Source organism: Thermobia domestica, chromosome 3 (assembly GCF_964235325.1).
Source record: "Thermobia domestica chromosome 3, izTheDome1.hap1.1, whole genome shotgun sequence".
NCBI lineage: Eukaryota > Metazoa > Arthropoda > Insecta > Zygentoma > Lepismatidae > Thermobia > Thermobia domestica.
The window spans coordinates 176,149,093-176,293,271 of record NC_137456.1 but is presented as its reverse complement, the minus strand read 5'-3'; the positions used below and the strand labels follow the sequence as shown (position 1 = coordinate 176,293,271).

The following is a 144,179-nucleotide window of genomic DNA, read 5'->3' as shown; positions in this document are numbered from 1 at the left end:
TTACCAAAACATACGCGTCCAAGCAGCCAAACGACACCTGACGTTGTTATTAGCACGGCTTCAATTGTCGATAAATGCACCATACAAATTCTTGATTGTATCGGTAGCGACCACCTTCCGATAAAAGTGCTTGTCAACAATAAAAGACAACGAGCTGAATCAAATTTAAGAACCATCAAGATATACGACAAGGCTAACTGGGATCAGTATCGCTCTGATATAGATGTCACTCTTGCTAATTTAGCACCACCTACAACTGAATTAGACCTTGAGAACGCCGTCCATAGCCTCGTAGAGTCTATAACAAGTAGCGCTGACAAACATATACCTCAGTACCACGGCAAGACACATCAGCCAATGTTACCTCCACAATACTTGGCTCTCGTTCGTAAATCTCGATATTACTTTCGGGAATACGAAAGAACACGAAACCTAGAGTATTTGACACAAGCCCGTAGATGGCAACGGACCGTGCATAATTATATTATTGCTCACAAACGGCTTAAACTGGAGCAAAACCTGCAATCAGTTGAATACAGAATCACACCCGACGAAATATTGGAAGAAGTTTCATCTTCTTACTGGTCAGAAAGTAAGTTCTACTTATCCTCTTCTACATAACGACCAGCCTTTACATACAGACAAAGAGAAAGCAGACGTTTTCGCCACCCATCTGCAGACAGTCTTTACACCTCCTCCAAGCATTCACCACCGCAGTCCCAAAGTTTCAGAAGAAGCAATTAACAAATTACTACAGCCTTCCGTCCATCACACTTTAGACATCAATAATCCTTTGACTAGGGACATTACTTCTGGAGATATTCATTCCGTTATTAAGCGCAAACGTAGCACTGCTCCTGGCTTCGATCAAATATCGTATAGACTTCTTAAAGAGTGTTCGGCAAAACTTCTTCATTTTTTCTGGCCACAGTATATACCTTTATACTCCGTACTGGATACTATCCTTCCGATTGGAAGGTTTTCAAAAGTTTTGCATGTTTCTTAAACCGAACAAAACCGGCAGATTCTGTGCAATCGTGTCGCCCCCATCCAGCTTACTTCCACCCTGGGCAAAGTCTTTGAAAAAAATACTAGTACTACGTTTACATCCCTATATCTCTGAACATCAACTCTTACCTCTTCATCAGACTGGATTTAGACCTCATTACAGTATAAATGACCAATTATTACGCTTAACCACGATTCTTACTAATCAATATAATAAATCTCTTCCATCCTGTCTTATTCTGATGGATCTTGAAAAGGCATTCGACCGGATTTGGCACTATGGATTGCTTTATAAACTGATTAAGTTGGGTCTGCCTCTTTCATATATGCGAGTCATATATTCATTCATACTTAACCGTATTGCCTATGTCAGCGTAAACAAGTCCTTATCTCATCCAGTCTTCCCACACACCGGGGTGCCGCAAGGCTCTAGTTTATCGCCTCTTTTATACATCTTATATGCTTCAGATTTGCCATCTCCAGCGCCGAACACTTATCTATTCCAATATGCTGACGATACAGCCTTCCTAACAGGAAAAACAATGCAACAAATTAACATAAATTTGCAGGCTACGATTACAGCTTTCCTCGACTGGTGTGGCAAGTGGCGATTGTCAGTTAACGAAGACAAAACTCAGACACTAGTTGTTCTCCCCTCTAAGTGTCGTAGTAAAGTTCGACGTAACCCAAATTTATTGCAGATACGGGTAGGCGAACACATTCTTCATCCTTCCAAAACAGTCACGTATTTAGGTATCGTCTTTGACGAGAAACTACGATGGACACCCCAGCTTCAAAAACTTGCTACGAAGGCTAAAAACAGACTACAACTTCTGCGACGTCTTGTTGGTCAGAACTGGGGTTTAAACTCTAAGTTACTGCTTAACACTTACAAAGCCTTCATGAGAAGTGTACTCACTTTTGGTCACCTAGCATAGCCCCACAGAAATTTTATAATAGACTCGAGATTCTAGAGAGACACGCCATCCGCTTAGCATATCGCATCAAACTCCCATACCATAATGCTGATCTATATGACAAAATTGACTTTCCTCCGCTCGTTCACCACATCGCCCACTTGCGTCAAAAGTTTATAACAAAGAATCTCCAGGATCGGAAGGATATCTTTCTAGATACAATATTTACGGACTTACAGCAAGAATCTCCATATAAATACTATTATACACCACTCCGCATCTTGCTTTCAATATACCTTCGCAATATTCCAGCAGATCATCATCATACCGCATTCTTCCATCATCACCTCATTCACCAGCATATTCCACATCTTTTTCCATTATAGCACTGTCTCTCTACACCACTAATAAGGGCTCTCCATATGTCTCTCATCAGTCCTGAGCCGCTCCAGGACAGAAGATTAACATGCATTTGTCTATTGTAACATCACTATAATGTGTTGTGGCGTCAAGAGCACCTCATTCATCACCCTGCATTAGTTGTCAATTTCTAATATACATTTCAACCATATTACGTATATTCATTAATATTTGCTTTTTCACTATTTATAATCACTGTTTTTGCACATAGGTTATTGTTTTGTATGTGCACCTTTATTCACTAGTTTAATATTATTGCTGTAACATTTGTTTAATATGTTATTATTATCATTATTATTGTGTATGTATATTTCTTTCACAGCTCATTGACCACCTATAAATTAAAGAAAGTAAAAATGATGATCACAAATCCCAGGCCAAGAGAGAGGGCGAAACCCTCTAGTGGCAGATTGTAATAACCTCCTTGATACTAGATTGGGATATTACAAAGAATGCTCTTCCATAAAATGATGCCCCTGAATTTCTGAATAAAGAAATAAAGTATTACTTGCACCTACCCACCTCAAAAAAAAAAAAAAAAAATTGTGTTATATCATTTGAGTTTAAAATGGAGTTTACAACGTCACAGAGAGGAAAACCCGTTTTAATGCACCATGGGTTCCAGTATCATTTCCAAAGAGAGAATGAAGGCGGTAGTGTATGGGTAAGGCAAATGATTTGACTTTTTATTTTCGTTTTTATTCTCAATATTTATTTTTTCTAATTTGTTTTAAACATGTTTGAGAATATTTAGAACAAAAACACTCTTGAAAAGCCTAACAGACCATTGGAATTGACCAAGGACTTGTCCTGGAAGAGGGTAACAGTCCAATGGTATTGTGGATAGAGTGTGCTTTCAATATCTTTTAAACTTGTTTCATAACTTTTAGAACAGTTTAAGATAATTTCCATTCCAAGTATTAAGAAAAAAACTCTTGAAAAACCTAACAGACCATTGGAATTGACCAAGGACTTGTCCTGGAAGAGGGTAACAGTCCAATGGTATTGTGGGTAGAGTGTGTTTTCAATATCTTTTGAACTTGTTTAATAACTTTTAGAACAGTTTAAGATAATTTCCATTCCAAGTATTAAGAAAAAAAAAACTCTTGAAAAACCTAACAGACCATTGGAATTGACCAAGGACTTGTCCTGGAAGAGGGTAACAGTCCAATGGTATTGTGGATATAGTGTATTTTGAATATTTTTTTAAAACTTGTTTTAAACATGTTTTCGACATTTTAGTATTTTTGGTTCTTTTCAGCTATGTGTGAAAAGAAAGAAGATGGGATGTCCAGGTAAAGTTAAAACTGAAAACGACATTGCACGAAGTCTGCTGAGTAATCACACTTGCACGCCAGATCTCGCAGCTTGCGAAGTAAGAAAACGACTTGCAAAGTGCACGAAAAGGGCCCGAGAGGATGTTCTAACACCTGTGTGTGAAATTTTTAGAGAAGAGATGTCTGTTCCTATAAAGCAGGGACTGGATCTTGTTACTACAATTCCATTGTATAGTCAAAGGAAGGGTTATTTAAACAATGCTAGGAGGACGATGCTGGGTATAAAGCAAAACAATTCCACATCTAAAGAGCTAGATTTTCCGGAGGATCTTCTTCGCTTCGAAGATGGAACTTCCTTTCTGCAATATGATAAAGTGCAACAGGATAAAAGGATTTTATGTTTTGGATATGATGGTCTGAGGGGCAGCCAGCAGTGGTTTTTGGATGGAACTTTCAAGAGCTGCTCGAAACAATTTGCGCAGCTGTACACAGTTCATGCTGACATAGGGAGTTCAAATTATAATGCATCAATCGTACCAATTTTGTACGCACTGCTCCCTGACAAAACAGAAAATACATACAGAGACCTGTTTTCCTTTGTTAGAAGTTGGTCTGAACAACACGATCCTAGTGTGTTGAAAGTGGACTTCGAAAGTGCAGCTATCAATGCATTAAATTCTGTATTTCCAAATTCACAGGTATCTGGCTGCAACTTTCACTTTAACCAAAGCATTTGGCGGAAAGTGTAGGATATAGGTTTGGTGAGCGACTACCTGCACAATGAAGAAGTGCGCCTCCACATCCGTATGTGTGCATCACTGGCACTTATACCTATTGAATTTGTTGATGATAGTTGGTTGCTTATCATGGAGCAGTGCCCACGTGGAGAAAAAGTTGAAGCCTTCAATGATTACTTCACGCAACAATGGCTAGAAAACCCTACCATCCCTGTCAAGACTTGGAACTGCAGCGGCCAGAGGCACCGCACGAACAATGGTGTGGAAGGATGGCACCATCGGCTAAACAATGCAATTTCCAAGAACTCCCCACATGTTTTCACACTGCTCAAGACCCTAAAGGAAGATGCAAAATCAAATTATTTTACTTACAACAAAGTTAAATTACAAGTTCCAGCGAAGAAGAGGAAGCTAGCCTACACAAAAGTTGACGACAGGATCCAAGTAATTCTACAAGATTTGCAAATCCATGGTAACTTGCGAAAATGTCTTAGAAGTTTGGGCAACATACATAAATTAGAGTAGTCGTCAGTGTCATTTTTGTAATGATTTTTATATATCAGTATATATCAGTATAAGCCAGTATATATTAGAGGCATTTTTGTAATGATTTTTATATATCAGTATAAGTCAGTATATATCAGTATAAGCCAGTATATATTAGAGGCATTTTTGTAATGATTTTTATTTTCTTTTTTACTTCACGACGTAGTATTGAACAAGTTTCCTGGACGACGTGCGTACTGAAGAAAGCAAGTGACAAGGTTCCTATCGGAGCCGCCTGAAGGTATGGATTAAATGTGGTGTTAAAATTCATCGCGTTTCTTTCATGCTTCTTGGCGTCCGGTAACGTTACGTCTAGCAACTTTCTCTCAGGATCGTGGCAGTCAGCACGCCGTCGTGGCAGTCAGCACCAATAATTGGCTGTGGCAGTCAGCACCCCACCCTTGGAATAAGCTCCTTGAAATAACAGCATCAAGGGTCGGGGTTTAAACGAGAAAGAGACGAAATTTTATGGTTTGTTATCCTCCGGATTGGTTGTAACCAAGGATTTCCTCGTTCCATCCTCCGCCAGGGGAGGAGAGAGTTGTTAGCGCACAACTGTAATGTCAGAATCTAAAAGCAATTTTATCATGTCTAGGTCAATGCTTCCTGCAGTCTGCAAATCCTGACGGCGAGACCTCTGAGTCAGCTAAGTTCATCTTTCTTTTTTTTTCCTTTTTCTAAAACTTGTAGATATTAAAGCGTGCTGCAAAATGTCCTGGAGTCCGTGATTCTGCAATTAGTTTTTTTTTTTAATTTTTTTATGTGGTTTCCACAAGGGGCCACGCATCGCTGAACCCTAGGTGGGTAGTAAATGTTAACGACGCATTTCGTGGTTCAATTCTGATACGTTTAGATAGTAAGAAATTATTGCTAAAGGATAGGTAAACTAAGTGGCACAGCAAAGCGTAGAAAGAAGAAAAAAGAGAAGAAGAGGTGAAAAGAAAACATACGAAGATTGATTCTTTATTTACGACTGTTCCAGAAAATAGGAGGAGTTATTTTTCATTAGCTTCTGGTAAGTAAAGAATTATACAGAGGAGCACGTGACTGTGTTAGAAAAAAAGTAAATACTTGATGTCGATGATGATGCACTGTTCTGGCCGAAGAAAGGTATCAAATCAAGGAAAACGTCCTCTTGAACTTTGGTTTAATGCAACTAGTTTGGAAGGTGTCAAAAGCGTGGAACAATGAATTTCAGAGATATATATTTCCAAGGGACTCTTCAAAGAGACTGTCAAATCGACAGTGAATTGATTGTCGGTTCCTCAGTCCCTTTGGGAGATCCCATGCATTGCAGAACTTTGAAACATGCATTTGCAAGTAGACCAGGTACTACTTTCAGTGTGATGTTTTAAGCCGCATCTCTACACTGCATAGTTTTTGAAATTCAGTTTACTACGCTTTCGGCACCTTATATCTCCGAAACTAGTGGCATCAATCTGACCAGCATCAAGTTTCCACTCTGACGTTTTCTAATATGGTCACACGTTCACCCTATCCTTTTAATTGAGATAATCGATAGATTTCTTTTTTCTAAGAATTTTAAGTGAAATTCAAAGGAACGAAAAGCATCAGTAAAGTGAAGTTCTATTTGTTATTGTGACATGAAATCGTTCTTTAATCATGCATATTAAGCTCTGACTTACATACGTCAAAAGTGTACTCGTATATACAAAAGCAGCCATGTTTAAATATTGTGACTAACCTTGTTTCTGAAAGGTATGACGGAGTACGAGAAATGTATTTGCCAAGTATTAAAACACTCTGATGTATCTATAGCGAACTAGCTCAGTTGATAGAGCGTTCGCTTTGTATTCGGGAGGTCGTGGGTTCGAATCCCGTTGCCGACTATTCTGATTAGGGTTTCTCTCAATTCTATCAGTCAAGTTCCAGGACGATAGTAAATATGCCCTGGCCAATAAATACCCAAATCCTTCCCTTTGTTGTCGTTGTTAAATACCCTATGTAAAATGGCCATTTAGCTGTATGGGGTGATTGTTAAACCAATACGTTTATACTTCATTTGCGATAACTTTGCATCAATTTCCACAAGTAGCGTAATATTTTGTAATTTACCAACACAATTTTCCATTCTGGCTTGTTTGTAATATTCAATGATATAAGCCAATATTCTAGCTACAAGACAAGTTTTATATATTGCACAGACCGTAAACTATTTCTAATATTAAATTGACTACAAATCCTATATTTAATGTTTTATTTCTATAATTTAAATTATGTTGTTCATGAAAACATCAAATAAATGCTGAGAACTTCTACCAAGTTTTAAGTTATTTAATCCTGCTTGAAAAGTATTTAAAAAAAAAAAGATCGAAAATTCTTATAATATTTTATTTAAATTTATTTATTTATATGAATTTCCCAGGATTAAGGTTATTATCGCTTCTTCTATCTGGCTAAAAAATATAATTTTACAAAAAATATGCAACTTAAAAACTATAAATGCTATTAAAATATGTACCTCTAAAAGGTACTGCTAAATGGTGTGCTTGTATGTCAAAAATAAAAAGGTGATCAACATTTTACTTTTTCTAAGAGGGTCCCCTGGCCAATGTCTGCCCGTTACCCCGTCTGCCCTTGTTACGCCACTGCAAAAGCCATTGTGACTGGAACGAAGAGGTCTGTATCAATAATATAAAAGTGGGAGGGGAGAAAATAGAACAAGTGAATAGTTTTCGATATCTGGGTAGTATTTTTAGTAACGACATGAAGTGCGAACGTGAAATAAAAGCAAGGATAGGAATGGCGAAAGAAGCCTTTAGGAGGAAGAAAAGTCTATTTTGTGGGACCTTGAATAAAGAGTTGAGAAAAAGACTCATAAAATCTTTCGTGTGGAGTGTTGTACTGTATGGGGCATTACGTACGTTGACATTACGTAAAAGTGGTGAAAAACGACTGGAAGCCTTTGAAATGTGGGTGTGGAGAAGGATAGAAAGAATTAGTTGGGTCGAGCTGAAAACGAATGAGAGGGCGCTAGAAATGGTGGGGGAGAAAAGAACACTTTTAGATATTGTTAAGAAGAGGAAGAGAAAATGGATGGTACATTGCCTAAGAAGAAATTGTATCATGAGGGACGTCCTAGAGGGTATGGTGGTGGGAAAGAGAATGAAGGGGCGAAGGAGACTATATAATTAATGGATGATATAAAAACAGAAAGATCATACGTGAAGATGAAGAGGTGAGAGAAGGAACGTGGAGCATGGAAGCTTCTCAGCTGCTGCAAGAGACCTGCCAGTAAAGGCAGAATACCTATGATGAGTATTATTAGAGTTATTTTCGAATAAATGAATTTTGAGTTTCACTCGACAGTATACTTATTACTTTCGTTCTTGGAGAAAGAGCTTGATGTCGAGAAATCATTCTGTAAAATCTCATGTAGACCTTAAAATTTGGCATTTAAGCATCTTTACATACGAAGGGATGAACGGAAAGACGACTAACATAAAAAATAACTTCTTAAGTGTATATGGACCATGGAACATGTAAATCGATTGGAATTGGAATTAGATTTTGTTCACTGTCATCTCTCCTATTCTCATTTAGAGGGAACAAATGGGAAATTTGTAATATAGGCCCCTACTGATTAAGATCTAACAAATGTTGTCAAGTATAACGGAGACAATGGACAAACCATTCAAGACAAGTGTTTCTCTGCCTTTTATGAATGACCAATTCTGTAGCCATTTTTGGATACCTTGTGTGTATGTTTATTTTACCGTTAGCGATACAGTGCACTATGGAAGTGACAATAAAAATTGGAGATTTTTTAAGAAAATTTAGCGATAATCCATTTATTACTATTAATTGCGATATTTGTCATAGTTTAAATTAATACTAGACAGCTCGAAAGAAGACAAAATTTCTTTAATATGTCCAATTCTAATTAGTTGCTGCAACCGTGATTAATCTTATACTATGATTTAAAGAAAGTTTCTTCTGCCTATGTCAAAATACTGTAGATTGTAAAAAAAAAATGTATTTTCTTCCTCCTTTTTTTTAACTTTATGTTAACACGGAGTGTAGCTTCTTCAGTGGTTACGGTGTTTGTTCTGTTACGGTCTGAGTATTTATTTATGTACTTATACACTCTCTTTCAAAATCAGAAATACAAAAACACAATGAATGATTATGATTTCAATGTATGATTTCTACTACTTCGCTATGCTGATGATTAATGATTTAGTACGGAAATTCAGTCTTTAGTACAGAAATTAGTTAGTCATCATTTTAGTAAGATGGGAATTCCTACCTCGACCAAAATGCCGGAAATTCTTATCTTGAAGAAAACAGTGGCTGATAAGCCGATAGGCGAGATGAGAGGACACTGGTAATTTTATGAGTCATTAATGTATTTAGCTCTGCATAAACATCAGAAACTATAATAAATCAATAGAAATTAATTATGTTCTGTTTTTAGGTGCTTTATTATTATTTTCCCATTTTAGCACTTTATTGTTTTGCACTTTTTAGCTCTTGTTAAAGTCAGTCAGTTAATATTGTTTTCTTCTTTAAAAACAAGAGCGTATTTTCTACTTTTTAATACATTTCTGACATCGATTGTTTGTTTCTCTTTTAAATTTATTAATTTTTTCCACTTCTTACTTATCCCAGTAGTTTAGTTAGATACCGAAGAAACCGGTAAGACACTAAATTGCTATTAAATAGGCCCATCTGTGATATATATATATTAAACAGCATATGCTTAATAGAATTATACTTGAACATACACACAGTGATAATACTATCAGCTGTTAAGGGATTTTATGATCTAACTCCAAAGGCAGTCATTGAAACCTAATAAAATTTATACAGAACCTACAGAAAATATACTATTTGGAAATAAAAGATGAAGAATCAAAATCGGTACATCTACATTGAAGTTATGCGTGAGTATGCACACATGAAGTCAATTAATTACTATGATCAGATCTAACGGAATTTATATAAAATAACTGGAAAATATACCCTTTCAAACAACAACAACAAACAAATAAATAAAAATAAATAAATAAATAAATCAATCAACAGAATTAGTAAACCTATGTTGAATTTATGTGTGACCATAGACACAATTATGGTATTGATACTGTCAGGCATTAAGAATTTCATGGCCTAGCTCCCAAGATTTTCATTAGATTCGTACGAAATTTGCAAAATAAATAAATAAATAAATAAATAAAATAAATAATAATAATAATAATAAATAAAATAAATAAATAAACATTGGTTAAGTATACTCTTTCAAACAAACAAAGAATAATGAAACTTGGTGAACATTATGTCGAAATGATACGTGAACGGGTTTAACACTGCACTCGTTGAGATGTTTCATAGTTCAGTAGAATGTTCTTACTTACATAAAATAAAAGATAACTTCCAGAACAAATAAATAAATAAAACAGAGATTATCCTTATTTCTTAGTAAAAGGAATTCAAAGTATTACTGTCAATTGCAAGTAGTGCAGACAAAATGGCTTTCATTATTAACGTCTACCTACTAATCATGAAACCACTTAGCACTCTATTAACAACAGATTTATTGTTCTTCGAGATGATTCCCCTGCCTACATATTGAACATTGAGTATTTTCTTAACATTCACAGAATGAACCTACTGCTGGAAATTTGTCCTTGCTATCAGAGTTTCTGTTGTTGATTATTTATTTTATTATTTATTATTATCGACTGTTCTATTGATATAAGTCGTTACGAAAAAACTTGTGGTTATTTATCTTTTACCGAGAAAGAACTGGAGAAGGCGATATGTTATTGGAAAAAGACTCTTGAAAAGATGAAAGTAAACGCAAATTCTTTTTGATGGGATTTATTAGCACTTACTCTCTGCACGACCTGCCTTTACGTGATAGATAGGATATCTTATTAATACTGGTACGTACAATCAATACTCCTGTTCCTACTAATTGTGATCCCCAGGTGAAGGTAGATCTTTTATGAGTGATGAGTAAGTTATTTAAGAGTGATTTTCTGATCTCTTATTGCTTATCTTTTTTGAGAAAATAATATTTGTGAGCTCCTTACTTGTGGCATGCGCGCCTTCAGATACGAATTCTCGAAAGCGGATCGATTCCGGTGGTAATTAATATGGTTCAGATCTCCAAGTAAAAATGTAGATCCACATCTTATATATAGACACAGGGTGTTCGGAAAGAATTTCAACACTTTTTTGAGGTTGATTCCTGAGGTGTAACAATATCTCCTTTCGGCTATACGGCTAGTTGAAAATCTGTCGGAACAATGCGTAAACAGTTGTGACTCGAGAATGGAATATCGGATCGAAATCGGATAAAAAGAGACATTCATTATTTTCAGTCGTAGATGTGATTAATGCACAATTTGATATGGTGCAAGGATAACCCCCAGAAAATTAGGTAACTCCTGGGTATTCTACTAAACGTAAATTTAGAAAGTATTTATTAAGGGCAGAAAGAACACTCCATCCATGATAGGACATATGAGGTCCAAATTCTGGATGCAGATAAGTCTCCACACTTAAAAAACGTCGGCATATACAAGATAGAGTGTTCGGAGATAACACTAAAGAACTTCGGAAAATTATTCCTTACATGAAACCATGATAAAATTACAGACCAACGCCGAAAGTTTTCCGGAAAGATACTGTAAATGACCATAACTCCAGAATAAAGTGTCAGATCAATATCGAGTAAAAAGCTTAGCAGTTATTTTCATCTCTAGGTTATGTTCAACAGGTGCGATACAAACTCAAAGAGAATGAGGAATTTGTGAGTTTTCTACAAACAAGATGATAAATTCGAAACGGTTAACATTGAAATGTTTCGAAAAGAAATATTCACTACGTAATAATGTGAGTAAGTAGGAAGACAACGATTGAAGGTGAATAGTAGTGAAAAATCGATAAGATGAATGCATGTTACAAATTATTATTGTAAGGGCCCAATGGCTCTGGGTACGTGGGTTTCCTGTTCGATCCCATGTCATGGAAATTTGTGGCGAAAAATGTGACTCCGAATTCTGCCATTTCCTTCCACATTCTTATTCTACCAATCCTTTCGTAGTCATTCACTTTCGATAATCATGTGTCTTGTTTTAGCTAAATGACATTGAACATTTTGTTTCATTTTATAAATTATTATTGTAACAAAATGGATTGAAATAAGAGATATGTAAATACGAATGTGCGATGTATGCAACAGTGAAGTACGGACGTGAAATCCATAAAACAGTCTCCGCCCGGAATAGGTAATTGTTTTGTTTATAATGGGACGTAGTGATAAAAATGTTGCAAAGTACATTGTAGGTTTGTGAAGGCATTTAAAGAAATTTAATGTTTTAGCTCATTAAACATCTGAGTGAGACTTTCCTTATCCAATATATTGTTCAGAGAAGGAAGCCACCTGGAATTGAGGAAAGATGCCATCTCACTATTTGCTTTATGTAATGAAGGGAGATAAAACATCCACATCCAAAATAATGTTTTGTACAACTTCACATCAATATGTTCCTACCGATTATCGAATCCAAAACCACCGTACCTAAGACCTAAAAGAAACGTTACCAAGTAAGAATGCATAATTTTTAATATATGTGCATAAATGTAGAGGAGTAAGCATCTAGAACAGATCAAAATATTTATCTTCGTTTTACTTGGTTCTAGTTGTTAATTCTATATCGAAAGCAAGGGGGAAGACATGGAGACAAATGCGACTAGAGTCTTGGATCGTTCCTCATGTAGTGCTTCTTAATGCTGGTCGATTTGGAAAGGAATATATCTTTTGTGTACGATTTACCCCTCTTTGACGGTCTTACTGACTACTTTTCGATGTGCTGACATTAAGACACTCCCACTACAAATATAATTGACGAATACAAACGTTATACATTTTTGGTAATAATCGGATGACACAACGCAAAGACAGTCTGAGTATCAAGCAGAGATATGTGGAGTCACACCTTTAATAGCGTTACAGTGTGCAAAAACTCATGTCAAAGGGGAAAACACAAATATGTCTTAAAAATTTGTCTAACAGGATGTTTCTCGACTTTGTTTTTGAAGATGGGCTTTTTAGCGTTTGTTCTTTGAGTGATGTGTTCAGCTCATCAGTTCCTTTTCACTTTTAACCTTGTTTTTTTCCTAACCAGTGTTCGCAATCTCGTTCATTTAAGAACCTCTAATTGGATTGCCTACGAGACAAGAGTAGTAGTCCGGTCAGAAACTAGAGGCCCGTGCATAATTAAAGGGGACCTTTTTTATTGCTGAAATTGAAAGTTTAGGTCTTTTTTTAGAAAATTTAGCCTGTGAGTCCTTTTATTTTTGGTGGCTTTTGGACGCCATCTTGAAAAATGGCGGCTACTTAGAAATGATATTATAGTCCTGTGAGAAACTAAAGAGCCGTGCATAAGTAAAGGAGACCTTCTTTGGTGTTGAAATTGAATGTTTAGGTACTTATTAGAATATTCAGCTCGAGAGTCATTTTATTATTGTTGAATTCTTGTCGCCATCTTGGAAAAATGGCAGCTACTTGGAAAGTCCACTATTAGTCCGTTCAGAAACTGTGGACCTGTGCGTAATTCGGATAGAGCTTTCTACAGTTTATTGCTAAAATTTAAAAAAAAAAAAAACTATGTTCTTGATGGTAAACAACTTAGAAACTTTTGTTTCGTGAATTTTATCCGCCATCTTGAAAAACTGACTACTGTTTTATATTATTTTCTTTTAAGTAATATATCACATACAAATTTTCATTCACATGCAGTTTTATCTTTAAATTTACCTTATTTTTGTTGATATTTTCTAAGAAATGATATCAGTGAATTTTGAATCTACCACTACATGCACTTCTATTACTATATCATTTTCATGTAGCATATAACTTGAATAATTAACTTGTTTCATATAATTTATTATATTTTTTTAAACATTCCCTTTTTGCAATTTCAGTTTATCAGGATACTTGCTTTATTGAATGATCTTTTTTGTTATCCTTGATTTTGTTCTTAATTTTATTAGAAGTTAATGCAATAAAATAATATAAACGGCTAACATACTTTAGGACGTAAATACGAGGTAAAAACAATAATTCTACCAGAAACAACTTCTAACAAAATTACAATGAAAATTCATAATCGGTCTTTTCTTCATCGATTTCATATCCTTTTTCTGAGTTGCCATTAATTTCTACCTCCTCTGGCTCACCTTCATCCTTGTTTTCGGGATCTTGAAACGGTGTATTGGGTAATTCTTCTCTCGTATGAGTGATTGGAACAAGCATACTTTCTTCAAATTTCCAACCATGATCAATTGCTTTTAATTTTCTCCCTGTTCTTGCATTTTTGAACTCAAATACTTGTGAGTAAGCTCTTAAGCAATGTTGTTTGAGTCATCATCTGGTGGTAATCTCGCAGAATCACAGCCATTGGACAGTCGCCATTTCCTAGCCCGAGCATCACACAGCTCGTTGCTTACTTGATCATTATAGATTACCATGATTGCAAAAAGCTTGAGTTTTTCATATACAGTAGTTTGTCACTCAGAACATTTTCTTCATTTTGTCTTAACTCTGCCATTATTTGCAAAAAGATTTTATTCTGTTCCTTGAGAATAGTTTTAATTGGCTTCACTTTACCACATCCAAAAAATCCTTCTACAGTATCTACTCCCGTAAATGTATACAGACCAACGCTGCAGATGCAATTTCTTTATTTCAAAAGAACTTGTGGCATTCGAAATAGCTTGGTGGCTCTCCTGGCTCTCCTGGCTCCCTTTTATACAGTACATGTACATCATTTTGTCAGTTAAGAAACTTATGTATGAACTCAGAACCCATACATCTGTATCTTCGAAGTCGAAAACAAGATTTGCGTCAGCTTCTATTTGTGCAGCGTGATAGAAGTTTCTAGTGTCAGCTTCAGTAAGTGAACGTGTCTCGAAATGTTGCTCTGGCACACCAGTTTTAATGTTAATGCAACTTATTTTTTGTAAAGTATCATGTCACATGGAAATCATAATCACGCCATTCACTGAGAAGGAAAACTTGAAGTCTTTATTTTCAGCTATGGAAAGAAACTGTCGCCACTGAACTCCTGAAAGCATAGAGTGGTTACCACTTTGAGGATATATGTTTGGAGCAAAATCATGATGACAAGCTAGTCTTCCTTGTTGATATTGCTTTGGATTAATTGTCATGGCTTTATCAGCATAAACATCATTTATGAGATGAAACGCTTTGGCTTCTGATGGCGTGACTTAATGTAATCGAAGATTCTGATTGCATGTTCCGACCAAGTATTAGCAGGAGGCACTTTGTTACAAATCATATCCACATCAACAAGAACTTCGTAAGCTGGAGGACAAGGCTCTGCCGAAGATTTAACGTTGAAAGGAACTTTGACTTAATTGGCTTGTAAAATTCACCATCATTTGTTGATGAAACATTCTTCTTCAGGTTGTTGCATTATATAGGGATCTTCTTTTGCAACTGTAGACTTTTGTTTCTTTGCAGTTTCTAATCTTTTGTCTGTGAGGTTTAATTTGCATATTTGTGAACTCTACGAGGGAAACTTTCATTTTCAAAACGTTCATGAACCTTTACATATGACGAGTCAATGTTTTCCCATTCTGCCGCTGTTTCTTTCAGTTTTGTCCATGTTTCTTAGGGATTCGCACAAGTCGAGATTTAAGCCTGTCTCGACTCGTCACGAGAAAATGTTTTCTCGACTCGTGTCTTGACCAGACAGTTTCTGTCTCGACTCGACTAGAATTCGAGACGAGACGACTCGAAATTCGAGTCGAGACAAAATATACGAGTTAAAATACACGCACACATCAGCCAGAACATTATGACTACCTACCTAATTATCAGTATGTCCAACTTTGGCACAGACAACAATGGCGACGAGTCTTGGCATGGACGCAATGATCCTTCGTAGGTCGCTGGAGAGAGTTGGCACCACACAGATCACCTAATTCCCGTAAATTCCAGGGAGGGGGCGATGCGCTTTGATGTCGCGTTCAATCACATCCCAGATGTGTTCGATTGGGTTCAGATCCGGCGAATTAGGGAGCAAGCACATCACTTGGAATTCGCCCCTGTGTTCCTCGAACCACTCCGTCTCACTCCTGGCCTTGTAACATGGTGCATTATCTTGTCTAAAAATGCCACTATCGTTGGGAAAGAAGGTCGTTTTGAAGGGGTTTATATAGTCTGCAAGCAGTGTGCGATACGCCTCGGCCGTCATGGTGCCTTGCTCGAGCTCCACTAGACACATGGATGTTCACGTGAATGTTCCCCAGAACATAACTAAGCCGCCGCCAGCTTGTCTCCGTCCCGCAGTACAGGTGACAAGGAGATGTCCCTTGGAACACGACTGATTCGCACTCCCCCATCGTCATGATGAAGGAATCGGGATTACTCAGACAATGCAACGCTCTGCCGCTGCGCCAAGGTACAGTGGCGATTATTATTATTATATTTGAAGTACAATGAAATATCACGACATTAATTATTAGTTTTAATTAACTGAATTGAGCTGAAAATTAAATCTTGATCTCGAAAGACTAACTATTAATTTTATACGTTCTGTGCCTTTCTTAAGTAATAAATGCTGGAATTGGTTTCAAGGCTATTTATGAGTGAATACTTTCTTCAAAATAATATTAAAAATTATAGAAAGATTTTCGAGACATTCGAGTCGAGTCAAGATTTTTACGAGCAGTCTTGACTCGACTCGTGTCTCGACTCGAAAATTCAAGTCGAGAAATACGTTTGTCTCGAATGCTCTCGAATTTTACAAAGTGTCTCGACTCGTGTGCATCCCTAATGTTTCTTCATTGCGTTGCAACAGAGGATTTTGTTTAAATGTAGAGGAAATCTTACAAACGACGCAAGCTTCATCATGTCTCAGCATTTTGTTTTCAGGCTTTGAGCCCCTTACTAACGCTTTTCTTCTGGTTCTATGAGAGGAGGTCTGTGAATCCATTTCTATAAGTCAACTACTACTTTACCTTCACTCTCATTTGTCGTGTAAAACTAAAAACCCTAAAATTAGTAAACAATCAATAAAATTGAACAAAAAATATAAAAATTAAACAATTATTAGTCAAGAGTTGTAATATGATAAAATCCCCAGATGAAAAAAAAAGTTATGTTGGCAACACTGATTCGTATGGAGGTGGATAAAATAGCAATTGAGACAGAAACAATTTTAATTTCTTTTTTTAAACGTTTTTCCTTGAAAATATTTTATGCCTCTTTTCGTTTATAAGTTGCAGCTATAACTTTAATATGGCGGCCATTTAAAAAATGAGATGTTGGCAACACTGATTCGTACGGAGGTGGATAAAATGTCACTTAGGACTGGAACAACAATTTTAATTACTTTTTCAAACATTTTTTCTTTGAAAATCTTTCTCTGTCTTCGTTCATTTTCACGTTATTCTATTACTTTTATATGGCCGCCATTTTCCAAAATCGCGTCCAAAAGCCACCATTTAAAAAAGGTCTCTCCTCTAAATTTCTTCTAAAGGGCATAAGATTAAGTTTCAAAAATAAAAAAGGTCCCGCATTACCTATTCACGAGTCTCAAGTTTCTGACTAAACTATAGTATTTGTCTTCTCTAGAAAAGGTGTCGTAAAAGTGTTGTCTCGTCTCGAAAAATCTATTTTTATTGAAAGAGTTCTAAATCGTCTCGTATGTGGTCACACAATAACTTATAAAGCTATATTAAACTCCATTGTGCAGTGCAATAGAGGTAAAATTTTGTCTCTTCTCATCTCATCTCATGGGAAAGCTAAGCTCTAGTTGTCCCGACACTGAGTAAACACCGTACTACCAACACAACTTAGAGAGTTCCAATAGTGTACCCGTCCGAACAATCACCAGACCCAGCACCGGTATACTTACGTGATTTCATGGAAACAGTAAACTAGTGCAGCTAAAACGTAGACGTATACACGATCTCAGTAGCTTGAATATCTGCAGATTCGTCAGCAGGTTTTGTAACATGGTTAATACTTCGCACAGGCCTCATAAATGTATGTTTGCAGTCACAATATACTTAATCCATTCTTCTTAACCAGTATATTGAGTTGCTGAAGTATATTATCAGTGTAGAATGAAACACTAGGATTTTGACAAATGGTAATTGTGCTCCAATAAAGAGATACTAATACTAATTCCTATTAATTAGGGATATGTATTAGCTATTATTAAGTTGATTTAACGTTATATTTTAATATAGGAACTCTTGCGTCTCGTCAAAGTTAAAGCAAATCTCACTATAATGAAATATTATACACTAAATCCTAACTGTTCTATCATGAAGTTCATATCATAACCCAGTAGACCCTTTTGTATTATAACAGCATACAAAGTACATAGACCCTGAAAGGATATAGATAATTTCTTTGCCTCTCAATTATAGGAAAATGGTAGTGACTCATATCAATCCAATTTCTTCTCATATTTCCTTGAAATTTAACACTTTATTTTAGTTGGTACTTATGTAATGCCACATTATTAGTTGGAAGTATAGGTGAGTAAAATCATAAACCCCTCTTTAGGGATTCCTAATATGTCGCCATTTCTTTCGCGTCCACTTCGAGCTATAACTTATAACTTATGATTACAAACGTGTAATGGAACAATATTAATTTGTAGTCAATTTTTTTATTAAATGTTATCGACACACGGACACATGGAGAAAAATGCATATTTCTTGTACGGTTCAGCCTAATCCCATCTGATTTAGAATTATTATTTGAATTTAAAAGAAGACAGCTTCCATGCCGACCAGTGCTTTGCATGACAATATATTAATAAATGACAAAGACAAACTCTTCAACGCGTTGTAATTTACTTAAAACGTTCAGTCTTCACACATAGTCAGTGTACATTTTGTTTTCCAGAACAATTTACGAAAGAAACCTGAAGATACAGGTACTCACGATCACCAACACAGATTAAACGAAAACAAGTAATATAGTTTATAAAAGTTCGGAAAATTAACTTTTGCACATAGTTTTATTCAGTTTACAGGACTTCAATTTTAGGTTTTTAGTTTCTAGGTTTTCAGTTTTAATGTTTCAGTTTCTATACTTTATTATTATTATTATTATTATTATTATTATTATTATTATTATTATTATTATTATTATTATTATTATTATTATTATTATTATTATTATTATTATATCTTGGTTTAAACCGATTTCAGCTTAATTATCTGACGACAGTCTTTAGTAAGAGCATAATACTTTCTATTTGAAGAGTTCATCTCTAAAGAACTTCCTGACCATATGACAAGTGTCTAGTATTACAGTATTGATTTTTATAGATGTTTGCGTTTATTTGTCCCACATGCGTCACAGTACTTTTAGGAACAATTGCTATAACTGAAATAATGATGGGTCTTACTGTACATTTCTGACATATCCATAACTTTTTGATTTCATCTGCTAGGAATTTTTGCTTATTTTTTTTAATGTTGTACGTAGGTTATGAGTGAATGGTACTGCTGTATGTAATGAGAGTTATTGCCTGGCCCATCTTATTGATAATAGTGATATCGGGTCTGTTTGCAGGTACCGTTGCATCCGTTGTGATTTCTCGTTCACAGTTGGGTTTTATCAAATGGGATACGGACAAAATCTCGTGGCCGAAACATCGTCGCCCAAAATCTCGAAGGCCAAAACCTCGCGGGACAAAATCTCGCCGGGCCAAAACCTCGCCACCCAAAACCTCGCGTGGCCAAAACCTCGCCGCCCAAATCTTCGCGGGACAAAATCTCGCCGGGCCCAAACCTCGCGTGGCGAAAACCTCGCGGGCCAAAATCTCGCCGGGCCAAAACCTCGCCACCCAAAACATCGCGTGGCCAAAACCTCGCCGCGAATGAAACTTTTCTTTAAAATTTACCCAATGAGTTTCTTAATATGCAATTCCACATTACAAATAATAATAATAATAATAATAATAAGAAGAAGAAGAAGAAGAAGGAGAAGATACAAAACATCGTGTGTGTGGGCTATCTCGGGTTATTCCCGTTTCCTCCCACTTTCTTTATTTGATCATTTCCGTCATCCTGGTCATCTACGTCTCCTTTAACCTACAGGACATAATCAAGGGACGTCGTAAAAACTCATATATTATTTCATACTTTCATAAATATTATTAGATTTTTGTTAAAATTTTAAGTTTTTGGATGTTCCAAAGTTCACGAAACTAACCCCGTTAGTTGTCATTACTTTCCTTATGCAGACTTTCTTTCGCTATAACCAGTTTAAAAACATTCTGTCGCCCTACCTTCACATTGAAATCCTCTAATACAGAAATAGAATTTTCATATGGTATCGCGGGGACTTGGTCAAATACCCGTGATACTTCTTCTGTAACAGCGTCTTTTATACCGTCATCCTTATCATCTGTTGGAACATTTACATTTTGGTCAGGCGAGATTTTGGCCCGCGAGGTTTTGGCCCGGCGAGGTTTTGGCCCCGCGAGATTTTGGCCCGCGACGTTTTGGGTGGCTAGGTTTTAGCCAGGCGATGTTTCGGCCCGGCGAGATTTTGGGCCACGAGGTTTTGTGAGGCGAGGTTTTGGTCCGCGAGGTTGTCGCCGCGAGGTTTTGTACCCAAACCTTATCAACTACTGGACTTGGCTGGTATTATGCCAAAAATTGGTGAATGTTTTCTACAACATTGTTGTGTCTTTTAAATAGTTTGTGGATATTATTATTATTGATATAAGTATCGTTTGTTTTTGGATATACTTACTTACATAAATTTATAAACTAAATACAACCTTTTAAAATAACACGAGAAACGACAGACAGTTATCAAAATAATAGAAACATTCATGTAATACGTGAGCTAATCAAACTTCCCATTTGACCACGATATATTGCATATGCAGTATAAGGAGAGAGAAAGTAAAGAGGTGATAATATCGTTAGAGCATAATCGAGCGGTTTTAATATCGTGTCTGATCAGAAACGAAATAGAATTTTAAATTTTTTAACATCACTAACAAGAGAAAATTAGCACAATCACTTACATCAAAACTAGGCTCTTGTTACACCTAAAAGGTTTTTATGTAATACGTTTTCGAAAGGATAAAATATTTACTTGAATTATGAAGAAATTAGTTGATTTCAGTAGTATTTTTCCATATATTGACTGCAAATACTATAATATAGTGTTGAAATTCCACTATTCTGTTCTTCCGGCTGTAGAGATAAAGGTTTAAATACGACGGAAGGATGGGCAAATGTTCTTATAATTACTATGATAGAAATGAGATCTGCAATTAGATCCACGGATACTTCCTTCTCTACATATTAATCTCGTCTCCTTTACATTTCTCACATCTATGGATTAGTCCGTTAATACTTCTGCATGAAAATCTAGGGAGTTAAAGACAAACAGGTTTCCACCGCATTAGTGACCTCCTCAGCATCCAAAATGCCTATCCCTCAAATGTTACTTCATATTTTGAAAGAGGAAGTAATTGAATAGAACCAGATTGATTAAGTATAGAGGTGCAAAGGTTCGTAGCCACATTGATATGCCAAAATGAGTGTTTACACTGAGAAAAAATGTATGTGGCGTATGTAAAATCGTATGATACATTTGTAAATCCTGTAGTTTTTGGACTTTTAACGTACAGCAAACGTATAACTGAAAACGCATGTTTTATAATATTTTCTGTATAAGTGTTCCATTTGTACGTACTTTCCCTATGAAACAGTATAGGCGGTCAGGATCTTACAAGCAAATAGACGTATATAACATATAGCTGACGAAGGTAACATGCATATATCTATGTAATATAAGGAAGACTGTTAGATATCAGACATCCTGCAACGGCATGATGTAACATCTAAGGGCACTACCTATGCAGCATACGGATAACGTGTGCTTCGTACTGATTTCTGTAGTAAGCAAGAGGATTCCGTACAGAAGCGTCATTTCAGATTTTGGTTGGGGGGGCAAGACCCCTTGATATTAGTAAAATTTCGCGTTTTTCACTTACTTACTGCTATTCTATTGATAAAATCTATATAAATCTCAAACTCAGAGGGGCAATTGCCCCTCCCTGCCTCCCTCGTAAATGACGCTCCCGATTCTGTATATTTGTATATACAATATACTGCTCTCCGGAGACGGATTTTTCTCAGTGTAAGTGTTCGGTATGTTGGTGCGTTGTTCAATAGCAGCAACACAATTTTTCAGAGCAAACCTCGCCTCTTTGTTTTTATAGCACCCTGTTCTTTTGCAACAGATTTCTATAACTGTAGGCCCCCTTTTTGTAAATAAGCAGTCATGGAGACGTGGAGTCGCTCATATATTCAAAACAGTGAAAATGTCTTGTTAGATGAATGCTTCACATTAGCCTTTTTTGAAAGGTGAGAGCGGACAACGTATGTTTGCATGCTTTACCAATTTTTTGATTTCAGAGTCAAGTAGATACACCCAGCATTCATCCATCTGTTGCAAAAACATCCTTGTTCGTTTGATATAGGTCCAAAATTCTTTGTGTATGTTGCACACGTTGCTGTCTGCTGTCTTCTAAAATGGTGTAAACTATCGGGAAACCCACCTTGCTGTCATTTTGCTCATATTATGTTGGGTGAACGGTAGCTAAACAATTAATAGTCGTATGCCTATCTTCAAGCACTAACTTTTCAACCTTTCCATTCTGCTTGAGTCTGTAGCCTTTGATGATGAGCTTCTCTTGAGTTATTCTGTAGACTTATGCGACTACATTTGAGTTGTCTCTTCCAGCGTTCTATTGTCACAAGACTGATATTTATCACCATATTCAGTTGCTATCTCTTCATGTATCGTTTGTGACGATTTTCTTTGAAGATTCAGGAACCCAATTACAGCTTGATGTTCGATTTTGTCCATACACTGCCACCTGTCTTGCTTCCTGGCTGTAACATCAATTCAACAGGATCTATAGACAGAAATATTAATGTGACGACTTACACATCATTACATTATCTCATCATTGTACAATTTTTATGTTACTACCAGATCTCTATTGTGGTGAGATAAGAATCAAGCCCCCATACGTAAAAGCAGTGCACTGACATATATTGCTTTATTATTTGATATACATGATCATTTGCTCAGAACCACTTTGGAAAAAGACAAATAACCTAAGCTTAGTTCTACTTTAATTTGTAGCAGTAATATGTTTAGATTATTTTATTTTATTTTATTTTTGTATATTCCTTTGTAATATATACCCACAACAATTCCATATTTTGTCTAAGGTCAAGATAAAGAAAGTGGATTTAATTTATGGGATTATCTTATCATTGCGCTTTATATATGTGTTAATGAAAATTAGAAGACTTCGGTTGTTTGTTTGTGGTTTTACACTCCTTCTCAGAGCTGAAGCTATATTAGGTGTGGACCAATAGTTTAAATGAGATTCGAAGTAATGCATTTCCACTGGGATTGAAATCCGAGTGGCTTGCCCGAAAAACAAAAATTCGCAAGAGAAAAGTAAAGGAATTACTTTTGACCACCTTTCCATTCTTTTATCTTTTCTTTTATTGCAGAGAATATATATGATATCACAGAAATATTACAGAGAATATATACGATAGTTTTAAATAAAATCTACAACCATTTTCTGTCTGAACTGTGTATTCATGGCTGTTATTACTTGTTTTCTCTTAATATTGAATACCTAGTAAAGGTCCAAAGTTTAACTGTTCCGGCTTGAAACAATACATCTTAACCTTCACTTTCTCAATGAATATACATACTCGTAAAGACTACATAAATTGCATACAGCAACAATTTACAAAATCTTAAATCACTATCTCAAGACTGTGAGATAAAACAATAACTTCTCATCTTTAAAAAACTTTTTATGGCTTTATCTTTGAATAAGAAATTAGTTGTGGAAACTCGTAATCTTGGTTTTCCTTTGTTATTCTATCTGAAAGCAACGATATTTTCCTTCTACCAGCTTTGAAAAAAGTTCCCATAGTTCTTGATCAGCAATCAATGTATAGACCACTAGACTCCATGGAACAATCTCTGTTGCTTACTCTTGTTACTTCTATGTTACTAATAATATTATTATTATTCGTATTATTATTAATGGTACTAATAATCTACTACTAGTGGCACTTGGTACCCGATTAGATAAAGCGTATGCCATCTGTGTGCGGTCCAAGATTCGATTCCCGATAAGGGTCTTTCCTTCGGATTAATGTTTTTTTCACAAGACGCGGAGTACATTTTCCAATTCGAGACAATTCGAGAAATTTCTCTAGCCTCGTGAGCAACACTAGTCCACTCAAGTCTGAGATCTCAAACGTGTTTCAGTGTTACGTGATTCACATCTAAATGTTATAAGTTAATAAAGTAATTGTACGAACACAATGAAGAGCATTTATCAATGTTCAAACATGCTCCAATAATAAATACGGACATGTTGGCTCAGTTGTATAGCGTTACTTCCGGTCGAGGGGTCCCTAGTTCTATACCCGGCCAAGTAAAATTTGTGGAGGACAACATTGTGTCTGTGAGTTTTCTCGGGGGTACTCCTGTTTCCTCCCATTTCACATGTTCTTCCATCGTCATTCACTTGCGGTCTTCCTTAGCCTACAGGGCATAATCGTGGGACATAAAATTGAAAATTTTCATCTCATTTCGCATAATGAAATCTGCTAACTGGTTTTCCAATTTATCGCAAAAAAAAATCCTGGAAAGAAAACTCCGATTCTCCGCCGTCTGCTGCAAAGTCTATGGTGTTATACAGGGTGGCCCAAAAGTAAGTGTACTTCCCTGTATTGATCAAATATAATATTCTAGCTTATAGGTTTATTTGCTTCGGCTGTTCCGAGCTTAAAATATAAGTAGAAGTACATTAAGAAAAAATAATAAAGAAACTATGGATAACAATAAGAAATTATATAAAGTGCAATGAGCTGATCAGTACGGGACTCTATGCCTACTTTTGGGCCACCCTGTATTATCTGTGACGCATTACCTAAAACCTACTACCTAAATACTACCTAACTACCTAAAACCTACTCTAATTATGAAAACTCATATTTTTTATTACTGTTTTACTCGTACAATTCTGAGCGAAAGTACATTATTCGTAAACGTTAACTACCATGTTCTCAGTTCTTCTTACAGCTAATAGAAACACAAATAAATAATATACAAGCAATGACATAATTTAAAATTATAACATTTTAAAAGTCAGTCATGAACTAATATTTATTCACTTCTGTATTTAAAGTATAACGTAAAATATTTTCATTTTAAATTTTACAATAAAACGTTGTCATTTATTAGTGCTGCAGCTTAATTACACAAACCTTTGCAAACAAAGAAATAATAATTTTTTATACACAAGTAAATGTTCCAGCACATTTAAAATACCTATGTATTGCTCCTACATTCTGATTACTTTAATTTATTATACACTTCTTTCGTTAAATTTAGTTGTATTTATAAATAAGGCGATGCAAGCACCACGGAACACGAATGTTCATGTAACAAGGGAAAATACTTTGCGTATGATGAAAGCTATTCGATTTAGCCCTAATAAATGTATGAATTTGTATTTTTTTAAAAACAATATGCCTAGTTCCATGTTCATTGAATGCTATTTCAGCATATAATGTAATAAAACTGTAATATTATTTGTTTTGTGTAACATTATATTCCTTGTATTTACAAAGTTACTTGATAATGTAAAAATTCCCATTCTATTGAGGATGAGGAAGCAAGCTATAGTTTCTGTTCTGTATTATACTTACCATTGCTTAATTTAACAAACAAACTAGTTGGCAATAATCGACCATCATCAGATTTATAATGGGAAGTGAGCATATGCACTTATTTGGATATCAAGGAGAATGGCTATTGGAAATTATTTATCGTTTACTCGGGTGCGGCAAACCGGTGCAGCGCTACTGGATATAGTGGCAAACTATGGTTTAGCCTCTTCCTTGATCATATCCTGGATCCGCCACTATGTATATACATATATTAATGGGTGGGCGGACAAGTATAGACACTATTAAAAATGTGGAATGCAAGCATCACTAAAATTGTTATGTGTAAATTGAAATAAATTAATAACATTATTTTCGTTCAATAGAAAATTCTGGGGAGGGCCAACTATGCTTCTTGGGAAGGCCGGCTCCCCTGGCCCCCCTCTAGTTCCGCCTACGATTGAAGGTCGTATCTCTTATCGCCATTTTAGTACTGTCGGGTGTCCTGGCATAATCTAATATTTTTCTCGCTTAGCACGGTTCATAATCAATATCGTTAATCTTGTATCCGTATCAATTCAGCTGACTCATCGTCCTTTCTTTTCTGTGCAGTGGTTGGTTGAACTTTAGCGGCCTTTTTCAGCACCGAAGCTATATGAGACTTAGACCTACAGTTTAAGCTGGAATCCGAAGCACTGAAGACTTTGTTTCTCTCTACTATTACAGAATTTATATTTACCGGTAGTTGAGTTGCTCCACCCAAAACTTATGACAGGACTATTGCTTGTCGATAATATAGATAACCTCAGGCTTTAGCAATTCATCAATTAAATTCACTTTTCGAACATCTCCTGATATCCTCATTAGTAGGCTTTTTAAGAGTAAATTCAGTCAAATCAAAAGTATTTGGGTTTCAAGAATGCACAAATTCTGTCCCCTCACAATCATTAACGTTCTACTTTTGTTTGAGAGTCTTTGTCTAACGAACGCACTTTCATCCTGAGAAAGGAAATAATGCGACTTCCAGCCTTTTCAATGAAAATTTGCGATCTTGACCGTTTACGTGCGTAAGAGAAATCAAAAGTTGGTCTTCCAAAAGCATTTGTGATATTAGTTTGGCTTCTGTTAAGCAAAAATGTAACCAATTAAAATGAAGCCACATATTTTGAACACAATTTGTAGACATATAAAGAAATGTGAAAAAATATCATAAAAGATAACGCAACTATTTCTTTAATATATTATTTATTTCATGCATTCATTTAGATGCATTTTTTGGCAAGCGACATATATGCTACCCTGATTAGAACATGCAAGTTCATATTCTAATCTATTTTTCCCGTCAGTTATCAAACGATATCCGGTAACTCTTTACAACCGATAATTACGGATTTTTCAGATACACATCAAAGAAAGTGCATGTATTCCTAAGAACGATGAAGTGAGTCAACTATTTGTCTTCTGCAATAAATAATTTGCAACAAATAATGCAATATCTAGAGCTTTAAGAAAGAAAAAAAGGTGATGAGTATTTATTCTTCTCCATCATTCGTATGTATAATAGCATCCCTGAAAAAAATAATAATAATAATAATAAGCAATTTCAAGCGAAAACAACGTCACTCTCTGAAGACAAGAGTCCTTGAAATCGTACTGTTATTCTCCAAGTCATTTTTGTCATATTATCACGATAGTTGGTTGTGAACAGAAACGTTTATCGAAAACCCGTAGTATGGTGCTCATCTTCTGAATATTGATAAGGTACGATCAATCAGTGGTGCCATCTTTCTATTTTAGACGTGGTCAAAATACAATAAATTCGTAATGTAAACTAAATTGACTTAGTTGTTTGTCATTGTTATTCGGTTAACAAAATTATGGTTTGATTGTTTAGTTGATTTGGATTTTAATATCCGTAGGATAATTTATGATACATGTACTTTGTATAGAATCACATTAGCTTCCATCATGAGTCGAGGGGCGCACGGTAGCTCAGTGGTAGAGCGCTTACCTCTGGTGCGTGGCGTTTCTGGTTCGATCCCTGCCCAAGTAAACAACATTATGCTCGTGGGTTTTCTCGGGGTGCTGCCATTTCTTCCCACTTTCTCATTCCACCAATTCTTCCATCATCATTTACTTGCTCTAATGTTTTTCTCCCAAAGCCTAACAGGCGTAATTGTGGGACGTTAAACTGGAAGATTTCATTTTCATTTTCCATTGCGAGTCGAACATAAGTTTCCTGCATCGAACGTTTTGGAGTTAATCATTTAACTACGAGGAGGCTCGTTGGTTGGTTGGAGTTAGTGCCGGGCCTATATGAGACGTTGAAATACAAGTTTAAGATTGAATCCAGACCATCGTAATAGTTCTAATTTCAAGGCATCGAACTTGAGATCCCGTATGCTTAAGCCTGGCACACTTGTCACTAGACCAACAGGACAAGATGGAGTTCTTGTATATACAGCAGACAGCTCTTAAAAAAAAAAAAAATCATTTCTGCTTTCCTCATACCGCACCGTTATACGTATATGCGCTTTAAAATGAAAGCATATTCTCCTTTGGGGGCGTGCTGGCTCAGTAGCAGAATGTTCCTCTCTGGTGCAAAGGGTCCCTGCTTCGATCGCACGCCATGTGAGATTGTGGTAGACGGCCCTTGAGATACTGAACCGATTGCAATAATAAACGCTTATCGTTATCTATTACCGCTTCTGTTCTACATAGCAATCAACGTGTAAATTGGAAATGTTTGATTGCTAACAGTTTTGGTTTGAATAGAAAGTCAACTGACGAAATGGAACCTATTCTTGGAACGTTGAATCGATTGCCACAAACCGCTTCCCATATCTATATCGTTTCCTGCTCTACGGAAATCAGAATCGAAACCGGAAGTACTAATACATTTCAACCACTTCCGGTTTTAGTATAGTCTTGTAGCTGGTGATGATACTGTACCGATTGTGAAAAAAGCACTGATCGCTATATATTACCATTTTTGTTTTAATGTTGAAACTGGAGATTGTTAATTTCAATCACTTCCGGTTTTATTAATAGGTTAATAGAGGAGATGCATATTATTGAGACGCTGAATCGATTGCAAAAAAAAAAAAAAAAAAAAAAAAAAAAAGGAACTACTTCTTGATGTATCTTATCGTTTTCGTTCTGATACCTGTCGACAGACGGACGGACGGAACGAACGAACACAATCCTTCTATAAAACTCTCGACATTTACGCATAGCATGGTTTAGAAGTCTAAAAAGAAAGAAAAATGAAGCTACTTTCAATTAGAGAAGATGGCAACTCTTGGAATACAAAGATTGCAGAATGTTATGCCAACTCATTCAGCTGACGCTGATGAAGTTTGTGCGAAAAAGAAGAAAAAAAGAAAAAATGTAACATTTGACAGACTGCGTGAGTGGCTGTGTGTCCATAGAATAATTCTTGTGCGTGTGAATGTTGTGTGTATTCATCTCTGAAGAAGAAAATAATTAAACAAATTATAAAGAGGGAAAATAAAATAAAAGATGTCAAGAACTTGTTCTGAAGGTAGTGCCTATTTACTTGACTCGCCGCCAAGTGGACAACAAGAATTTTTACACTGTTGAATCATGCATTTTCAGTTTGTGGCTAGATTCATTATTCTGCCACACGACAAGAGCTAAACTGGTTTGTTGTCTCAAACCAATCCGTTGGCCTCCAGAAGAAAGAAATTTGAGTGTACTTTTTACTTTACGTAAACAGTTTATGAAGTATTGAAGAGGAATTTCATTGAGGTTAGTGTTAATTCTATTACGTGTTTATAAGAATAATCTAAATATTTTTGAATTATATCAACATATGAGTATTCTCAACGAAACATTGTTTGTGTAGACGTCAATACGGTGGTATTTTAACGTTTCTGTTTGCAGTAAAGCAACAAGGTTTTTGTTGAATGAACAACGTAAATAAAGATTAGGATGATTGAGTTTTTCTATTTTATGTCCTTACGCGACAACGAGGTTATGAAGAACAGAGGCTACTATTAACTTGGGCTCCAAACAACAATTGGAGAATTAATCCGGTACCCAGATCATTATGCAAGATTAACCATAATAGTATATGGTGGCCATTAACGCACACACTTGCATGACGAACATGCATGAAAGATTTGTTTCATCATGCATGTGTGAGGAATATTTTGCCCACACACATACCGACTTGCTGTCCAACTTACGACCTTGGCATTACGGAGAAAAGGGTCACGTTATTTTTTCCATTCTCTTGATTGGCGTACCTAAATATAAAACAATCAACTTACATGAACGAGTACGTACATGGTAACCTTTAAACGCCGGCCAGGGATTTAACGAAATCGTAGACTCTCACGTTAGGGAACCTAGTGACCCCCCTAATTATCACAGAGACATAATTCATACATCGTTTGAAAAACTTATGGATCATAGATTACAACAAGGTAACTCTTGTATAATTCTCGTGTTATTCGTAGAAAAAGAAGAAAAAATTAAAAAGTGCGGAAAAATATGAAAGAAAAAAATAGAATTTGGGAGGCCCTGGCATCCCTTACAAACACTCTACGCTGCAAAATGAAGCTCATGTGTAGCACTTGTAACAATAATATGCGAAAATGGTAGTCATTGCTGCAATACAAAGCGAAATAAAAATTCAGAACCAAATTCCTAATGAAAACGCCAGGTATATCATTTTCGAAGAGCGCTTGCAGACCTTCACGTTGTCAGCCCTGGTAACCTTTCCCCCTTAATTATCACAGAGTCATGATTCATACATCGTTGGAAAACTTACGGATCACAGAGTTCAAAAAGGTAACACTTGTGCAATTCCCGCTTTATTCGTAGAAGAAGAAAGAGAAAAAATCCGGAAAAATATTTTTTTAAAATAGAATTTCGAAAAAATAAAAATTGACTAAAAATTGGTGAAATTTATTGCTCTCCTATTCCACACATATAACCAACAAGTACTTTTGCAGGGTATTGGCGCGTAGTGGACTACTTCATTGTTTCGCATACTAATTTTTATGACTGTACCCTCAAGTTGGGAGGGGTCATGCCCCCAAAAATTATTTAAAAAAAACAAAAAATACGAATATTAACCTTCCCTCCCTCCACCGCGGTACGCTCCATATACATAAAGGGCATATTCTTGAACAGATTCATCCTTCGCAAACACATTGATATAAAAATTATCTTCCTGCCTTAATTAGGGGCTGAGCTATGAAGGTTTAAAGCATGATGCAGGGCTGTGTCAATAGGCGTTTAGAGGGTAAACATACATGAAGATCGGCAAAACCATGATTACAAAGATTTTGAAAACTTTCAAATGCATGAACGAATCCATAAGCGGCCCATAGACGTACACACATGCATGAAGAAACCGTTCAACTTGCATGAAAAATTATAAAACCACAGGCAAGTTGATCGTGTATGACCATGTTCATGCATGTTGAAAATTTTCAAAATCTTCTGAAAACATGCATGATGATTTTGCCGTTCTTCATGCATGTTTAACGAGTATGTGCTCGTTCATGCACGTTGGTCGTGTTACGTTTATGTACACCAATCACGGCAGAAGAAGAAATTACGTGACTCTTTCCTCCGTAATGCCAAGGTCTGCGTTACGTGACAAGAGATTCTGTGAGTGAATTTATTCAGGTATACAAAGAACTACCATGTTTCTGGAAGGTAAAATAAATAACAAGACTACTGTGTAGGGAAGGACGTACTGAATTCTGCATATGAAAAACTAGAATCAACCTGAAGCCACACTTGATGGGTTGTTAAGTGGAGGATAAACACTTTGCGCTCCAACTACAGAAAATACCACAATAAGGTGAGAAAAAGGAAATTAAGGGGTTCTGATGCTCATGAAGTTTACATTCCGAAGTTATGGTATTACAGGGATGTAGCTAGCAGGGTTACCAAGGAAGGCGTCATTTTTCAAGAGGGGCCAGCTACAATGCACAAAACCAAATAAATTGTGCTAAAGCTAGAGATTTTGAGGGCTGAAAAAACGGAAAATTTTCCTTTCCTTCCGAAAATGTAAACACACTCTTTTAAGCTTTTTTTTTCTCCATAAGTATTATGTAGCAGGTAGTATTTATTATACTTAACCAAGAACTACTGCCCCGTACCAAACGTTACACCTTTGTGCAAAACTATTTCAATCTAAGCCCTTGTACACAGAACCTATCTACATAAGACTGATTTTCCTTGAAATTTCACTTAATTTCTTTAAACTTTCCTGACAAACATATTTATTTATAATTCGTGACTAGATAAATCATAATTATTTAATTAACACCTATATCTCACTTCCTGTTTTACACCAAGTGGCAAAAAGGCGAATGAAATCCAAACTGAAAAACTGAATAAAAACGTTGTTTTCACCGTATTTTCCATCTCATAAATTTTTTTGGACACTTTACAACATAAAAATATAATGTATACTTACAAATCAGTTTACTGCAATACTTTTGTAGCAGTATTTTTAGTACCTTGTTGAAACGTTTGTCTTCATATTGCCAAATATAAGTCACTAATATATAACTGATTTATATATTAGTGATTAGCTGTTATGCCTGTTTATCGCACGGGTCAAATAAAGTATCTATGTAAACAAACTGAACAACGAAAGAACAGTTAAACATTTCTAAAATTGAATTTATTTTGTGTGAATGCACATCCGAAAAAGTAGATGTGTTTCCATTGTGTAGCGATCTGCGCTACGCTACAATTGCATCAGATGAAAATTTGGACTTTGGGACTTGACTTATAAAACACTCTGTTAAAAGGACTTGAAAGAAAATAATTATTACCTATTTGAATTTAAAAAGAAATATTATGTTTAAAATAATTGAAAGATTGTAAATGACTTTTTTGTTCTTTTCAATATATGTCTACTAATCCTATTGAATATTTTTTTGTCTCCCAAGTCTCCCTCTCTTGAAAAAAGTTCAAAACGGATGAACTTCTTTCCAGAAAATTCTCAGGAATCGGGAATCTGGCAGCCGTTGGAAAGCTGAAGTACCCCAAAAAATACAAAGACAAATTTGTATAACAATATTGACTAATTCATTTTTTACATTTCATCAGATTTCAAAATACTTTATTGTGTACATTATCATTTATATTTCTTTTGACTAGAATTTATTTCAGAATTAATTTAACCATTATCTTAAAATTCAAAAACTTTCAAATCTCTTTGATCTTCAAGTCTTTAAATCTTTCTTTTTTAAAAAAGTTCCAAATTACTTTAACATTCAAATTTCGAAATTACAATAATATTTCTTTTAACAACAATAATATATATTTTTAACTTTTTTTAAAGAAATTCAGATCATGGTCTGTAAATAAATTTAACAATTTTTCTACACATTAAAATTTAATGCTATAACATTAAATCAAAATTTTAATAAATACAAAAAATCATTACCTAATATTATCAAATCTGAATATTCGTTTAAAGACTTTTTACATCTAAAAATTTGAACATTTCTTACCAGATTACATACTAAATTTCTTATAACGAGCGACAAATAAAGAAGATAAATTTCATCTCACATCATTGAAGTTTCTTCCAGATTTCTAAGATTCTCGTCTCGGAGAAAACATTTTAACCTTTGAAACGAATTCTTTTATAGGAGTCACGAGTATCATCGACATCTGAGATCAATACCGTATTTGAAGTTAAAAATCTCCTAATAACAAACGGACCAACCCATTTATAACTTAATGATTTCGCTACTTTTTCCGACAGCCAGAATTTAATATGGGTTTTTACCAACATATGATCATTTACTGAAACTACTACTGGTCCTCTAGTTATTACTAAAAGATTCTTCTTTCTTAACCATGTTTTCTCCCTATTTTAAAGAGCATTTCGTCATATTTCGGTATTTTTCTGAGTTGATAATTCTGGATCACAAAGATAGATAGATAGATAGATAGATAGATAGATAGATAGATAGATAGATAGATAGATAGATAGATAGATAGATAGATTAAGATTTATTATATGTTAATTTATGTACATATCATTAGAGAACTATCCAAACTCCATATGTATATATTAAATTCTTATATTATAATTTCAGATAGCTAGATTAGAAATTTCATTCTCATTGTTTTGCTTTTAGGCCCTAGGTAGAAGGTAGTTATTAGAATGTTTTTCTTCGTTGCTTGCTTTTGCAGTACTTCTCCACTGGCTGCTGAAGTTCTGTGAGCTTTTGCTATTGATTGATTGATGTTTGTTTTCTGCTATTTTTAGTCCCTGAAAACCTATAAATGGCCACTGCTGTTTCAGTACAAGAGGCCTACAAGTTAGTTGTCTCATTGGTGTGCTGTCAGTCAAAGAAATTAAGTTAAGAGAGCTCAATCCGGGGAATGACCTATAGTTTTGTCACTAGAAGTCTTTTAAATATGCAGGTCCGAGGCTTTGCAGTCTGCCACTAGAGTGAGTGGCTCTAGCCGTAACTTAGCAAATTCCAGAGATATGAATAGGAAATAATAATTGTTTGTTAGGAAAGTGAGTTCTACGTCAAAATAATGAATAAATTGGGCTCTTGTTTTTAAAATTAGAACAAATGGAAAGCAATTCATTTCGATTGGTCGTGCCTAGAAAGAGTGTGAACCCAGGATTAGTAAGTAATGGAAATTTCCAAATGCTGGAGGTTTCTCCCTTGTATTAGAATCCAGGTTGCGATTTGAGTTCAATTCCCGGACAGTCAGTTGATAATGAAGCTTGTCTGGTAGTTTTTTTTAACACTGCGACTTTCGTTTACGAAAGTATTAGAGTATTTTTTGTTTACATTTTACCTAGTCTTGAATGCAAAACGTATTATAATAACTGGGTCATGAGAGACGGCTGTTACTTCTATTACCTACGCTTACCCATCCTAAATTATTTTAGATAGATCCTTAATGGAATTTCTGTCAGTGTAGAGAGTTCAACTAGGTATAGGCCAGACTGTTATTAGAGTGAAGTCTAACAGTCTTTGAAACTAAGGAATATAGGACTAGAGTAGAAAGAGTATTAGTTCCTATATTACCACAGACCCTAAAGAGAATTAGAGAAAGTAAACTGTTTAAGTATTAGGATATTCTATTTAGTGACTAAGCTCCTCATCCTCTCCATTAGTTTTTTGAGAATGTGAGCACAATATTAAGTTATTTTTGGAAGGACCCAGCCACGTCCTTTTTACATGCTTAGTTACTAGTCACAATCCCAATCTAAATTTCAGAAATATTAAATTATAATAAACTGTGAAATTCACGTTAATTACCTGATATTTCATTTTACTCAATTAGATCTTGAACCTGTTACCTAGACAACAGCGAACGGATTTTTTAAAATCGAAGAGAGAAATTTTTGACTGTAAGATAAAATGAGACTCAATCGTTTGAGTGGTGGGAAATGAAGCTAGTCTTACTCTAAGTTACTATCGATCGAATATTATTATTATTATCATTTATTAAGAGATTATAAAGAATTAAGAATAAGGAGGAAAGGTAATAGCGTTATATGTATTCTTGAATAGAAGAAAGAAATAATATTATATTATATTATATTATATTATATTATATTATATTATATTATATTATATTATTTATTACTTTACAAGTTCAAATCAAAGATGAAGTCAACCAACCAGCACACGCGTGAAATGACGCCAGATGAAGTTCCGAACCTTCTTTCATTGTAGAAATATTGATGTATCACGTCAATTAGCGTTGAAAGATTATTTTCACGATAATAACTTATTTTATCAAACATATTTGAAACCAGAAAACCTTGAGAAACTCAAGTGCTGTGCTGTGCTCTGAAAATTCATTCTACAGAATAGTAAACACTGCAAACAATATAATGTGAAATGAATAAACATTTTCTTAAATGTATTTTCTTTTCATGTATGGTGCATATATTCTAAACTTTCAGTGTATTTGCATTTATGTTTTTAGATCTTCTAGTGCATATAAGTGCGGGCCCTGAACATATTAAATCTTCCAGTACGAAATAGTATTTCCAGGTTTGTCACACATTGAACTAGAAATCATGTGAATCTGCCTGAAGAATTTGTCTTATCTATCAGTCATGACAACGATAGGGGAAAAGTAGCACTGTACAAGTTTGTTCAACTTATCTAATTGATCTGCTAACACATCACGATTGCAGTCGACGTGTAAGACGAGCAAAGAGAAAACCCACGTTAGTGTTGAGTATGTAACATTAGTATATCACTTAAGTCAGACACTGAACGAAGATATTTTTGGACAGGAGTCAAGTGACCTTGACAAATCGAAGATATCGCAGTGCAAAGTGTTTCGTTATTTTGGCAACAGATGGGGTTGTTGCTGAAATGCCGTCAAAGCAAATGGCACCCCTCCTTTTCCTTCGTTTTCCCCTGCATGTGGTCAAAGTTGGACAGCGTAGGAGGGGGGTGGTTACGGATGTAAATGGGACAGAGGAGTGAAATTCCTTTCTTTTGGCTTAAAGAAAAACAGAACTGAAGAAAAAATAAATACAGAGATATTGTAAGGCCCTTTTTAGACGTTATGATAAATCATCAAGGGTGGAGATTTTTTTATCATATGCAAGAGAGATATTTTCTATTCACACACGGCGATATCGCTCGGAGATATTCCTCACAGAGGTCAATAGAGTCTGACATCTTTCGGAGGTTATGTGAACTATTTCAGAAAAATACAGGGTCACGATGTTTGCTTGTGGTGTGTGTGTGCGTTTCTACCTGCCACTTGTGAAAGGACAATTCCTGTTTCTTGGTAATTTGTGTTCCCGCCGTAGTAAAATAAAGAGCTTGAAATGGAAAAGAACTATTATGCGGCTTTTGCAATTATCATGTCCGTAGCAATGATATAATTGTGTTTATGTTTAAAAAAGAAAAGAAATATAGAACGGTGTTGCCTATTTAGACACTTAAGAATCGTTAATAGTAAGCTGAAAGACGAGTGTCATTTTATTGCTGGGGTTTTTAATTCATTTTTTGTATTTGTGTCCACAGAATATATCTAAATTAAAAGATAAAATATACATTCTTGTCCCAAGTATTTAAACATACAACACCCCCCCCCATATATATATATATATATATATATATATATATATATATATATATATATATATATATATATATATATATATATATATATATATATATATATACCTTGTATACTAATCCATAACTACGCAACTTCTCGTTAAATCTTTTAGGATTCATGGTATCTTTAGATACCATGGCGTAAGTGTTGTCTTTGACCGCTTATTTAGGTTCTATAACAGGTATTTAGGCCGGCTTTTTTTATTGGTCAAAAAAAGGATGCATTTTGGAATCAGATGGTCATCTTGGTGGCGCCAAGTGGGGACAGAGGGAAGTGACTTATCTTTGAGGAAATTTCAAAACTTTTTCAAGCCTTTAGTTTCTAACATACCAGATTGAAACTTTGCACACGGGTTGTGTGCACCTTTGAATAGGCCTATTTCTCAATTCTTTAGATACATGTGTACTCGGGCCCGAGGCTGAGGGTCGCAACTATTCCGAGGGGGCGATTTTTTCAGAAAAAAATCTTATTTTTACCACTTTTTCCGCTTTAGGTGTACGATACGCACATGTGAGTCATACCGTTGGAAAGGGCTTGTTATATTGAAGAAAATAGTGTTTGAACCATGACTCTAGGCCAAATAGTAACGACGCAGTAAATTTTTATAATATGATTGAGTTGATTTTGAGTTTAATGTCCTGTTCAGCAGTGATGCTATGTGAGACGTGGACCTACTGATTAACGTGGAATCCAAACCACATGAGCTCCCACTGGAAATCGAACCCGGGTCTCCCACGCCAAAGGCGCGTACGCTAACCGGTTAGTTATACGTGCGTGTGTGGCCTAAATTCACTTTCAAAAAAATTTTCATCCCTTTGTTTTCAAGATACAAGATTGAAATTTAGCACACGCATTGTGTACGTAATACGTATTTTCAAGAAATTTTCAGATCCCTACGTGAACCCAGGGCCGGGCCAGAGTCAGTGTCGGATGTAGAAGGTAAAAAATCGGGGAGCCAGCCAGACCCCAGACTATGATAGGTATATCATGACTTTACTATAAACTTTCAAAAATATATAAATAATAAATTATTTTTTGACTCAAAAAACTGGGGTCCTAGGCAGGGCATGATTTAGGGAGGTGCAAAAGTGCACGTGCACCCCCGCGTTGTTGTAAATATATCGGCCGCGGTGGCTCAGTGGTAGAGCGTTCACCTCTGGTGCATGGGTTCCTGGTCCAAACCCTGCTCCCGCCAAGTGAACTTTGTGGTGGACAAACACCGTGTACGTGGGTTTCCTTCCACTTTCTTCATTCCACCATTTCATTCATTTCTCATTCTCACCGTGTCCTTTAGCCTAACCGTTATAACCGTGGGGCTGAAAACTAAAAAAATTCATTTCATTTCGTTGTAAATGTACACTACCTAAAGTAAGAAGCTAGCAGAGAGTTTTGCAAAATAAATAGTTTAAGTCAATTTTCTGAAGGTTGAAGGAAAAGAATTCATCGAAATCAGACACTTAGCATTTCCAAAGGAATTTCTCATTCACATAACAGATAAAGCATTTAAAAAAACTCAAATTTAATTCAAATGTACTGGTAGTTATTGGTGCACCCCCTCAGAGAATCCTAGATCTAGGTCCCCCGGGCTAGAGCCGCCACTGGCCAAAGTGGTGAAGTGTTTCGGGGGGATCCTTTAAAAAAACCGGGTTTTCCCGAATTTTCCGGTCCAGGTGTATGATACGGACATGTGAGTGATATCGTTGGAAAGGGTTTGTTATACTGAAGAAAATGGCGTTTGAACCATGACTCTAGGCCAAATAGTAACGATGCAGTAAATTATATTTAAATATATATAATGTAAATTTTGCAGGATTTAAATTTAGCACACGTATTGTGTACATAACTACGTATTTTCATAAAAAATTCATATCCCTACGCGAACCCAGGCTCGAACTAGAGGGATGCAAAAATTTCGAAAAATCGAAAAATCTCCCAGTTTTCCTCGATTTTCCAGTTTCTGGTGTATAATACGGACAAAGGAGTAGTACAGTTGGAAAGGATGTTCTATTCTGAACAAAATGAGATATAAAACATGATCCTATGATAAATGATCCCATGATCTTAACATATTTCAAATTCTATCGAATATCAAATTCATGGTGTATATTTCAAGGTGAAGTTTCCCCATCTATTCAATAAACTTGTATTTCAGCTCATAGAGGCAAATATTTTTGCTAACTTCATATACCCTGCATTTCATTGCAGTTTATTTTATTATAAACCATTACTTAATTCTACATATTATAGAATTGTTCATAATATTTGTCAAATTACCTCCGACATTTTCAACTATAAATGTATTTTTTTTCATTTCTTTATATAACGAAATTTAATGCCATAGTGACATTTTGCACTATGCTCTCTCTTTCGTTACGAGCTAAAGGTGACTATTTTATTTCTAAACGAAAAATAAAATTAGTTATATTTAGTTCCAGAATTAAAGATGATGGAAACCAATGAGCTGACCACACACAAAACAACTTAAATCCATCTTCTTGACCATAGCTAATTAAGGACTACAATTGAAGAGCATTCAATTTATTTTTGAGCTGTAAACATATTCGTAGTTTTTATTAATACTAAAATCTAGAACAGTTTTACGCTTGTAAAATTCTACTTCATTTTGTTCGCTTGACAATAAATATATAAATACTTGCAGAATATCGAATCACATCTTAAACTGTAACTATATTTTCCTGTCTGATCAATGAAAAAATAAATAAAAAAAAAGTGGGACCCAATGAGCTACGGAATAAGATACACAAGTCACCTACTATATATATATACAGGGCCGGGTTTAGGGGGTGCAAGGGTAAACGTGTACCCCCTTCCGTTGTAAATATACACTACCTAAAGTGAGAAGCTAGCAGAGAGTTTTGCAAAATCAATTTTCTGAAGGTTGAAGGAAAAGAATTCGAGACCAGACACTTAGCATTTCCATAGGAATTCCTCATTCACATCACAGATGCCTAAAGGCATTTAAAAAACTCAAATTTAATTCAAATGTACTGGTAGTTATTAGTGTACCCCCCTCAGAGATTCCTGGATCGGGCCCTATATACAGTTTATAACATTCTTATTCGTACACCTGAATTTTCGAGAAAAAATTTAACATATATGTACTTTGTGTTTATAATTTTTATATCTACTATGTGTATATGAGTAAAGGAGGTTTTGCTCACACATTTCAATTTAAAAAACAATCCAAAGTAGTTTTAAAAACTATCCAATAGTAATAATTAAAGAAAAACACCACATTTTCATACAACATTTCTATTCGTACATTAATATGACGTGTCTTGTTAATCGTAAATAATATTATCATTCACTAGTATTCTTCGTTTTGTATTGAAGCAGTGTGGGTGGTGTAGGTGACTCTTGTGTAGTTGTAGGAGCAGCGCGTGCTTTACTTCGAACACCACGGATCAAAATGGGTAAGCAGAAGGAGCTGAGTTCCGACCTAAAAGAGGTAATTATAAACTTAGCACTGAGAGGAAATTCTTTACGTCAAATAGCACGTACCGTTCATAGATCACACTCCACTGTGCAGTACATAGTAGAGACCTGCGCGGGCCGAATTTTTCGGCCCGAGCCCAATCCAGCCCGAACGTATCTAGGCCCAGCCCAGCCCGGGCCCGAAAAGTTTTGGAGATTTTCGGCCCGAGCTCGGCCCGGCCCGATAAGTTTTTTAAAATTCTTGGCCCAAGCCCGGCCCGGGCCCGATAAATTTTTAAAGTTTTTGGCCCGACCCCGGCCCGATAATTTTTTTTAAAAAATTATCTCGAGCCCCAATCTTTCTCAAAATTTAGTACTAAATTTGACCTAACCTCAGAAACATTTACTAAACTCTGGTTTACAACCTGACGCTTGCCTCCCGAATGGTACCATTGACTCCTAGAACTTTGCCTGTCATCGAGAGAACAAAAACTCCATTCCCTGTAACAAAAATGTAACTTAATTGATTTTTAGCATAAAGTGAAGATGGCAATATTGTTTAGCGACAGGCAAAACATTCCCACCCCTTCTTGTTATAATTTGAGTTCAGTGAAGGTTAAGGTCAGAGCTCAATTTACCGCATAACGCCTGCAATCCTCTATAGTGCAAGTGGAGCCGCTAAGCAACACAAACTGTAAATAGCTATTGCATTCTTTGTAACATTTTTCACAGACACACTTCTTTAACGTTTGGCTTTATTCTAATTATCGTTTAACGAAAGTCAATAATTATTAAAGAATTGCAATTGATCGGCCCCAGCCAGGCCCGATCTGAAGAGAAATCAGAGTCGACCCGCCCAAGCCCGGCCCGACCCAAAGAAATAACAGGCCCGGCCCGTGCAGGTCTCTAGTACATAGTACAAAAATTCAGAGAGCACGGTTCAACGAGCAATTTACCGAGGAAACCAAAGGAACGTAAATTAAAAGCACGCGAAGAACGTTTCATTCTTCAAAGTGTTCGAGAAAATCCCAAATTAAGTGTCCCCGAACTACGTCCATTAGTGGAAAATGTGTCCGGGAAGCAGATGTGTGACCAAACTGTCCGGCGTGTGTTGTGGAAACATGGGTATCATGGTCGAATAGCGCGAAAGAGGCCGTATGTAAGTAAGGAGAATCGCAAGAAGCGCCTTGCATTTGCAAAAGAACATCGTGATAATGATCAAGAATTTTGGGATAGTGTTATATGGTCCGATGAGACGAAAATAAACCTTTTTGGGTCAGATGGGGTACGTAGGGTATGGAGAAAACCAAATACAGAGAATAATAATATCAACACACTCCCCACAGTTAAACATGGTGGTGGGTCACTAATGGTTTGGGCCTGTATGTCATCGAAGGGAGTTGGCACCATCCAGTTTATTGATGGCATTATGGATGCTAATGCATATTGTGACATATTAAAGAACAATGTCAAGCAGAGTGCGCAAAAAATGGGTATGCCCCCTGTCTACAGATTTCAACAGGACAATGACAGTAAACATAAGGCAAGACTTTGCATGTCTTGGTTGATTTGGAACGTACCAAAATTGCTGCAAACTCCGCCCCAAAGCCCCGATTTAAATCCTATTGAACATTTGTGGGCAAATTTGAAAAGGCAGGTTCGTAAACATAGTGTGAAATCAAAAGAGGAACTTAAACGTGTTGTGGAAGCTGAGTGGAATAAAATAAGCCCCGAAAAGTGCAAAAATCTTGTAAATTCCATGAAGAGACGGTGTCTAGCAGTAATTGAGGCAAAGGGATATGCCACAAAATATTAGACTTACCAAGTTTGTGTTTTCTTCTTTTATTTCTTTATGGTATAATAGCCCGTGTACGAATAGAAAAGTTGTACGAAAACAGGGCTTCTCTCACTGTTTGTTTTTATTAATTAATATTTAATTTGTAACGAATTAATTTTTCTATGATTTTCAGTTTGTGAAGCCCTAATTTATCCAAATGTGACAATTAGCTAGCACAATATTGTAGTTCAACGGAGAAATTAAATATTTTGTTTGAAAAAACAATGTGTACGAATAAGAATATTATATACTGTATATCTGGGCCAGAGGTGGACAAAAAATCTAAAAACACTTCATACAGCACACGTAAGTTTGGCCCTCCACTGTACAACACGTGTTCCGGTTGCCGATCGTTCTTTTGTTTTCAATGTGTCATGTGGACCTTCCTCTTCCGTTAGCAGTAACAAGTTCACCTGTGAGTGTCGTGGTGTGAAAGTGGTGCGGTAAAATGGGCGACCTGACAGACTTCCAAAGAGGCATGATCGTTGGTGCCCGTCTGGTTGGAGCTACTGTCAGATAGGAGCCGGAGAGAATTAAAAAGGATTGTAGCAGCTAAAAAAGAATACCACTGCAATGAAAATTACGTCTGAACTCAATTCCGGCCTATAGAACCTGGTTTCATCGAAAACAGAGCCCGACGGGAACTTCATAAAATGAAAATTCATGACAGGGCCGCTATCGCCAATCCCCTAGTCACAGCAGTAAATGCGAAGAGGCGTATCCAGTGGTGCAAGGACCACAAGGCGTGGACTTATGAGCATTGGAAACACGTAATGTGGTCCGATGAATCGACCTTCACCTTGTTTCCAACAACCAGTCGTGTTTACGTATGGAGAACACCGTCGCAGGCCTAGGATACAGACTGTCTGCTCCCAACTGTAAAGCATGGGGGTGATTCTGTTACAGTATGGACAGTGATATCGTGGTTTTCTGCAGGTCCCATCATAGCCCTGCATGGAATGATGAATACTAAGGAGTATGAGGCCATTTGGGGGACCAGGTTCTACCCATTGCCCAAATATTGTTCCCTGGTGGTACAAAATTCCACACACCACGATTCAGGAGCTCTATACGTCCATTCCATGTCGGATCCAATCTGTTTTGGACGGAAAAAGAGGCCGCACACCATACTTGGTATGATTTTCACACTTTTGTAAACGTTTTAGATTTTTGTCCAATCCTCCCTATATATATATATATATATATATATATATATATATATATATATATATATATCGGGTGAAGCATTTAAAATTGGTTTTGGGAATATCTTGAAAACTGCAAATCGGATTTTAAAAAAGTTGCAACAAAAGTTGTTCGCCTCGAAGGGGAACATCCAAAGATACCACACGCGACCCCCTGCCCCCACCACCCGGGGGAGGGAGGGGCAACTTTGAAATCTTAAATAGGAACCCCCATTTTTATCGCATATTCTGATTCTCCGTGAAAAAATACGTAACTTCTGTATTGAACATTTTTTCGTTACGTGATAGATGTCGCTGTAATCGACAAAAACAAACATAGTACAAACGAATGACCTAGTTATTGTTTCAATTTTCTAAAGTCGGGGCTATCTTGCCAGATTATTAATATTCAAAGTCTAGTTTGGATTTTAGTCATATTTTCCGTTTACCATTTTTCCATTGCTTACTTGTATTTATTTTATTCATGTTTATTTTCCTTTGCAATTAGTATAAATTATTTAACGTATAAGTGTAATTAGTTATCATTATTGTATTTTTTCCTTTCATTAATTATTTCATAATACAATTATATTATTACTGGTGAGCTTATGTCCGCGACCCATACCTTATATATATATATATATATATATATATATATATATATATATATACAGGCGCGGATCCAAGGAGGGGGCTATAGGGGCTATAGCCCCCCCTTCTTGACGCTCAGGTATACACTGGATAAAAGGGCTTCAATCCTGCTTTACACAGGATAAAGCGGCAAACTATGGTTTAACCCCTCCCTTGATCATATCCTGGATCCGCCAGTATATATATATATATATATATATATATATATATATATATATATATATATATATATATATATATGTATGTATACCTTTCGAGTCGTCGTCTGGAGACATAAATTGCACTATGTAGCAACGTCGCAAATAAAGAACCATAGATTTAGATGTATCAATCTATCAAATAGTTATATCGATTCTTTTCCAGATGGCAACTAAAGTCGATATTGATTGATACTGGCATCACTTATTAGTGAAGCAATCGATTTAACGCTTTGTTGTATTCGTAGAGTAATGCTAATGGCTTCAAGTTACTCTGCGACGTTGCCACATAGTAAAATTTTGATTCCCCATAGAGCCTGGAGGAGGCCCCGGAGGGCATTTCATCATACAACATTTTCGCTTTATTGTGACCTGCAGAAGAGTGCTCTGTGGTCCGTAGGCACCATTTTTAGAACACCCATAGTTTATATTATAATAATCTTAAGTGTTCTTGGAAGAAGATAAACCTTTCTAGCCTAATGGTTACTATTGGTTAAAGAGCTCGCCTTTGGTTAAAATATTTAATCTGACGTTGTAAATTAAAATACAATTTATATAGAAGTGAAATAAGTATGAAGCATATATATATATATATAGATAGATAGATATAGATATATATATATATATAGATATATATATATTCAAAATTCGAAATTCTAGTTATGAAGTATCTATATACGATTTCTGAATTCGGAATTGAGTTGAGTTGAGTTGATTTTGGGTTTTACGTCCCGTTCAGCAATAACAGGAGGTAAGCACTAAAACGCTTGATTGACAAACCAGAGTAAGAACTGAAAAATAAAACAATATTGAATAGGTCTACAACAAGGGTGGCTAACCTTTCTTAAGTTTGAGCGCTACTTTTCATTTCTGAAATCACTAGCGATCTACTGATTAAAATATAGACTAATAATGAAGACGTAATGGACAGAAAAAAAAAGAAATACGATTCATAAAATTAAGATTATTTAAATATTTAAAAAACTAATTAATTCATTTTGATTTTCTCAGAAACGTTCATTTGTTATCAGAAACTAGCAATCAGTCCATCGAGATTGGTATGCTTGATTGATACAAACAGTAAGACAGACCAACGTGGGCTACCTCTCACAATTACTTGTAGACTAGTAGACCATGGTTGATGTGTCCATCTCTGGTCCCCAATAAATTTATGTGGAAGAATTATTGCAAATACTGTATTTAATTTTAGGTTTATAATGACTTGTTTCGAAGATATGGACAAAGGTTTCAATCGAGGACGTGCCGCTTCTTATGTATGCAGTCTAGGTTTCAATTCTCGGTGCTAGTCGGTTTTATCTCATTTTAAACTATGGATCTACCTTTGCTTTAGCCGAGGTTAAATTTCATAAATCAAAGCAAACCAAATCGAACGGCTAATTTGTTGTAGTTTTCGTAGTTTGGAAAACTATTCGCATTTCATGAACAGCAAATGGGGAAAAGATATTTCTTTCCTTTTTGTCAACAGAACAGATCACAGGACGACAGGTATAAGCAAATTCTTAGCAAAACCTGTTTTTTCCGCTTTCCTTCCAAGAAGCTGGCAGCGAAGAAGGGTTGGAAGCGGTGACCTATTCATTCCTTTGTTTCTCTACGGGGGGCTATACCTGGCTTGCATGCGATAAGTTGAACATGTCGAACTTATCGCATCGTATCATATGCAGGAGAGATATCATGAGATAAACTAATTTAGATGTGATGATTTCTGAAATTTATCTCTACCCTTGATGATTTATCATAACGTCTAAACGGCCTCTAAGAGGGACCAACATGATATCAGCCGTCAGCCACTCAAATATCTACAACGGTCACAAACATACCATAGAGAACTAAAGCACTTGTCGCCTGTCTCTTTCTCAAAGGATTCTACCTATGGTAAATAACGCGGGAATAGTGCAGGAAGAGTCTGATATAAAATGAAGAACCATGCAAATATTAAAATTAAAAAATAAAAAAAAAACGAGAGAGTCGATATTCTAATTTATTTTGGGCCATCGTGGTTAAAAAAAAAAAAAAAACTTGGAATTGAAAGGCAGAAAACCCAGACAAAGATCTGAAATGCATTGGCAATGTGACTCTTTTTTAGTGGAATCCATTTCTTTATTTTCTTTTCAAAATATGATCACCAGATTTACCCTCTGTATCGCCTTCACATTCGAATGGTCCTGGGATCGATACCAGTAGCTGACCATCCTGAATTTTTCCTATTACAACAGGAAAGGGACGCAATGTTACATATAGCCTTGGGTACCGGCTTAGAAGGACAGGAGGGAGCATATGCTCTGCTTGGTATTGGTTTTTATTTGGGGAAATAGACCACTTCATTAACAATAGAATTAAAAGATGTGTCACCTTCTTCAGGAAGGTACACTCATGTCCAAAATTATTGTCGCATGTCTATAAATATGTTGTTGTAGGAATATAATTTGATAACGAATTCACCCGGTATTTCTTATAATGTTAGTATGTGTACAATCGGCAGAGACATGTATGCAAGTTTCATGTCAAAAGAGGAGTAAATAAGAACAATAAAACGAAAACAAAACTTTCGTGTCCATTTAGCAACATTTTATTTTACTCATTCTAATCTTCGTATTTTCCTATGAAATTTAGCACATATATTTCCCGATTGTACACATAGTATCAGTATTAAAAGTCTCCTGCAAAATCATTATTACATGATATTTTTACAAGAAGACAGTTATAGATATGCGACAATCATTTTGGAGATGAGTGTACAAGGACGTAACAGGTGTTTGTTTCAAACATTGAATAAGTGTTCGTATACATTGAACTTATTTCCTGACGTCATAGAATTAAGAACTGTCACAGAGCGACGTAAGTCCGGCGACAATACAATATTTCATTTTTACTTTCATACTTTGCAATATATCTATTTATTTTAAAAGCAAATTTTAATATGTTTTTATTTTCAACTATTTTATCCTAAAATAAATACTAGCCTTTAACCAGCCCTTATTTCCCTGGTTGCATATCACTTTAGGATTTGGAAAATGTGTCCAACGAATAAAAAAAATGATAGAACACCTTTTAAAGACATTCTTTTGTTAATCAATTCGCACTATAAAGTTAAAAATAATCTTATTTATGCAAGCCTAAATAAAAAGAATGGGGCGCGTCATTTTAAGAATTTATAAAGTAACTGTATGTAAGCCTATATTAGAGCGCATCCCATTTTTTTTTTTTTTTTTAAAGTCATGCATAACCAAAATTGTTTTCTACTTTTAAGTGCGACTTGATTAATGAAAGAATGTCTTTAAAATGTTTATTAGTATGTTTTTCTATTATTATTGTTAATGTTTGCATCCTTGTCATAGGATGTTTATTTTGTAAGGTACCGTATGGTGCGTTTCTATACTACTAGGGTATATAAAAATTTAGTTTCCTATGCGATACATTAAACAGCACTTAAAAAAAAATACTACCGAATATAGAGGATTTCTCCGCTAATAAGAGGGAGACAGATTGAGGATACCAAACACCCCTACCATTGATTGAGAAATATTTCGGTGTCGACACTGATGAACAACATTTACATTTGAATTTGAATGTTTTATGGGCTTTAGGCAATTGATTCAGACCGGGATACATGGGGGACAGAATGTTGGAAGCAAGTAGTCCAGTCCCTAGTTTGAATGCCTGGAATGAGTAAGGACTCTTCCCTCCTTGGTAAAACCTGGCGGAATCTGAAGCAATATCAAAGAAACACTGCTTCGAAAAGAGAGGGAGCAAACATGCATAAATAGATAGTCAGAGTCGGATTTAGGTTTCGTGGGGCCCCAAGCTGTTTAAGGTAATGGGGTCCTTTATGTATCCAGATGAACATAGGCACCCTGCATACAGAAATGAACAAACTAGAGATAATTTAGGAAGCAGACTAGCAGAAGGAGCCCCATTAATTACATGAACGTAGGCTACACAGCAGGAAGCATTGTTGCTACGTATATATACATTTTATTTTATTTTTTAATTTTCTTATATTTTAGAGATGTATATCCAGTTTTTCTTTAGATTTTTGGGCCCCAAGAGAGCAGGGCCCTAAGCTATAGCTTGTTTAGCTTATACGTAAATCCGGCACTGTAAACAGTATACACATACAGGCGCGGATCCAAAGGTGGCTATAGAGGCTATAGCCCCCCCCCCCCCGCTTCCTTGACGTTCAGGTATACACTGGATAAAATGGGCTTCAATCCTGTTTACTCTGGATAAAGAGACAAACTATGGTTTAGCTCCTCCCTTGATCATATCCTGGATCCGCCACTATATATATATAATATATATAATGTTTGTGTTTAGTATGTTGTACGATGGAAGCTGATGAAAGAGCTTTATATTATTCTTGACTTTTTGACAGGTAAACAAAGAATATTTCGGGGATTAATCTACTCGATTATTATAATAAGATTATAATAAAGTACCGTATTTTATTTTTTCTCTTGTATGTATATTCTCAGTCCTGCAGGAAGTTTTCATTTATTTCTTAAATAGATAAACGAAGACTTTGGTTCGGCTTCTCCTTCACAAATCTCTGTCGAAAGGATGACTTTATCGCTACCAACACAAATTACTTCTTCTCATAAGCGGCCCATACATGTACACACTTGCATGACCAACATTCATGAAAGATTTGTCTCATCATGTATGTTGGAAGAATTTTTTCCCCCCACACGCACCAACATGCTGTTCAACTTACTAGAAGTTGTTTAAGAAATGTGGAGGACGGAGACCGTGAAGAGTCGAATGGTAAGACAATATGATTGCTACCAACTAGTAGTGACCATCGAGGTCTCTTAATTCTACATGTCAGTACACAGGAATAAGTGTGAAAATAAAACTAGTTGCAATAATATTTTATTTTAATTACCTGTGGAGATGACTTATCAGGCTCTTCATCACTGCTGTATTCATCTAGGTTGCTTTTGCTTACACGTGTTTCTTCCTAATCCGATAAAAATTAAAGTTAATCGTAATATCACAGGGATGTAGCCATGGGGAGGAGGGCGTCGGGGCCAGTCCCCCCAAATGATTTCCTGGACCCCCTAAACGACCAGTTTTTTAATCATCATCGTAAAATTATATTGCTCCAATCATTTAAATATAACAAAGTTTACATATAATTAATAATTTACGTTAAATATTTACCGATAGAAAAATAATATGGTGTATCTTCTGTGTAAGGAATGACCAAATGCACAGGTTGCTACCACATCTACTACAATCGATTGATCTAGTGCTCCTGTGCGGATCACTTTCAAATTGGTTGAGTTGATTTTGAGTTTAACGTCCCGTTCAGCAGCGAGGCTATATGAGACGTGGACCTACTGATTAACGTGGAATCCGAACCACATTAGTTCCCACTGGGAATCGAACCCGGGTCTCCCACGCCAACATGTCCAAATTGGATGGAAATGGTTTAGATAATGAAACTAAATTATTCCACACAAATTATAATATTTTGTGTAATTTTTCTTTAGATTTGTGTCAATATAAACTCATAACAAACAAATGGACTTCGAAATATATATATATATATATATTTGTAACAGCAGATTACACGATTTTCTGTGATTTTATATAAGAGGCTGATCCAGAGGGGCGATAACCCCCAGAAGATAAAGATTTCTTATTTTATATATAAATAAAACCCATCCCAGAGTTTGAAGCTCTTAAAGGTAGCTCTAAGTAGCAGTATTATAACCCACCGACCCCCAGAAGTCCGTCCTGGATCCGCCCCTGTTTTATATTTGACAGTTTGAAGACAAACGTTTCAACAAGGTACTATAAATACTGCTACAAAACTATCGCCGTAAACTGAGTGTTTTAAAAAACACATTTTTTTATCAGTTGGAAAAAAGGGTGAAAAACAACGTTTTAATTGTTTTTCAGTTTGAATTTTATTCGCTTTTTTTCCACTTGGTGTAAAACAGGAAGTGATGTATAGCTGTTAATAAAATAATTATAATGTTTTTTAGTCACGAATAATAAATAAATATTTTTGTCAGGAAATTTTAAAGAAATTAAATGAAATTAAAAAATAATCAGTCTTATGTAGATAGGTTCTGTGTACAAGGACTTGGATTGAAATAGTTTTACACAAAGGTATAACGTTTGCTTCGGGGCAGTAGTTCTTTGTTAAGTATAATAAAAACTACCTGGTACATAATATTTTTGAAGAAAAAAAACTTAAAAAAACAGTGTGTTTAGATTTTCGGACGAAAACAAAAAAATCCGTTTTTTCAGCCCTCAAAATCTCTAGCTTTAACACATTTTTTGGGGTTTTGTACATTGTAGCTGTCTCTCCTCAAAAACGACCACCCTAGATAAGCCTGCTGGCTACACCCCTGTAGTACCATAACTTTGGCATGTAAATTTCATGAGCGGCAGAACCACTTAATTTCCTTTTTCTCACTTTGATGTGCTCTCTTCTGTAGTTGGAGCGCAACATATTTATCCTCCTTTTAACAACTATCAAGTGTGGAGTGAGGTTGAAATTCTCTCAGCTTTTCTAGATTTTCAAATGTAGAATTCTTTACGTCATTCCCCACCCAGTAGTTTTTTTTTTTACATTTTTATTTTACCTTCCAAAAACATGTTACTTCTTTGTATACCTGAATAAATGCATGCACAGAATCCCTTGTCATGTAACGCATATCTCTCTCTCTCTCTCTATGTTTTGATGCTCCAGGAATAACGATCACCCATCTTGAACGACCTTGGCATGCGACGGAGGAGAGAGTCACGTGATTTCTTCCGCTGTCGTGATTGGCGGACCTAAATATAAAACAGCCACCTTGCATGAACGAGCCCATACACGGTAAACATGCATGCAGAACGGCAAAAACATCAAACATGTTTTCAGAAGATTTTGAAAACATTCAACATGAATGAACGAGGCCATACACGATCAACTTGCCTGTGGTTTTATCATTTTTCATACAAGTCGGGCTGTTTCTTCAGGCATGTGTTTACGTGTATGGGCCGCTATAGAAACCATCTACAAATACACTGTACTGCTGAAACAGAAACCATCAACAAAAGAGGTCATAAATTTTGCCATTCCTCGTGTTTGAAGTTCCCGTTCTTCACAACGACTTCCTTCCTCCCGCCCCTGTTAAGAAGTTCAAAGTAGGTTTTCAAAGGACTGGCTCCCGCTGAGAAGGAAAGTGGGATGAGGATTGACTATAGTGCCATCTAGCAGTTAGACGGCCAAGTACGTGAACACGAAAAATCTGATTTCTGATTTCTGTAGATTCAATAATGAAGGATATAATTTCTCATCGATTGTGTAATGAATGTCATTGGAAACAGCGAAAAAATAGTACAGTAGCGCACAAATACAAAGATAGTACTCCATTCTCAAAAAAGTCCGAAGTTTTTAGCTCTTTTCCTTACTGTAAAAAAACAGAAGACTTTTCCCTCTAATTTTGATTATTTTCTTATGGGAATTTGGATTATAATTATCTGTATTTATAAGAAGAAAATATCACGCACAGCGTTCAAATTGCACCTTTAAAATGGGATGCATCATATTGAGTGAGCTATTGAGACATTTTTGCGAAAGAACGAAATGAAACCGTGATTTGCCTAAAAAATGGTTGAGATTCCATGTTAAATTGAACACCAATCTTCCGGCCGCTGTGTCGCACTCCTTCTCCCTCTTAATAAAGAAAAGTTTGATTTTTTGTGTTGCGTCCTTGTGTGACGCCAAGGTTATGAAAAACGGAACCTACTAGCGTATTATCGTCTACTACGAATCACGAGTGGCCCTTCTGAATCCAGTGGGTGCCTGGAGAGGTGAGGAGGGAAACAAGACAGCAATTCCCAAGTCGAATTTCAAGGAATAACAGAAGTGAAAACATTGTTCTTCCATGTATAAGACATCGATTTCAAATAGAAAGTAATGTAAAAGAAAATTATTGCTGCAGCAGAAAATTAACATATTTAGGTAAATAAGCCTAAATACTATTCAAACTATTTATAACAAATAAAAATTTAGAACTGATAGAAAAAGAGAAGGCAACGCAGGAGATTAAACAATCAAGAAGAATACAAACGCCTGAGAAACATTGAGACATAGAAGGGAAGAAAATAATAGGTAATGAATAGATGTAGAATTATAGGAAGATATGCTCAAAGGCAATGGAGAGATAATATACGAGTATATGGAGATAAAATGATTTAGAAATAATATTAAATGAAAGTTTCAATTTAACGTCTTACAATTATGCCCTGTATGCTAAGAGGAGACGGATGAATAATGAAAGTGAATGATTATGAGAGAATTTGTGGAATGAAAATGTGAAGGGAAACTGGAGAACTCGAGAAAACCCACGGAAACAACGTTGTCTACCACAAACTCTGTGATCGAACTAGGGGCGATAGTATCTTTTTTTTTTTTTTTTAAAAAAAGGAATTTGATGATTGATTTTCTTTTTACCATCAAAATGGATGAATAAAGAAGTAAATTTTCTTAAATAATCAGTGATAAAGAGGACAATATGCTGACAGAAGAGGCATACATCGTGAAATGATGGAAACATTACATGGTAATGGTAAATGATAATCGAGCGAACTCTCCGAGTCAATAAGAAATATTGATAGTTTTCATAGATGTTTTAAAAAATGCTTTAATAACGTAGATTCATACAATGTAATGTTGAAAGCACTAGAACTTCAATGTGGACTGGGCAGAAAGAAGTATAATATATGAAGTATACTAGTATTTTAAAAAAACCGAGCACCTCTATTATTAAAATAAAATGGATTGATTAATATCATTTTTCAGCATGGCGTACTGTTCAAATAGTCTCTGAACCACTTCGTAGTGTTTTATCCGAGACACATACTAACACTGAGCATAGAAGTTGGGATCATGCACATAAGAGAAGAAAATGAGAAAACTATAATAACAAAAGGCGTAAGAAAAGCATGTGGACAGTCACCATATTTAATTAATCATTTACACGAAGAAGTAATGTTTTTTGTGCAACAAACGAGGAAGGTTTAAAAATTAACGTCAAATTATTTTGCACAGTAAGATTTGCTGATGTCTTAGTGCTAATAGCAGAAGACGGTGAAAGAAATATCGGCAATTAATCAAACAGTAATGTAAATTTTACGATTTTTAATTTATTATCCATTAGTGTCTTTTTTATTATTGCTGTGTTTACCTTAGGAAATCACACTTGTTATCTTAACAAATAGTCGTATATGACTGTTACAATACGTTTAATTTCAAATGGATGGAATGATTTATTACTCTTTCTACTTTCCAAGTTTTCATGGATACTTTATAAACTAACTTTATGGTTAGATTAATTATCCATAGTCTAGTAACTACAACACTCATCATTGTTAGGCATGGTCTCTAGTTGTACCCTCAAACGGGATAGATTCTAACTCAGGTGTCTTACGTAGTACGGATACCACTTCAAATATATATTCCGTTTCTTATATGTAATTTATAAGGTTGTAATGCATAATTGTACATATCCTTACATTCTTCTTACGTCTAACAACATGAATGGTTACAAATGACGGATGCTTTCACGTTTGCAGGAAAGCAAAATAAAACTACTAAATTTAGATATAACTATAAAGGAAACATAGATTCAATATAGCAAATGACTCACCTCAAAATAAAAGGAAGAAACAAACAAGCTTTAGGTTTTAGCATCAGTTCTAAAATCGCCAGCATTATATTTAAGAAGACATTTTAACATTTTGCGTAGTTGGTTTGAAGTTTCGTGTTCTTTTCCAGCAGCAAAACCATATGAGACATGGGTTCAAGACTGGATCGAAAGTCGTGAAATCCGAAGCACATGAATTTTCACCGGGGGTTGAAGCCAATTCATTTGCGTCGAAGAGCAGTATGATAACTCTACGCCCACAGGAAAGCTCATACTAATGTTCTACTTCAACTGGAGGACAAACACATTTAACTGGAGAGCGTACCTCTGCATCCTACTTTCATAAAAGTAACGTTCTTTATCTTGTATCTAATCTGAACTATCACTATTGAATTAAATATGGGTTTGCTTGTTTCATGAATGTAGAAAGGTCTGTCGAGGCAAAAAGTAAAGTTTTAAATTAGAGGCGAGATAAGAAATTTCAAGAATCTCGTGGTCAACATTAGTTTCATCCAACTCTCAGATATAAAACATAGCTGGTGTTACATCATTCATAGTATAAAACTAAAAATCCATAAAGTGATTGTACGAACACAGTGAAGAGCATTTATCAACGTTAAAGGATGCGAAAGTTATTACAAAATATACTCCAATAATAAATTAGGTTTAATTGTTGTTATGCCACATCCTTCGTAGATCCATCTGGCGCTGAAGGATTCTGATAACTTCTACTTGAAACTTAGAAAAAGTTCGGGGCATAAATATTGTATATAAATTTAAAAAACGAGACGAGAAAAGCTTTTCGAAAATCGAGACGATAAAGAATTCTTTGAGGATCGAGACGAGATTTTACCAAATTTACGAGAAGAGACGAGAAAATCTTAGTTCTTCTCTCGTCTCGTCTTGTGAGCAACACCAATGAATATGTCACGAGACAAGGCTGTTAGGGGAAAACGAGCATGCTGACAGCATCCAAGAATGCCGAGTTGGCAGATGTTGCCTTGGAGCACTCTCCTTCTCTGATCTCCGTAGCTTTCTCGTCCAAAGGATGCATTCTCACTGGTAAGTGAAATGGAACCAGGGACGATAATAAGCCCTAATCAATCAAACCTCTTTTGGGCAAATAGCAGACGTCATCGCATACTAATCACCGAAATAAAGTTATCCTGACATGCTTGCTGAAAATCACATCTCACACATTTCTATTTGCTTCGTGGTGCTAACCGTCCGTACTACGAAGACTGGATCGTTCCACTGAGTATTCAGCACATTCTTGTAGAATGTCCAAAATACTCAGACTTCAGAGAACGGTTAAGACTACCTAAAGATCAAATCAGGTTTTGGGTTATAATGCGGTTTCTAATGACCGTATTTCTACACTTATTTGTGCGATTGTAATGGTTAACGTGCTTGAGGAATTTCCTTTTTAGAATTATCTTGTTATTGCCACCTTTTAGGGGTGTACTTTATCTTTATATATTTTATATTTTATTTATTCCTTTATCCTTTCGTGTTTTATTTTTATTGCTTTTAGTTTGTTTTAAATTTGTAGACCTTATACTTGCTGTACCCACGGTTATGCCGGTTAGGCTAAAGGAGACGGTGATGATGAGTAATGAATCAAATGGTAGAATGAAGAAAGTGGGAGGAAACGTGAGAACCCCGAGAAAACCCACGCACACGGTGTTTGTATACCACAAAGTTCACTTGGCGGGGACTGGGACCGAACCCGGGACCCCTAGCACCAGAGGTGAACGCTCTATCACTGAGCCACCGCGGCCCAAGTTTTGTTATTGAATTTAAATGTGTAGCTTGTGTCAGCTATTAACCTTACTATGATGGGAACAAGTAGCCTTGCTGTTAATGTGCCCACTAAACTTTACTCAATGAATAAAGACTACTAGGAAACAGAAGACTAAATATTTGCTTTGATCTCTCCTTGGTATTAGCCTAAGACTACGTCTACGATAAGAAGAGTCGAACTGTCCATATAGTGTTTAAGGAGTAGTAAAGTTCGTAACATGTAATTTCTAATTTCAGTACAAATATTGAATATATATATATATATATATATATATATATATATATATATATATATATATATATATATATATATATATATATATATATATATATCAAACTATTCTCGGACGGAAGAAGTGAAAAAGACGTAAATTCCAGAATAGCGTGAGCTAAACAAGCATTCAATAGAAAAAGAGGAATATTAACATAAAAAAATGTGTCGTTGGACGTTCGAAAACGACTTATTAAGACTTTGGTATGGAGCATGGTACGGATCAGAAATGTGGACATTGAGAAAAACTGAAATATCCAAGCTGGAAGCATTTGAAATGTGGTGTTGGCGCAGAATGCCGTGCATATCATGGACCAAAAGGAAAAGGAATGAAGACGTACTAAATTAAGCTAATGAAGGACGAGGGATAATGAAAATAATAGGAAAAAGAAGAAACAGCATGCTTAGCCATCTTAAGTTATTCGGTACTATAATTGGATCACCGGGGCCGCGGTGGCTCAGTGGTAGAGCGTTCACCTCTGGTGCTAGGGTCACTGGTTCGATCCCAGCCCCCGCCAAGTGAACTTTGTGGTGGACAAACACCGTGTGCGTGGGTTTTCTCGGAGTTCTCCCGTTTCCTCCCACTTTCTTCATTCCACCATTTCATTCATTACTCATCATCACCGTCTCTTTTAGCCTAACCGGCATAAATGTGGGACGTAAAACTCAAAGATTTCATTTTTTTCTAATTGGATCACCGTGTTGGTAAAGGAAAAGGCAGAAGGAAAACCAGGAAGAGGAAGACCAAGGAAAGAATATCTGTAACAAAAATAGATGCAGTGACGAACAAGATATCTTATCAAAGATTAAAACAAGTCTCGCAAGGGAGAGAAAATCTTTAAAATTTCCATGCTGCCTACCAATCTATATTTGAAGTGAAAAAAGAAGATCTCAAACTACAGTCCGACCAGAGTGTGTGTGTGTGTGAGAGAGAGAGAGAGAGAATACTAGCACATTTAGTGATTAGTAATAATCCTTCTTTCAGAAATATTAATATACAGTTTGTTACATAAGTTAACAAAGAGATTCGTTTTTCCCGTTATACACTTATAATATTGAACAATTTATTTTCTTTATTCAATATTAAAATTCCGGTTTCTTATATTGAGAGTGAACTCTTTCCATCATTTTTCGAAGAGTTCACAAAGTTGGTCCTTGGCCTCTGTCTCAACTACAGTACTTTTCAATTGTTCCTTTCTCGTGAATGCATATTAATTTTCTCTTTAAAACTCTTTCTTTCGCAGATAATAAACAACCAGCAACTTACGTAACTTAAAAATGTAGCTTCCAGAATTGTGCCTTAGTGCTATTCTAACAAAGAATAGACCTCCATGCGTAAATAACATGGTTTGAGTTATTACTTTGTCATGTTTTGGATTAATGCAAACTTAGATGTTACGTAAGCTGTGTGTAGCATATTAAAGCCAATTACATAGCCATCAGCATCAGCCCTTTAATCCTGGAAACGATTCTTTCTCCGTCAAAAGCCGTCATATGGTAACCTTGAATATGCCGCTTGTGATTGGCACTGTAAACAACGTAGTTGCCATCTACTCCAAAATTAACATACAAAATTAGGTTTGTTGGATGAAATCTCATCAAGTTGATCGTCGGCCCATGAAACATAATTTTTTCATTTTTTTTAAAATTGATAATTAGGGTACAGGTCTATGCATTTTCGTTTCTTAGTTATTTTTCTTGTTTTTGATGATTTTATTTAAGCAAACTGTACACGAAGGCAATTAAAGTTTAGGTACTCGTATTAAAGAGAAAGAAGCAGGGGAAAAATTACTTCAAAGATGTTTGCACCACTGACTTCAAGAGCAAAGCAAAATAACTATATTTATATTCATATTACAGTTTAGTATTTACGATGTTAAGAATACATTTTATTGTTTATTTCTTAACTTACTGTGTATTTAAACACTATCGTTACCACTTTTAATTGCATTCCTATATGTTTTTATTGTCTCGGTCTCTTTTTATGTAAGCAAACCTAAGAAAGATAATAAATGTAATAAAGTGCGAAACATTCTAAATATAGTTCATACAGTTCTTACTTTTTAAAAAAAAGTTCGTATCAGAAACATTATATCCTTCGTTTCAAGAAAGAACTCGAAAAATAACTTATTCTACCCTCTTACCCAGGACCTTTACGCACAGTCCAAAATGGTCCGCAGCTCGGGGCGACAAATTAGAAGGGCAGGAAATCTTTTCGGGCCAGCTTTTTCATACTCCAGTTTTGGAACGTTCAGAATTAATTATGAACGCGAATATGGACATGATACGAGATTTTTACATTTCTAAATATCCAAGTAACAAGAATTCATATATCTGAGTGTATATATACGCATGCGTTTGTTTCTGTGCACCTGTATATCCCACAGTTAAATAGAGCAATCATTTCCGTTATTACGACGAATCAAGACTAATCTCAATCAAGATTTTATTATTATTATTATTATTATTATTATTATTATTATTATTATTATTATTATTATTATTATTATTATTATTATTATTATTATTATTATTGTTATTGTTATTATTGAAAATGATATTTTGAAAAAAGGATAGATTATGGTGATGTGATTGACACGTTCGCCTAAGGAAAAGCGCAAAGGAACCCTCTTCAGCAATGATCTCATATTGATGAAAATCAAATCAATCATTAAGTGAAACCAGGGACGGATATAGGGTTATACGAATAGTAAAACTTGAAGTAATGTTCTAATGAAGACGTGATACTCCACGTATATCGGTGAACGATCTTTTTCCCTAGTAAAACCTAAAATTATGCTCTGATTGAAACTGAAAGTTAAATATTATTTGATTTATTATACATATTTTATATTTCCATTTCCACTTATTCAACACCGATATTTACTGATATTGAGAAGGGTGGCATATTTTTTTTTTTTTTTTTTTTTTTAATTTTCGAAGCAACAAAAACGTTAAATACGAACCTGCTCTTACCAAATCATGGTAAAAACAGTATTATGGTTCAAAACATGAAAAGAGACCTTTAGCTAAGGAAATTTAACAACTTTCTTCAGCTACATTCCTCTTGTGAGAGTAGCAGCCTTCAGAAATTGAAAGGATAATTCGTGGACATTGTCTTTTGAAAATAAATAACTACCACAAACATAGGAGAGCAAGATAATGGCGATCACCTAAGGCAACTTGACGTTTTCCACATTTGCCAAATGTTTTTTATATTAAACTAAATATGTTAAAACATTCTCCCACAGCGAGTACATAGAAATAAATTAGGATTGCCCATTTTTTTTCTTTTGGAATTACGATAAAACAAAACTTCTACATTTATAACTTCTTCCAGCGCATACAAGTAATACTGATCGCGGATTTTTACATTTTCACTTCAAAGAAAACATCATAGAAACACGAAATAGAATGATCTTAGAACTATTTAAGTCGATGAGAACAGGAGCTGCACATACATCCCTTTGATGAGTTAAAACCAGCAGTGCAACTTGAAACTTTTCCTGGAGGAAGAAGCATTAAACCATTGCGTCCCCTTGGCAACTTAAGTTGCCACGGCAATTTTACGTCATAGCGCCGCAGAACTTCATGGATTGGCATTGCTGCTTTTAGTCGTGAAGTAACTTTAGGGTCTGTTTCGTCATAACATTGTTGCATTTTCTTTCTATGATATATTGAAGGGAGGTTAGCACTGTTTTTTGGGTATAATGTGTTTTGAGGAGAAAGACTCAATTGGATTGATTTGAAAGACTTCAGAAGGAAGGAATGAAGGCCTGTAAAGGAAGGATTAATTTGATTTTAATAGTTATGTTTTTGCAGTATATTTTCTCCCTCAAAATTGTAACTTTTCAAAATGTTCCCTTTTTTGAATATATATGTGCCTGTTGGCAACTTAAATTGCAGGGCAAAAAAATTTTTTTTTTTCAAAAATATTCTAATGTCTATTTTAGAGTACTGTTAGGACCAAATAGGCGAAAAACTTTTCAAAATACCAGTGAGGAATTCTGGGCACTAATGGGTTAATATTTGGAACCCCTTAGATGAATATGAAGTTAACTTCCTAGAAATATATGCAATATGAAATAGTCCCTTCTAAAAATTAAAAACCTTAATAAACATTTTTATTATTAAATACTTCTAGGGACCCTAGGTGGCGTTTTACTAAAGTAGGAGCCAGAGTATATTTATACTTCATCTGAATGATGTATGTTTTATTCTAAACCTATCTATTGCGAGGAGTCAAATATCTGATGTGCCTTAATTGTGAATTTTGGCTGCATAAGCGTTGCAAATGACACTTAAAATGTCTATCATCATATGGAAAAACCTATCACGACAATTGCCATTTCCAATTTGAAAGGAGTGGTCAATTTTAAAATTCTCCTTGATTTTCAGTTTAACGTTCCGTTCAGCAGAAAGGCTATATGAGACGTGGACCTACTGATTAACGTGGAATCCGAACCACATGAGCTCCTGCTGGGAATCGAACCCGGGCCTCCCACGCCAAAGGCGCATACGTTAACCGCTTAGCCACGGAGGAGCTCATAATTCATTTGAGATATAATCAATAATTTGTAGTAATTTACACATAAATGTTACTTCCTACATATTGAATTTAGTACGTTTACGATATTAATAAACAAAAATATAAGGCTACTTAGAGTAGGTTAAAATATTTGATTTTTGTAAGAAAACTGTAGAGTTAGAAATTTTCTTCGTGAGGGCTTTCACCTGACAATTGCTGCAATAATACCGTAAGGCTGACTATAAATTGATCACAAGAAAGGACAAAGTCTAAATACCAAATTTCGTATCTCTAACTTTAAAGAATTTTGAAATAGCTCATCTTATTTTAACAATTGCAAACTCCACCCTTTTTCTTCCCATCTTTTCTTCCCTTAGGAAACATATCAAAACACAGTGAAACACATGTTTAATCATTTTAAATGGGCAGTCAATATACCAAATTTCATGTCTCTACCCTTCAGATACACAGATATGAGGATTTTATGATCATAATTGCCATCCCTATTTCAGCCCTTCCTCGTCGAATTTCCAACAATTCTTCCTCAGTGGTACTTTACGTCACAAAACCTTATTTAAAGTTCGAGCTTAAGCGATTTAGCCTGAGAGTTGATTAGTCAGTCAACATTTCTTACGATAAAGACCTGTATTAGAGGTGTACAAGTATATGGGCTACTCTTTTAAAATCCAATTATATGCTGCTCATTATTCTTAAATACTTATCGTACTATTTGATTACTAATTAGGAGTTTGTATTCTAGAAAGCGACTTGCCTACGTCACTAAATCTGAGGACAGACACTCACAGGGATTTACACTTACAAAATATGTCTACATATCCACTTGAAGAGACAGACACTTACTTTTCTCAGCATTCACAACATGCGGAGACATATTTTACCCCTACTTCCGCAATAAAAAAGTACAGCGTTTTAGGTGATAACAGAGGAAGAGCAGACGGATATTGTCTATTCAGGTCAATACAAAGCTAAATGCAGATATGGCTCTTATAGTACTATTTTTTATTGAATTTCTATAAATTTCTATATACAAAATATTTCGTAAAAGTACAGGAATAAAAATGAAATGAAATGAAATCTTTGACTTTTACGTCCCACGTTTATGCCGGTTAGGCTAAAGGAGACGCTGATGATGAATAATGAATGAAATGGTGGAATAAAGAAAGCGGGAGGAAACGGGAGAACCCTGAGGAAACCCACGCACACGGTGTTTGTCCACCACAAAGTTCACTTTACGGGGGCTGGGATCGAACCCGGACCCCAAGCACCAGAGGTGAACGCTCTACCACTGAGCCACCGTGGCCCCAAAGCACAAGAATACGTGGTTACCCGTACGTATTATTTCCACGGAAATATATCAAATTATGAAGCCCGTCTACGATGTTCTAAATATACAAAACATAATGAAATGCATATTTATAAGCGATATGGAAGTGTTCGTAATAATTGACACATTTTATCGTTTTCCTGATATTTTACTGTGTAATAATGACAAATGATTATAATTTATTACGTCAATGTCACGGAAATTATCTGAATGTTTAAGATAAATTTATCATTTCAAGTGGATAAGTCATACTAAGATGTAAATAACAACGCTAAAAAATCTATGTAACCAGATGGTTTTCTACGAATTGCTTAGTTATTCAGTTGAGTTGCATATTTTTTACTTCCTCCCTTTACTTATTTAATCATTTGCTTAAGTGTTCCATTCCACCCGATAAGAAATCAGATTACACTAGATCGTTTGAAATATATTGGGCGATCAAGCACAAAGGAATCATATCCAATTACTAAAGTTGTTGGAAAAAGAGGCATTGTACGGTACAATTAAGTACATTGCATAATATAACACTGTTTTCTACATTATAAAAGTTATTTACAATATCTGAGCATCAATCTTTTAACTTTTTAAGTTTTAACCTTTGGAAGGAACTTCAGATAGATATCTTAAAGATGAAGTATATTCAAAAAAGGACAGAAAGTGGACTTGATTTTCTTATGCACTGAACGCACCATATTCAAATCTTGCTGTTCAATCGAGATTTTTTTTCTTGAGATTCAATTTACTCAGTTGGTTCAAACCCTGCTCCCGCCAAGTAAACTTTGTGGTGGACAAACACCGTGTGTGTGGATTTTCTCGAGGTTCTCCGTTTCCTTCCGCTTTCTTCATTCCACCATTTCATTCATTACTCATCATCACCTTCTCCTTTAGCATAGTCGGCGTTAACTGTTGGGACGTAAAACTAAAAAATTTCATTTCATTTTCAATTTAATCAGTTCTAAACTTAGGGGTATTCGGTTTTAAGATTTAAAAAGCGATTTTCAGTATCTTTGGAATAATAAAAACCGAAATATCGAATGATATTCAAAAACCGAAAAAAACGGAATCGAGATACCGGACGATACCAAAATTCCTAAAACCGAAATATCAAAAATACTTGTAACAAATACCCGTACAGAACAATGTAACATGTGCAGTGCGCTGTATGGAACAATATTACAATGTTCTGTTACGATACAAGAGTCATAAAAGTATAGACAGTCAGCCCACACAGTAACGTGTAACATATTGTTTTTCCATTTGCCGAGTTTTTCCGTAGTTCAGTAAAGACCAGTAGCGTCGCAGGAATTTATTTCGGGGGAGCCCAAACTCAATGAGGGTATTATATATTAAAATTTCTAAAATTGCCTTTAAAATTAGGCTAAACTTATACAAAAGTCGAAATTTCGGGGGATTCGGACTCCTAGGACCCACCCCTGCGTACGTCCCTGGCAAAGACGTTGTCTTCTCTGTGGAGTTGGCTAGTGATAGCTATATATTTATTCATTACATAAAAGAAAAGAAGCTGAAAATACAGATTGTGAATCAAGAAATTTGCGAATCGACTCCAGTGGCAAAACTAACAGAAAGGGGGACCTTTTAATTTTCTAAGATTAATTTTATTAGGTCATCATCATAGGTATTCTGCCTTTATTGGCAGGTCACTTGCCGCAGCTGAGAAGCTTCCATGCTCCACGGTCCTCCGCTAACCTTTTCGTCTTCGCGTATGATCTTTCTGTTTTAATGTCATCCATTAATTGTAGTCTCCTTCGCCCTCTCCCTCTCTTTCCCGCCACCATACCCTCTAGGACGTCCCTCATGATACAATCTCTTCTTAGGCAATGTCCCAACCAGTTTCTCTTCCTCTTCCTAATTATATCTAAAAGTGTTCTTTTCTCACCCACCATTTCTAACACTCTCTCATTCGTTTTCCGCTCGACCCAACTAATTCTTTCCATTCTTCTCCACACCCACATTTCGCAGGCAGTCGATTTTCGTCACCTTTACGTAATGTCCATGTTTCCGCCCCATACAGTACAACACTCCACACGAAGCATTTTATGAGTCTTTTTCTCAACTCTTTGTTCAAGGTCCCACAAAACAGACTTTTCTTTCTTTTAAAGGCTTCTTTCGCCATTCCTATCCTTGCTTTTATTTGACGTTCGCATTTCATGTCATTACTAAGAATACTACCCAGGTATCGAAAACTATTCACTTGCTCTATTTTCTCCCCTCCTACTTTTATATTTGACACAGACCCCTTCGTTCCAATCACCATGGCTTTTGTCTTTCTAACATTTATTTTCATCCCATATTCTTCAAAGCCCTTTCTCATTTTTTCTAACGTTTTATTGATTTTCTTTTCAGATTCTGCAAGAAGCGCCATATCGTCTGCAAATCTTATGCATCTAATCATTCTACCTCCTACCGAAATACCATCATCATCATGTAAACTCTTTTTCACTATCTCTTCTAGATAGACATTAAATAGTGTTGGCGAGAGGCAGCATCCTTGTCGAACTCCCCTTCCAATTGCACTCTCTTCCGTCAGTTCTTCCCCTATCCTAACACTTACTTGTTGGTTCATGTATAAGTTTCTTATGAGTCTTCTATCTTTCCATTCCAACCCTATCTTTGTTAGAACTCCCAACAACAATTCCCAATTCACGCGGTCAAAAGCCTTTTCTAGATCAATAAATACAACATACACCTCTTTCCCTTTTTCTATAAATCTTTCACCGATCACCCTTAATAAATTTTATTAGGTAAAGATGTTTAAATCCGCATTTTAGGTTTTATATTGTTTCCCATACATTCTTCATATTGTTCTATAGTGTTATAATATTAGAAAAAAAAAAAAAAGTTGATAAGGTTCAGATTAAGAAAATGGGCGCTTTACTCTTGCCTATCGCCAGAAAACGCCATGTGACGTGAATAACAGAGAACAACGCCTTCACTGTTACATTTTTAAAAACAGAGAAACGAATCAAACAAATAACGAAGAGCAACGCCTTCGTCATTGCCTCTGTTAATCCCCTGAAAGCGCTTTCGGTGTTTTCGTTTCTGACGAAAATAGAAATAAGTGAAATAGATAACGGAAATTTTGAAACACGCTGGGATGTGAGCCCGTTTATTGCTAATAAAGATTTTATATACCAAATTTAACCTTCCTAAATGTTAAATACGAACAGACTTTTGTGATATTAAATTTTTCGCATAAATCATGCCCCTCCCCCTCTGATTCTCGTTAGTATGTAAATCTACATTTTAAACAATTTAATATCGTATTATACTTGGGAGGGATAATCCTTGTGCGCTGATAATCATGTCAGGTATCACTTTAACTTGTTTAACACTTGTTGCGTGATAGACACAAACTTTCAATTGTTTCTATTTAATACTATGAATTACTCGTTCTCGATTATTGTAATCCCTTTCCCACCTCCACCTCTCAACCCATGCCGATTAGAGATGAATTTTGGCTTAAATGACATTGGGGAAGTCATTCATCTCAAAGATCCCGAAAACCATGGATTGGACACTAATATCGGTCGTTTTCGATTATTTTTACATGTCACCACTCATTTTTTTTTTTTTTTTTTTTTTTGCATAAAATATGCCCACTTTGAAACGATAACTTTAAAAAAATGGACGTGGGTTCATTTACTTTTATTGAAGAGTTTATATACCGAGTTTCATTTTAACTTGTCTAACTCGTGACAATATTTGAATAAATTATGCCCTGCGTTTTCCCCTTAGAATATGCATATTTATAAATTTAATATCATACGATCTTTGGGAGGCCTAAGCTTGATAATCATGTCTTATTAGTTGGTTCAGTAATTATTACATGATGCGATAAGACAGAAACTCACATTCACTTTCATTATGTAGATTATCTAATATGATGTTAGGTTTTATACTATACGTATTGGAAGGGTAGTCATGAGGACACACTCTAATGAAATTAATAAGATTGAAATCATCACTAATGATGGTGATTTATGTACTCCTTTGGTGTAACATATTAATAATCCAAATATAATTGTGACGAAGAGAAATAGCCTCACTCCTGATGCCCTCATTAAATCTCTAAAAATAAATCAATCAATCTAAAAATAATGTTCCTTGTAGAAGTACATAACAAACATATGTAAAGAACAAGTTAAATTAAGGTGCATAATTTTAGTTGATCATTTGTTTCTATATTAATGTAATTTTATTTTTATTAATTTATTTTTATTATCAATTTTATTAAAAAACAATTACTTTTCATAATAATCAATTAATTTTCTCAACACCTTTAATTATATTCATTAAATTATTCATCAACTTTCACAAATCACGACAATATAAATTACATAGTACTGAAAATTGCGATTTTTAATTTTAATTTTAATTTTAATCAATTAATTTTGAAACTAATTTTAATTTTAATCATTACGTTGTTCATATTCTAGTTCTTAATTTAACCAATCATTTTTTCATGGCCTCAATTTTTAATTTTAATTTTTCCTTAATTTTTTGAACTATGTATAATGGTACATCAAATTTTTCATGAACTTCTCGTGACACGAAATAAACTTCTAGACGAAAGTAAAAAAAAAAAAAAAAAAAAAAAAAAAAAAGAAAGAAAGAAAGAAAGAAAGAAATTTACGGAACGATTCGCGAAAATTTCCGAAACGTGACGAAAAAAGTATTTTCGATAATCGAGACGAGAATGAAGTTTTCGAAAAATCAAGATGCGACGAGACTTTCAAAATTTAAGAGAGTATATCGAAAAACATTTCTTTTCTTGACTCGTCTCATGGGCAAGATTTCTTCCCTTAGCCTGTAGCCATTGTTGTAAATTGTATTGTTATAACAATATGACTTTAGTCAAGAGTCTTCACTTAACTGTGAAGTAGCTGATATAGTGAGCACCACACATGGCTCATCCTGGCTTACTCAGTTATTCATTTTTCAAAAACTAAATGACACCAGTACCTGGAACGAGTATATTACGAGAAATAAATGCCATCTCCACCGGAAATTGAACATATGCCTGATAGACTACATCACTGTAGTAGTAAAAAATAAGAAAATAAAACGTGTACACCATGGGAAGGAATTTGATTTGCATGGCGTGATAGTTTCTTATTTAATATTAAAAGCGGGATTGGTAAGATTTCCACTAGTGTCTGTTTTAGTACAGATATTGGAGTGGAGATGTAATATATTCTTGGTACGTTTAATGAATTACAGGATACCGCTTCTCGGTGTCTATTATCGGTTTTTGCTCTATGTAGATGAGCACTGAAACTTGAAGTTGTAATGGATTTCTGAGTTACTTCCAATTTTAGTATACAGTGAAAGATGGAGATGAAATATATTCTTGGGACGCTCGCTCAATTGTGGAAGACAGCTTCTCGCTATCTATTCGTATTAACATTTTTGCTCATCGTGAGCAATGTAAAAATCAGAATCTTCCACTTCCAGTTTGAATATCATTTCGACCAACGAAATTACTTAGTAACTTTTGGCCCTCTACGTCCTGGTCAAAATTAATGGTCACCCATTAAGTAGTTCTTCTGATTCTTTTGTCTTCCGGATGGTCGGACGGACAGTGTACATGTAAATACGAGTATGCTAAGTATAGTTGCCTTCACTTTTGGAGTGATCCTCGCAATTACAAGTGCAAATTGTAATTGTGCGTAAAGCCTAGAAACACATACCAGTGACATCTATAGTCGTTCGAAGTGGTTTCTCAAAGAATCTACTAGATCTCAGGAACTTAACGTCACATGACCGGACTTCGAGCGCACTGTACCATTTCTGCTCTTTTCTGTAACTACACCTACGTTGGAATATTCGGAAGAAACGCCCTGAACTTCTAAACGATGCACTGATCCTTCATGACAACGCGGAAGCTCATATGGCAGCGTGTATGTAGAATTTTCTCTTGCAATGAGGATGGTAAATAACTTATTACTTGAACATCCACCTATTTCCAAGACTTATGACCTTGCTACTTCGACCTCATACCGAAACTGAAGGAACTATTACCTGGAACATGGTTTTGAACACGTGAGGACTTTGCCACAACAGTGAGCTGTGAGATCAGAAGATTCGTTCAGAGTGAGGCAACGAGTATTCGGCGGCTTCTACATTGTTCATAGTGAGTGTTTTTTTTTTCTTTCTTTCTTTTTGAAGACTACTTCGAACATGCCACTGGTATGTGCTTCTGGTCTTAACGAATAATTGTAATTGTGTTTGTAATGGTTTGTGATGTTGCAATTCGAGGTAAAAACATATGAAACGAATGGTCTGTTCCTGTTGCATTCTTTTCGCGTACTATATCCTGATGTTGACACTTATGTTCATCAAACTGTCTACATGTAACGTTTACATATGTACTAATCTTCCATTTGCATATTTCAGAATTTTTTGCTTTGTTACACTTGCGTAAAACTAAATAAATAAATAGTTGCCATGACTTTTGCGTTGACCCTCTTATATAAAGAAATTTTGTGTAAACCAAACTGGTCTAAAAAGATGCAAAAAGGAAGGAAATCTTAAAATTAGGGAAAATATAACTAAAGATAGAAGATTGTGGAAAAATAAAATTAAAACAATAAATAGCACTAGATAAAAATAAAACAGTAATGATGAACATAAATAAAAAGAGCACAATAAAATCGAAAGTCATAAAGCAATATAGAAATAATAGCAACGAAATCATCTGAGATAATACTGGGTGATAGATCTGGAAGAGCAACAGTTGCTTTTTATTTCCATTTACATAATTTACGTAATTATATTAACAATTTTAATATAAGTATTCCAAGGACTCAAGCAACCAGAAATACTCTTAACCTTGGATATCGCATAACACGTGTTTCTGCAATTATATCACTTGCAATTAGCTCAACTGTTCCCTCACCTTTAATTCTGAATAAAATTCTGATGTACAACATCAGTTTCACCTTCAGTTTGATTGTTTCCTCAAACCATAGATAATGTCTTCAGACTCATCTTTTATGGAGCGTGTAAAAATAATCTTTGTATTCGTGCTATTATCAAATAACTTTGTTTTGCGTGGATTGCTTCCTGCTTTATATTAGGAACGGTGATGTTGGGTAAGTAAGTCTCTCCATTGGATTCTTATGAGTTTCAATATTGTGTTCTGCAGAATCTACGAGAACCAAGTTCACAAAAAAACGATTCTGTCTAAATATTATATACATATATACTTGTATATGAAATGTACTAAAACATTTTAAAAGATTAAAAAAAGACAAAATAGATTAGTACCTTCGTATGCAGTTGTTTGGAAGATCATAAAATGATTTTTTTTTTCAGTTTTACGTCCCACGTGTATGTCCCATGGGCTAAAATAGAAGAATGCTTAATGAAAGTGAATGATTACGAAAGAAATTGATGAAATGGAAATGTGGAAGGAAACGAGAAAACCATGTCTACCAGAAACTAACGCTACTTGGGATTGGACTAGGGACCCCGCACCATAAATAAGCACTCTACCACTGAGCCACCGTGTCCTCTCATTTGATTAGCTAGTTGGATTAGAGTTTAGCGTCCCGTTCACCAGTGATGCTAAAGGAGACGTGGACCTACAGTTCAACGTGGGATCCAGACCACAGGAGATCTCGCCGGAAATCGAACCCGGGTCTCTCGCGTCAAAAACACTTTCGCCCATAATTAACTCTAGTTTGTTTTGAGTTTAACATCTTTTCATCACTCAGGTTATCAGATACTATGCTATTTATATTTTAACTTAGGCCTGAACGACATGCTCTCACCCAGAATAAACTACGGTTTTCTTGCAATAATGGTGGAAAATTTCACAGTACGGGAACAACGCAAAATACTGCATTCTCAAAAATATTTTTTTTTCAATTAAGTATCAAATATGTATCAAACTTAAAAATTGTGTGATAACTCTGGCCTGTTCTATTGCAAAAAAAAAAAAAAAAAAAAAAAGCAAGGACCAACGTATTATTGAAATCACCAATCTGGATGATTTCATGTAGGATATTCCCAGGCAAAATGTAATCCAATTATTGGTGTATTAATGTACTTTCCGTAATCGAAATTAGTTTATGTAATATGAATAACTTACATAATTAAATAAAAATGACTAACATATTGCAATAGATAAAAATATATTTTAGAATAGACGCTCAAAATGTCTCTCTTCATCATAAATGTAAGTTTCAGACTCGTTAAAGTATCACTCATTGATGTAGATTTTTGTAACGTGCGTACGTAAGTGTTTGTTTTGGTATAAAATATGTTTCTACAACAGATTTCAGATGAGAAGCGGCATGGCCTTGAGTTGGCTTTACGCGGCGTCCAATTGGCTTTGAGCGGTGTTGACAATTCGCGACAAGCAGTTCTGCACGCTGACTTCTCGCGCTACTGCGAATCTTGACAATAGCAGAGGCGCTTATTAGAAATATTGTATTAGCACATTAACTGCTCATTTTACGAAGTAGAGAAAAGAATTACGAACACATACGTGAAAACTACATCTTTTTATGATAACTGGTTGTCATGATACACGCTTTGAAAGGTTTCCATATAAAACAATTAGTAAAACGAGCGTTGAGTCCCGTCTAATTTCCAGTGGATTTTTCTTCGATTTGGAAATGGAACTCAACTTTTATTAAAGGATAATCAGGGGTGTAACCAACAGGTTGTTCAAGGGGAACATTACTTTCAGGGGGAGGAAAGCTTTTCACACATTAAAAACAGAACAAATGACCTCTTTCAGAATATGAAAGCATTTTAACTCACCATGTATACTATACACATATTATGTTTCCTCGATGCTACCTTAACAAAAGACGGATCTTAACAGTACTGAAGTTGAAAAGCGGATTGTAAGAGATAAATCAATAAGCTATTCATAAGAAAACAAATGCTGTTTCTAGCAGTCTGTTTATCCGACTTTGTGTTTATGTAGGTTAAAATACTAAAAGGAAAAAACTCGAAAACATATCAACTCAGATATTATTATGCAATAATATAGTAGTGAGAGATCCTGGGGGGACTGAGGGAGCCAGGGCCCCTCATTTTATTTGTAAATGTGCAATATTAGGCATAATTTGAATGCAATTTGTCTTAAAATCATCATATATGCTTTCTGCATCTGAATGCACCCCCCCCCAATTTACAGAGAAATCAGCGTCCTTGTAATTAGGTACATAAAACTGTATTGATGATGTTTTATTTTTTTCTTTTTTTTAAAATCTTATTTTATTATAAACGTTCCTAATTTGCATTAATTATTAAATAAGTTTACTAAACATATACTAGATTAACCTCATTTCGGGGCTGGAAATAGTTTTGAAAGTCAAGGCCCGCTTTTCCCCCGTTTCTACACCCTTGAGAATAGTAAGCGATCGAATTAAATAACAAGCCTCTGCAATTTGATTCATATATATATATATATATATTCGATTCCCGGCGGGAGCTCATGTGGAAGAACAGAAGGTATGGGACATTCGTAATATTGTTTTGAAATTGCCTTCATGCAAGATTCTTCCTTATTCGACAGAAGAAACGCAGTATGATTTTTTTTTCTTCGTTTCAATACCTTACGTATGTGTGGCCAATTACGTACTCCTTCTTTACTCCTCTAGCAGGGACGCAAAAGCACCAGGCGTCTGAGTGGTGTCATAAATTATTGTAACCCAAAACAAACTCGACCATATCGTGTTGCTTACGAATCAGATGGATTGTTGTTGTGAGACCTACATCAAGTATAAGAGTATGTTATTACATGGAAGCAAAGGAGCTGATTGTGTGTGTAGGAACGCAACTTCTCTTCTTCTAGCATAAACAGAATTCATCAGTGTCTAGGTTGCTTTCTTTCGTGGTAGTTCATTTGTTCTCCAAAATTATAGTTGACAATGTCTTTAAGGAAACCGAGTACAAGTGCGGAATTTTCTTTAAAAAAAAAAAAGTGCTACGAAGTGAAGCTCGAAGAATTATTTTTTGTGTTTACAATTTTTGGAACTCATAATAAAAAATTTACAAGAGTCAGATTTAGACAATGGCGAAATATTAATTGACATAGACGATAGTGAAAGTAGTGTTGAAGACGAACGTTTAGCAGTTCCACTGGAATAAGTTAATAGGTATGTTATTCAGTTGCTATATATACTTCTAGGATACACAGCCAAAATCTTTGAGTTTGCTGGAATAGTATATTTACATTGTGAATAATGTTGCCAATGTATGTGTAATAATCTCAACTAGAGGAAGAGCGAGAAGGGAAAGGGGAGTCCGAAATCCGGCAACACCGCGCGGAATATCGCACAGCATTGGCTACTGCCCGTGATGCTTTACATCTGAAAAACACAATAAGGCAATCTACAGGTAGCTTGGAAGGATCAGACATCATAAAATAAGGCAGTCAACCAAACCAAGAAATCCAAGGATTATTGTGGTGTCATAAGACGTATGAAACGTGACTCGTATAGCTGTATAAAATACTCATAAAACTGAGTTACTCTGTGTAGATTTTAGTTATGGAACGTTAGATATAGATCGTAACCGTTAAAGTCTCCGCTACCCATCATGATGTTAGCGTAGTGACTCCATTAACGAACTGAGCCAAAACAATTGCTTTGGCGATAACGTTCACGGGGTTCAATTGTAAATCGTGAATTGTAAATAGGCTCGTAGCCAGCCTGATTTATTAGAAGGACAGAAACAAAGACTGAGGGGGCAATGACAAAGATATTAAAGAACACCATAAAAGTGTACATTTATTTATTATTTACAGAATCTGTATTTATTTTTGAATTACTGAAACCGTATATTTTTGTTTCAGTTTTGTGAGCTTAATACAAGCTCTTTGTAAGGTAGTTTGTTTTATATTAGTAATTAAAATTGAAATATTTATTATTTTAAACATTAGAAGAAAACAATATTACAATAATTTTAGATTATATAAATACAAAATAGAAGTATATATTTTTTTCAACGTTTGCACCCAATTTTCTACTTTCCAAAGCAGTGGCGTATTTAGGGAAGGCTTCCGGGCTTAAGCCCCCCCCCCGAAATCTTACTTACTATAGTAAAGTATATGAATTATCTTGCAGAATTTTCACATTTCCAGTCAAAGCCCTTCCCCCCGAAAGTTAGCAAAGCCCCCTCCCGAAACAAAATGCGCCACTGTTCCAAAGTATGCGAGACATTACAGTTTATTAACAACACAACTAACGTTGTGGACTATGATACTGTTTGGAACTGCACCTGGTATCCTTGGACGCTTGTCATGGTTATAATAATAGGGTAGGGTTTGAAATTCTTGAAATGGGTAAAGGCGATGGAAGATGTTTTGTACATCTAGCAAGAAACATAATTTTACACAGAAATTAGTAGAATTCGCGAAGTTGAATTTAATTTGGCAAATATAATTGCAAGAACTTCCCTGGTTTTCAGTCAGTTTGAAAACTCTTTTCAGCGTTATTTTTAGAGGGGGGCAAAAAAATTAGAGGCAGTGCCCCCTCTAGCCCCTTCCTGGCCACGGGCCTGATTGTAAAACTAAAAACTGTAAATGCTTACACAATTAAATGCCACATATGATTTAATTTTTGATAATGGCCAGAGGGGCGCTCAGGTATACACTGGATAAAATGGGCTTCAATCAGGGCCTAAAATTGAGTGGAGTACTCCACACTTTGTGGAACTGTAGAAAAGGAGTGTGGAACTATAATTCTTAAAGTGTGGAGTGGTATTAATGAGAGTGCCTTACTTTTCTCGGATTATGCATTTAAACGCGTTCAGTGTGTCAAACTAAGTCTTACTGATTCAATACATTCATTGTGCAATGGGTTACTGAATTCCATATAACTGCCAGTATATGACATTAAGCCATAGTTAATACGTATAGGTGTCTCCTAGATGGCAGGGAAAACCATTGCCAATTTTGAGGTGAAGGAACTTTTTAACTATATTTAGTTTTCAAACGTTTTCGGTTCCATTCATATAGTTTTAAAATATGCAACTAACTGCACGTTTATCTGTTGTTTCAATAGGACATTACACTTTTCCGATATAATGAAATGTGTTGTTTTGTAGATAAAAATTACACGACCCTTACAACCCGTTATAGAAATATGTACTACCAGAGATAACATATCAATAACCGCCAAAAATTTAGCCGAAGCACAGCGTTACGAAAATCAGTAAGAGTAATGTTTCCCAGAGTGACTTCGACAGTTACTGATAGTGAAAACATGAATACAGGAGAACACAAAGGAATGTGGAAATTGTTAACTGATGAAAGAATGCTTCAGGTGAAACGATGCCTCTGTTGAAACTTTGGTGTGCTGCCCATCTCATTAATTTAGCATGGAAGATATCACCAAGAATGTCCAAGAAGTTTCATCTCTCATACAAGCAGCATCTGGACTGTGTGCTTTCCATCACTCTTCAGGGCAGCGAACGAAAGGTTTAACGGTGGTAGCTTCAGAAAATAATTTAGAAGTTTTGCACTACCAAGAATATTTTGACGTCAGGTGCACAGAATTTTCATTCAGTATGCTCACTACTCTACTAAAAAATTGGTATCCAAGCTGCCTTTACTTGTAAACGGAAAGCCATGTATGTAATGGAGCCAATGGTCATCTGCATAAATGGATAGAAGTAGATCGCCTTCATCTTCTGTGTCTTGTGACGACGCTCTATATGTTTTCAAGAACTGCCAGCAGAAGTTTGAGAGCGATGAAATGTTTCTTTTGGACATAATAACAAATAAAAATAGAACTATAGCACAATTGGAGAGTATGAAAGAGAAACCTCTGTTAGGCGGGTGGGAAAAAAGTTTTTAAACGAACGTGTGCAAGAGAACGTCAACGGAGAAATACAGTACTCATTACATGGTATTCAACTTCATCGTAACACACGTCGCAATAAAGTCTAACAAATATGTCAGTGAGAAAAGAGATTTTACTGTAGTACGCTACGAAGTCCTGGATTCCATAATTAACTTTGTTAGTCAACGTTTGCTGTATGAAGACAGTATTGTTGCTTTGGAGCCTTTGCGTGTTTTGCAAGAGTATGTAACTGATGATGTCCTAAGAGAATGCCACAAAGTTGTTTGTCTTGATACAAATCTTCTGCAGTTCGCAATGCAATATAGAGAGGCATCATCGTGCAGTATGTTGAAAGGTCTGGACGCTAAAAGCTTTCTCATGAAAATCTGTGGAAATCAGTCATTTCATGCTAGTCTAGCCCGATTTGTTGCTTCGAAACCATCTTCTTCCGACTTTGAAAAACTTATAAGTGACTACAACGTATTGAAAACAGATAACAGACTGTCTTTAGCTCCCATTATTATGAAAAATTACCTTCACGTTAATATAAATATGGGTCCGTTGGAAGATTTTAGCCAAACCCCTGCTATTATGAAATGGCTGGCCAGAAAGAAAAGGCGTTTTGAAGTTGGTAGGAAGTCAAAGGAACAGCCCTGGTATGACGGTGTATTTGCCTTGGCAGAAAATAGACTGAGACAGCTTGATGATCATGGAAAAATGACAGTGAAATTCTTATGTAAGAAAAAGTTACTTTTTTTCTTCCAGAAAAAATTTTTCAATATTTTTCTTACCGGTTTTTTTTCCTGTATTTTATGATTTAATACAATACAATTAAATATGTATCCTAATGTGCCTTTAATTTTCTTTGCTCTGGATGCCAAAATATTCCTAAATAATAATAATAATAATAATAATAATAATAATAATAATAATAATAATAATAATAATAATAATAATAATAATAATAATAATAAAATAATAATAATATTTTTTTGGTCGCAGGTAAACATGATGTACTGTACAGAACACTGATTATATGTCTAAACAAATGCTGACTAAACTGTTTTTTCTGTACTATATAAAATTTTTCCTGTGTGGAGCTGTGATTTCGTTGAATTTTAGTCCCTGGCTTCAATCCTGCTTTACACTGCATAAAGCGGCAAACAATGGTTAGCCCCTCCGTTGATCATATCCTATATCCGCCATTATATATATATTCGTATTATATAGGGTGGCCCAAAAGTAGGTTACAGTCCCGTACTGATCAGCTCACTGTATTTTATATCATTTCTTATAGTTTCTTCTATTATTTCTAATAGTTTCTTTATTATTTGTTCTTAACATATTTTTACATATAACTTAAGCCCAAAACAGTCGAAGGAAATAAATCCATAAACTAGGATGTTATACTTGATCAATGCAGGGGTGTATACTTACGTTTGGGCCACCCCGTAAAAGGAATTCTTATTATATAAATAAGTTCTATTGTTTCCCAGGTGTTAGACACAGTCTTAACCATTTTCAGGTATTAATTCGTATTATTGAGGTAAAAAGCTAAATTTAACCCTAAGCTTGATAAAATTTAGCTTGTTGGAAAGAGTTGAGTTGATTTTAGTTTAGTGTCCCTTTCAGCAGCGAGCCTAAATGAGATGTGGACCTACTGATTAACATGGAATCCGAACCACATGAGCTCCCTCCGGGAATCGAACCCGGGTCTCCCACGCCAAAGAAAAGAATTTGGTGTACCGAAAACCAAACCAAACTCCTTCACGTGGTATACACCGTGACTTACTACTTGTTTCCTTTCCTTAGAGCCGAAGGAAAACTAGCTTTTTGCTGCAATCAGAAAAGCAGGTTGATTTTTTAGTGTTTTAGCGATAATTAAACGGAGAAGAAAGAAAGAGGTCTCAAAACGAATAATTTGTTGAACCTACCAATATACTGCAGTCCTGAAACAATGTTTATAATCTTTGCATCTGAGATTTACTAATAAGTAAACAAACAGAAGTGGAGAATAAATTATAAGGAACGAGTGAAGCTGTTGACCTTAACCTAGAAAGGCACTTGCACTTTGCACGACATTTCAATTGGCTCAACTCCCTTGGCCATAACAGCCACACAGCGTTAAGAGACGGAAAGTTATATCAGGAACAAAACAAAACTCCTGCTCTTAACCTTCATCTTCGGCAAGTCACGTTTACTTTGCGAATTGTTTGCTGTGTTGTCGGATATTGTCGGGAGAACGCCTTGTCAATTACAACAGCACGCCGCGCCGATTACGCATGTCTCTCTCTTTCTCTTGTTACGTTACAAGATGTCAAATGTTGAAATAGTGGAGTACACTCGACAAGTAATAGATAACTTCTCCTGAAAATATTTAAGGTAATGGATTAATACTTACTTTTATTTATTTTACTTTTTAATTGATATTTTACTTTTTCTTGAGTGGAAGTATCGTATAAATTGTAAGAAAATACTTGACTCTCTCTTTCTTCGCTTTATTTAGACTAGAAGAACATAAAGAATGAATACATAGGCAAATTGCTCGGTTTGTAAAAAGTAAATATTTTAGATTCAATTATCCCAATTATATAGTTAAAATATGGAAATGACATCGCTGTCACTATCTCATATAGGGGTGTACTGACTCGATCAGCTGAATAAAATAGAAAACGCGATGATTTCAGGTGATGGCCCGGAGAAGAAAATTCCCTCGGAGCTAAGAAAATCACGCAGGGAATATCTCCAATCGTGCTCAAAGGGGGTTCCCACCAACGGGCTTTTAGGACGACGCAGGTTTCGCCAATTTAGGATGGGTTACAATTTTTATTGAAAGTAACCCAGCTGAACTCAAAAGAGTTGCGTATATTTAGGTGTGTATCTTTTTCTTATAAAATGAATGAAGGAATGAAGAATGAAACTGTTCGAAGCCCAACAGTTATGCAGACTAGGCTAAAGGAGACGATGATAATGAGAAATGAATGGAATGGTGAAATGAAGAAAGTGGAAATAAACGGGAGATCCCGAGGAAGCCCACGCACACGGTGTTTGTCCACCACAAAATTCACTTGGCTCGAACCAAAGACCTCATGCACCAGAAGTGAACTCTCTACTACTGAGCAACTGCGGCCCCCACTTTTTTTCATCTAGAGCAAGAAAGTTACCCATTGTACAAGATGTTGCCTTCAGATGGGAACAGAGATAACTGTCCAGCATTTTTCTTTCCCTTTTTTGGACTCTTTATCCTTGGTTCATTTAATGGACGCTTTTCCCCTTAATCTGACCCTAATAACTATTTTTCTCCTTTTCACTGCTACATTCTAAAATCTTTGAGAAAGAAATCCTACAACCTCCGTTATGAACTGTCTTTGAACAACCAGTCCTTTGGCGATGAAATTTACAAGAATATAATACTGAGGCAAATACCCTCAATAATGCAAATCGCTAAATCTTCAAGTAACGTCTCGAAACCATACGAATGTCAGTACTGATGAGAGTACTTTAAGAAAAAAAACTATCAATTCACGAAACTGTCCAAAGAATCATGAGAAAGTGTCAGACTCCGATGTGGGAGTGATAATTAGATGAAACCACAAACACAATTGGACTGATGTGTTTTGATGTTCCTCCTCACAGGTGAGGAAATGGAACCCATGTTGAGCAAGATGTATGGGGGACACTAATGCTAGCAGAATGAAAAAAGGTAAGTTGGTAATATCTTGAAGGTTAGATATTTGACACTCCGTATATGTTTTCTGTAGTTAAGCAACTATAAAGTTAACAAAGAAAATTATATCGCTTTTTCACCGATCACATTCGAACATCAATATGTCACCTAAAACATACGTGGAAGATCAAAAATAGTTTCCGTCAGCAACGACGACCTTCTGCCAACGTTCTGGAAGGCCATGGATTCCGTCGCAGTAAACTTGATGGGCCGTGAAACGAAAAATTATCAAGTGCAGTTTGCACCTCTACTAGGGATATGAACTGGTGTCCTCTAAGGTGATTGTCCAAGGAATAGAACAGGTGATAATCGGACGATGCAATGTCCGGAGGACTACGGCGGATACAATAGTGTTTTCAATCCAGGACGTAGAATGGTGTCCCAGGTCATCTTAGTCACGTGGGGCTTAGCGTTGTCCTATAACAGAAGGACCCCTTTGAGATTCAGAAGTTCTGGCTCCAGAGTTCCGAGTTTTTCTTGAACACGACTCAACTGCTGACAGTACACAGTTGCATTGATGCTCTGAACAGCTGGTAGCAGTTACCGATGCACGATGCCGCGAGCAGTCCACCAAACACACAGGAGGCATATTTGCGGATCCCAAATGTTTCAGCATATCCTCTGATCTGATTGGTCGATACAGATGCGATATCACAAGACATGATCTACATATAGCACAAAGTAAACAAGAATTGTTGTCGGCTCTGGTAGCCGAGTGGTCTAGCGTAACATGCTAGTAACGAAAATGTTTTTGGCGAAGGTTCGAATCCTGCCTACGGACAGTTTTTTTTACTACTTTTAAAAATGTTTATAACACTTCTTTCGTTAAAATAAGATTAAAAATAATATTCAAAAAGTGATTTAACGATCATTGTTTTAAAATTTTCATTAAACTTCTTTCATTAAAATAAGTTTGCCCTTGTACTATATAGATCCACAGCAAATGCAGTAGTAGTAGTACGTTTGCCCTTGTACTATATAGATCCACAGCTAATGTAGTAGTAGTTGTAGTAGTAGTAGTAGGAACGGGTTAGAAGCCCCGCAGGGGTTGTTTGGATTATGTTCTCGACATCAAATTGGCAAGAATGCTGAAACGTTTGGGATCGGCAAAAATGCACACAGGAGTACCTTCTTCTGGTGCAGAGCTGCTTTCGGCTCTTTTGGAACCGGTTCATGGGACACTAACCAATGATGACGGTACCGTGGAGCATCGTACAGGACCCGCTTCTCATCACATGTCAGCACCCTGTCCAGAACTGACTCCTTCCTCAGACGAGACAGCAAAGTAACACACCTGTCTGCTCGCATTTCCTTCTGGTCCGGAGTCAAATCATGTGGGACCCATCGACCCAACTTGTAATGCTTCCGAAGTTGATAGAAGCACTGACTGAATTTTAGCCCCAGCTCCTCACATGTGTGGCCATTGTTCGCCTCAATTGCTGCCTGAAGATCTTCATTTTGTATGCACGACTCCAAAAATGCATTACCACCTGCAATTCTCCTTTCCCTGCAATAGCAGGTAACCTAAAAAGTTCGGCGGTTGGGTTGGTTGCGAATTCGAAAGGCGTTGGACCAAACCTCAATTTTGTAACAAATATATTAGTGTGCAAAAGTGCAAATAACAGAATGAAACGAATTGTTAAGAATGACAATTGTATTATCGTGACGGAATTAAATGACATCATAAGCTACAAAATGATCTTACTTAAGCAGTTCAAACCAGATGAATGGCAAGAAACACATATCAGAGGAAAACATTTCTCTCCTTCCCCCCAACAAAAAAGAATCTCATAAAAAAGAAAAAGTTACATAATATAAAGGTTTAATATAAAAGCCTTGAATTTGAAATTTTGAAAGTTGACAACAGAAAGGCAAGAACGAGTGAACCGAAGTGCATGCGAATGAATTGTGCACAGATATTGCAGACGTAAAATGAGGATACGGGTTTCGCATTTTCCTTAAAAAAAAAGCTGGGGTGGGGCACAGACCCCTTTAAACCTTTGATCACGAAATATGAAAAATGCTAGTAACACTATGTCAAATGTGTGTAAAGGACATGAAGAATTGTAACAAAACTTTACGTATAGACAATACACAAAAAACAAAGGAATACGGTTTTTTAATTTTCTGCGGAAAAACGGTTTCAGGGGGCAAAATAACCCATCCCAGACTTTTGAAAGTTAACGCCCGAAAGATAAGAAGTGAACTGAAGTGAATGAAATTTTGCACACATATTGTAGACATAAAACGTGGGTATACGGGTTTCGTATTTACCTGGGAAAGACGGTTAGGTGGGGCACGGACCCCTCCAAACATTTGATCACGAAAACATTTTAAGCGTTAAAGGTGCCTCCTGAAATACTATATAAAATACTATATATACTGTTTGTGCTTACTGTTGATCTTCCAAATTTGAAAAACCGTATGGATACACTTGTGAAACACGAAAGGTCTTATTTTACATATCCAATATCTACACACAATTTCATTCGCTTCTGTCCACTCCTTCCGCCACCAGACGCCTCGGTCCACCCAAAAGTTTTTTCTTTTCAGGAAAATACGAAACAGGTATTCCTTCATCTTACCTCTACAATATTTGTGCACAATTTCATTCACTTCGGTCCACTTGTTTTTGCCTTTTGGGCGTCAATTTTCAAAAGTTTCTATGGGGGCCTTTGCCCCTTTACCGTTTTTCCGCAGAAAATAAAACGTGTTTTTTTTTTGCATATTGTCACTACACAAAATTTTATTGCAATTCTTCATGTTCTTTAGGCACTTCTGGCATACTGTTATTAGCACTTTTGATATTTTGTGACCAAAGATTTGGAAGGGTCCGTGCACCACCTAACCGTTTTTTCCATGAAAATACGAAACCCGTATTCCCTTATTTTATGTCTACAATATCTGTGCACAATTTCATTCACTTCAGTCCGCTTGTTATTGTCTTTCGGGCGTCAAATTTCAAAATTTCGGGTGGGGATTTTGCCCCCTAAAACTGTTTTTCCGCAGAAAATAAGAAACCCGTATTCGTTTATTTTTTGCTTATTGTCCCTGCAAAAAGTTTTGTTCCAATTCTTCATGTCGTTTAGGCACTGCTGACATACTGTTATTAGCAATTTTGATATTTCGTGATCAAAGATTTGGAGGGGTCCGTGCCCCACCTAACCGTTTTTTTTCAGTAAAATACGAAACCCGTATTTCTTCATTTTACGTTTTCAATATCTGTGCTCAATTTCGTTCACTTCGATCCGCTTGTTTTTGCCTTTCGGGCGTCAACTTTCATAATTTGGGTGTGGGTTTTTGCCCCCTAAAACAGTTTTACCGCAGAAAATAAAAATACACGTATTCGTTTGTTTTATTTGTAGTATCTACCTACCAAATTTATCAAAATCGGAGTGTTACACTTGGGAAGTGTTACTTGTCAGTCATTGTAGAATTATTTTCCTTGTTTCTCCAACAATAAGAAATTGTTTGATAAGTAAAGTGTCCAAATGGATGAATCGAGTTGCGGGATGAGACGTAGTGTGACTGATAGAGGATGTGGAAACATGTAAATGTGCAAAGTTATAAGAGCTAAACGTCATAAGAAACGGAGGGGGGTCAAAATTGATGGGAGAAAGTATAACGAAATACTTTGGATAGTTTAATAATTACCTGTACCTTGGGCAGAAAGTGCTCATACATGTGCACTATACTTAATAGAATGTTAATTTAATATTAACAAAAGAAGAATGTTTTTAATATCTGTAAAAGATTATTATGGGATAGTGTTATGTAATTAGTTGCTATGAAGTTGTTTATGGATACCTAATCATCTTGTATGTGTGCATGACAATTTGAATAAAAATACATAAAAGTGTATCAACTAATAAACCATTGGATACCGTTCATCGACTTTATAATTTTGATAGAAAAGGTGAGAATAATAATATGTATAATTATTAAAGATATTTTTACATGCAAATTATTACTACCACTCGAGATTCATATATTATTGATCGAACCAGGTTGACGACTACCTTTTGGTAAGTTCGTCATAAAAATTTTGGTTTACCTCACCCGGGACCTTTTCATAAATTCATATCCCGAAGCATAGTAAGGGTGAATTTACTTTTGTAATAAGATTAATGAATTCAAATTTCACAAGACTTAGGAGTGGTAGGATAATTATAAGAAAAATGAACGGTGAAGCAATGGAGAATGAATACAATAATAGTGACAACGGTGAACATAGTGTAGCACCAGGAATGACATCAGAAGACCGAATCTTGCTAGCCTTACAGCGACAATTGATTCAGATGTCTACCGAGTTAAAGCAGACGATAGAGCAAAAGTACGAAAAATCCAACAAGCAATACGAGGAATTAAGCAGACGAATGGAACAGAAGTCAGATGAAACGCAACAATTAATCATCCAGACGATGAACGATATCACCTCGCAGTTCGAGGAAAAGTTAAAAGGAATATCTGAGGAATGCCAGGATAATCACAATCACCTGAGCCAAGAAATCAGTGATGTAAAAAAGGATTTAGAAGTAATAGAATCTTCTGTTCAACAGCAAAAGATTCAGGTCATCAATAATTCTAACAACATACGTGCAAATACGCAATTGATAGCTACTCTACAGGAAGAAATTAGGACGCTACAGGTTAAGGACAACACATACCACAATAATTTGGGTAGTGAGCGCTTGGAGTTTCCCCACTCACCAGAGATAACTTCGCCTTCACCTGTGTCTGATGAGGATATAATTTTGGAAGAAATTCATCCGAAGAGGACAGATGGGCGGAAAAGGGATAGTGCAACGACACATCACGTCATGGATAGGAATTGTCACCCAATAAGTACACGGAATGATAAAAGAAAGGTAAAGTTAAGTGTTAAGATGAGTGAAATACGGGCTATGAGTAAATTCAGTGGTAAATGTAATGAAAACGCTACTTCTTTCCTGGAAAAATTTCAGGACGAATGTAATATAATGAGTATAGATAGATCACAATATATGAAATTAATCCCTCATGTATTACTCCCACCATGTTCTTTATGGTTTAAAGCAGTACGCGATCACATCAATACATATGAGGAATTCAAAGCGGCATTGATCGCGAATTATGAAAATGACTTTTTGCTTGCAAATCGAGATGCCACCATTAGAAATCAACATTTCAATCCTCGTTTGCACAAATCTGTTGTAGAGTTTGTTGTAAATACATACAACGAATTAAAGGTCGTTAATCCCTTGCAATCGGAATCTAGAATAATAGCATCGATTCGAAATTTGCTCCCATTTAAGTTACAACAGATCTTGTTCTCTACACAGTGTATGAGTTTCAACCATTTATTAATGCTTGTCCAATGCTATGAAACCCAATACCATGCTATGAATCAACAAGCAGGAGTAGGTAAAAGTAAAAATAATTCAGATCATTTTGTACCTGTTCGGAATCTAAATATCCGAAGTGTGAATGATACGGAACACAACCTAAGCCGAGTAAATTCTAGCAATCAAAACGAGCAAAATAGGCAAAGTTACGTAGGGAATACGCCTAACCTAATTAATCGTAGCAATCCTTATGTTAGATCATATAATCAAAACAGGTTTAAAAATAGACGGAATGTATGGCGAAATTCCAGGGATACAATCAACTACGTGGATAGACGTAATTGGAGAACAAGAGATGGCACTTCGCATCAAGATCCAGGTATCGAAGTAATTCCTGTACAGAACAGTAATACGGGACATAATCATGATTGTGCTGTACAATGTACTTTACTGGAACCATACACGAGTATGAATTTAAGCTGATTACCGTTAATGAAATTAGGTTAAACCCATATCAGCTGTAGATTTTCATGAACATTTATTTTATTTTTATTCAATTTAATTTTCTTTAATTCTCATTAACCAATGATAATTTTCAAATGATTTTAATTCTCTCTTGTTAATGCGAAGAATTATAATTCGATTTGTAATTGATTAAAAGCAAAGGTTATTTATATTATATGGATTTGTGTTGAGAATTTGTTGCCAAAGATTATGTTAAGTGTAAGATTCATTCTATTAAGTTAATTATTCAACGACTATCTTGAATGAGATTCTTCTATATTTTGATGCCTTATTGATCCAATGTTTATTTTAAAATATCACCTAATATAATTATTATATAATGCGCCCTGGATAATGGTAACTCATGTTTGTTTCTTACGATTTTGACTTCGCACCCTTCAAAGATTAAATAAATGGGCGACGACATTTTAATAATAAAATATAATAATAATGTAATGAAAAATAAGTATTGATGAAGTGTAAGATTTGTTATAAATGTATCTATATCTATAATATGTAATGAAGATACATACGAGGGGCGATCAAAATGTGATGGACATATGTGATGTAAAACCCTTATTGTGAACGGACCAGTGGTTCTTGAAGATAAAAGCCAAGCTCGCTTATGACTTTTATATTCAGTCCAATTGTCGGGCGACATTTTATATAACGAAATACTTTGGATAGTTTAATAATTACCTGTACCTTGGGCAGAAAGTGCTCATACATGTGCACTATACTTAATAGAATGTTAATTTAATATTAACAAAAGAAGAATGTTTTTAATATCTGTAAAAGATTATTATGGGATAGTGTTATGTAATTAGTTGCTATGAAGTTGTTTATGGATACCTAATCATCTTGTATGTGTGCATGACAATTTGAATAAAAATACATAAAAGTGTATCAACTAATAAACCATTGGATACCGTTCATCGACTTTATAATTTTGATAGAAAAGGTGAGAATAATAATATGTATAATTATTAAAGATATTTTTACATGCAAATTATTACTACCATTCGAGATTCATATATTATTGATCGAACCAGGTTGACGACTACCTTTTGGTAAGTTCGTTATAAAAGGCTATGCTATGTTATTGAAATACATCAAATAAACTGTTGAATCGTGAAAATAGTGAAAGATAGACAATGCGAACGGTGGTAGTTTCACATATTGACAAAATGTGATCTACAATGGGTAGAGGAGATCACGAACTTCCGGCGGCACCATGAAATCCGCCATTTTGAAATCTGTGATAATTTTGGAAATGGAAAGGTAGTGATGTGATATATCAGTTAGGGCCAGCATGTTCTCAAAAGTCAATTATGAACTTTAGTGATCGTTATCTGTACGTATTTGTTAGATTTAGGATAATCTTCATAGTTATTTACGAAAATCTAGGAGATTGATACTCGTATGTTGAAAGTTTGCACTATCACGAAAACACATGTAAGTTGAACATGTCCAAAGCCAAGAAAACTAACCTCGAAATATGATATCCAAGTTGTATATTATCAAATTTCACTGTCGAATATCAAATTTCACCGTTAGTTTTCTTGGTTTGTAGATATGTGAGTTATTTCTTGTCCATAATACGACTAATAATGCTAAAAGACTCACAAATCAAATTTAGTTCGTACCTTTAGCATTTCTTACAATCAACGTACAATTGTAGTTCTCAGCCTTTCGAAAATTATGAACCCCATAGAGTCCTTCTTTCTTACAAATATTAGTATCAATAATACAACCTATTAAAAACTATCTTAACGGTAACCCACCGACAAACTGTAAACAACCCCTGTAAAATGAAATGAAGTGTTTCATTTTAACGAACACGATTATGCTCTTTAGGCTAAGAGAGACAATGATTAAGGCAAGTGAATGTTGACGGAGGATATGATGGAATGAGAATGGGAAGGAAATTGGAGTATCCCGAGAAAACCCACACATGATACGATGGTGTCCACTACAAGTTTCTTGGCTGAGGATCGAACCAGAGGGCCCACGTACCAGAAACAAGTGTTTACCACTGAGTCACCGTGTCCTCCCCCAATCCCTAAGAGACGCGGGCATCCAGTTAAAAATAACTGACATAGAAAAACGTACTTACCATTTTCGCACAAAAAAACTCCACGATTCCCACATTCTGACCGTTTGTACTTCTTGTATGTTGGTTTATCACACATTATTTAGTATATCGATACATCTGTCAGAATCACAGTGTTTCCTCCAAAGTAGGGGCAGGGCGACTTAGTGATAGAGTGCTTACTTCTGGTGCAGGATTGACCTCGTTCGATCCCAGACTATAAAAGTTTGTAGTGGATACCATCGTACCCGTGGGATTTCTCGGGATTATTCTGTTTTATCCTACATTCTCATTTCACGAATTATTTCCCAAAAATTAACTTCCATCTATTACCTATCTTTATTATTGGATCGGATTTCAGTTTAGCATCCCTTGGCTAGCAAAATTACATGAGATATGGAGCTACGGATTAACGTGAGATCCGAACTGCTTGCGCTCTCGCCGCGAATCGGAGCCGGGTCTCCTATGCGAAAGTTGCACATGCTACCCCATAGCCATGCGTGATCTCTCTCTCTTCATTAGTCTAGAAGGCATAACATTTAAACTTTATGTACTTTATATAATTTCAGTTCTTTCTCGATAGCCAATTCTATACTGAGACAAAGTAGATCAATCAAATGTGTCCAAATTCCGTTTTTTATAATTTTAATGATGTTCTTGTAACTTTGACCGTGTTCTAAAATTCCTGTTAGTTGAAATATCGTATTTAATTGTAATTAACTTGCCAAACCTTAACTCAGTCAACGTTTCATAAAATATTCCAATAATTCTTCAATTTCTTTGGGGTGACCTTTGTGCTGCCCCTATACTATATCGAGTTGTGCATTAATGGAAGCTATGGCTAAAAATAATATACATTTCCTTTCCCCTCCCCCCGACTTCGATCTGACATTTTGTTCTCGAGTTACGGCTGTTTTGGACATTTTTCCGATTGGTTTTTGGCTGGTCATAGCGCCAAAGGGAAGCATTTGTGCACCCAGGTTGTCTTATCTTGGTGTCAGGAATGAGCTCCCAAACGTTGTCAGTGTTCTTTTAAAACACCCTCTATAGTTCTATCCTGTTTCTGATTAGCTTCTGTTTGCCAATCAATTTCTAGTATTCCCAAAACAAACCAAAAGTGAACTAAATTCACTAAATCGCCTTACCCCTATGCTTTCTTCTTGTATAGTACTTATTATATACTTATATTGTAGTTGACAGATATTGCCAAAATTGATTGAAATATTTGGTTAAAATGCTATTAGAGGAATTCCCTCTTTAGTACAGAAGTTCTTTCCTTGCATCCTACCGCCGTTTTAGGCGAGATGGGATTAGGTAAGATAGGATGAAATGATCTGAAAAGGTAGGGGGACGATAGGTAGCGGCATGACATCACGCCGTCCCCCATGCCTATTATTGCCCATTGTAATTGCTTAGAAACTGGGGGGACGCCGTACACAGTTTTTGGAGGTAAGGATGGGGTCCCCCGCGTTCCCACGCACTTTTATCCCTGCTGCTAAGTATTAATTGCTGTGAGGACTAACGAAAAATATTGTGATAATAATAATAATAATAATAATAATAATAATAATAATAATAATAATAATAATAATAAATGATCTGAATGATAAAGATATTTTTTCAACTTTCTTTACAATTCCTGTAGGCTTCCGTGAATCTGGTTATATTGTTTTTATAAGGAATAAAGAGGCTTGAAACAACAATATGATTTGTATAAAAGAAAAAAAGCCTTATCGGTTTTTGTCTTACAAAGAACTAAGCAACTGCCAACTGACCTAGTGTCTGTTTTTTTTAAAAAAACACAATGTTACAAGACACAGAATCCACGAGTGCGGGCAGCTTGATTTTCCCTGAGGGCAGGTTCAGTACTAAAATTAAGACTTTCATTCTGTCAATTTATGTGTAGCTATCAGTCAATCACACAGGTTTTTTTTGCAACGCTGAATTTTACAAGAAAGGTTTTGTTCATCGAAAGCAAAGTCCATCGTACGTTGTAATCCCTTCCCCTCTTTTGTACACTGTGTGAAATTTAACTTTTGTACTGTAGTAAGTTACAGAAAAGAGAATGCTATTTTTTAAAGAGAGAATGACATTATCGAATAAGATTGACCATTATCACAATATATTCAAGATGAGTAATATTCATTTGACAGTCGTCATACTTAGTTGTCTGCACTGAAATTCCCATAATGTGCTTTCTTCTTTTCTAATATGAGCTCCAAGCTTCTTCGTGGCAAAGTGGTTAGCGTACGCGCCTTTGGCGTGAAAGACCCGGATTCGATTCCGGCGAGAGCTCATGTAGTTCGGATTTCACGATTAATCAGTAGGTCCCGCCTCATATAGCCTCGCTGCTGAAAGGGACGACAAAATCAACTCGACTCACATTGAGCATCATCCGAGGAGAATTTTGTCCCTGGAAAACCTCCCAAAATCATCAACTGTACGAAATATGTCTGCAATGTAACATCTCAATCATTTCCAATTCTATGCTTTGTGCCCTAGTTTGCTTTTCATGTTTTCAGTAAACTAGACGGACAAAAGGAAGAATAGAGGCTTCTTCCAGAAAATTGTGTTCGATGGTGGGGGGTCACACAGGCCCATATCCACGGGGAGTCTAGGGAGCCGGGTTCACCCTAAATTTTTAAATGAGAATGAAATATGAGCATTAAAGTACTCCCATTAGGATTTTTTTTGTTTTAGGATGATAGCAGATTCGACTTCTGGTGTAAGCTCAACTTTCAGTCCTGTGGCATTTGCAGATCTCGTCTCATACAGATTCGTTGGAAAACCTCTAAATATATGATATGACTAGTATGCGAACTAAAGTTTTTTTTTAGCAAAAGAGAGAAATTTTTTGCTTTAGACTCTGCCCTGTAATCCAGTTTTTCTGGAGGCGAGATAGTATAGTTGGGAACGGCCTATCAAATTCAAGCTTCAACACATTAAAAATACCTTCCTTTATAACCTTGGTGTTGTAAAAGGACGAAAAAATGTACTGATAGCTCCAGTAATACATATTATAGGGAAGAGATTTAAAAAATAGGTGGTTTTGAAATAGAGAAAGGACAGTAACTGAGCTTTATTAGTATTATTAGCATACATTCCCCACTTTGGTGAGTTGAAATGAAAATTTAAATGCACAACTCCGTATTTCATGTGTTTAGTACCCGTGAAATACGCTGTTTTCTTTTTTTAATGGCGTCGATTTAAACAACATCGGAAAGATCATTGATCATCTCGGCGACTCCAAAAATCACGGATTCGACACCAATAATGGTCATTTTCGGTCATTTATATGTAGATTTCCTCCTCTTCCATTTTGCGAGCCATGGCATCGAAAGTGTCACTGTTTATCTCAGCGACCCCCCAGAAATGTGGATTCAGCACTAATTATCGGCCATTTATGTAACAGGTTCATTTGTAAAGAACACAACATAACTACACAACACAACTACAACATACAAGAACAACTACATTTTTGCGTATCACATACAGTTTTCTACTATATGAAATCATTTTTTTTCATACTGTTTTAATTTCCACGCGAAGTTCACTATCATAGACAATATCTGCAATGTGAATAGAACCTGGTCAAATTGTAATGAATATACACAAAAGCACTACTTAATGTAACATGTTCGTTGCTAGAATATATGAATCTCACTATAAGAGCACTTTTTTTTGCTGCGCTTTGATGTGAATGAACGCTGTGTTGATTTGCGTTTGTGTCCCTGAGTAGGGTTACCTCGCACTAGACAACAACAGTAGGCCTAATCTAACATCATGGAGATGTCCCATCGCCCCTGATATATTCATTCCATTTCTTTTATGTCTTGATGGAGCAGCTCACCAGGTCCTCGCTGAATGCTCCTAAATTTGCAGGAAAATAGTCCAGATGACTGTGTAGGAAAAGAAAATTTAAACTCATGTGGCAACCTAATTTCTGGAAGTTGTACAGCATGATTTCGACAATCCGTCGTTAGTTGTCATCTCTAACAATACAAAGGAATTTGCTGGAAACATCCTTGAATGATTCCCCTGCCTGAAGCTGTGTTTCGTTCATCGTGGTAGTGAATTTAGGTTCCTTCATAAGCTCCCGAATTTGGGGGCCGTCAAAAACTCCTTCCTTAATTTTGGTATTCGACAGTCCTGGAAATTTCTGACAGGTACCTAAAGCAGAGATTACTTCTATCAAAACTCTTAACGTACTGTTTCATAATTCCCAATTTTATATGCAAAGGGGGCAATAACACATTTTGTGGATCAAGTAGTAGGCGATTTACAATGTTTTTTGCACCTGACGTGAACTGTTTCCTCTTAGGCCACTCAGAAACTAACCATGGTCTATCTTTGTCCCGAGAGTCTCATTCACACAGAAAACATGAGAACTTTGTATAACCTGCTTGCTGTCCCAATATGATACCGCACACTTTTAAATCACAGCAAAGTAACCATCTGTGTTCATTGTATTTCAGTTTCTGCAAAACCATAGATAAATTGTGATAGTTTTCACGAAGAAATGTTAAATGGGCGACTGGCATTGAAGAAAATTTATTCCCATTGTGCGGAAGAACACCTTTGAGACTTCTGTTACTCGAATCAATAAATAGACGCTAGTCTTTTGCTTGGTAAACTATTCCAAGATGACGAATCAAGCCAGAGATATCACAGCAAAACATGAGTTCTTCTTCTTAAACAAAAAAACTGCCTGAATTCTTCCTCCTGATTTCTGTAACAATATGAATTTGTCCCAGGAAGTAAAAGATTTCTATTTTAATCTTGATCCTAAAAGTTCAGTCTTTTCTTTAGTGGGGCTTAGGTCACGCACCAAATCATTTAAGTCACACTGATTATAAAGACGTGGAGTTTTATCTTCAACATCCGGTATAACGGTATCATCATCACCATTCTCCGCACTTGAAGATGACAAAGACACACTCTCTGGTAATGATGGTTTTGGGACAGGAATACCGGGTCCATGTGGTACGGGGGTTATAGCTGATGGAAGGCTCGGATACACAATGTGCTTTTTGTTTTTCGTATTGAAACCGGACACTTTACATACCGGGACACAAAAATAACAGTCCTCAACATGATTTCTTTGTCCTTGCAAAACCATAGGGATTCCGAATGGCATTGATAGCAACAACCCTTTGTACAATTGCCGCAGGTTTTCTACACACAATATGAGGTTTGAAATTCTTGTCCTGATCACCTAACTTCATGTTAAAATATGGCAAGTACGAGCTTTTTACAAATTTCGTAATATTTCGCTTCTGGCCTTTAATTGTATAATGGCCACATACGTATAACACAAAGTTTGGATTGTTCACACGTTTTCGCCTCCGAACATCACTGTCACTTTCAATTTTTAAGACAAACTCACTCACGGATCAACTTACAAGTGCACGTTTTAGCTTGTAGACAAAGGCGTGATACACGTTCCTAGAGTTTCCCCTCAGACAAAAGAACTTGACGTATTGACTTTGTCTGGCACTGCGCATGCGCGAACTACAACTGTTATATTTGTTGTTCAGGTATTACTTGATAATTACGTAATCCCCTCCCAAAACAGAGGATATACAATATTTTATATAAGACATGCCCATACCTGCATTCCAAACACTCAATCGAAACTTTATTTACAAACACGAAGCTCCATTAGCAAAAATATGCGAAGGACTTGTGACAAATCTGTAAATGATACGAAACAACTGGTATTATTTTATTACATAAAGACGCTAAATCTAACCTATATCACATACAATTACTTTTGCCGGAAAATCTTTGTAGGCCGGTGCAATCAGATAAGCTACCTAATTAGTATCTACTGTAATTAGAGCGAATTAAACACATTAAGATATTTCTCGCGCTTGCGCGGGGCTCTGTGGGTTGCTAGTTTTAAATATTACTTTATTGTGAATCTTTAAAAAAAATCCAAAATTTTGCCGCCCCCTAAATTCTGTCGCCCTGCGCTTGAGCACAGAATAGCACGTACCTAAATACGGGCCCGCATAAGCCTACAAAACTTTTTCTATTGCTGCTTCGCTAGTTAAACATATAACAGTTGTTAAACATATAACAACTAGATATACGAGTATATAAGGAAAACATTTGTGCAAGTGCATTAGTAAACATATAGTATAACTATTGTTATTGAAATATAAACTTTGATGCAAGGTAACCCAATAAGTGGGGATACTTTGCGCAACATACAAAAAAGTATGTTCAACATACGAACATAATGTTTTTGTGCAATGTTTTCACTTAAGTGTTTATACATTTCACTTCCTACACAAAACTGCATGCAGTCTACAAATATCATATTTGAATGATGGCACTAGTACCAGTACTTTAGTATGAATTATCAATATTTGTAAAGAAAATTATGTATTTTCTGGTACCGGCTCTGAAACCACATTCTGATAGTTTAACATATGCCCCACAAAAATGCCAACTGAGAAACAAAAAAAATCCCCGTGAACTGATTTGCCTTGGTTGCTCTTTATGTCCGAGAATATCATCCCAAACGTAATTAGTGGAATATTTACGGGGTTTGGGACTTTCAGGCTGAAGCCCGCCCAAATTGCATGATTTCTTTATTTTTAAAAAAATCTAATGTTAGTCGTTCCTATGCGTATAAGCTTCAATCCTCCCCCAAAGTCTAGTGCAGGGGTCTTCAACCCGCGGCCCACTAAAATATTATCTGTAATCATGGTAAGTTACATTTCATCGCCTTCTTCCGTTTAGGAGAAACTGATAAAAGAGAAATGATAATTTTTTGAATTATTATGACTCTTGCCGGGCCACATATCTGTATTCTGTACATTATTTGAGGTATACTGTCTGGAGGAAGATGAGAACCTTGGTTCGTTCCAGTCAATTCCTGACAACAGGACAGTTCAAGTTTGGCTTGTTCCCTCAAATATATTTCCTTAGTCGATGCGAAAACTGGATTTACACCGTTGTACTTTTAAAAAGCGACCACCTTATGTTTTAAATTGAAATACAAAGGAGGACCGAGCCAAGATTTTAACTTTTTCCAGACAATTCTGCCACATAATTACATTCCCCTTTTCCTATTGTTTCCATTTTTAGAAGTGCAAGGAAGTAAATTCCATTTCCGCATTAATAGTAACTGTATCCAAACCAAGAGAAAAAAAACTTTAACTACCTGTAGTCAGGAATTAACTGGAACGAGCCAATGATCTAATGGAAATATGCTGTCGGGCCTTAATAATTCGAAACACGCAGAGGCTGCAACACTGCACATGTGGAGTCTATCAGGCCGATTGATTCCCCCCCCCCGCCAAAGTGACTGAACTCGCCCTCTTTGCGGTCCTCCCCTATTAAATAATTTGCTGCTCATTTGTTTGCCTAGTTCACTTGCTTGTATTGTTTGTTTGTGTGTGAGCTTGTTTTATTTCATTGCAGTTACACAATAATGGCTAGCTCTAGCAAAAAGCGTAAGATTACAGACGAACATAGAGTTTTTCAAGAAAAATGGACGAATGGGCGAATTTTGAAGATTATTGATCGGAATAGACGTGTTTTAAAAGTGCTCCGCGTTTTTAGTGAGTTTTTAATGAATGATCTTTTTCCAGCATATTCGGAAATGTGATAAAAAGTGTGCCTTTTTAGTTTTTGTGTGATATCGTATTCCAAGTCCAAAAATTGTATAGTTATTATCACTTTTCGTTGAAAGAATTCGTTACATTTCCTCAACTGATTGAACTACAACAATGGAAAAGACATTTCAATTTTATTTGAAAATAATTTTTCATTTATTTGCTATAATTATAAAAGTTTAATTAGTGTTTCATGGCAAATATTACTATATCGGAAACTAATTTACAGTTATCGGGAAACACTGTGCATACCTGTCCTTCATGTTTAAAACCGTTTCCAACAAAAAGAGGATTAAATATTCACAACACTCGTAAACATGCTGAACTAGAAATTCATAGTGTTTGTGAAGTAGAGGAATTTGCGACAGAACTAGGAAAGTTAAAATCTAATGTTTTCATTTTGAAAAGAATTCCCCGAGGAGCTCGATATGCTGTTGCGAAGAAGTTAGCTTCTATCATCGCAGATTGTGTAAACCAAAATGAAACCTCTGCCTGGAAAAAAAAATATTAAGTTTCCCTTATTATGGACTCCATATACCAGCTGAGAGAAAGAACAAATCTCTCACAAACCTCGTGAAAGAAAACCTAAATTTGTCTTCTAAACCAACAAATCGCTTCAAAAAGAAGAAAAAAATCAGAGCTCTCCAAAAGAGTGGCAGCGAAAATTTCGGATTTTGACACAAAAGGTGCAATTAGATTGTTAAGTTCAGATGACACATTGGCCCCAGTGAACGAGGAGACCTATAAGCTTCTCACCAATAAACATCCCATGCCATCTAGGGAACTCTCGTTTCCAGATCCTCCTTTGGAAAGTGACCCTGTATTAACGGTGGATGCTTAGATGGTTTCGAGAGCTATCTACAGTTTTCCCAGTGGTTCAGCTCCAGGCATTGATGGCTTATCTCCACAACATCTAAAAGATCTGTTATCCAAACCGGCAGGGGAAGCAGCTGAAATATTATTGGATAACCTAACGAGGTTAATTAATCTCATTTTGTGTGGAAGAGTGCCTCAAGATATACGAAAATATTTCTTTGGAGCCACACTTTGTGCACTCCGTAAGAAAGAAGGCGGAATTCGTCCAATAGCTGTAGGTTGCACCTTAAGAAGATTGGCTTCTAAGCTCGTATGCTCCAGTGTGTACCAGCAATGCTCTTCCTATTTTCAGCCCAACCAATTAGGGTTCGCAACGAAAAGAGGATGTGAAGCAGTTATTCATTCAACTCGAACTTTTATCAAGAACCATGAAAATTCACAGCACGTCATTCTCAAAATAGATTATAAAAATGCCTTTAATACGGTGGAACGGGATATCATGTTAAGTGAAATAAAGCAACAGCTCCCTGCCACCTACCCCTTTTTCTGGCAAAGCTATGCTTGTCCGTCAATGCTGTTTTTTGGAGAGAAAACAATACTGTCCCAGGTCGGTTGCCAACAAGGAGATCCCGCTGGCCCAATGCTTTTCAGCTTATCAATCCATCCTATAGTTCGCAAATTATCATCTGAACTAAAATTATTTTATCTGGATGATGGTACTTTGGGTGGTTCCCCACAATCCGTTTTTCAGGATGTGAATATTTTATTAGCAGAGTCTAAACGCATTGGTTTAGAAGTTAATCCTTCTAAATGTGAACTCTTTTTCACATCTGGACAAGTGGACACCACTATTGTATCACAATTTGAACAGCTTCTTCCTGGACTTCGAACAGTTAATGCGAACCAGTTATTTCTTCTAGGTGCTCCACTACATGAAACAGGTTACGAAATAGCTTTTAATGAGCACCTAAATCAGCTTATAACTGTTATTGAACGGTTAAAAATCTTACCATCTCACTTGGCATATTTCCTTCTAAAAAATTGCATGGGTATACCAAAGTTACAATATTTTCTTCGAACTACTCCAACATGGTATATGCCATCTCTACTTCTCCAAATGGATGCCTGCCTGAAAAAAGCATTAGAGTCTATAGTAAATATATCTATGAATCAAATACAGTAAAAACTGTCTTCAACGGACCCTTTATTAAACGGAAAACTGTCTTAAACGGAAATATTTCACGGTTCCATGAATTTTGGAGAACAAAACGTGTAAAAGTCCCTTCATTAAGCGGAAACTGTGTTACGCGGACAACGGAAAGAAAAATAAACATTTAACGGAAAATTCTGAGTTTCGGACTACAGCATTTAGAAGATGTTTAGACATTTTGTGAGACATATACATTACACTGTCTGCGATAAAATGTTAGTTCTTTTGTTAAATATTTCTGGACAGTGTTTACCTTCCCCAACCACTACTCATATTCACCCCCACAAATTGTCCTTAATCCCCGCACAAATCATACGGAATGTCGGAAAGAAGAAAACGAGATAGAGGAAGAAGAGGAATACGATACCGAGTTCCAAGAAGAGTGTAGAATAAATACATATCAAGATGCTCTCAGAAGTTTAAAGTAACTGCAAAAATTTGCCTTACGGAAAAATGATTCTGATTCTCTTAGTATAATTTCTCAGGCTGTATGCGGAAAGTCAAGCAGCCAAGCAGCAATGTACACAGAAAATCCTGCTTGGCTATTAGAAAAATAAAGATAACGTGTGCAGAGTATATTTTGTATTCATTTTAATTTTTTGTGTATTTATTCGTAGAAGAAAGAAGTACTGTAATCGAACAATGTACGTAGAGCAATAAATTTTCTCATACTTTATAAGCATGTATTTTTTTTTTTAAGAGGAAAGGTCTACCTCTACTAAGCGGAAACCTGACTTTAACGGAAATTTTTGCAAGTCCCGTTCGATTCCGCTAAAGACAGGTTTCACTGTACAATGGACACAAGCTAGTCTTCCAATTCGATTCGGAGGTTTGAATATCCGCAGAGTCTCCGACCTCAGCCTTCCAGCTTTTGTTTCCTCGTGTTATGGGGTGAGACCACTCGTCTCCAACATTCTTAACATTCCCGTTGATGATGTGGTCATTCATCACTTGATAGAGGCAATTGACGTATGGAAGTTTTTATTTGGACAAGATATACCATCCACATTAGAAGTACAGAAAAACTGGGACAAAATAATCTTAAAATCAATTATTGAACAAGAGTTACTTTTGGATAATGTATTTGATATAGCTCGCTTTAAGGCCTTACAAGAAAAAGAATCTGGCGCATGGTTGCAATCAATTCCATCGAGAAATATTGGAACTTTCATGGATAACAATTCTTTTCGTCTTTGTGTTGCTCTACGCCTTGGCATGAACATGTGTAAAAAATTTACATGCATTTGTCGGGAGCAAGTCAATGAAAAGTGTTTGCATCCATTGAGCTGTCCCAAAAGCGCAGGCAAAGTGTCCCGTCACGCTGAATTAAATGATATACTAAAGAGTGCTTTGGCCAGCATAGACATGCCTTCAATTTTAGAACCATCAGGTTTATCAAGGGATGATGGGAAAAGACCAGATGGCATCACGTTAATCCCCTGGGAAAATGGGCAATGTCTAGTATGGGATGTCACTTGTGTTGATACTTTTGCAGCTTCTCATATCGTATCAACATCTAAGGAAGCTGGAAGTGCGGCAGAAACAGCGTGCAGACGAAAACATTTAAAATATAAATGCTTAAAAGAAGACCATTTTTTCATTCCCTTTGCTGTTGAAACAATGGGTGTTTTCAGCAAAGAGGCAAAGAATCTAGTGAAACAAATAGGTTCACAGTTGGTTGCGAAAACAGAAGATCCGCGGAGCAAACAATTTTTAATACAGAGACTCAGTTTAGCAATTCAGCGGGGAATCGCAGCTTGTATTTTTAAATCATTCCCCTCTGCTCCTATTATGGAAGAAGTTTTTTATCTTAAATAGTTAATCCGTTCCACGCTAGCCACATCTACCATCAAGTACTGCTATATGAAGGTTCAATTATATCACATTGCACAGCACAGTGTTGCCTGGAATTTCGTATATTATGTAATGCATTGATTCTTTGTACATCATTTTGTATATTTCGGTTAACTTTTTATCTATGACAGGTTGAGGATATTTCTTTTAATGTTTTGCATGTCTAATTTATTTTATGTTCTTTGGTTTGTCATTTAATTTACATTTTTATATTATGTATGTCCGTTTATAAATTTCCTTTTTGTTAAATTCTAAATGTAAAATAATTAGGCAAAAATTTTTCAAAGTGAAATATAAAAATTGCATTGTTCTAAGTGAAGATAATAATAATAAGAAACATGCTATTTTGGTGAATTTAATATTATTAGAGTGACACGTAACCCCGTCTCAGATTATTTTGTTGTGTATTACTGGCAGCACTTTCATCAGATTTTCGCGCTTTCATGTATACTCCGGAAATATATATAGAATTGAAGAAGAAACTCCGAGACCAGCAAAGCACATTTACAAGGTGTAATTCCGAACATGACTCCATTGCAAAAGTAAGTTATATCATAGCCCAAGAAATTGCTACACGGTCAAAACCTTTTACTGATGGGGAATTTGTGAAAGACTGCATGGTAGCAGCAGCTGAAATTTTGTGTCCTGATAGAAGGAAAATGTTTTCCAAAGTGAGTTTGTCTGGTGTTACTGTGGGAAGAAGAGTAGAAGAACTGGCAGGGGATATCGAAAATACACTTAAAGAACATGCTTCTCAGTTCGTTTATTACTCAGAGCTCCTCAGAGCTAAGCGGTTAGCGTACGCGCCTTTGGCGTTGGAGGCCCGGGTTCGATTCCCGGCGGGAGCTCATGTGGTTCGGATTCCACGTTAATCAGTAGGTCCACGTCTCATATAGCCTCGCTGCTGAACGGGACGTAAAACTCAAAATCAACTCAACTCAACTTGTTTATTACTCACTGGCTGTTGATGAAAGTTGTGATGTATCTGATACAGCGCAATTAGCTATCTTCGTCAGAGGTATTACAAAAAAACTTTAGCGTTTGTGAGGAGCTGGTAGCTCTTTTTCCTTTAAAAGGTACCATGAAAGGCAGTGATATTTTTAAGGTTGTCTTGTTGTCCATGGAGCGATACAACTTAAGCCTTAAAAATATCTCTGGTGTTATAACTGACGCGTCTCCTGCAATGATTGGCAAGAATGAAGGTTTTGTGACATTATTACGTAATGAGGCAAGTGCTTGTGGAAACAAACAGATTGTATCCTATCATTACATTGTGCACCAGGAAAATTTGTGCGCCAAAAGTGTAGGTTTCAAGGAAATTATGAAAGAATGGTTCAAGGAAATTTTATAACATCGTGGTTCCAAAAAGAATGTGCAGCAGGAGTTTACTGCAATAAAAGAAGTGATGTCGATGAAGGAACAAAACTGAATTTCATTGGGATTATGGAAGAGAGGATCAGAATTATAAATGTGAAGGAAGATCAAGAGGAGAAAGATTTAGAAAAACTATGGGAACAGCTGAAAGAGAATGGTTACAATGAAAAGGACAAGAAAAAGAGCAGGAAGAAAAGTGAGAAAGAAGAAGAGAAAGAAGAGTACAAGAAGAAATTATGGCATGGTATTGATAATACAGGGGTGATATCAGAGAAGATAAGAATTCTTAAGAGATAAGGTATTAAGACGTACAGGAAAGGAGGAATGAAGATAACAGATATCATAAAGAAAAAGAAGATGAGAACGTCAGTGGAATTATGTAATAAAGGAGTGATATATGAAGTACCGTGTGGGATGTGTGATAAAGTGATGTAGGGGAAACCAAGAAGAGAATGCAAGAACGTTTAAAACAACATCAAGATGATGTAAGATTGAAGAGAGACACTAATGCCATTTACAAGCACGTCGATGAAACACGCCGCGAAGTAAACTGGGAAGGAGCGAAAATATTGTAATATGAAGGGAGACAACTGGTTAGAAAGTGGAAAGAAGCGAAGAGGATAAAAGAAGTTTACAATAAAGCTATGAACTGGAATAGTGGTTTGAATATTAATGAAGAGTGGAAGGACGTTTTGAAAAGAAAAGAAAGAAGAAAGGTAGAATATAAGGACAATATAGGGTTAAATTTATTTTCATGTTTTTTCAATATTCAGGTAGAAAATTTCAATAGTTAGGTAGTTAATTAGTATTTATTTTAGTTAATATATGTTAAAAGAAATATAAAGATTTGTTAACAATGTATTATGTCTGTTAAGAATTTAAAATTGTCACAACAATTGACATATATATATATATTGAATTTTAATGAAAAGTGATCCCTGATTGGCAGAGATAACAAATGACGTAATGTTATTTATGATTTCAGTTGGAGTAGTAGTCTGAAGAAGGAAGTGATATACTTCCGAAACTGTAACATTTGTAGTTAATTTATAATAAAGATTATAGACAACCTTGTAAGAAAGTAGTATTTAGTTTGTGTTTAAGATGGACACAAGGCCTTTTTATCATAATATACATGATATAGCTGACTGGAACCCAGATCTGCATCTGAAGATATAAAACTTCAATTGAGGTTACGGAAGAAAAAACAAAAAGTAGATTTTACCTGTGTTAGAAGTGTAAATAATATGTATAATTAGTTATTTCGAACTTAGAAGATCTAGTTAGAAAGTGGAATTTAAATATAAAGAGCCAGAAATAAGGTAAAGTAAACACATTATTTAAGATTAAGTGTTAACTGTCTATTGTTGAAGTGAAAAATAGGTCTCCCAGATTTATCAGAATAAAAGAACCAGGCCACCCTATGAAAACGTAGATATATTCATGGTTTTGCTAGGATATCGTAATTAATTAAATAACGGGATAGTTTTGGAACTGGGGGTCCAATACAAAGTTAACCTATCCGAAAGTAACTTAACCTAACCTAGCCTCACCTAAACTAACCTAATATAATGTAACTTATCCTAACCTGAACTAACAAAAAATACAGAAAATAGACCCTATACCAAGAAAGTAAGAAATTTTAACTCAAAAAAAAAATCTGTCGCGCCGATTCCAAAAATATGCCAAATAATAGATCAACATTCACACACAGTGAATGACATAGAGTAAATTATTCCATTGTTGAGCATCAATGACTAATAAAATCTTTATATATATTTTAGCCCTAGGTGAAAATGCATGTAAAAACATCAAGTATTCATCATTCGAGTCGAACGATAAATTCGCATTTCAGAATGTGTGTCTGTGGAAGACATCAGGTTTTTCAAGATCTCGTGACATCAAACACTGTATAGAGCAAATTCATCGTAGTAGGAAAATATGACTATTTTAGTTGTGTGTGGTTTACAATCTGTATATGTAATGCCAGGCCACCGCTAGCGCACATCTCTTGTCAATCTCGAGTGTGACCCAGCGGCGCAAATCTGTCTTAAGCGTTTGGGGGGGGGGCAAGTAAGACCGTTTCCATTTTTTTCTTTTTGTTAAGCAATGCTCAAAATATTTGTGAAGTTGAAAAACAATCCTGTGTAAGATCAGAGAGCAGAGTTGTCGTCAACATTGGGAAATGGGCAGATTTGAGACTTATTCTAGAGGGACATCAGTTTCATCTCACTTTCCTTTCTGGCAATCGGACACAAATCATCAAATTTGGGTTCCATAGGCCATAGAGTTAGTTAGTTATATATATCCAGGGGTTGGACAAAAAATCTAAAACGTTTGCAAAAGTGTAAAAATCATACCTAGTATGGTGTGGGGCCTCCTTTTGCGTCCAAAACAGCTTGGATCCGACGTGGAATGGACGTATACCTGAATCGTGGTATGTGGAATTTTGTACCATTGTTCCTCCAAAACATGCTTCAGTTCCTTTAGGGATGCTGGTGGAGGATAATGAGACCGAACACGCCTATCTAACTCAGACCACAATGGCTCAATGATGCTCAGATCTGGCGATTGTGGGACCCAGGGGAGGTGTGATAGCTCCTGGTCATGCTCCTCAAACCATGATTTCACAGTTTTTGCAGCGTCAGGGTGACAAATCATCTTGGTAGATGCCATCACCATCAGGGAACAATATTTGAGCCATGGGTAGAACCTGGTCCCCCAAAATGGCCTCATACGCCTTAGCATTCATCATTCGATGCAGGGCTATGATGGGACCTGCAGAAAACCACGATATCACTGCCCATACTGTAACAGAACCGGTTTGGGTACAAAACCTCGCGGCCAGAACCTCGCGGCGACAACCTCGCGGACCAAAACCTCGCCTCCCAAAACCTCGCGGCCCAAAATCTCGCCAGGCCGAAACCTCGCCTGGCCAAAACCTCGCCGCCCAAAACCTCGCGGGACAAAATCTCGCCGGGCCAAAACCCCGCCTGGCCAAAACCTCGCCGCCCAAAACGTCGCGGGCCAAAATCTCGTGGGGCCAAAACCTCGCCTGGCTAAAACCTCGCCACCCAAAACCTCGCGGGCCAAATCCTCGCGCCCCAAAATATCGCCATACCCAAAATCTCTCCTGACCAAAATGTAAATGTTCCAACAGATGATAAGGATGACGGTATAAAAGACGCTGTTTCAGAAGAAGTATCACGAGTATTTGACCAAGTCCCGCGATACCATATGAAAATTCTATTTCTGTATTAGAGGATTTCAATGTGAAGGTAGGGCGACAGGATGTTTTTAAACTGGTTATAGGGAAAGAAAGTCTGCATAAGGAAAGTAATGACAACTAACGAGGTTAGTTTCGTGAACTTTGGAACATCCAAAAACTTAAAATTTTAACAAAAATCTAATAATATTTATGAAAGTATGAAATAATATATGAGTTTTTACGACGTCCCTTGACTATGTCCTATAGGTTAAAGGAGACGTAAATGACCAGGATGAAGGAAATGATCAAATAAAGAAAGTGGGAGGAAACGGGAATAACCCGAGAAAGCCCACGCACATGATGTTTTGTGTCTTATTATTATTATTATTATTATTATTATTATTATTATTATTATTATTATTATTATTATTATTATTATTATTATTATTTGTAATGTGGAATTGCACATTAGGAAACACATTGGGTAAATTTTAAAGAAAAGTTTCATTCGCGGCGAGGTTTTGGCACGGCGAGGTTTTGGCCCGGCGAGATTTTGTCCCGCGAGGTTTTGGCCACGCGAGGTTTTGGGCGGCGAGGTTTTGGCCCGGCGAGATTTTGTCCCGCGAGGTTTTGGGCGGCGAGGTTTTGGCCACGCGAGGTTTCGGGCGGCGAGGTTTTGGCCCGGCGACATTTTGTCCCGCGAGGTTTTGGGCGGCGATGTTTCGGCCGCGAGATTTTGTCCGTATACCAACAGAACCACCCCCATGCTTTACAGTTGGGAGCAGATAGTCTGTGTCATAGGCCTGCCACGCTGTTCTCCATACGTAAACACGACCGGTTGTTGGAAACAAGGTGAAGGTCGATTCATCGGACCACATTACGTGTTTCCACTGCTCATGACTCCACACCTTGTGGTCCTTGCACCACTGGATACGCCTCTTCGCATTTACTGCTGTGACCAGGGGTTTGGCGATAGCGGCCCTGCCATGAATTTTCATTTTATGAAGTTCCCGTCGCACGGTTTTCGATGAAGCCGGGTTATATAGGCTGAGTTTAAACGCAATTTTCATTGCAGCGGTCTTCTCTTTAGCTGCTACAATCCGTTTTAACGACCTCCGGTCCCTATCTGACAGGATTGTCTTTCGACCATTCTTGTGCTTTGCAGACGTCGTTTGCCCATGAATTGTGTACGCCCTCGTGACATTGGGCACAGTGCCTTTCGATACCACCACAATGTTCGCCACTGTTGCCACGGAAGCTCCAACCAGACGGGCACCAACGATCATGCCTCTTTGGAAGTCTGTCAGGTCGCCCATTTTACCGCACCACTTTCACACCACTACACTCACAGGTGAATTGGTTACTGCTGACGGAAGAGGAAAGTCCACATGACAGATTGAAAACAATAAACGATCGGCAACCGTAACAAGTGTTGTACAGTGGAGGGCCAAACTTACGTGTCCTGTATGAAGTATTTTTAGATTTTCTGTCTAAGCCCTATATATATATATATAGTGTGTGTGTGTTTTGTTTGTTTGTTTGTTTTGTCAAGGTGAATTTTTCCATCTTTTGTTGTTCGCGATTTTACTCTTTTACAGTGAAATGTAAGAATATACTACCTCAAACAACTGGGATACATTAATAAATTGATTTCTAATATAAGTAAATAGTTATTTAATTACAGCGTTTAAAATAGGTGTGGGCGGTTGATTTAAGTGGAAGCAGAGAAATACACTTTTACAATAACTTATAGGTTCATGCCTCTACTTAAAAGAGGATCTTTCTATTCTTGTGAGCAGCAGCAAACTTATCATCAACTTCTTCAAGATCTAACGATTTAGCAGTTTTCTTCAATATAAAATAACCTTAAGTATTTGATGCTATCACCACCCATTGAAGTGCCTGTATGTCTTTAATCTTTTGAAACATGAGGATGGCCTTTCATATGTAGCACTAGAAACTAATTTAGTCACAGAGATGATGTCTAGGTTGTAGGTTTCTAGGAATGCGGTTTTGTAAACGCAAAGATCAACGAAATTCATCAAGGAATCAACTTTGGTTTTCTCTCGTCTTCATACAACTTAATTGTGTTTGGGAGGATTTTGAGTTCACATTTGAATATTTTCAGATCACTTTTATAATGCTGGGGCATACGCTCCACAATGTTGTAATTTAGAAAGTTTTCACTTTTGGAGGTAGAGTGGCAATTGATCCAATGATTTTGCTACATGATCTAAAGTGTCTTTCCGTCTCAGTGGTTGTCATATCAACAGTAGGCAGAAAAATATCTCTTAGTATATTATCTTTAGAAAATTCGTTTTCTGCCTCCAATGAAGGAAGATATTCATCCAAAATGAATTTGTGATATTTCGATGGCGAATGTCTAATTCGTTTTCACGAGGAACCCCTATATTCTATCTGTTTCCGACCCTGGAATTTCAAGACCATTTTCTTTGCATATCTACAAACATTCTTGATTAATTTGTTCGAATGTTCTTCGTTGAGAGTCATATTCTCGAGACCTCATCTTCGACCGCATTTGAACTAGTGAATCTACAAGAATCAAACCTTCCGACATGTCTGCATCTACTTGATATAAGGCGATTCTCAAAGTTATAGCATGGCAACAGTCATCTCAAATTTTACCAGCCCGAAAACATTCCATCTTGTACAGATTACACTAATTTGCCGGATGGAATGATGGAAGTAAATAAATATCACAAATTCTAGATTTGATTTAATACTGTATAATAATGTAAATAATTGCTTGGTAGATAAACTGTATTATTATTAATAATAATAAAGTAAAAAGTGATGAACAAGGATAAATTTTCTTAAGAGACAAGCGTCGCACAGAAACTGGAACTGAACTCTAACAGGACACTAATTTGCCGTCCAAGCCTACTTTAAATTTTAAGCATTACTCTAGAAGCTTAAGTTTCATTTTAAAGTAAACTGCCAATAATTATCATGTATTCTTAATTTTTCAGAAAAATGTCCCGATTTCACGCTTTAAAAATATGATAGCCTAATCAGTGACGAAACTAGACATTTGATGCCCAGAACAAATTTTGCGATTAGCATCATCTTCAACTACATCTACGCCAATAAACACACAGATTTGTTTGCTGGCGCCCGGGGCAACTGTCTCGGTTGCAGCATCTTGTTTTGATGTGGCCGTAGTTCAATTATTTATGGTTACTTTTACTCTTGAGCTCTAAAACTGAGTCATGAATGTGCCTTTACTTTATTAAAATGATGAAGTAAACACTCTTTGAAGCGAAAAGAGGAAATGTGTTTTTGTTTCACTAATATCAAACAGTGTTAGAAAATTTTTTTTGAGTTTTACGAGTGTTAGAACAGACATTTCAATCGGGACTCCTTACAGCAAAAGAATTATACGTGGCCTTTTTCTTTCTTTCGTTTGTTTACCTTCACTAGTTGTTAGAATTTGACGTAAATTCAAATACACAAACCCTTCACACCCACGCCGAATGACCAAAATCAACGGTACAACATCGACTTAAGATTCGAAAGATGATGTGATCGATCCCTCGTGGATAAATATTTCGACTGAGGAATATTACCAAGATTCTTCCTCGGTGTCACTAAGGAAATTTTTATGGCCCTATTGATTCATTTCACTTATTTCTATCCTCTGAGTCTCGGATGTTTCAAAGCCTTAAAATAAATTCAAATGTAGTTGAAGTAACTTAACGCTACTATCCTGTTAGTAGTTAGTACTATCCTGTAGTTAAATTAATATTGTTAGTTTTGAGATTAGATTTGAAAGAGGAGCATTAAATAGCAAATTCATGTCACCATTGATTTACTGCTCTGCGTAATTCCTACAATGTAATTTTCTCAGAAATGCTTAATGCTTAATTTTCTCAGAAATGCATATTTTGACGAAGAACAAATATAATAAATCTATATATATAAAAGAGAACGTACAAAATCCTTTGTCCGCTCATCACGCTAATACGGCTGAACCAATTTCTTTCATTTTTGGGGGGTTATTAGGATTTGGACCCTAGATGGTTTTTATTATATCACTTTAATTTTTAATTACCAGTGTCTTGAGATAATTGACCATTCAGGTGTCCACAAATCCTTTGTTAGTTCATCATAGGTAAAAATAAACGTATTTATATGCAACCCGCATGACCGTGTCACTCGGCGGGTTAACATAAATGACAGGCGATATACAGCGGAAAATAGCTTGAATCTTCTGTTTAAAATTTTTTAATTGATTTGCTTATTTTTACAGACACTTTTACAATATGCCAGCACCGGGATGACCGCAGCGAAGCGGGGCGGGTTAACATAAATGACAGGCGATATAATGTTAAGATTTACTGCAATCTTCTATGGTTTTTATCATATCACTTGAAAGCGAAAAAGTAAAAATTATCTAAGTAACAAAGTTTATTGCGTTCCGGGGTGACCGCAGCGAAGCGGGGTGAACGCTGCTAGTCTGTGATAAAAATGGATATTCACCGACTGAACTTAATCTGTGGACCAGTCCCACCTGATTACTAAACATCAGATAACGAGATGTTACAACCAGGTCACGAGAGTAACTACCACGTCTACACAAAATAGCATTACTGTTGCGACCAAGTTGAATCATATCGGTATCTTACCTGACGGTATTCAGGAGATGGTAGCACTGGCTCTGTGATAAATTTCGGAATTTCTCTAGTAGTAGCAGTTTTGGGATTAAGTTACAGTTAAAATCGTTTAAAAGAAAATACTTTTGAACGATTTATTCATAAAGAATCACTAATTTTTGTTAGCCTTATTTCCCCAGGCTTAGTAGTATAGGTCCACCAAGCGCTGACTCCGTTTTCCTTGGAGATCGCTAGTATCGTTTGTTAACATCGCAGCAGAGGTTTTCTACTAAGTTGCCATGGTCAAGAGTGTTACGAAACTATACGTACCAGAGACAAGACCAGAAGGTAGTCGAGAAGGAGAACCAGTATCAGTAGCAAATAGTAGGCGTCGGCAGTATTCAGTATCTTAATTTTCTCGAAAGATTGGGATACGAACAGCAGAGAGAATGACAGAAATAATAAAAACTTCTGCTCTCTTCTTTTACTGTATATTAAACAAGACGGCTTGATATTATTTGATAATAATAATAATGATAATACGAAATTATTTAATGGATGCTATTCATTTGTTCTATGCCACCATAATCGATTGAAATTAATTAATTAGTGTACGAAGACTTCTTTCGTCCAACACAAGTGTAATGTTTTATTGCAGTAAGCATTTGTAAGTAAGCATCTCTTATTATAGGCCTAATATGACTTTCAACATCGAAGCGAATGAGAATGCCGACTGATTTTACTTTTATTTCCTGTTTCTTTGTAGAAAACAAAGAAAATAGCCAGATAAGGGACAGAAGTTAAAAGGAACATTCAGATGGTGATGTCAATGCATCCATCATACTGATTTCGATGAATTAGATCTTGCTGTACTACAAACAAAAACAAACCTGGAGCTTTTTTACTCGGAACGCAGACTATTGCATGATATGGTATTCTGCAGCTGGTAACTCTGTTGTTGAGACATGTTTCGGTAGTACTTTCAGTTGTGGCCATTACCAACTCACTGTTTGTAGACCTATAGAAGTATCACTATGTGGGGGAGCACTAAGGGAGCCAATAATTTGAGCAAGGGGGCCTGCCCCCCAGGCCCTCCCTTGGCTCCGCCACTGTGTACTGAAGAAGTACGAATGAGTAATTTACTTCGAGTTTATCCCTAACGGCCGTAGGCCTACATCAATGCCGGCATTTATTCCGAACAGTTCAAGAGAATGTATACTATACTCTCCAAATAGGATACTATACTACTATATACTATACTATACTATATATATATACTATATCTAGAGAATGTATACTACTGCAAAAATATCTGAGTTTGTGAACCGAAAGTTCACCTTGCTGCAGCAGGATAATGCAAAACGACACTCAGCTCGAGAAAACGCAGCAACAAATCCAGAAACTTGATGGCATTGAACTGATACCACACCCGGCATATAATCCTGACCTTGCCCCTTCGGCTTACTACTGTTTTGATCTGTGGCTATAATGGCTTTAGAAGTGAAATCATGATGCGTCACCAACCAGCAAGAGGTGGAAACAGCAGGGACTGACTTCTTTATCTCTAATAAAGATAAGACGAAGTATGAACGTGGATTCGATTAACTGATAAGAAGGTGGCTGCAGACAGTCCAATATGAGGGGTTACACTTTGAATGTTAACATCCTTTCATTCTACTGCAATAAGTACAGGTAGCCTATGTTGGGTACATGAATATTGCAAGATTATGACTCCACCTTGCACTTCTTTCATGTGACCTTGTAATGTAAATATTTACCATTCCAGACGTTGAGTATCTAAGTATTGAAATTTGTTGTTATGTTATGCCTTTTCACTTCTATCGTTCGTCTCGACCTTGACTGAAACCTGTGATTATCTCAGATTCTCAAGCAAGTAAAATGTCAGGAAGAAGATGACTAGCTGTAATTTAGGTTTTTATATTTTGCTTAAAGGCACAACATAACATAGCAAGACTGCTCGGTAGACTTTCACAATATGTCAAAGAAATTTCCAAACTTGTATCAAATTTATTTCTCGATAATTTGATTATGATAATGGGATAAGAATATTGGAGGCTTCTAATGTCAGCAGATTTACAAACTAAGCCACTGCCAAAAGGGCATTAACGACACGTGCTAGCCAGTAGACCAGCAAAGAGGGCTTTATCCATATGATGAAATCGGAAGTGGTTGATTCGGTTCATTCCAGTTTCAATGTTGTCAGATATAGTTTAAGTGTTTACTGTCCATATCAATGTTCCTAATGTTTTTTCTTCATTTCGCGACTTGTGTTATTCGAGGAGAAAGATGTAATTTAAATATTAAAAAATCGATTTAAATTTAAAAAAAAAAACAACAGAAGTTATTTTTAAAAAATCATGATTTTTTCCCACCCTGGTTCTGTTCGTATATTAGTGTGAAGCTTGTGTCACAATTTCAAGGTATCATCATTATAGTTCGTGATTCACTACCGTACCTGGGGTTCAGTTCCAGAGAGGAGGAGTAATATTCACTTTTAAAAAGCCTGATTAAATGGTTTATCAGTTTGTAAAGCATTTTAGAGTAAAATGCATTGAAAGTCTTCGCTAATGAAAGGGTTATGTGTGTGCATAAATCGGTGTTCCCGTAATTGACAGCATGCGACATGCGACATACATTGTTTATTGGCATTGTATCTCAATAGTGAGTCATATCATTCAGGTGTCCCAAGTGCTTCGTTCCAATATAAGAAATCTTTAGAATTGTTCATATAGGTGTCTAGAAGAAGCTATATGTATGTCTTATTGTGCTAACCCTTCTCCTATGGCTAAATTGAGCCACATATTCTTGCCGTAGTATTTTGTGTTTGGGTCCACATACTTGTTTTGAATGTACATATTCAGATTTGATATCTGATTCTTGTGTAAAGTTTGTAACCATCTTTTAAAAAAATTAAAAATAAAAATACATTTGTTAACTCTAGGCTATACACAATGGAAAATCTTTATTCCAAAGGTGGTGTGAGGGTCAATATTGTATTTTCAAATGAATAAAATATATTGTGTTCTAAGTTAACTTCAGTACTTAGAGTGTAGTGTCGGTAAATTTTATAGATTTTTGACGTGGCTAATTGGCGAGGTATGATACCATTGATACGTGACGTCGGTGTAATATAGAAAAAAGTACAAAAACAATTCACCTTTTTTTCTATATTACCCTAGATAAGGTATATTTGTCATTTATCAATGATTAAATTAGGCTGTTAATGGAAGTTTCTTCCTACAGGGTGACACTGAACGTCTCACTTGCGTAGTCAATTCACATAATAAATTAATTCTTCTTAGTTGATTTAAAGTGACACCACCAAAACAAACAGGAACAAGTACTAATTGCTGAAACATCTTACTAATAACAGGATACGATAGATACACTAGTTGTAAATAATTCTGTTCTGTTATCTTCGTAGACTACTTTCAGTTGTTAGATTTTTTAGCGTTGATCTTCCCACTGTTTTTTAATTATCATCAAATTCTTCTGTTCTCAATTTCCCTTTCAATTCTGTACAAAAATTAGCTTACATAATTACCTTTTATATCTGCATATTATTCTTTTTAGTGACATTTAGAGAATCTTTTTAAAGCTTTCCATTTCTTCTGTTTCTGATGACCTCATGACACTAAGTTTCCCTGGGGGCTTTCTTGTTTTGTCACACTTTTTCGTAACCCACTCTGATTATTCCACTCACGTATTCACATCTGCTCGTTTTAAGCCGGATATGAAACTTAAGCTGAATATTTCACTTTCGGTAGTTTGTACCGTACACAACATTTGAAAACTTACTATATCATGCGATTATTCCATTTCTCGTTACAGATTTTTTAGTCAGATGAAAGATGGGGTCAGCTGAAACCAATGATGAAGAAACGAAAGAAAATTTCGTAATAAAAGACGGAAAGCCAAAGACTAAACAGAAAGAAATGAAGGAGAAGGAAGAACTTATCCCTCCAGATGGAGGCTGGGGATGGATGATTGTTCTTGGCACCTCCTTGGCAAATGTAAGTAAAGGTATTAATATCTTAACACAAGTTAATTGATGGTTGTTAAAGGTGTTAATTGGTAACACTGTGCTTTAGTTGCCTGGTTCGATCGAAAGTGTGTGAATTTGTAATGAAAACATTGTGCCCGTGAGTTTTGTCGAGATACTTTTTTTTCATCCTATGTTCTCATTACATAATTCACAATCATTCACTTTCATTAATCACTCGTCTCATTTGTCGTAAAGACATATACATAAAACTAAAGGTTTTCAATTTATATCAAAGCTGTTAATAGCCTATATGTATAATTCTTAATATTTTACTTTTTGTAGGTCCTGCATAATTGTATCATGGGAATGAGACGTCTCTTTATACGAATACAGGATTATCTGAATCTAAATGTAGAAACCTTATATTTTAAAATCTCTCTACACAAGGTGTTCGATGTATATGCGATTGGTACTTACGCCAAGAAATGCCATGTTCCCACCGCTGTATGCGATTATGCCTTCAGCATTAATCAGCTGATGGCCTGATATCATTAATTTTCATTGAAGATTACTCTGAAAAATGGGCATGCGTAGGTATTTTCCCCACTCCTGTTCTCAAACTTTTCGTAAACGAACAGTTTGGACAGGTGATATTTGAGATATTATTTCAGGAATCCAATGCCAAAAAAATTCCAGTCACGAGAATTCTTTACCAAAATTGTGCTAAAAGCACTTAATTCTCTCTTCCCCACTTGATGGTAAAAGTGGAGGAATGTCCGAGCGTTATAGATTGTTGCCTTACCCGAGGTATGCTGTACGTTCAAACATCTGACAGCTTTGCGAAAAAGAAGTAGTCATAGCTCTTCACCGAAAGTATGTTGCATTTACTCTTACAATTTTTGCCAGCTTTTAACAGTTCTTCAGCTAGCCTACCATGAATCCATTTAGAAAAGTTCCCCTGCAGTAGGTCGCGATTTCCTTTGTACCGTAGTTAACAGCTTGTAACAGACCAGTGTCGGTGTCATGTATGGCCCTTTACTTGATTCCATTCAGTTTCTTTAACTTAACCATGTAAGGCTTTGCTCGCCTAATTAAATACCGGAATTGCCATTGTTAAAAAATAAATAAATAAAAACCTACGGTACATTTCCGAAACTATGCAAATTCAATATTTTTAAACATGAGGTATAACTTCGATTCTAATAGAGTGATAATGTAAGAGATGGAATCTGTTCATCAGACACTAGATCCACATCAAAAACAGTTTCTCTACTGTCTTACAATTATTACTACATGTGTATACAGGAATCAGTATTGAAGCCGGAGCTTGTACTAAAGTTTATTACCTTCGGCTTCTGTAGAAGAATAAAGCTCAGATGAAATCTGTTCTTGAGATTTCGAATACAGTGGCGTACGCAGAATTTCGTTAAGGGATGTTCAAGAATCCAAATCCATAAAATTTCAGGTGTTTCTGTTTATCCTTTAATATGGTAAATGTTTATTTTCGCATAATATCATGCTCAAAGAAAGGGTCCAGAAGCATCTTGCGCAAGGGCGCCGATTTCTCTGTAAATTTGGGAGGACCCATTCAGATTCAGAAGGTATATATATGATGATTTTAAGGTAAATTACATTCAAATTATGCCAAATATTCTCTATTCATAATACAATAGGGGGCCCACATGAGCTTTGGGGGGCCCGGGCCCCCTCGGCCCCCAGGATCGGCGCCCTTGGTCTTGCGTACCCCACTATCAAAGTACATACCAAAAATAGTTTTTCTCGTCATATTACCGTTTCTGCTCTGTTAAAATCAATATTAGAACCGTTAGTGTTAGTTCAGTTCTACCACTATTAGTTGAAGTAGAGGAATATCTATTCTTGCAGTACTGAATTTATTTATAAAACAAATAAATAAATAAATGAAAATAAAATACGATAAAAGTTTCTCGCTATCTCTTACTGTTTCTCACTCAGATGATCAGTGTTGAAATAAGTAGATTTCCACCAATTCCGGTTAAAGATAAAGTAGAGATCTGGGAGGCTTAATCCATATTAAAAAGCCATTTCTCACTATCTCGTACCTTTTTGCTCTATAGTGATAAAGATTGAAAATCTTTCCAAATGCAAACATTTAAATGTTAAGGGGAGGGTTTAAAGTAGAGAAAAATGAAACAAAAATGAAATATTTGAGTTTTACGTCCCGCGGCTATGCCGGCTAGGCTAAAGGAAACGGTGATGATGAGGAATGAATGAAATGGCAGAATAAAGAGTGGAAGGAAACGGAAGATCCCCTAGGAAACCCACGCACACGGTGTTTGTCCATCACAAAGTTTAAAATAGAGAAAGGAAAGTTGTAAACACAGCATTAGTTTCAAAATTTATGACGAATATACTAAAGTAAAAACTTATATCGTACGAGGACTTCCGAATTTCCTTTTCGTTTTCACAATTATATTCGACACACATTTCTTTTTGTCACATTTTCCATTTTTTCTTTCTTTTATTGAATTTTAGTGAATTATTTTAAAAACAATGATGAACATCTAAAATTTAGAGAGCAAGCTATATAGTATCTACAAAATAATATTGATTACATTAATAACCATTTTCAAACCTTTACTTATCGACCAGGAATTTAGGTGCGCAGTTTATGACGTCATAATAATTGCTAACCCAAATTTATGCGTCATACGAAAGGTCTTGGAAACAGTTATTTGCTCATATAGGCCTAGTAGCGTTTCTAAATATTTCTGGCGTAGTTTCCACGTCCTTGATATTCTTCATTGTCTTTTTAATTATTCATTAAAATTCCAAACCTTAGCAAAGAGCCTTAACGACGAGTTCCCTGATTTTATCCGATTTTTATGAAATGTAGCTATTTTATGGGTAAATATAACCATTTTCACATTCCAATTTACTAGTAAAAATGTCATGTAACTATTAGTTATAATTTTTGTCGATTCTGCACTCTTAATGGTAAATTTCTAGCCATTTTCTCCTAGCAGTAGTTGAGTCTCTTTTTCCAATCAAAATTTATTTAGAGAAGTATTGATATGAATTGAAATAAAGAGTAGAATGACATTTTCTATTCCTTCTATTTGTAACAGTACCTTCGCACATATTAGTACACCACAGAAAGTATCTTACTTATATTATTCTCACGCAGGAGTCACGGCTTTCACCGCCTATTCGGGGTCAATAATGCCATTAAAATATAATCAGAATTACCGTAAGAATTAGAAACCAAGAAAATAACGCAACTGATTTTAGTAATTCTTGTGAATGAGAAAGTAAAATGTACTTTAAATATATTACAAATTCAAAAGTATTTTAAGTGTAAATGGTGATGCTATGTGGTTTGTGTATATTATTAAGATTCTTACAGTATGTCAAAGTAAACACCAACTAAGATAGGAAATGTTTTGCTTACTTTATTTTTAAATTCTGTTAGCCATAATTTGAGTTAAGTTTAGCCATTTTAGCCAGTTTCCACGCTTCATTTAGCTACTTTTTGAAGGCAGCTGTTGGCGACCCTGACTATATGTCACCATTAGTTAAATTGAGCATCAATTCCTGACAACGTATAATAGAGCATTATTTCATGCACGTGTTTCCACAAGGCATATGGAACATAATCGTAAAACAAAACTTTTAGACACTTAAATTCATCCAAGGACAAACAAAAATTAATATAACAATTAGAATAAAAATAAATTGATAACAAAAATAAACCAGACTGTAAAATTTTGAGTATTTTCATTTTGTTATATACAACATGGAATCCTTCAAATTTCAACATCTCTGGTAGCCTATATCCTATTCAACATTTCATGAAAATAACATCGACACAGTTTAGATCAAATGATATTCTAATTTCAATTTAGCAAAAACATAACATTTTTCCTATTTGTCTTCTTTTCAAAAGTAATGGAAAAGTAAAGAAGTGAAATTCAGATTAATGTCTCGTATATAGGAAAATATTGCATAGTTTAAGTAATTAATTTGTATTTTATTTATTTATTGATTGTAGATATCGCTAATGGGAATTACGCAGAGTTTTGGTTTAATCTTTGTTGATAAAATCGCAAGATTGGGAATGTCACACACAGAAGTCTCAATAATTCTGAATTTAGGCATGACCGCTACCACATGTTTGGGTAAGTTATATACTAAGGACTGAGAGAGAGGCTAAGTTCGTAATATTTTACATTAATGTTGTCAGTTTCGAATCCTCAAACCGTTAATTTTACTTTAACGATCTACAGGAGCTGACAAAACCATACTGCACAGTCAGACTTGGAACGAAGCTTTTGTAGCCAACGCCAATCTCTACCATTTTTATTTATTATTATTGCTGTTCGGGAGAGGTATGTTTACACATGAGTGAAACCCAAATCTCTTCAGAACAATAGGACAACCGAAGCAACGGACAGCCGGTATTGCATTAAACAGCCGCTGAGTTCGCCGAAAACTGAAAGAGAAATGTTAATTGAGAAAATAAATCAGGACAATTATACGGGTTAATCTAAGCATTTAAAAGTATCATCTTTTATAAATATAAAATTTTAAAAAAAAGTAAATCAACAACAATTCACAACAATAATTCAACAAAAACTGATAATATTAGACCCTAATATAAAACTGGAGGAACGGTTATCTTTACTAATAATTTTCAAGTGGAGTTATCACGAGTTTAATAGCGGCCCTTGCCTTTCAAATTACTGCCTTCAAATGAAAATAAGAGAACATGTTCATATTGACCTGTGGGGAAAAGTGCGTAGTTTCAGGGCTAAGGCTGTCCAAAATCATGTAAAAGCTAAATTTCAGCTCGCGCTTTTTTGAATCTGAGTAACTGTGGAGTTCCGGTCCATATCAGCGTAAAGCAGGTCATACATACGCAATAAAAAGTGACAGTTCATCAACGTGCAATGAGTATACAGAGGATTCTCTACAGGGTATAATTTCCAAACATGCTCTCAAGAGAATTTTCAAGTATACTCTAACTTCAAGATGGATCCAAAGTAGGCAAGAGATAAGCCATGGCAGCAGTGAACATGGAACGCTTCAGCGGGAAGTTGGAATGTTACGGACCGCAAGCACCACGATCTTTCGTGTTCGGAATAACGCGTGCTGCGATGTTTTATTTTACGTTTATAAGTTAAAAACATTAAAAAATATACCATGACAAAGCATGACATGACGCGTTATTCTGAACAGGAGGAAGTGGAGGTAGCGGTTCCTAACACTTCCGGCTTCCTGGCAAAGCATTTCGTGTCCAGTGTTCTCAAGGCTTGTACTCATCTTGAAATCAGTGCATGTTTGGGAATTCCCTGCTCACCCATTGCACATGGATGAAATGTGCACTTTTTCGTTGCGTATGTATGACTTACTTTATGCTGATATGGATCGCTACTCCACGGTTTCTTGAATGCGATATAGCGCGTGTTGAACTTTAGCTTTTAGACAGCTTTGGCTCAAAAACTATGCAGTTTTCTCCAGAAGTCCATATGAACTTTATTTCTTATTTTGATGTGAGGAATCACCTCTTACAGTTTGTTGGTATAGTTCATTAACATCCTATATATATATATATATATATATATATATATATATATATATATATATATATTATATATATGTGTGTGTGTGTGTGTGTGTGTGTGTGTGTGTGTGTGTGTATGTATGTATGTATATATGATGAAGGATGACGTCATCGTCTGTATTATTGTAGTAATTTCTGGTACCACTAGTAATAGTTTTTGTAACTAACATTCTGTAAGATGACTAAATATAATAACATTACACAGAGTTGTGCGAGTTAAGAGTTGTGGGTCCATATGACCACAAATTCCTGTGCGCTATTGATGAAAGTAATGAAAAACATTGTTGTTGGGCCCGAGTATCAGCAAACACACTGTGAATATTATTACCAGTGATTTCGGCAGCTTTAACTCATCTGGGACGGGGGGAGGGGGAATTGACGAGCAGCTATTTCAGTGTATACCGAAAACAAATAATTTTATATTACTTGACCTACCAGAAAATCAGTATATTTGTGGACAGACGATGCCACCAAGGGCGCCCGCTCCCCTTGGGCCGTCACTGGTTATTACTGAGATAGAAGTCACACATGAACACTCGTGTAGCTCTCAAAGGACAAGATTTATTTTTATAAACAAAATATTTAGCACGCTAACCTAAAGAATATTTTACAAGGATTAAGATTCCGATAAGGACCATACTTTTACTGTGGGACTTACTGTAGGTTTCAACCATGTTTCATTTTTTTTGCAAAGGAAGTGCTGTTTCAAAAAAAAAAAAAAAAAAAGTCGTGTCCTAGAATATTTTCTGTGTCAGAGACTGGAAGTAATGGCATATTACGATTCAATAGGAAATTGAAAACCTAACACTAATTTGCTTACGTCTTTTTCACATATTTTTAGTGAAGCGCATATATCATGCATTATGTAGATGTACTCTTTAAAAAACAAATGATTAATACAATTTATACTCGTACTATATAATGACGATGATTAATGAAGCAGAACAATTTACGGTATGATACTGTATGATAATACTCGAACTTCTTGTACAGTCAAAAGAATTTAAGATTTAAAGCATTTGAGACAGTTCAGGAATAATTTACTTTTCTGTTATTTCTTATCAGGAATATCCTCAAAACATCACAAAGTAGCATGTTCATTCTATTAGAACATAATGAGAACTGAATCTGTTGCTAATGTAAATAAGATGGAGGTGTTATAAAACATCCTCTGCACGTAAAGCACATCATCTGTTAATGCCATAATATATTAAAATGGCATTCAGTGTGTCGTTGGCTCAGCGCTGCTTATACCGCATCTGTAGACTATTCTATTACATGTATATTAAACTACGGTAAATATCATTGTTCACACTACAGATTTACGTTGTTTGTCTGGAATTATCTGTTTTTGCTAATAATTAGTTTTTTTTTTTTGCTTATTTGCATATATTGTTTTTCAGTAATCTAAATTATGTTATCTTTAATTGCATTTAATACATAATGAGATTAGCAGTTTAATTAGAGAAAACTATCTGCGGTATTGTAAAAAAAGAAAAGAAAAGGGACATGACTAAGTAGAGAAAACGTAATCTTGATAAGATTACAGATATGAAAGTGTGATGGAAAATATTCGAGGAAATAATGGCTTAGGCTAAGGGAGAAAACACAAAGGCAAGATTAGACAGAGTAAACAAGAAAAATAAAAATATTTGAGTGTTATGTTAAGGCATAAATGGTACCAAAAACCGGGCTTTGGCAAGACGAAGTAGCATTCTCTATGAACAAACTGTTTCTGCGCCCTAGTATTTATTTATAATTTCTACATATTGTGTCTATGAATACCCCCTCTTCTTTCCTCATTGAGCCAGTAATATGAAAATGGTGATCACGTATGTAACTTACGTACAAATAAGCAGAGTACAAGTACTTTTTACACTGCTGAGTAATTTTTACGTTACTCAGCCTGTAATTCTACAAGAGTAAGTCGTAAGTCTTGCAATATTCTAGTACACAATATACCTGTATTTACTACGGGTCAGTGAAAGCAGGTTAACAATCAAAATATAGCCGTTGGACTGTCTGCAACCACCTTCCTGCAATTTCTCGATTCCACGTCAATTTTCGTTTTGTTATTAGAAAATTAACTGAAATCTTCCAGTTTAACGTCCCACGTTTATGTCCTTTAGGCTAATGGAGACGGATGATTAAGGAAAGTGAATAATAATGGAAGAATCAGTGTAATCATCATCAGTTTGATGCCATCAAGTTCCTGAATTTGTTGTTGCGTTTTTCGAGCCGTATGCGATTTTATATTATCCTGTTGCACCAGAGCACGTTTTCGATTCACCAATGTAGGATACTTTTGGTATAGTGAAGATAAATCCGCTCCGGTTGACATTTGTGTACAATGAACTAGAAGTTCTCAAAATAGGCCCCCTTGGGCGTCAATACGTCGCTGCCAGCGCTTTCTCAAACTTTCATAGGCCCCAGGGAACTCGGCAATCGGAACACTGTTGAGGCATCTCGTCGAAACTGCTTTCACCGCATCAATCATGTCGAAATGCCGTTGTTTCATGGTCCTCGTGATGTGGGGTATTAGAAAGAAGTCACATAAGCCGTGTTGGGACTGTAATCTGGCTGCGTCACCGTTGCTACGTTTTCTGGCCTACACTTCGGCGACAACTAGCGACGTGTGACTGGGCATATTATCACGATGGAATGTCCACTAATCGGCGATCTCCAGTCGCACTCAACGAACGCAATCCTTCAAACGGCAGAGCACTGCTGCGTAAAATTTACCGGTGACGGTCTGTCCGGCAGGTATAAACTCCCTGTGGACTACTACTTTCGCGTCGAAAAACACAATGAGCATGGATTTAGCGTGCGACTTGCTCATGCGAGTTTTCTTCGGTTTTGGAGACTGCTTCGTGTGCCACTCCGCAGTTGTCGCTTTATATCCGGGTCATACTCGATAACATTGTCTAAACAATTTGGATCCTCTTCCAAACGTGCAACCATTTCTGCAGCAACAGCTACATACCGTGCCTTCTTATCGCCAGTCAACACTTCGGGCACAAGTTTCGCGCACACTTTTCTCATATTCAACGTTTCTGTGATTATCTCGTGCACAGTCGTTTTCGACAAATTGTTACTGCGTTGGAATCAAGCACACATTGACCCGACGGTCTGCGTTCAACTGTTCCCGTAGTTTCGTCACATTGTATTAATTTCTGCTCGTTGAGGCACGTCCATCGCGTTCATCGTCTTCAATCGCGTCACGGCCATCTTTAAACATTTTGTGCCACGCGAACACCCTTGTACGTGACATGGATGGTCTTGATAAGCCTCACGGATCATAGTACATGTTTCCGTAGCGGTTTTGTTCAGTTTGACACAGAACTTGATCGCATAACGCTGTTCCACAAATCTCTCCATTTCACTTTCCCGAGGTTTCGACGACGGTAGACACACGCATTCGCTACAATCACGCTCAGCACACTCAGCGTCTCGGAACTTACTGCTGGTGGGTACCTCGCTTTCCTGCCATACCCCGCTTTCACGTCCCCCCCCCCCCCCCGCGCCCCGCCGCCACGACTGGTCTGCGCGCACATTCCGGCTTCGGAACAAACCAATCCAGATACTTCTGGACATACCCTGTATACAAATAAGTAAATTGGGCGCTAACTTCTAAGAGTGTTCAAGGGATTATATGTTGAATATGAAGTCTTAAGAGAAACATAAAATGGTTCTGTCTCCCGACTAGAGGTACGAGGAAATGAGTTTCAGATTCTGCATAATAACAACAAGCATGATACCAGTTCCACATCAGCTGACGGAGGAGAGTATTTGTAATTCAGATTCTCCAGTCAAATCTCCACTTCGAAAAACTGCTCGCATAACTACAGTTACACTGTACAAAATGGACAGTGAGTTCAAGCTTGTTAACGAAAAAAGTAAGGCAGTGTTGCTTGACTGGATTCTACAACAACAGTCTATTCAATTCGAAAATCCTCCTGATCACATTGACGTTATGACTTCTTTCCATTTGCACGAATCGATGATTGCAAATCGATCTTTCCATTTGTGCAAATCGATCTTTCCATTTGCACATTCACTGAGAACTCAGTTGTTGACTATTACAAGCGACAGCTTCAATCAACTTTCATGCCTTACATTCGAGTAGATTCACTTCCCAGTTAAGAAAGGCTGGGATTTCAAAACCTTGACGGAATATTTAACTGTGAGATGTGGATAAAATTATTATAAATTATTACAGATATTAAAATAATCTGTTATTATTACTCAGTCCTCTGCGACAAAGAACGAAGAACGAATACATTAAGCTGTATTGATTCAGGAAAAAGTTAAAACATTCTACTAGGACGAAAGATTGTGATTGATTTCCATAATTTCCTAAGGCACTGTTATCGAAATTGATATAGCATGTCTTTAAGCTTATTTTCGATAGTCGTAACACACTATCACAAAGTTACAATCCTGGCTTTAAAATAATATCTCAAAACCTACCTGTTTACTAATTGTCATGAAGATGTTCCTGAACTTTGTGCTTTGTTAGCTTACGAAATATTTTTTGTAAATAATTTCCCAATATTTTAGCTTAAGGAATTGAATTACATTGAATAACGTTCTTTTTATCACGCATATGATCTTCAATGAAAAATAACTTTTCATTTAATTTATTTGAAATATATAATATACATTATACCTTTTTATTTTTTCCCTGGTTTTGTTCTGGTTTTCTCAATTTCGTGTTCCACTTCGTTATCATTTTGCACATAAACTGTGTAATTAAATGAGGGCGTTGTTATCATTTAATGGCAAGGACCTGTGTCAGGAAATTGCAGTCAAATCTCAGCCGACGAAACACATCCCGATCACGTGCTCCTCGATCCTGCTTTAAGATATATATTCTTGGTAAAATAATATTATACACTGACTTCATACAGTAAATAGAAAAATAATTGAATCAAGACATCTTCAATCAAAATATCGAATAAATTCATGAATTTCAGCAATCATTACTGTGACAATTTCACATGATTTTATATTAATTCTCAACCAATATGCAGCATTTCAATATATGACCCGTGAGTGGCACCATGCCATCGTACATTGTTAGTTTGTGTTTCATAAATATCTCAAAATATTTTGTAAATTTGACACTTCGAAGGCCAAGGCCATATTTATTTTCTTCTCCAATAAAGACCCAGTACTGTAATTTCAGCGAAGATGATTCATTTTGAGGATCCTGGTCTTTTTTCGGTATGGATAATCCAGTAACAGTGCAACCATTCTTCCCCTTTTGTTCGGTCGTAACAGCTTCCACGTTCTTATTTCATTTACCATTCGGACTATTCCAAATCAAAAGGAAAATTCTACTTCTTATATAAGGGCCTCATTCATGAATAATACTGTACAATGCTATGGCTTTATCTGCCATTATATTTAAAATGAAACAGAGTAATTTAATATACGCTTGTGCTAAGGAAAACTTGAATGAGCAAATTTAAATGAAGCTAACTTTTATTGTAGGTATTTTCAATGGTCCAATACTGAGAACAATCACGTACAGGAAATATGCCTTAGTTGGTGCTGTTCTTGGAAGCATAGGAATTATTGGATTGGCCTTCTCCAATAGCTTTGCTCTCTTTCTTCTTAATTATAGTGTGCTTTTTGGTACGTATACTTTAATAGATTATGTTTTTTCTTTATTATTTAATTTAATTTTTTTCCGAGTTTAAGCATATTCCCGTTTTAAGTTTATAGAGACATGTTCACACTTAAAAAATCCTTAAATAGTTAACAACGATAGTTCAAAGTATTGTATATTAATGTTGTTATAGTGAAGCAGATAAATAAAGTTAGTTTATAGTCAATATTTAAAGACCACAGGAAAGAAAGGCAAAATGTTACTTTTTCGTTAAAATTGAGTGACGAATAGTAAGTACGCCTTAAGGAGTAGAGTCTCCTTTCCGAATGTTATACAGAGTGTCCAATATACAATGCAGCAAGGAGTTTGGGATAGTAGAACTTTTAAGCCTGAAGTGATATACAAATAATGGTTATACAAATAATGGTTATACCAAAATGAAGCCTTGTTCTTGCATATATTTTTTAACTAGGAAGCAACGATTGAAGTACACTAGGAACCACACAGTGTTGGCAGATGTAACCGAAGGTGTAAATCTTTTTTTTTTTTTTTTTTTTGCAAAACATGTAAATTGATTCATAACTCATACGTATGGATGTTCTGTCATTAATTTTCAGTTTGTTTAGTTGGAGTAGCTTGGAAACTATGGAGCAGAAAATAGATTTTTTCATTTCCACCGATAACTAGTCGGATGAGGCCTCTGTAAGGGAGAAGTAGGGAAATCGTAGTTTTCATAAATTAACACTCTGAATTTTCAACCCTGCTAATGTTCAGTGTATCAAAAGGTGTGTTAAGGATCTGTCTACATTATGCAATTCCTGAAAACAATGAAAAGCAAACTTTGAAATTATCATGATAAAATTTTTACTTACATGCACCTGGCAACACTGCCATTCATTTCTATGTGGCTACTTAAAGCAAGAAGTATACAAGAACATATTCTAGAACCATACATCATTTGGAAACGAACATTCGCAGTGCCATTGAGACAATTAACACTTCTAATCTTCGTAAAGTTGCTGCCAACCTGGTGAAACGTGTGAACCAGTGTTTGAATCAAAAAGGGGACACTCCAGCATCCGGTATAGAGCTGGTAACTCATTTCTGATAGTAGCAGTGTTGCCGGGTGCATGTAAGTAAACGTTTTATCATGATAATTTCAAAGTTTGTTTTTCATTGTTTTCAGAAATTGCATACTGTAGACAGATCCTTAGCACACCTTTTGATGCACTGAAACATCAGCAGGGTTGCCAATTCAGAGTGTTAATTTATGAAACCTACGATTTCCCTACTTCTCCCTTACAGAAACCTCATCCGATTAGTTATCTGTGGAAATGAAAAAATCTATTTTCTGCTCCATAGTTTCCAAGCTACTCCAACTAAACAAACTGAAAATTAATGACAGAACTTCCATACGTATGAGTTATGAGTCTATTTACATGTTTTGCAAAAAAAAAAAAAAAAAATGATTTACACCTTCGGTTACATCTGGCAACACTGTGAGGTTCCTAGTGTACTTCAATCGTTGGTTCCTAGTTAAAAATATATGCATGAACAAGGCTTCATTTTAGTATAACCATTATTTGTGTATCACTTCAGGTTCAAAAGTTCTACTATCCCAAACTCCGGGTTGCATTGTATATTGGACACCCTGTAGATAAGTAGTACATACGTTATTAACAGTTAACAGTTTTTTGTTCCTGCTATGTTCTGTAATTTCAAAGTTTAAAATTCTATTTTGTCAGTTTGAAGGAAAGTTTAGCTTTCGTCTTTCTTCTTTGTGGTCTTCATCTAGTGTAGTTTGTAAGCCTAACAGACAACTATGTGTTTTTAGACGACTAGCTATATACTCGGTTATAAACATTAAGTGTTATGGATAAAGTCATCCCTTTATTCAGTCAAGTCCTAACAACTAGAGCAACATTCACAAATAACAGGGATTAGGAATTAGATTTCTGGGCTGTCGGCATCTCAGGTAATTTAGTCCGTCACGTATATGAGGGATAACGTCCCTCAGCGAGCACACTATCTGATGAAAGGAAAGGAAGAAAGATTGGGAAAGGAAGGAAGCGGCCTAGAACCATTATGTTAGGTACCATCCCGACATTTGCATGGTGTGAATGAGGGAAACCCAGGGAAAACTTCTCTCAAGATGGTTTGCCTGAGAAAGCTGTTACATATTTTCGACCGAGTGTCTCCACGGGGAATCGAATCCGGGACTGCTCGCACCAAAGACGGGAGCGTTAGTGACTACGCCACCTTGGGCTACTCTACAGACAACGCTTGGAACAAAAATGCAGATATAGGAGTATAGGAATACATTGCATTTACATAGGCTTTGGTATACATACTCTTTCGTATTGTATGTATAATATAAAAATTTATTCTCTAGACGCATTACTTATTGTCAGTCAAGAATATCTACAAAAAGATCCTTAAAATTTATAGTTTTAAAGCTGATATGATAAATATATTATTAGAACTCTTCGTCTAACAAGATTTTGCTATATAATAAAACTTTGTAACAATTGCTTGTTATGGAATATTTTAATATCGCTCATCTCTAGAATGTCTAGATTATTGAAGAGTGCTTGTGCTAAATTGTAGAAACTTTAGTTTAAGACGGGTAAAAATAAAACTTTAAGATACAATAAAGACAAAGAAGTCATACACATAAATTCAATTACCTTGTTGCCATACTTAATGTATAAACGAGGTTCGTCTTTTGATTACTTAGCAGTGCCGTAACTTAGATTTTTTCTGGGGAGGGGGACGGGCAAGCATTAATACGCGTATTTCGCCCCCGTTTTTTCGTTAATTCCTGGGCCTCCTCTTTCCATCTTTCTCTTACTCATTATGGGCACCCCGGAGCCTATGGACCCTTCCACATGGCAAGGTCTGCGGAGCCGTTAGTTGCGCCCCTGGGGCCATTCCAAACATGACAAATTACGGTAATTAAATGAAAAATACTGACAAATCTCAAAGGCATACGAATAAATATAATTTCTAGGGCCCCTAATATATATCGAAATGGATCCACAATTCATTTTTGTTTTATTTACCTTTTGTGTGCTGTTTTGTTTATGTAATGTAGTGAACCTGTTTGATGCTTCATTTATGATTTCGTGTTCGTATCGTATATGGAGTAAGAAAATTTTGTTTTAAAATGGGCCCCCTCGAATGGCGAGAAGTTTCCCTGGATGGGCAGTTGCCCCCTTGACCCCCCCACAAGTTACATCCCTGTTACTTAGATCCTACGTTAGTCAAGATTTCATGTATTTTTACATTTCATTCGTTTTAAGCCATTGGTATTCTTTTAAACAAACTTACTTTGTTCAGCTTACTACTATCATTACTCAATGGTTGTTTCAAGTACATTATTTCTTTGATATTGTCTTTAAGAACGTGGTATTAATATCAATATAATTTATATCCATATTACTTCAACACCTTAAACAAATATCCTTAATTTTGATTGTCTTATAACTAGAACAATGCTTAATCGTAATTATGTACTTTCATGGAAAAACCTTTTAAAACAAGCTTTGTTTCTACTCTTTAGGTTTCCATTGATGTCATTTTTATATTCTGATTTATGATTAACAATGAACATAATACAAGATTTAGTCATTAGTTTAATTAGTGACATGTATCTTCGTCCTAGCATTTCTTGCAGTCTGTACTGGTTTTATATGACATCAATTTCTCAAACATATAGATTCATCAAAAGTCGCTGATTTTGACAGATAAATAAGACATCTATTCTTTTGTCCAAATAGGTGCTTTACGTTTCCTCTTAGGGCTGCATTTTGACATTCTATATCTGAATATTCGTGCATTCTTTCAACTGCAACATTCTATCTTATTCTCATTCTCCCAATTATTCCATTATCATTTTAACTTGCCTTATTCATCTTCTCCCTTAGTCTAAAAGTCATAATCATGGGACGTTAAACTGAAAACATTTTCATCTTGTTCTCTATCAATTAATAACTCACTTGCCTTTTAAAATTTAGTGTTCGGTATATAAAGTTTAGTAGTAATTTCTTGCATTACCAGAACTAATTCTAACACATTTGTAGAATTGAAAAACAGCGGCGGCTAGTGGAAAGGAACCAATGTGACATGGCGTTACCACAAATAATGTAAGAAAAAAAAAATATATTATTTGCTTCTTACTAAATAATTTGACGCACGTCATTTCAGTTGCAGCGTCGCATTGCTTACAAGAAGCTGGTTTGAGTCGCGCTTTGATCAAATGCTCTAAGAATTGCGCGAGTACCAGATTTTTTCTGGCTCTGCCGATAGGTCTGAAAACTGCGTACGGCGCATACATGTTAGTCGGAGATCAGAACGAAAATACGGAGAAATAACTAGTGTTTTGTGGCACGTTCGTTCGAGTCAGTCTCCAAGCAGTGGGAAATTTGCTTTGGGGCTGAAGTCGACTGACATTTTCACTTAACGTTTCCAAGCTAACTACTTCCTAACTATTATTATTATTATTTTTTTTTTTTTTACCATTTGGATTTGACACAAACAAAAGATTGATTTGGAGGGTTTTTTTTTTCTTATTGTGTTTTCAATACATTATGATTTTTCTCCGCTGATAGGAAAACAAAAACGTGTTATGTGCTGTGTATCAATGGTGTTGCATAGACGAACGTGTGAATTTAGTATTTTTGCGAAGTTTTAGTGGTATACCTTTCAATGTAGCGCTGTTCTCTACTTTCCTTTTTGTAACTAAAGCCAGAACAGACCATTACGATGAGTGTGTAATTTATTTAAATCTCTGTTTTCATTGCTAGCATAAGCTCCCTCGTGACTAAGCGGTTAGTGTTCACGCCTTGGCATGGGGGACCCAGGTGCGATTCTCGGTGAAAGGTCATGTGGTTCGGATCTCACGTTAAGCTGGAGACTCACATCTCATATAGCCTCGCTGCTGAAAGAAACACTGAACTGAAATCAGACCAAATCAAATTCATTGTTATCATATGACAACAAAGAAAGTATTAATAAATTTAGGAACGGCAGTGCCTGATCTAAAATTACGTGTGAAGTAATGTGTTTGTTTTCACGATTTGCCTCCACCAGTCTCTTTAGATGATGACAATTACGATCTAACAGAGCTTTGGGTCGATGGCTATGGAATGTTCAAGCACTCTGTTTTCCCTCCATCATGTAGGCTGTGTACAGTTTTGACATACCTCTCGTTGATATGTTTAACTCGCGAGCTATGTCCAACATTTTTCTTCCACATTGTTTCATAGCGAAAATCTCACTTCTTTTGAAGTCATCTATGCTTTCGTACCATCCTGCCACGGTTCAATTCTACCCAACACACAGCGTATGCACCGAGTGGAGTCACATCATGATACCACTAGCACCATCTATCGTTACGCACACAGCTGGCCGAATGACTTGCCTTGAACATGTTCATTACACCCTTGCCCTATAAGACCAGTAAATCATTTGGCCAAGGTGTTTATATATATATGGAGGGAGAGAGAGAAAACAATTACATAGGAGCGTATAATATATGAATATTAGAACGTAAATTACTGTTTGTTTTAATAAATGAATATTTCATAGCTATGTTCATTCTTTTCTTTTGTGTGTGTGTGTTAAGAGAAAAAAAATATGAGTATTATTTAAGGGTTATTTTGATGACTGCCGTGTATATAATTCTATAAATACTTGAATCTATTAACCGATCAATGTCTTTTTATTTTAAATACTTCCCTTCTTGTTAATCGTGGAGGAATAAATGGAATTAAGAAACTCGTTGCTATTCATGCACGGCATACCATACTATACAGAGATATCCATATAATAATTATATCTAATAAATTTATATTAGATTGGTACATCAGCAAAACTTTCTGATATTTTCTAGAATTACAATCTAATGTCAACAAATGACAAAGATTTCTATATTTTAGGTAGATTTTTGAAATTGTTCGATTGATATCTGTATCGTTCCTAATTTTTAATGAACTTGCGTGTATATTACGAACAGACATTTCGAAAAGGTTTGTTTATTACAAACATTTCATTTTCATATATGTACTTCAAATTGTAATATATTTCTAAGAAGATAAACTTACATTTCGCATTTATTGGCAATAGCGTGTCTTGACAGAAATCAATTATGTATGATTAGATTATATACGAATGACGAATTAAATTAAGAGAGCATTTTCAACAATATAAAAATTCAAAAGGATTTTAATTGATTGATGATATTTCATTTTCTAGGTTTAGCATTCGGAATGTTGGGTCCGTCTGCTCATCTGGCATTAAATTCGTATTTCAAGGAAAGACGAGGCATAGCAACTGGCATAAATTGGACAGTTATCGGATTAGGCCCAGTATTGGTACCTCATCTAGTCAATATCCTCTTGGACATATACGGAGTTGATGGTACATCTCTTATATTTGGTGGTATTGCCTTACATGCAATAGTAGGCGCTTCATTGCTGCAACCAGTTGAGTGGCATATGAAGAAAAAAGTTGTCAGCAGCTCAGAAGAGAAGAATGGAGAATTGGGATTGAAAAGGTTAGATTCTCTTCAACAAGAGAATGTAAAAATACCAATTGAATCGAATGGAGATGTTAATGATGAAAGCGGAAAACCATTGTTAAGTCGTACAGAAAGTATAGATGTAAATTCTCGTGGACAAATTGAGAACAATACAAATGAGAAATACGTTATTACTAGACGTAATAGCAATACTAATTCGTTAAGACGAGGAAGTACTTTGTCCAATAATGTGTGGAACTCAATTAATAGTTTGAATAGTGCAGTTTCAATGTGTGAAGCTACTGGTCATGTAGATGTAAAAGTTTCTGATCAAGATAATAACGAAAAAGACCAAAATAGTGCTCCAAATACATCGCCTCACCAGAAAATTTTATCTAGACTTGTGTCATTTTTCGATCTCGATCTTTTAAAAGATCCCATTTACGTAATTATTATTATTGGCATTGCTTTTACTTTTCTCTCGGAAGTAAATTTTTCTATATTTACACCATTCGTTCTTCTTGACTACGGGTGGACCAAAGAGGAAACTGCCATTTTCATGTCATCAATAGCAGTTGCTGATCTTGTGATGCGTTTTGTGGCACCTTTTATTACTGACCGCTACAAGATGACACCAAGACCTTTATATATGGCTGGAATCACTGGAATTACCATCGGCAGAACAAGTAAGTATCATATACTTGCAACGAAAGTTTACTGTTAAAACCTATAATACTTATATCAAATCCAAACTGTCAAATTTACTGATAAATATTAAGTATGTGTTAGAAGATATTTGCAATATTCGATTGTTATTAAAGTAATTAATTTGAAAATACTACAACATTAACTCGAATAGAGATTCAGTGATTAGATAGTAAATCGAACATCTCAGCTTGTAGTGAATTAAATCAGTGTGGTAACTTTTCTCAGAAAACTTCTTTTTTTCCTTCTTAATGTTATTTCAAAATTAGATTTAGTGGCAACCCATACCGAATAAAAATAGTAATTAAATAAATAATAAATATAAAGGTAACTTAGAAAGTTATTTGTGTGTGTGTGTGTGTGTGTGTGTGTGTGTGTGTGTGTGTGTGTGTGTGTGTGTGTGTGTGTGTGTGTGTGTGTGTGTGTGTGTGTGTGTGTGTGTGGAGGTCTGTGTTCAATTGGTCCTCACACCGTGAGTTGAATGCAAATTGATGTAAGACGAAGGTCAGTTGTTGGTGTGGGTGTATCAACATCCTACCTGGTTGTGGCAGTTCAGTTAGGACAGAGTGAACATGGGACCTTCACAGAGCGTCATAAGAGCGTATATGCTGTACGAGTTCAAACTGGGGTCGAACGCTGCTGCAAGCGGGGCGGAAGATATGCCAGGCCTTTGGTGAAGATGCCGTGTCTGATGAAATATTTAGCGAAAGACCTACAAAGTACGTTGTTAGTGTTGTATGACAATGTTTCCGATATTCTTGTAATTATTTCGGGAGTGCTCAACTTCATTAGTATTGCAACCCCGCGTAAAATTACCGGCCTCTTTTTTCATGACATTCACCTCGTATATAGCAAATTAAACCGTTAACTTGAAAAGGATTTAAAATTTCAACTTTATAAGGTGTAAAATATACATCTGGAGTTTGACGTTACTAACATTGTAACGCCTTGAGTTCATGAAAGTCGAATATGCTTTGAACTAAGTTTTGACTTCATAATGTTTTCAGATGCTCATAAAACCATTCAGTTCCGTAACGCAGATTAGTAATTTTGTACCTCGAACTTTTTTCAATCTTTAAGAGAGAAAAATTATGTAAAAATGTCTTTGTGGAACTATAAAATTTTGCCCCACTTTCAAAACACGTTTTGTTGTCTTTTAAATGAGTAATATTTCACAATCATAAAATGCTTCATTAGGTAGTCAAATATTTAAGTTACCCACCTGGTATTGTTTATACAGAAATTACTGTACCGTTATTTGCTTCTTATCGTTTTCTTCATAATTTCTGAAAATTATCTTAAGCAGCATAAAAACTTATATGATGCTATGTATACGTGTTCAGAGTGTATGAAAAATAAAACCAGATATTCACACAAGTCCTTGGTTATACTTCCAAGTTAGAATCAGGGGCATCATTTGGGGATGCCAGGAGGAGGCAATTGCCTCCTCTGAGTTTGAGAAATACACATATTTTAATCAAATGTATAGTAATATACTAACACAAACTGAAATTCTTGCGTGAATAGATAATCTTGCCCCTTGTAGAAAATCTGAAATGACGCTGCTATTTGGGACACACACAAATAAAACAATTAAATGTTTTAGAGATTGATCTAAACATCTTATGCCATATCAGAAAGATAATGCAAACTCATAACTTACTAAACATGGAAACAACAAAAGCATTTAAGAAATCTTAAACAAAGAAGTAGTTCTTATCATGGAAAACATAACGAAACATTTTAATGAATTTCATGAACATGCGCATTATAAGAGAAAATTGCAAAAGTGTTGAATTTAAGTTTTTAAAGAACACTGCTCTAAAACCAGTTCTATTTTGCTTGAAACTATGTTAATATTTTTGTATCTAAGAAACCCATTAATCTGGATTAAATGTAGTGATTTTTAACCCTTTGGGAACTTTTGGTACAGATCTGTACCATGGCGTCGACGTTCGGAATTTGCTTTATAAATCTCTAGTAAAGTTTTTCACACCGGGTTTTCTGCAGTCATTCAAGCTTGAAAGCATCAAAGAATATGTTTCATGGGCATTTTGCAGTCACGCGTGCGATGTCTGGGGGTAGTGACATCACAAACATTGAAAAAGGAAAAAAATGTTAAATTTTAGAGCCTGTTTTTAATTTTTTAAAATCCTGACGTATCCCTGTTTATCTTACGATCACTGTTTGTAATGTTGTTGTGTTCGTAATGAAGCAAGATTTCGAACTGTACTGTTCAAATTTCCCTATTTTGTACCAGAAGCGGGATAATCACGTCCAAATTGGACAAAATGGGATTTTTTCAGGAAAAATTCCCATTTGGGGGAATTTCTCCCCTTAGGTACACGGTAGGGACATGCGGTGGTACTGCTTGAAAGCCTGAGTCATTCCGAAGAGAACGAGGTACGATTCATGATTTTAGGACAAATAGGGATGTGTCAAAAAATTTTCAAATTTGTGAATGTTTCCCCTATTTACACATTCTTAGACAATTAGTTTAACAAGATATCTACAGTATTATCACTGTTTATCCTAAAATCATGAATCGTACCTCGTTCTCCTTGGAATGAATGACTCTTTCTAACGGTACCACTTCCATAGCGATATCATATACCTGAGGAGAGCAAATTCTCTCCAAAGGGGAATTTTGTAAGGAAAAATCACTATTTTCCAAGTTTGGGGCCCTTTGCCCTCCTTCCCCCCCCCCCCCCCCTCAAAATGACCTAAAACATACTACATAGTGTATGTTTTACACTAAGTAGTAGACTCTGTGTAGACTATGTGTACACACTGTGTAAAATATTAATCTCATATCTTGAAAACTAAGGGCGAAAAAATGATTAACTCATATGGAAAGAATATCCCACTCTACCCTACATCATAAAATATAACATGATGTTATATAAAAATTTCCTAACAGGTCGCTTTTTATTCGAGGGTCATGAATCATACCTCATTCTAGTCTATTACATACACTACTCAGTATGTTTTAGGTGGTATTGAGATACTAACGTTAACACAGGGATGGCCCAGCGGGCCTCAAACTTGGAAAAAGAGGATTTTTTCAAAAATTTCCTTTATTCAGGGAATTTTCTCCCCTTGGGTACATGATACCGACATGCAAGTGGTACCGTTCGAAAGGCGGATTCATTCCGAAGAAGACGAGGTACAATTCATGTTCCTACAATGAATAATCTTTACTTTGTAGCTGATTCAATAAAAATGACTGAAAATGTATTAACCGGGAAAAATTGGTAAATCGGCTAGAGCATCAAGACCATTTTTCTTCGGACCATTCTTCGTACCTCATTCTCTTCACAACGAAGAATTTTTTTTTATGCCCTTCGCATGTTCGTGTCGTGTACCTGAGGGGAGATATCGCGATAAACATTTTTATTCCGTTTTTCCCACTTTGGGCGGGAATTTCCCACCTTAGGTACATAATAGGACATTTGACTGGTACAGTTGGAAACACTGCTTCATTCAAAACAAAACGAGGTATGAACCATGATTTTACGATAAATAGTCTCGACGCAATAGCTACTTGACTGAAAGTCTAAAATTTACCTAAAAGATGGAAGTTTCAAAAGATTTAATACGACAATTAAATGTATTGCTTTAATGAAAAGGTTTATACATTTTATTTTACTTAATGTTTGTCTTCTTAAAATTGTAAACCATTACTATTAGTATATAAAATTAATAAGTAAATATTTAAAAGTTAAAAGAAACTATCAAAATAATTTACGTAATAGTACCTAGAAATTGTTTGAATATTATTTTGCATTCTATTTATTGTTGTGGAAATTAGTACCCAACGTCCTTGCCTTATTTAAAACATATTTTGAAACACATATTTCTCATCTATCGTTCTAGTTTGTTTCATACATTTTCCTTGCGGTATAAAGTTGCATTACTATTAGGTTGTCTAAAAACTACTAAGATTTGGAGGTCAAAATTAAGAATACATTTGGGTCAATCCATCTGAAGTGGTCCAAAAATTGTGAAAATTCGAAAAATCGACCATCTCCGAAAATTCTAAAAATTTGAGTGTGACGAACCGTGTGTATGAAAAGATCAATAACATCATTCACGTTGTCGTACGTACATGTGTTCCTGAATGGCGACCATCTTTGTTGTCGATGGAGTGCCAATTTTCGCATTTGCAAACATTTACGAAAACTACAGTTGCTCAGGATGTACGAATCAGACGAACACCAAAGAAAAACGAATGTTTACGGGAGACACTAAGGTACACGGTGAATATAAACTTTTGCGTCTAAATAAATACGCAGGGTTGCAAACCAATACATGAAATCACAAAAAAAAAAACTAGAGAAAATTACACTTTCAAACGGACTGTATTTTGGAATGGCATAAAGTGGAGGGTTCATAAGTTTTGTGCTGAATACTATTGCATGTAAATATTCTGCAGAAATATCCACAGCTATGATACTACTGACACCGTAGATTTATGGGAGTCCTTAAGTTGAAGTTTGTGATTTTGATGCCATTTTTGGGATGTAATATCTCAGGAGGGCAAAGCGCTAAAAATTGTTGCTTATGTCACAAAGTAATTGTGTATGTGAATAAACTATTGCAAAAAAAATCATGACTGATATTAAATGGATAAAAAAATGAGGACATGGTAAAAACATGAAGAAGGCTCCTGTTCCATCTTTCTAGCTCCATGATCATTAATTACCACGTCTATATGGTAAGGAGGTTAGTTCCCCCTTGCACCCACGACACTCATCGTCGAACTGGACCGCGGCATTAAGGCACTTAATGTATCAGCAAAGTGATATTGAAATCCAATCCAAATTACGGAAGTTAATATGTTCACAAAGTTGCGTTACATCTATCTTAACTAAATATAAAACTACATGAACTGACATAAAATAAAAGGGTACTTCTGGTTGACGTGGAAAGGCGAACTTTAGCATGATTGTAGATTTCCGGTACTAACCCACAGGAAAATTGCCAAAAGTTAATATTTTTTATTTTTAGTGGGTCTAAAGGCAGGATTAAAAAATTTTCTGTTATTTAAATGAGCCCTTTTTTGGACTTATAATTTCATATTTTAGGTACTTGGAATTGGAATAAAAACTTTAAATTCGGTATGCTTGTATTTTGCCGTTAGTGTTACTTAAGTAAATGACCAAAAATAAAGATCTTCAACCGTACAGAGGTTTTATGGGGAACTGAAAGGCCTTTCCAATGTTATTTATATGGACATCTACACCCCAAAATGTTTTAGGCACTTCCGGCAGGATTAGAATGATAAAGGGATGAAGTAACTCCCATGTTATTTAAATGGGTGTTTTCTTGTGATACAAAATCTTATCTCTTAGATAGTTGAAATACGAAAAGAAACTTGAAATTTTGGTAGAATGTAGGTTTTAGAGGTTCAAAAGCGTAGGCCAAGCAAACACAGGGATTTGGGAGCGGAGTTCCCAGGTAGTCAAAAGTTAGTCTATCCTATATAACGCAACCTTGTGAACATATTAACTTCCGTAACTTGAATTGGATTTAAATTACACTTTGCTGATACATTAAATGCCTTAATACGTCGGTCCAGTTCGACGATGGGTGTCCTGGATACAAGGGGGAGCTAACCCCCTTACCACATAGACGTGACAATGATCATGGAACTAGAAAGATGGAACACCACTCACAAGCTTTTGCACAACTGAACGCAAACAAAAGCGGGCCTAATTGCTGCACCATGCATAGTTTTTGAGATGAAACATATCTAAACATTTAAACTTTCCGTGCTACGACCATCGTCACACAGGTGCTTTCTTCGCGTTGTTACCAGTTCTCACTTTTTCTCCATGTAATATCAGTCATGACTTTTTTGCAATAGTTTATTCACATACACAATTACTTTGTGACATAAGCAGCAATTTTTAGTACTTTGCCCTCCTGAGATATTAGGCCCCGAAAATAACATCAAAATCACAAACTTCAACTTTCGGACCCCCATAAATCTACGGTGTCAGTAGTATCACAGCCGAGGATATTTCTGCACTCTCTTTACATGCAATAGTATTCAGCACAAAACTTATGAACCCTCCACTTTATGCCATTCCAAAATACAGTCCGTTTGAAAGTGTAATTTTCTCTAGTTTTTTTTTTTTGTGATTTCATGTATTGGTTTGCAACCCTGCGTATTTATTTAGAGCAAAAGTTCATATTTACCGTGTACCTCAGTCTCTCCCGTAAACATTCGTTTTTCTTTGGTGTTCGTCTGATTCGTACATCCTGAGCAACTGTAGTTTTCGTAAATGTTTGCAAATGCGAAAATTGGCACTCCACCGACAACAAAGATGGTCGCCATTCAGGAACACTCGTATATACGACAACGTGAATGATGTTATTGACCTTTTCATACACACGGTTCGTCACACTTAAATTTTTAGAATTTTCGGAGATGGTCGAGCATTTATTGAGATTTGAAAATAACATTATAAAACAAGACATCCACCATTTTGTTCGATGACATTCTACCATTTTTACAGCAACAATATAATTCCGTCTTCCTATGGAACTTTTTTTTTTTAAAGTGACATGGTTTTCACAGGCCTCTTTTGAAACTAGATTAACCCATTTAGGGAGTTCTGCAGAAACTGAAACAAATAATAGACTGAAAGTGCCAGGCCTGGGGTATACGTTGAATGCTTTAAAATCTTTCACTCGAGTTCTTTCAATTTCTGATAGGTCGTTGAAGAGTGTGCGGTCTGATGTTGTCAACGTGATACACAACATCCTTTCTGTTGACAGTTCCGGTCGTTTCTTTTGACTAAGTTCACGCTTTGTAATTGTCTACAGTAGAGGTCCGAGTCTATCGTTCTGCCCGGTGACAGCAGTTTGTGATGTACGTTGCCATCCAATCCCAGCAAATACACGATGTAATCTTCCTAGATATTAGTGGAGGTTTTGTCACAGACTGTGAAACTTCTCGCTTCGATCACATTATTATTGTAGGTTATCCAGTTTTGAACACTCGTGATCAACCACTTTAAAAATGCTCGCGTTCGTTAAGTTACAGAAGAGATTTGCAGATAGAAATTCGCTCAAGTAAATGCAGGGTTCCTACATTCTGAAAAATCAGCGAATGTCAGGGAAATAAAAACATGTCAAGAAATTCATGTATTTTTGCGTAAAATGTCATGAAAAGTCAGGAAACGTAAATGTACAAGACAATTCATGAAGTGTAAATTGTGTTTCTTCAAAACTGTCACAGCAGAGTGTGAACCATTTTAAAGGAAATTCCGTAGTTTTGAGCTATTTGTTTCCTGTACTCAGAACTTCTATATCTCTTAAGGAATCTAATGAGTCACTTTGTCAAATAAAGCTTTATGAAACTTGCTGACAGTGCAGTGAAGCTTCTTGCTTTGGATTTGACTGCAAATGAAAATTTACTAGAATTAACAAAGGTGGACATGGGTTTTAAGACAGAAAAAACTACTGAAAGAACTGAAAGCATCAGATAAAGATAAACTAGCTTTCAGGTTGGACTGTCGAAACTTTTGCTGGGCACAATCAAGAAGATTGTGGAAAGGAGCTATCTGAAGTGCAGACTAGTACGTGCTCTGTCAGTTTTGGACCCCAAGCTACAAAAGAACAATCCAGAACTTGCTCAGATTAGGTTGAAACACTTCCTACAAATTCTGCATGAGCATAACAGAATATCTGATTCTGTACTTGAGAAAGCAAGGTATCAATTTATCTCATTCTGTACGGAAATCCAGGGGTTTCTTGCGGTTGACTTCAGAGAATACAAAGATGGGCAGCATCAGGTTAGATGACTTCTTTGCAAGGGTAATGTTCAAGAAACAAGAATATTTCAATTTGTGGCATATTTTGAAAATATGTTTAATTTTATCCCACGGCAATGCCTCAGTGGAGGGCGGGTTCTTAGTCAATAAGACACTTACTGTAGAAAACCAAATCGAAGATTCTCTGGTAGCACAGAGGCGGGTGCATCATGCAGTTGTGTACGATGGAGGTGTGGAATCTTTTCCTATTGACCGAAGAATGCTTCTCTCAGTTCGTTCAGCTCGGAGACGTTATGATGAATACCTTAACCAGAAAGGAGTCCAAAGTGCAGAGGAGAGTAAAATCAAAGGTGAAAGAAGAAAATTAAGTGCTGAAGTTAAGAAATTGAAAGATGGAAGAAACAAATGGAATTATGTTACAAACAAGAACAAGACGCTCTCGTAGAACAAATTCAAGAACTGAAAGCAAAACGGAATTCTGTTTTAAAATGTAAATGTGAGGATTAACGTCTCAGAGTTGGAATATTAGGACTGATAGTATTGGGCTCATTGAGAGTTGGCAATATATTCTTGACTTCTTTTTATTGTTTTTTTTTTCAAGCAAAATAACAAAAATGTCTAATTTGCAATGTCAAGGTATGTGTTACTGTATCATACATATTATTATATACTTATGTGTTAAATTTTGTGTAAATAACAGTTACTCATATTGAACATAAGAAATATGTAAATTGTCATTAAAAATGTGTGTTGGACGACTATGGGGATGAAAGAAGCCATTAAAAAAAGTGTATAATGGAACTTATCCCTATCATCCCATTTATATTCGAGAATTTGTCAGGGAAAACAAGAATTTTTGTCAGGGGAATCGATCTTCACTTTTTTGTGGGAATTTCTTGAGTCAGTTCATGTGGCGCTTAAAATTACAAATGGTTTAACATTGTGTGGTGGTAGATCTGTAGATCCTTGGCAATGTCATGATTGCTTTTATGCCAATCGTGATCATTTTATCATCCATTTTTGCTGAGATAGATCACCCACTGCGTGGATCATCGTGGACATCGAAATTTCCAAAATGAAAGCGCCTGAACTATCTTTTGGCTATTGCTTTTTATAATGTATCTTGCCTATTAGCAGCAAAGTTCTTCACTGGCCTGCGCAGCATTTATACCTTTATCGAAATAAAATTATAAAATGCAGTACAGTTTTACAGAAACTTAATTCATGTTCATGGCAGTACTTTACTTCTAATTATACAAATTCCTACACTTTTTCCACATCTACTAGCTTCAACTGTCAGCTGTCAAATGACATTAGGCCTGACCCGCTGCAACCTACGTATACTGAGGTTTATGACACTAACGCCATCTCCTGCGCAATAGGTTCACCACTTTTTACACTGCCTCATATTTAGTTATAACTATATAACCAATAATGAAATATTTAAAATATTATTATTACTTATCAATGTTCATAATTCGTGTACTGTTAATATCATTATACGTATATGAAAATAAATTTGAATTTTCGCATTTCAGTTTACACAATTAGTAGGGACTTCAATATTATGATAGCGGCGTCAGTATGGATTGGACTATCAAAGGGACTAAGAACTGTTTATTGGCAGTTGATTTTGCCAACCCACGTACCACTTCACAAACTTGCTGCAGCCTCAGGACTTAGTAATTTTACCAATGGAATTATTTTCTTAACGGCTGGTTCTGCATTTGGTACGTATGAATTATATATTATACTATTATGACGTCAAGCTTTTAAGCTTAATATCAACAGACAGTTTCTTTCTCAACATTTTATTGTAAAAAGTCTTTTTCAGTATTTCTTTGTTTCATTATTAGTTGATCAACTTCCCATTTAAAATTTCTCTTTGGTGCTATTCATCAAGAATCTGCTATATTTTGGATTATGTTTAAAATTTATCAGCTTTGAGTACAAACATATTACCGAAAATAGGAGGTAAAATGGATGAGTTTTGCTTCAGTATAATACCAAAACGAAACTGTTGAATATTTGAAAGATATTTTAAAATATGTATTTTTTAAAAATGATTACAATACAATATTGAGAAAAACTCTAATCTCATCAAACTCTTTACTAATACTGGCTTAATACTAGTACACAAAGTGTGGAAAATTTCCTGATATTTAGTGATGTATTGTTGTTTTTATATCTGAAAAGGCATACCCTCTTGTGTTCTTTTATCATTTGCTTCCAAATAAACCGGTAATTTGAGGATAGTTTCATGTATTTTACAAAGAGTTATATTCATTTTTTCCATATCTCACTAGGAAGAGACATGAACGTGCCATCCGGACCTCCGAATTAAACCATTCGATAAACAAAACAAAGATATGTTCATGCCCAGAGTTAGGTACCATGGACAACCGAATAAGCCCCTGGGGCCCATTAAACCTGGTAGTATAAACAAAATCGTAGCCTCGCAGTGAAATAGCTATTGCATCAACACTGTTCATTGAAAAATCATAGTTTATAGTTCATTTTCTTCAGCATGAAACAAGCTTTCCGAAAGTGCTATGTATTGACACTCATAATGTACCTGAACAGGAAAAATTGGGAGAATGTCGGGACTTTCCTTGGGCGAATTAAATGTTTTCACGTTAAGGTATAGGCCCTACAACAATATTTAACATGCGTAAGACCTTTGTAAAGTTCTGAATGCATGAATGAGTAAAAAAAGAAACTTAGCTTGAGATAATTATAGAACAAATTAAGGGATGGATTATGCTTATAACCTATTTAAAGTAAAATGTGCAATTTTATATGTTAGAAAATACTTTCTATGAATAGTGTGCTCGCCGACTCGGCGACGTCAATGGACGTTATCCTTCATACGTTTGACGGGTTTAATGCCATAGGTGCCGGTACAACCAGTAAATATGTAAATATATTAGTAAAACTATTAGTATTATTTCTTACCTTTGATGGTAACACAAGTATTCTTCAGTAAAATTTGGTTTTCCAACAACAGTAGTTTAGTTCAGTCATTAGTTGCTACTCTTCAAATAAGCATTCTGTGGAATCAACACTAAGTAGCGTAAAAATTCTTGTCGAATTTAAGAAGCTTATTAAGGAGTTCCGAAGACTATGTAACGCTACTATTTCAAGTGCTGAATTCAAACTTCCATACTAGTGGAAGTTTCGATGTATAGTAAAGAAAGCTGCATTAAAATTAAAATAAAATAAAATAAAAAATGTCGCGAAAAAAGTGCTCGGGAAATTCCCATAATTGAACGCACAAAGTATCGAAAGTGAACTTCAATAATAAAACCATTTATTTTACGCTGTAAAATATTTATTTCATATAAGACGTTTTGAAACATTTATTTTATAAAACATCTATACCTTTGTTTTTAAATTAATATATTTGGTAACCATATTTGGCGAACGTCACTGAGGTTCCTGGGATGAATCGATCTACATTTGTTCGTTTGTCTGCCTGTGCCTCACACACTACAGGGTACAACTTTCGGTCTTTTAAGTTTAAATTTTCAGGGTACAAGCACGAGACACACTAATTTTCCTGTATAGATTTTGGTGGCATACAAACGTAAAATTTCAAAATTCGGCAATTTAAAAAATAAATAACGGGTATCCATGGCACAAAGCGCAATTTTCCGTCTTTTAAGTTGAAATTTTCATAGTGGAAGCACGAGACACTCTAAATTATCTGTATATATTTTTTGGCGGCGATCAAAGATAAAATTTCAAAATGACAACCATTTTCCAAAATAGCGATTATCCACGCTACAGGGTGCAATTTCCGAACTTTTAAGTTGGAATTTTGAAAGTAAAAGCACGTGGCATTCTAAATTTGTTGTGTAGATTCTCTCAGCGATTCAATGTAAAATTTTAAAATGGCGGCCATTTTTTTCAGAACAGCAGTGAATAGAAAAATTGTTGCAAGTTGTGACGATGACAACCTTGAAATATAAATCACATTTTATCACTTTTACCTCAAAGACATTGAAATATTTCGACAAAAGAAACAATTAAACCTGAAAATACCCGTAAAAATCCTTATGAGCCCAGGTGGGTCGGGTTTCTTTTCTTTTTTTTTTTTTTAAAAAACGGAATTTTTCAAACCCAGTGTTATACACGCAGATATAATATTTTTTATGTATATCCGGTGTTTTAAGTTAAGAGCTCCTGCGCCACAACAATATCAATCATTCTTCCGTAATAAGTTAATATTTGCTATCAACGCACTAAGTTAAAAATTTAGAGCAATAATGAAACAATTAATTATCAAATTCTGTTCATAATTTAAAAAAAAAATAATAAGTTATTGAAAATGGAGAAGAGAAAATAATATTGATTTTTAAAATTTTCTTATGGTGTTATTATCTGCATACATATTTGCACTAGCACGATTTTTCTGTATATTATCGTAAATATTACGAACGAAGTCACTAAACGTCATACCCAGTTTTATTACACAATAGCAAGGAGTGTTAGAGATCTGATCATGACCAGTAGCAGAGTTCAGAGTAAATAAAATGGAACAGCTTCATTAAAGTAAATCAACTGCTAGTTCATCTTCTAAGAAGTTAGTTTCAAATTATTTAAATGGTGTTAATCTATATACAGACAACCTACAATCTCTTGAATATTTACTTGATTAATATTTTCCTTTTTATTTATATATTTCAGGGAGATTGCGGGAGAGTAGTTCGAATTATACTCTATCCATGCATATGTGTTCAGCTTTAACGATGTGCTGTGTTATATTTTGGACAATAGAATTGTGTATTACTAGACATCGAACAAAGCGAAAAAACAAAGTCGATGACAGATGATTGAGAAGACAGACATAAAACAATTTGTAGTGAAAGAAAAGTAATATAGCTTAATATCAGTACTTAACACTTAAATATCAACTTGTTATACTGAAAATTTAAATTTAAAAGAATTTGCTGTTCATATCTCAGAAACTATGAATGCAAAGGTCCAAAGTAATTATTTTAATGGAGGAAAAAAGACAATTATTAATCTGTGCTATTTTTTACTGAAAAGAAATATGATGTAATTGATGTGTCTGTGTGTCTGAGAAGATCATAAACTTATGATTGCTATTGTGTAAGATATTAATTTGAACGTTGTTGTTTCTGGTTTTGTTAAAAATATAGGCAGGCCCTGTTAAACAAAAATGACATAGAAAGAAAAATTAAAGACATTTGACATGATTATTTTATGTATTGTTTTCTTTATTTTTACCCAAATATTCCTGGTTCACATAATAAGAGTATCTAAAATTTCTAAACTCAGAAACTTAACGGGTAATAAATTAAAATTATAAAACAAATTTTTCGCGTTAAATTGGATGCTCCTAATTAGAGCTGAAAACCAATTTCAACAAATGAAGAACAGTTCCGGGTTAGATTCTCGGTCGGGGCACTTGGTCGAAAAAATATTTAAAAAATTTCAGGCCAGGTATCCCGAGTGAGGTTTATCTGGGTTTCCCTCATTCACGCCAGGCAAATGCCAGAATAGTTCTTCACATAATAGTCCCAGGCTGTGTCCTTCCTTCCCATTCCTTTCTTCCTTCTCAATTCCCCGAGCAGTATGATCGCCGAGGAACGTCATCCCTCATACGTGACGATCCAATGTGGCCATAGATGCCGAAAGCCCAGAAATTTAATTCCTAATTCTAATCATACAAATATAGGTCGACAAATGAGGAGCTTATTTTCGAAAGGAAACATTTCTTCCCCCTCCCCCTGAAGTTCATCTTGAACGGTTTCTGAATCTGTGAGATGAAATGTTCCACAATTTCTAATTTTACAATAGAAGTGAATGGACAAGATGGATATATTCCCTTTTGATAGAAACAACTAATTTAATATTGTAATTTTTACCAGAAACTTCCCATTTGCATAATCCGACAGAGCTGATCCCAAACATTCAGAAACCTTTAAAGGTGAATTTCGAAAAAGAAAAACATGGAAATGGATTAAAAAAAAAAAAATAAATAAATAAACTCCACAAATGTAAATTTCCTTATTAATATTTTTCATATTGTAAAGTTTTACAGTTTTAAGCTTACGAAAAATAGAGGTGAATTGAAGATACGCTATTGTATCCGCTTTAAAATATTGTTTTGTTTCTTTGTAGGTGGAGGGTATAGTTAAAGAGTGCTCTTATTATAATTTGGTTATTAAGAATTATTCTGAATAATCCATATTAAAATTATAGCTACAACATGTAAGTAGATATTTTGTTCGTTGAGAGATGAGAAAGAATTTAATTCCGTCGCTGGTTGCTTACATTGTCAACATATGTACTTTCCTTTTCTTTCTTAGCATCTCATCCCTTATAACTGGACGCAAATAAAATATTTGTAGGTAATTAAGAAAAACTGGGTGTAAAAATACAACTAGCAATGAAAATAAAAACCTAGAATAATCTGAGGAACTTCTGAATATAGATCTTGGTAAGTTAATTTAATGACTCATTGTCATTTCTTTACGCTACAATTCCCTGGTTGCTCTTCTTCCTTCTTATCAGAGTACAAACATGGAACACTAATCATCTAACCAACTATGCTATTTAAATTCTACTTTAAGGAAAGTTTTTATCCAGATTGCGAGTATCGAGTATGGCAACACAAATAGATTGACCATCACTCTCCATTCTTCTTCACTATGTCCCAGCGTCTTCATAAAGGTTATAGCTGATCTATCTATATCTTCCTATAGCACAGATAAAAGAAGATTACATATACAGTCGTCCTAATAATCTTGATTAACCGAACAATGAATATAACAAATTGGATAATAAGCATGATCTCTTGTAAATACGATAGACAATGAAAAAAAGAAAACTGCTATATGAAGGAACTTGAAATATTTCGACATGGGTCAAGTGAACACGATTATTCTGTCAGATACAATTTGTTACAGAATTTCCTCTTAGGCTGAGGCTGTACTTCTGAAAGAAAGGAAAAACAAAGGAAGAAAGAAAGGAAGTGAATAGGGTAGAATATAAATCTTTACGACCTCCTCCCCCCACCCCA

At 35.7% G+C, this 144,179-nt stretch overlaps 2 protein-coding genes across 3 annotated transcripts; both read left to right on the top strand.

Annotated features, from left to right (window-relative positions):
* Positions 1 to 29,038: 29,038 nt before the first annotated feature.
* On the top strand, positions 29,039 to 142,358 carry LOC145680878 (monocarboxylate transporter 7-like). Of its 2 annotated transcripts, none has more exons than XM_081752021.1 (7): positions 29,039 to 29,445; positions 110,750 to 110,931; positions 114,934 to 115,060; positions 122,002 to 122,145; positions 128,375 to 129,325; positions 138,667 to 138,858; positions 141,818 to 142,358. In XM_081752021.1, exons 2-7 carry the CDS (start codon positions 110,770 to 110,772, stop codon positions 141,961 to 141,963), a joined length of 1,722 nt encoding a protein of 573 aa, XP_081608147.1. In that variant the 5' UTR covers positions 29,039 to 29,445; positions 110,750 to 110,769; the 3' UTR covers positions 141,964 to 142,358. The 2 variants fall into 2 exon arrangements, with proteins under 2 accessions (XP_081608147.1, XP_081608148.1); XM_081752022.1 differs by lacking the exon at positions 29,039 to 29,445 and adding an exon at positions 76,743 to 76,929.
* LOC145682031 (uncharacterized) lies at positions 94,664 to 95,821 on the top strand. Its single transcript, XM_081753632.1, has one exon. The coding sequence runs from the start codon at positions 94,664 to 94,666 to the stop codon at positions 95,819 to 95,821; it is 1,158 nt and encodes a 385-aa protein (XP_081609758.1).
* Positions 142,359 to 144,179: the final 1,821 nt, after the last annotated feature.

Coding starts and splice junctions, on each gene's coding strand:
- LOC145680878 (XM_081752021.1), top strand. CDS start 110,770: ATGGGGTCAGCTGAAACCAATGATGAAGAAACGAAAGAAAATTTCGTA. Junction 110,932..114,933: donor TTGGCACCTCCTTGGCAAAT/GTAAGTAAAGGT, acceptor TATTGATTGTAG/ATATCGCTAATGGGAATTAC. Junction 129,326..138,666: donor AATTACCATCGGCAGAACAA/GTAAGTATCATA, acceptor TTCGCATTTCAG/TTTACACAATTAGTAGGGAC.
- LOC145682031 (XM_081753632.1), top strand. CDS start 94,664: ATGGTTTCGAGAGCTATCTACAGTTTTCCCAGTGGTTCAGCTCCAGGC.